Source organism: Lygodium microphyllum, chromosome 24, assembly GCF_053477565.2.
Source record: "Lygodium microphyllum isolate KBCC chromosome 24, Lygodium_microphyllum_v1.1.10, whole genome shotgun sequence".
Taxonomy (NCBI): domain Eukaryota; kingdom Viridiplantae; phylum Streptophyta; class Polypodiopsida; order Schizaeales; family Lygodiaceae; genus Lygodium; species Lygodium microphyllum.
The window spans coordinates 965,061-1,109,239 of record NC_141158.1 but is presented as its reverse complement, the minus strand read 5'-3'; the positions used below and the strand labels follow the sequence as shown (position 1 = coordinate 1,109,239).

General features: G+C 43.7%; 1 protein-coding gene and 1 non-coding gene across 12 annotated transcripts; one reads left to right on the top strand and one right to left on the bottom strand.

The window, feature by feature from the left end:
- Window positions 1–24,365: 24,365 nt before the first annotated feature.
- LOC148014785 (uncharacterized) lies at window positions 24,366–129,192 on the bottom strand. 11 transcript variants are annotated; one of them, XM_087665939.1, is made up of 7 exons: window positions 128,851–129,192; window positions 80,047–80,276; window positions 79,663–79,871; window positions 53,172–53,236; window positions 32,699–32,816; window positions 32,556–32,618; window positions 24,366–24,674 (listed from the first exon to the last, which is right to left on the bottom strand). In XM_087665939.1, exons 1-7 carry the CDS (start codon window positions 129,163–129,165, stop codon window positions 24,478–24,480), a joined length of 1,197 nt encoding a protein of 398 aa, XP_087522065.1. In that variant the 5' UTR covers window positions 129,166–129,192; the 3' UTR covers window positions 24,366–24,477. The 11 variants fall into 11 exon arrangements, with proteins under 11 accessions (XP_087522065.1, XP_087522066.1, XP_087522074.1 ...); XM_087665940.1 differs by having other exon boundaries at window positions 32,721–32,816; XM_087665948.1 differs by having other exon boundaries at window positions 128,840–128,993.
- Window positions 95,461–95,585, top strand: LOC148014786 (U6atac minor spliceosomal RNA). The gene has a single exon (XR_015688529.1). It is a non-coding gene; the product is annotated as a U6atac minor spliceosomal RNA (small nuclear RNA).
- Window positions 129,193–144,179: the final 14,987 nt, after the last annotated feature.

The following is a 144,179-nucleotide window of genomic DNA, read 5'->3' as shown; positions in this document are numbered from 1 at the left end:
TGGGAGGAAGGCATCAGTAGAGAAGAGTTGCTAACTTTGCGCATATGGCAGCTAGAAAAAGGTCTGAAGATGTTCAAGTAGCTATTGAGAAGCTAAAGATATCAAGACTAAAGAACAAAAGAAGATTTGATAAGCGACATCGACTTTGGCCAAGAGCAATTCAAGAAAATGACTAGGTGCTTGTTTATGACAGCAGCCTAGACAATCAATACAGTGCTTCTAGGAAGATGGTAAAGTGTTGGTTTGGCCCGGATGTGGTAAAGGTCATTCATGACAATGCCACATATTCATTGGCTGAATTGGATGGGACCAGCATAAAGATACCCATAGCTAGAAAAAGAATCAAGCTCTTCAAACGAAGAGAAAGTTCAACATATGAGTTAGAAGACTTGAATATAATTCAAGAGCATGAAGACATAGAGGAAGAAGAAGAGGCAGAAGATGAAGACATTGACATGGCAGAAGATACTTATTCTAACATTGCAAATCCGTAAGACTTTGGCACATGCCAAAGGATGTGTAGGTTAGGAGGGGGTGGATGTCGTGCCGCTACGTGCACACTGTGTAAAAAAAATCTAGAGTGTGGTTTCCTTTTAGATTTAGAGAGTCAATGCCACTTTAGGCATTAGTGTTAGTGTCCATGGTTCAAAATATTAGATTTTTTTGAACAAGTTTTTAGCCAATTTTTTATATTCTAGATATTATCTCTTGTAAAAATCCATAAAACTATAGACAAATTCTAGACTAGGATGACATGTAAAAGAAAGCATGTAGCTTTCAGCCAATTTTTGAGGATTTTATGTAAAAAGAGAGAATGACGAAATCACGCAACGCGCAATCACTGTTTTCAGGCAGTGAATAGCACTCTAAAGTGAGAGATGAAGAAGGAGTGATCTGGTAGAATTCTCGGAAGGTGTCCTGGTATTTAACCCCCCTTTTGGAGCCAATGGAAGCATCAGATTGGCGATCTGAGCAGCATAGAGGAAAGGTATTATTTTGTATACGTTTTTGTCTATTAGAGTTATATCTTCTCATAATACTGAAAGAAATTGACAGGCTTCATCTCTGTTAGTATTCTTCTATATTTTCTAATTCTTTTTTTTTTAGTATTCTTCTACATCTTCAATTTCTTCGAATCCCTTCTCTTCCGTCTACTCCTCTCTCTAAATCTATCTTCACCCTACTATCTCTTATCTTCAAGAACTTGGCTTGAAACCTTCAACCCTTCTCTTATCTTTACCATCTCTGGAGTCTAAGCTCTTGAACCCCCATACATTCTTCTCTTGCCAAACCCCTGTGGTGACCTTCAACCCTACGCGTTGCGACACCAGGAGCTTGGTAAGTATTTTATAGAGAATTTTGATGGTAGATTTAGCCAAGCCATTAGCTTATGGATAGTATGGGGATGATTTCTTATGAAGGACCAAGAGGGGAAAGTCATATGTTGGATGATCTTATTGACAAAGTGACTTCCCCTTATTATTACAAGAATTCAGTTTCAAGGTTGTACATTGGCCTAGCACCCAACATGTGATTGTTAACTTGTTGTCCCGGCTTGAAGAAGCTTTAGCTGGAGTAGATGATGACTTTTTGGATGTCCAATTGTTCCATGCAGTTGACAACTGAGAACCCAACCCATTTGATCCTCCTTGGACATGGTATGAAGATTTAAGAGTCTTTTTAGACTCAAGAAAAGTCTTGAATCACATTTTGATGGACCAATGCAAACATTTGGCTCTCCAAAGTTAGTGCTTTTGAATCCTCCTAGGCAAGCTCTACCATAGAACACTATCTAAAGTTCTATAATGTGTGGTTCTACCCATAGAAAAGGATGCAATCACCAAAGGTTAGTTTGCAGCCGATGTTACAATTCAAAAGATCCAACAAGCTGGACTATGGTGGCCGACTATGCATGGTGATGTCTGTCGATTTGTCTAGAGGTGCCATGCTTGCCAATGGCTCAATCAACCACTACTCATGACCGATTACCTCTACATCCAATTCTTCCCCTAGAGCCTTTTTAGAAATGGGGAATTTACATTGTCTGTCCTATCAAGCCTATCGCATCATACATCAAAATACATATATCTTGATAGCCCACAAACTATAACACAAAATGGGTCAAAGCATGGATACTATCCAATAGTTCCACATCGGTAGTAGCCAAGTGTCTCTTCAAGGACATTTTTACTATGGCCATCACCTACTTCTTCATCTGTGGTCTATGAACTACCACAACATCCTCTCAAGCATCTTAAGTTTATTACCTTGTAACTTAATCATGATTAGAATTGTCTTCACTCTCACAAGTACACCACCAAGACCCACAGGCTGCTTATTGCTTCAAGTGTTTCAAGCTGAGAGAGCTATGGCTACCTCTCACATAGCCATGCGCACTCTCCCACACACAAATGTAGTGAGATTACCTTTGAATCAGATCAAGTTGCCTCCTCCCACAAATCTGTTGATAGCACCATGATCCAAGATGTACTCTCAAGCAAGGTCCATCTCCAAGCTCCAAGCTTTGACCTCCATAGCCATGCACACGAGAAAGGAGAAGAGAAGAAGATGATGATGATGAGAGGAGAAGAATAGCTTCTCCAAGTTCCCTCACTCTCTTAAACAAATCTCTCACACTCCCTCTCTTATACACAAGAATGAAGCAAGAGCAAGAAGCAAGAAGAGAGCAAGTTTGGCCACACACCAAGAATGAGACTTTTCATTCACTTTTTAACTTTTATGTTGAGATAGCAAGCTCAACACATACAGACATTGATGATGGACTGCTTGGCTAGATGGGTTTGCACGTCTACACTTAGCATGTTGGTGGTCATTATGACACTCACATGGCCACTAACTTATCACTTATTATATTTAGTTTGTTACACCTACCTACAGCTGACAAAGATATAGCGCCAGTCAATTAGTGTAGTCGGTTATGCACTGTTTGACTTAGAAGGCCACTTTCCTTCATGTTATATCTTATCTATACTTTGTGTACATTGTATAGTGTGTGGAAGAAGAAGAAAAAGCAGCAAGAGAAAACGTTTTGGCCTCCATCTATCTTCTTGTATTCTTGAGTGAGCTTCCTCTTGTGTATACAGTGTGTGTTTGGCGCAGCAGCTCAAGCAAAGTCCCCCACCACGCGATTCTTGACATGGTATCATAGCCGCACCACTGAGAGAGGCTGATTTTAAAGACTGAAGTGAAGGAGAAGAAGCAAGGTTTGAACAAGCAAGCAATGGGTAAGAAGCTCTCCCATTCTTCCACTCTTTCTCTTGGATAGTGCCTGTGGAGGCCATGTGGAGACATCAGAAATAGGGTAGAGCAAAAATCTCACATTGCTGTGAGATTTGGTGTGCGAGCAGAGCAATTATTTCGGGTGTCTGAGGCCGTTTCAGGCCCTGTTTTAGAGCCGCAAGATTGCGGACAACAGTTTCAGGGTACACTCACTGTGATTTTGGTTGTATTGACCAAAAGTGGGTGCACAGGTTATAGATTTCGAATCTGTAGTTTTGAGGTGTTTCCAGAAAGAATACATAAGGTTTATCCATAAACAGATTGCAGATTACATGTACTATATAGCAATCGGTGAAAAAGGTTACTTGGTGTATTGTTGTGCATGTGTTGTGAAAGATTGTAGAAGACTATCTTGCTGTGTTGTATCCTTGTTTGTGATAATGGCAGAGAACAGTGGAAATCCCATTATTGAGAAGCTCAACAAGAACAACTACCCTTCATGGAAGTTCAATGTGATGAACTTCCTCATTGGAAAGGGCCTTTATGAGTTTGTTTCAGGTGAAGAAAAGGAGCTAGAGTTGGGTATCCCTCTGACTGCAGATGAATTAAAAGTATGGAAACAATGGAATGCGAAAGACAAAAAAGTGATGTATTGGTTATTTGCAGTCATTGATAATACGATGTTGGGACATATCAGAAATGCAGAAACTTCGCATGCAGCTTGGACAATTTTTGAGAACATGTTTTTAGTAAATACAAAGGCATGAAAGATTCAACTCAAGCAAGAGTTGAATGCCTTGAAGAAAGGAAAAATGTCTGTCAATGAGTATGTGTTGAAGGTGAGGAGCATTGCATATGCTTTAGCAGCGATTGATGCAATGCCTGATGATGATGATTTGGTTTCATCCACTTTGAGTGGCCTTAACAATGAGAAGGCATGGAAATCATTTGTTACTTCAATATATGTATAAAAGCCATTTTCATATTTTGATGAGTTGATCTCTCTCATGATTACTGAAGAGATCAATATGCAGGGTGACTCATCTGAAAAAAATGGTGCGATAACCAACAAAATAGGTTCAATCAGCAATTTGGTGAAATGCAGGTTTCAGGAGGCCAAGGAAAATTTAGAGGCAGGGGGAGTTCTAGAGGAAGAGGTGGATGGTAGAATAGAGGTTTTGGAAATTCTACTATTGTTTATAATTATTGTGGAAAAACATGCCATATTGCAGTCCATTGCTATGCTAAGAAGGATGATATTTGCAATGGTAAATTGCAGCAAGGAAACTGTGCATCATCTTCACGACAGAATGAAGACAAAATGAGCGTCTCTTTGTTATGTAGCATATGATGAATACAGTTACAGGAAAGGGGACACATGATGATGCATGGTATGTCGATTCAGGTGTATCCAATCATATGACCAGTCATGTTGAATGGTTTCGAGAGATGCATGACTTACAAAATCCAGGTTATGTGTAAACGGGTGATAAATCATGCCACCCAATTTCACACATTGAAAAGGTTCCCTTGTCCTTGTATGATGGATAGACAAAGAGTCTAACAGATGTATTACATGTGCCATAAATTACAAAGAATCTAGTGTCTGTTGGCCAAATGGTAGAGCAAGGGTTGTAAGTCCAATTCAATGCAAAAGATTGTTTTGTAGAATATTTTAATGATAAGTACAGGTTGGTCGCAAAAGGAAGTAGAGTTGGCCGAATGTTCACTTTAGATGCTGGAATTCCTGCAATAGATGCTGCTATGTATGCTAAAGGAAAAGGAGTAGTTGCAGATATTGAAATATGGCATAAACGTATTGGACATGCAAATATGCAAAGGTTGAAATTAATGCAGTCCAGAGGATTCTTTTAGAGTTGCAAAATTGCATAAAGTCTGTGAAGCATGCCAGTTTGGTAAGTAGGCAAGACAACCCTTCTCGCATGATAGAGAAGTGAGTAGAAAAATACTTGATGTAGTGCATAGAGATGTTTGGGGGTCTACGCAGAATGTATCTCTTGGTGGCAGCAAATACTTTGTCACATTTATTGATGACTATTCAAGGAAGTTATGGGTATACTTCATGAAGGAAAAGAGTGGTGTGTTTAAGCACTTTAAATCTTTTAAGGCAGCTGTTGAAATAGAAACAAGCTTAAAAGTGAAAGATGGAGGGGGAGAGTACCTCTCTAATGAGTTTACTGGCTTCTTGAGGACTCATGGGATAAAGAGGCAATTTACTTGCAGGTATATCCCATAGCAAAATGGGGTTGCAGAAAGAAAAAATAGACATATTGCAGAATCGCACAGGCATTAATGGCTGAAAAGAATATGCCTAAAAAAAATTTGTCTGAGACTGTCCATACTGCTGTCTACATTATGAATAGAACTCCCACAGCTATAATTCATGGGATGACTCTTGAAGAGTGCTTTACTGGCAAGAAGCCCAATGTATCACACTTGAAGGTATTTGGATGTGTTGCATATGTTCATATACCAGATGAGCTACGGAAGAAGCTTGATCCAAAGGCTGAAAAATGTATTTTTATTGGGTACTCTTTAGAGCAGAAAGGGTATCATTGTTATAACCCTGTCAAGGTGAGTTCAAAGTGAGCAGGGATGCAAGACAAACAAGAATCACAGAGTCTTAGTGGACCAGAAACATCATTTGGTACTATACCTATAGTGAGCCCTTGGTTTGGGAGACTAAGGAGTAGCCCCACATCTTCTAGTGGATCTATAAGTGTAGGGAAGGACAAAGGAAATAAGAAAGTGCTGGATGGTAATGATGCATCTACCAGTCATTTGGGATTTGATGGAGATTCTAGCGGTATGGAGAGTTTGGATTATGAGCTTGGTATTCCTTCAGTCAGGACACCAGGTATACAGAGAGCTCATAGTAATGTAAAGGCTCCATTGAGTGATCCGATGGTACGCAGATCTAGCAAGGTTAGATACCATATTAAAAGATTTGGTTTTGAAGGTTATGTAGCTCACCATTATGCTTATACGGTGAAACTAGTTGAGGATGTTGAGCCCACTTGTTTTGAGGATGCTGTTGGTCATGCTCATTGGGTTGCAGCAATGGATGAGGAGATGGCTGCATTAAAAGCCAATAAGACTTGGGATTTGGTACCCTTACCTAAGGGTAAGAAAGCTATTGGCTGTAAGTGGGTTTACAAAGTCAAGCATAATACAGATGGTTCAGTTAGCAGGTATAAAGCTAGGCTGGTTGCAAAAGGCTATGCTTAAACATATGGCATAAATTATGAAGAGACATTAAATCCAGTTACTAGGATGGCAACAGTTAGATGTGTGATTGCCTTGGCAGCAACCAAAAGTTGGAGTTTGCAGCAAATGGATGTTAAGAATGCCTTCTTGCATGGTGGATTGCAAGAAAAAGTGTATATGGAGTAGCCATCAGGTTATGAGGATTTAGAGCATCCCACATATGTATGCATGTTAAAGAAGGCACTCTATGGGCTGAAGCAAGCACCTAGAGCATGGTCTGACAAGATTGGAGAGTATCTTATCAATATTGGATTTTGTATTTCTGATGCTGATCACTCACTTTATGTGAGAAAGGGAGATGCAGGTTTGGTCATCATAGTCATCTATGTGGATGACTTGATTATTACAGGTGACAGTAACAATGGGATTGCTGAAGTTAAGGACTTCTTGAAGAAGAATTTTAAGATGAAAGATTTGGGTGAGCTAAGATACTTTCTTGGTATTGAGGTGATTATGATGGTATATGGCTATCCCAAAGGCAGTATGGCTTGGATATGCTATCCAAGTATGGTATGACAGCATGTAAGCCTCTTTCCGTACCATTGAAGCAAAATGTGAAGTTGAGTGCCGATGTTGGGGATGAGATAGAAGACCCTACTATGTTCAAGAGGATAGTAGGGAGTTTGATTTATATGACTATCACAAGGCTAGACTTGAGCTATGTTGTTGGCCTTGTTAGTCAGTTTATGCAGATGCCTAGAAAGCCTCATTTGGATGCAGTTAGACGTATATTGAGGTATGTGAAGTCCACTTTACATTATGGACTTTCTTATGAGGCACGTAAGGACGTACGTGTCTTTGGATACACAAATGCAAATTGGACTGATAGCATGTCAGACAGAAGATCTACAAGTGGATTCATGTTTTCCCTTGGTAGTAGTGCAACAGTTATATGGAGCAGCAAAAAGCAACCTACAATTGCTTTATTGAGTACAAAGGCTAAGTATAGAGGCGCTGCTATGGCAGCATGTGAGGTGGTATGGCTGCAAAAGTTATTAGGTGATTTGGACGTGCAGGGAGATGGTCTAGTTGTCATTCATTGTGACAACATGAACAGCATACAATTAGCCAAGAATCTAGTGTACCATGTTAGGACAAAACACATCGAGGTGCACTACCACTTTGTGAGAGAGAAGATACTTGTAGGAGAGATTGATTTGGTATATGTTAGCACACAGTCAGATAGCTGACATTTTCACAAAGGCATTGGGTACAGAGAAGCTTCGAAAGTTCCGAAGCTTACTTGGAGTTGCAGAGATAGAATTGAGCTTGAGGGGAAGTGTTGAGATGGCAAGCTCAACACTTGCGGACATTGATGATGGACTACTTGGTTAGATGGATCAGCATGTCTACACTTAGCATGTTAGTGGTCATTATGACACTCACATGGCCACTGACTTATCACTTATTATATTTAGTTTGTTACACCTACCTACAGCTGGCAAAGATATAGCGCCAGTCGATTAGTGTAGTCGATTATGCACTGTTTGACTTAGAAAGCCACTTTCCTTTATGTTATATCTTATCTATACTTTGTGTACATTGTATAGTGTGTGGAAAAAGAAGAAATATCAGCAAGAGAAAACGTTTTGGCCTCCATCTCTCTTCTTGTGTTCTTGAGTGAGCTTCGCAGATCAAGCAAAGTCCCCCACCATGAGATTCTTGACATTTATACATGTCGTATCTCCTCCTTGGGTGGCCATCTTGTTTTTGGTTTGCCAACCTTTATCCTTTTCTACTTCCTTCTCCTCCTTCCTTCCTATTAGCATGGCCCTAGCATGTGCCTCTCATTCTTTACAACTTGCATGGGATTCAGCCTGACGCTCTTTTACAAAATAAATTACAATACACTTGGTGCTATTCTTACTAAAATATTAGATGTGCTTATTCTTGTGTGTGCTTCCTCTTATATTTAGAGATTTTCCTACTCTTCGTGTCTTCATATTTTTCTAAGTACACCTTTGTCTTCCATCTTCCACTTACCTTGGGACTGTCTTCCACTTTTGATTTTTTGAATTTTTTTTCGTCTTGGTCTTTTGAGGGTTAACATTACCCCCCTCCTAGCTAAGTGCGAGTCCCATAGCACTTGATGGTATGGGCTGAAAATGTTGAGGGTTGGTGTGGAATGGTTCTTGGGGCCTTTAGAGAGGTAGGTCATGTTGGAGACGTTGTATGAAGCAAGTTTTGAAGGTTGCCCATGTTGAAGATAGATGGGTGGTTAAAGAAGGCTCCACATTTTTTGGCTTGCCACACTGGTGCCCCACGTACCTAAAAAGAAGAAGAGTGCACTTCCTAGGGAGATGTGTCTACCTTATCGTACAATGCACTATGCAAGTGATGGTGGAATTGCGAGATGGTTCAAAGCCTAAGGTATTGTCCCACACTTGAGGACCCAATTCATGTAAAGTACTATGAGTGACTTAGGGAGACATGTCTATTAAAATGTCCTGCCTTTGATGTGTCCTAAGTTATGAAGTGGGGGAGGACTAGGGTGGTCCCTCTAGGTGCAGTGATTGTGATGCTCATTGAGTACAAATGGATGGATTTCATTTTTCTTTCCTTTTCTTTTCCACTTCTTTCTCTTCTTTTGTTTTTCTTTTTCTTTTTCTCTTTTCTTCTTTTCTTCTTTTTCTTTTTTTAATTACAAGGGAGCACATTAAGTGGCATCCCATTCATGGGCAAGAGCCAAGTTGTGGGGAGGCTTAAAAGGGATTTTCTTATGAAGATCCTACTTTGCATATAGCCCTTTAAATCTCACATTGAGGGGCATGGTGGAAAAAAATGGGTGGTTGCACCTAGTGAAGCTACTATCGCTCATATATTCTAATAAGCTCATACAAAATGCTGGCAAGAGGGTGGCTCTCATCATGAGGCAGGCCATTGAGTAGCTATCTATTCCTACATTAATATTAAAAAAGAGGGACATTAAACACTCTTCATCTGCAGTAGCCTTTTGTTTTAGTAGTATTAGCAAAAGGCAAAGATAATTACATGTGGCAATGAAAGTAGAGTCTAGGTAGGAGGAGAATTCTCTGAGGAAGCTTGATATGGATGGGTAGAGGTCCCTCTCAGTGAAGATTAAGCATTCTTCTAGAGATGTGGCATTCACATTATAAATATTAGGAAAGTCATACCTACCATGCACCTCCCCATTGAAGTCAACTCCAATTCCCCGTAGGTAGGGCATGTAGGTAGGATCATTCCTCTTGTATGGTTGTGTGCCACAAAATGCCATCTAGGCATCTAAGTTAAAGTCCTAGATGTTTCTATGACACTTTGGTTGTGCCTCATACCCTTCCACTTTCCTAGGCACCTCCACTACCTTGTCTTTCCAATAATCCGTAGGCTCCTATTGCCACCTTTTGGGGTGTCTCAATCTCTTCTATAACCATCTCTTCCCTAGCATCACCAAGAGCTTTATCACGTCCTCCACCACGCTTGGAGATAATATGCTATATAATGTTCGAGGGAAGGTGAAGGCAAATTTGGGGTGGTTGTGATTTTCCACTACTCTCATACTGTTAGTTCCTAGCTCTAATTCATAGGATCACACTCCTCTCCTTGAGGGATGGCCACATGTAAAACTTGTAGCGGCTTGGCTTGGAGCTTTCTTCATGCTAGCTCTACATGATCCCTCTGCTTGTGCCTTATTTCTATCATTCTCTTGGGGGTCTTTTAGTTGTGTTTGTGTTTGCAAAGGGGGCTTGGTTCATATAGTTGCTCTTCCTTCACATGGGCATGCTCAAAGTCCAGCCCCTCTTCATGGATCGGCTCTCTTGACTCTTCGGGGAGAGGGCATGCTCATTGCTCTAGCTCCCCAAACCCTAGCAATTTGAGTTATTGCATAGTTAATCTAGCTCTGATCAAATGGGGTCTTTGCTCCTCCACTCCTAAGATGGTGCTAGGTTTGGGTGTCTTGGCATAGTGTCCATGTTTAAGAACTCTCCTTGACAGCTCTAATTTCCTTTTGACTTCCTCTCTTGACTAGGTTACATTTAGTACTGTGTTTAAAAAGGCTTTTTGTTGCTCTAGCATCCTTATCTCTACTACTACAGCTTTGCTTCCTGCCATGATGCGTTCACTCTCTGAATGGACTAGTTGGTAAGCTAAGTCTTGAATTCTATCCACATTCTTGGCTAACAATTCTTCTACCTTCTCTTTTATATACTCCAAACCTTGATTCGGGTATTGGGTTAGGGTGGGGATGACGTGCTCTTGCTCTCGCCATAATATATTCATTTGTTCCTTTTCTTGGTTCTAGTGCTCTACTTGTTACTTTAGGATTGCACGCTCATGGAGAGCTGCATGGAGTTGGTTATGCATTTTTGCCATCTTTCTATTTGCTTTTTGCTCACTTTGTGACTTTGCTTCTTGTAGTTCTTTTGATATATGTTCACTTTGTTGCTTCAACCTATCGACCTCTTCCTCAATGCGTTGCCTAACCTGAGATTCGAGAGCGCATTGTCCCTCTTGAGCAATGCAGCTCTCCTTTTCTTCATCATACAAGTCTTTTAGACTTTCTTCACTCTGCTTGCCTTTAAATCTTCTTTTAATGCCATCACCTCCCTAGTTACTATGATCATCTACCTTGTTTTTTCTAGGTAGTAGGTTGCAAAGGCATTCTTTTCTTCTTTCAGCTCTATAAGTGCGGCCTTTTTTTCTTCAGTCATCTTGATAAGTTGACTCTGTAGTTCTTTTATCAACTCATGGTACTCTTCTATGTTGCACATGGCTGAGGGAACCAAAGTAGTTGATACTTCTATGCAGGGTACTTCGGCCCTTGGTACAATTAGCATCAATTGGTGCTATTGGCCTTTTAGTTCCTACAAGTGGGCCTTCTTTTCTTGGTGCACGTGCAAGTTCTTGCACTTTGCTCACAAGTTACTACACCCAAGCCATGACATTGCTTTCATTAACTGCCCCTTCTGTGGTTCCTTGCATATTGGAGTGATTATTGGCATGCCATGACTAGTGGGATTGTGTGTATAGGGGCCTTTCCCTTGCCTTCTACCACTGGTCTTTGTCCCGCCTCTTCTATGGAAGCACTTGTGCTTGGCACGTCCTCCAATGTGGGGCTCATCATAGCTAATTTTTGAGATTGGGAGGGTTGCTCCACCGATCTTCTAATAGCCAAAGCTATCAACTCCTCTTGTCTCAATCTTTCTTCCTCTTCCTCTTGTCTCTTTTTGCACTCCTCCTCAAGTTTCCTAGATTTCTCTTCCACCTTTTGCATTTCTATGCTTTCTTCTATGGTGGATCTGGTTCTTCTGATAGGGATTTTCAACATGATCCTTCTTCTTTCTCCTTAGCATGATGGCTCTGATCCTTGTTGTTTGTTGATTGTCCTATTACTTGAGATTTCTTATTGTTGAGTGGGGCGGTCGTCTTCTTTCTCCTTAACAACTTCTACCTTATCCACTAATCTATGTTTAATTCTTTCTCCCCCAATTCCTTGGTGAGAATGAGATGGGAGGGCTCACTGGAGTGGGAGAGCGATGCTCCTCTTGGATTGGTTATGGAATGAGGATCATACATGCCGCTTATGAGTTTGGGCAACCACACCAATGTGTTACCTTGATAGTAGCTTTGGGCACACAACAGGGATCTTGGACCCTAGCATGGCCTAGTCACATGTGCACCATAGGAGTGCTAGCTCCTTCGTTTAGGTCTAGAGTGTGAGGCATGAAAACTATGAGTTCATAATGATTTCCTTTTATGAGATTGTGGTCTATGTTTGGGGATGCACATGATTTTTTTGTCTATAGCTCTCATTCTTGATATAAACCATTAGTTTGCATTTCCCCAAGAGTGGATAGAATTGCCCCCCCGATGGGCTGAATTTTGCATTGGTCAGTTGCAATTGGGATTGACCCATAGTAGTCTTCCAATGATCATAAGTTAAGATGTTAAAGTTAGCTCCCTCATCAATTAGCTTTTCAAAAGTGTCACCACTATTATACACAAGTAGGCTGGTGCTACTACTTCCTCATCCTCATCCTTGATTTTAGTGATGGTTGCAACTCTCGCCTTCATTGGTGGTTCTATCATTGGAGGATCATGGAGTGGATGTGACAGAGAATAATACTTTTATATGTGACTTCCATTGAAAATCCTATGCCTTCCCCCTCCAGAAGTTTCAAGTTTGACATTGCCTATTTTACTAATATTGCAAACCTTGAAAGGTCCCAATCCCCTGAATTTCATCTTTTGTTTGTGTCCCTTAAACAGAGTACACCAAGACTAGGTCTCATTTCTCAAAGTCTCATTGTTTGACGTGCTTGTTAAACCGACTCTTTTGTTGCACCATCTCACTAATTAGAGTATGGGTTGCAATGAGACAAGTCTCAGTTAGGTATTCCAGCTCTACTAACCAATTTGTCCATGCTTCCTTGATCTCCCATCTCTCCTGGACTTCTATTCTTAAGCTTGGAACAACCAATTCTACTAGTAGAATCTCTTCAATTCCATAGGTCAATTTGAATGGGTTTTGTCCTATGGCCATTTTGTAGGCCATCCTATAGGCCCATAAAGCTACCATGAGCTTGTTGTCCCAATCACTACGTGAATCAGGGACTACCTTTGTTAAGACATTCACCAAGATCTTATTCATGGACTCAGCCTAACCATTAGCTTAAGGATAATATGGTGAGGACTTTCTGTGGTGGATGATCAAGAAGGTCAATAACAAGTGAGCAATCACTTCATTGATTAAGTCTATGACTTGGTCACTAACCAACTCTATGGGACAACCAAACACTGAGATTACTAGCTTCCAAAGGAACTTGGCCATGGTTCTAGCATCATTTTTGTGAGTTGCTCAAGCTTTTGTCCACTTGGTGAGATAGTCTGTGACAACAATGATGTACTTGGCTTATGAGTATTGTGCCACAAAAGGTTAGTTGGACCAATGAACTCAATTCCCCATTTCTCAAATGGTCAACATGCAATCATTGGGGTCAAATCCATTTTGTCCTTATGAATAGGGACTTTGGTCTCTTAGCTCTCATCACAATACTTCACAAACTTACATCACGGAATAGCATAGGCCACCACAATTGAGACTGGAGCACCTTGTGTGTTGTGGTGTCTCCATTGAAATGTCATCCAACAATCTCGCCATGTGCTTCCATGAGCACATCATGCATTTTGTGTTTGCAGACACATATCCTTGAAAGTCCATCATGTCCTATAACCAATATAATTAACTAACAATCAACTAATAGGGTTGGGTCTTCAAGATTAGTCTTTTCAATTGAACTTTTTCTATGGGTCATTTAGGCAATCCATTCTCCAGGATGTAGATGATATTATATGTCCATCAATATCGTGTGAGGTCTACTCTAAATAAGTCTTGGTCATTGGACATTCTAAAAAGATGTGCATTTGATAGGTCATCAATGATGCCCTATCTAGTTGCTTTACCTGTGGGTGTGCAGGACATATGATTTGCCATATAGTGATGTTTGCCCTTGCGTACTATCATAGAGAAGTTGAACTCCAAAAGTAGAAATAACCATCGAGCAATGCATCCTATTATGCAAGGTTTATTCATAAGATAGAGCAATGCTTGTTGATGATCGACAAAGGTAAAGGGTATTGCTAGAAGATAGTGTCTAAACTTCTTTATCACAAACATCATAGCTAACCCTTCCCTCTCTGTTGTGGAATAGTTCATTTCCATATTAGTGAGTTTTATCCTAGTAAAACTTAATAGGTAATCATGGTTATACTCACCATGTTGTCACAACATAGCCCCCATGGCAAACTTTGATGCATTAATGTGCACACGGAAGGTAATGGACCAATATGGGGCTCTTAAGATAGGAGTTGAAGTTAGAGCATGTTTAAGCCTTTCATAGGCTTGCTGACATTCTTCAGTCCACTTGAATACTATCAACAACTTGTACAAAGGTCCTGCAATCAATGCATAGTTAAGCACAAACCGTCAATAGTACCCTGTGTGGACTAAGAAGCATTAAACTCCCTTGAAGTTGATCAGAGGGGGAAGGTCTACAATTACCTTGACTTTTGAGAAGTCTATGGATATCCCATTCCTTGACACAATGTGCCCTAAAGTACACCCGTCCTTCACCCAAAATTGGCACTTTAAAGGGTTCAATTAGAGACCATATTGCCTACACCATTCAAAGACTATTCATAGTTTTTTTAAGTGTTCTTCCTAGTTGGTGTGGACACACAAGTCATCAACAAATACTTCTAAACATTTTCTAAGTATGTCCTTGAAGATGGCACACATGAGGCACCGGAAGGTAGTAGGGACACTGCGTTGGAAATCAAGCTCCAACCCGTCTCTCTTTATGTCTATGTGACTTACCGACAGCTATACATGTGTGTGTCATTGAATAAGTCAATAGACTTGATCTAACCATAGTTAAGTCAAACCTAGTGAAACTCTCTCTTTTAGTATGTGACTAAAAAAATGAATGAATAAGAGAAGATAAGGAAGATGAGCTGAAGGCTCATGGTTCTACTTCACTCTCTGTCTCTCCCTCTCTTCCAATATGGTATCATAGCTATGCTAGGTGGGCTCTCTGGAAGCAAGAGGCAATGAAGAAGATGTGAAGAAAGTGAAGATCAGAGCATTTTGAAGCATAAGAAGACTGCCATTGTTTCTTGAAAGGTATGCATTGAGACATTGATTTTTTTTTTTTGTTACTGGCTAGAAAATTGTCAAAATTTGTGGGCAGCAAACAGTTAATGGTCTTGGAACATTAGATGACTTTGGTTAGCTTATGTCTACTGTATGGCTTCGTATATGGCCTGCAAATCTCTTGTGGATCAAGAAGGGAATTGAATGAAAATGTCTTGGATTGAAACAAATGTCTTGACATTATCTTGGATGGCTATGAATAGTAAATGTAATGTATAACATTGGCTCTTGAAGACAAGACACTGTTGGGAGCTAACAGGTTTATGCATTGATTCTCATGTATGGTGGCATATGTACATGCTAGCTTGAGGAGGTTTTGGACTAAAATACCTTGTGTTTTGATGAACATTTGCTGATTGCAACCTCTAAACAGGAGTTTTAACACTTGTACTTGCTGGTTATGCACTGATTTGTGCTGTACGATCATATTTGGACTGCTACATGTACTAGCAGATATCTATGAAGTTTTGGAGCATGTATGACTTGTATACACCTCAGTTTTGGTTTTGAATCAGTTGTGGTCACTGTCAGTTTACAGATTTCAAACTACACGTATGTACTCTAATAGTAAGGTTGCATGATACAAAGTATACAGAAACTACATGGCCTAACGGATGTATCTACAAGTTATGCCACATGTTTGTGGATGGTTATGAGATGTTAATGGACTGAAATACCCTATTTCTAGCACTAAACTTGTTGCAAAAAGCTATCATAAACAATCAAAGACTGTAGTTAGTCAGTTGGACTTGTTGGCTTGCAAGAAGTCAGCAGAGACATAGTCTGTTTACAACATGGAAAATGCACAGGACACTGACAACATTACATTGTTGGTGAAAATCTGGATAACAAGAATTTTGCCTTGTGGAAGTTTCGTATGAAGAATTTCTTGGTCGGCAGAGGTTACTGAGATCTATGCACTGGTGATGAAGCTGAACTTGAATTGCTTAAACGGTCAACACATGATCAGAGAAGAGCTCATAAACAATGGCCAGAGAGAGCATGAAAGTGCTACATTGGTTTTCCTTATGTATACCTGATGCTATGGCAATACAGATCACTGGATGTGATTTCCCGAAAGATGCTTGGGACATACTCATGAAGAATTGTGGAAATGTAACACATGCTAGGAAGATACAGTTAAAGCAACAATTTAACAACATGTCTAGGAATAGCAGAAGCATCCAGGCCTACACGACGGGGATTAAGACCATAGTGAACCAACTTGCCACTATTGGATCTGCAGTGTCTAAAGATGATATGATAGTAGTCACTCTAAATGGACTTGGCAAAGAGTACAAAGCATTTGACACTTCTATTTCTATTGGAGCTGAACCCCCTGACTAGGATGAGTTGCTTGCCCTGCTATTTCATGAAGAAGTGAAGCTTGGGCTAAACAAAGGTTCTAGCTCATCTCAAAGCAGTGACACTATCCTTTATTCTAGCCAGTGTGGTAGAGGCAGTAGAGGCCATGGCTCTTTTCGAGGTCATGCAGACACTTGAAACACCTATGGATAGCAGCAGTAGAGTAATTGGCATGGCACGAATACACAAGACGTGTGGAACCGACAACTTTAGAGGCAAGGGGAGATCACCCTGTGGTAGAGGTGGTGGATCATGGCAGTCAAATGATCAATCCAACAGGGATAAAGATTGTCATTGATGTGCCAGATATGGGCACATTGCCAAGGATTGTCATAAGAAACCGGAAAACATGAAAGCTAAAGGAAGATATCATGGGAATTATGCATCATTTAGCAGTGCTCATGATGATTAGGGTGATAGATTGCTTGCCATGTGACATGTGTCCCAAGAATGCATCTAGAAAGAGCAGAGATGAGAGATGGTACATTGACTCTGGGGCTTCTAACCATATGACACCCCACTGAGAGTGGTTTGATGAGTTGGTTGCAGGTTCACATGGTTATGTGTGTACTGGGGATGACACCCAACATGATATTAAGCACATAGGAGTTGTTCCATTGAGGATGCCTAATGGCAAAAAAAAGATCATGCATGTACCATCAATCACAAAGAATCTTTTGTCAGTTGAATAGATGGCAGAATAGAACATGCAGGTGAGGTTTAACAAAGATGGATGCTTTATTTAAGAATACGATAATGGCTGCAAATTAATTGCTAGAGGCAGACGGGATGGCAGGATGTTTACCTTAGACGCATCAATTCTAGAACTTAAGGTAGCCATGTTTGCACATGATGAGGGTGCTATATGGAATGTTGAGATTTGGCATAAGAGGATTGGCCATGTTAATCTTCAAAATCTAAAATCTATGCAGCAGAAGGAAGTGATACTTGGATTGCCCAAATTCAAGTATAATGACTTTGGTCATGTATGTCCTAAATATCAATTTGGAAAGCAAGCAAGGTTTCCCTTTATGAAGCATGTCAAGAATAGTTCGAGACCTTTTTGCAGTTAGTGCACTTTGATGTTTGGGGTTCGTCGCACAATGCTTCATTTGGTGGTGTTCTTTACTATGTATCTTTCATTGATGATAATTTTAGCAGGTACACTTGGCTGTACATATTGAAACATAAAGATGAAGTGTTTGATGCATTCAGAGATTTCAAGAAGCATGCTGAAAATGAGTTGGGCTGCTATATTTCTTGTCTTAGGCCAAATGGAGGTGGAGAATATGTCTCATGGGAGTTTGACAGATATCTTGCAAAGTATGGGATTAGAAGACAGCTTACTTGTAGTTATACACCGCAGCAAAATAGTGTAGCAGAGAGGACAAATAGGGTACTGATGGAGTCAACTAGAGATATATTGAATGAAAAGTGTTTGCCTAATGCTTACTAGGCTAAAGCAGTGATGACTACTGTATATGTGCTGAATAGAACTCCTACAGTAAGAATTCATGATGCAACACCTTATGAGAGGTTGTATGGTCATAGGCCTGACATTAGGCACTTAAAGGTATTTGATTGCATTGCTTATGTGCATATCCTAATTAAAAGAGGAAGAAATTGGATACTAAAGCTGCCAAGAGCGTGTTTTTGGGTTATGCATAGGACATGAAAGCTTATAAATGCTATGCGGCATCTACTCATCATGAGACGTTGATAAGAAGAGATGGTGTTTTTTATGAGCTGGCTTCATGGTATGGGGATCCTATTGTAGTGGCTAGAGATGGATCAGCCCAGCACTAGTAATGTTGAAAATACCTATGCAATTAGTACATCTATGAGTGGTTCGACAGGTGATGTGTCATCTACAGTAAGCCCTTAGTCAGGACAATTGTGAAGTCGCACTCCTACGCTCACTGACACGGACATGTTAGTGAGGGGGATATTGGATAAGGGAAAAGAAAAGATGTTTGAGGATGTAACATGTCCACTTACTGCAGATTATGAGTCGTCCAAGAGTGATAGCTTGGAAAGTGACTTGGGATTCCTTTTAGTATGACGCCTGGTGCAAGGCAAAATTGGTATGTACCGCCTCATGAGAGACAAGCTCAGAGTGAGCCACAGTTGAGGAGATCTGAGAGGGTCAGAAGACCAGTTGACAGGTACACATACATTGGACATTCAACTTGTCATTATGCCTATATGGCTAAGAAGACAGGTTTCAAAGAACCCATTAAGTTTGATGAGGCAATTGCAAATGAGAACTGGTGTGTTGCTATGGACGAAGAGTATTCAACTTTGGCTAAACATGGAACATGGCAATTGATTCAGTTGCCTAAAGGAAAAGTCCCCATTGGCTAAAAATGGGTGTACAAGGTTAAATGCAAGTCAAATGAGTCATTGGAGCACTACAAGGGCAAGCTAGGTGCAAAGGGATATGCACAGCAGTACGGCCTTAACTATGAGGAGACTTTCAATCCTGTGGCTAAAATGGCAACCGTTAGAACAATCATTGCATTGGCAGCATCTAAAGGCTAGAAATTATGGCAAATGGATGTGAAAAATGCCTTTTTGAATGGTGATTTTTAGGAAGAATTTTATATGGAGCAGCCTAAAGGCTATGTGCATTCGGACTGTTCTACACATGTATGCAAACTGAAAAGGCAGTTTATGTAGATGTTTTAATCATCACTAGAGATTATGAGAACAGGTTGCTGAAATTAAATCATTGTTGCAGGCTGAATTCAAAGTTAAAGATGTGTGGAAGATCAGAATCTTAGTTTTTCCCATATTAATTGTCAATCCACACTATGTGCAAAAGTCATGAAGAGTGTGGAGATGTTGTTGTATACCTTCTTATGATTCAGATACTAGAACAATATTGTCAACATAAAGTATAATGGAGACAAGTATACCTACCATCTCTATCCCATTGCTACCTCCTTGTGTGATGTGATCTTCTATCTTGTCGATATAGAGACCAAAGAGTGTAGGGGAGAGAGAACATCCCCCCTACTTCACTCCAATGGTGCTAGAGACCAAAGAGTGTAGGGGAGAGAGAACATCCCCCCTACTTCACTCCAATGGTGCTAGAGACCCAAGAGTGTAGGGGAGAGAGAACATCCCTGCATGGGATCCTCAATGTCTGCAATCTCTATAATAGTCTATCTCATGGGAGTGTATCAAAGGCTTTCCAAAAACACACAATGCAACAATAAAATCTCTTATTTCTCATTTTTTCCTGCTCAATCATACTCCATAGGGTGAAGATGTGGTCATGTAGAGAACCCCTATCAAAAACTAGCATGTCCTACTGCTCTCAATTTCTCTCTCTATACATGCACTAAGCTCTACCTCTATCACTACTCCATATATCTTTGCCAATATGTGGCCCAACATGATGGTTCTATTGTTACCTAGATCAAGGGGATCTCCAAACTTGTGTATGGACACAAAGGTATGCAAGGTCCACTCAATTTGAATGCCCTCTGCTAGAGCCATATTGAATATTAAAGCAAGGAGAGGAGGCAAAATGTCCAGTGTATAAATAAAGTGTTCACTGTATATGCAAGTGTGATCCATTGATTATCCATGTTGTAGACACTCAATCGCTCTCTTTATCATTTCATGTGTGAAGAAGATGATTCCGTCGGACGGGACTCTAATGGGTGGGAAATCGTTGGCTGGTATGGTACATCATATAGTCAATATGCATAGGAGAGCCATGTCTCTAGGTCACTAATCGGTGTGGGGCGACATGGCTCCCGTTATCTGCGCCACGCTATGGCCACATCTCTACTCATGAATAAATGGTATAGGTCCCAATATTGTGCCTCCTCATATGCTTATCATTTACAACAAGTCAAGGTCTTCATCTGTCTGTGGGCTTCTCTCTATGTAATGGTTCCTAATCCTTTATGAATCCAAACATGTCTGTATAGCTCTCTACACTCATCATCGTACCATCGGTTTTAAAGCATGGTGCCCAAACAGGTGGATGTGCTAATGTGTGTGGAGTGTGGAAAGCTTTGGAGAGCATCCAAGTGGAGGATGGAGGTTAGTTGGGAGGAGTGTCCCTAGTAGGGAATTATACTAAAATTGTGTGAGCCCATCATATATACGATGGCTACATATGTCTGTTAGCTCATGTCTAAAATAGAAAGTGATGGATAGGGTATGGGCGATGGCTAGAATATGTAGGTGTAGTAATAAGGATAGAGTGAGGGATAGGTAGGTATGACTTTCTTCGATCAAACGGAGGGGATGGTGAAGGATCTAACTAGTTCTTTCATCTCGATGGAGCCTAGTACATAGTCTACCTTATTGGAGTTGATGGGTTACAAGCATGTCAATGCTCTGAACCTAGGCCATTTCTTTATTGCATTGTAAGTGACGAGATGGTGTCGCAACCCTAGCTCTAGCAGGTACTGGCCGTAGTGAGTACTATCTCCTCTAGTATCATTGGATATCCTACATGTGCCTGCCTCCTCTATATCCATCACATGTAACCTCCGTAGATCCTCAAAATCATGCGTGTCGCACTATCTACTTTATGTCTTGGTATTAAAATCTCTTACAAAAAGAATCTCTCCCTGTTTAGAATAGTGTACAATCTTATCTGATAAATCTCTAAATGAGGAGCATTCTCCTCCTCCATCCCCTCTCCCTCCTATTGTTGGGACTCCTTAGTAGCATATCTCAACCCGCATGGGGAAAGTAACATATGAAAATATATAGCATCCAGTTGCGAGAGATCTCCACTCTACTCCACATGTATCACACATCAAGATCTCGTGCCATGTTATGGACTCCCTAATCAATATTGCCACTCTTGTTCCTCTAATGGTGCCCTTTTGTCCCATGCAACTCGTGTATGTGGACTCCAATGTATATCCCTATACATTAGGTAGTCCCCTCTCAAGACTATGGTATACCTTTGTGATCAAAAGCAATTCATGATCCTCCATCACCTCGTCCATCCTCCTTGGGTGTGTCCATAATGAGTTGTTATAATTCCTTATTGTTATTCATATCTCTAAAGTGTTTATATCATCCACCTCACGTCCTTATTCAGTTGCCTTGCTGTCAATGATGACTCAACCATCTCTATACATTGCCATCTTGCTCTCCTTCCTAGCTTGGACTATTTTGGGTGTGGTTTCACACCTATGTTCCGCCTATATCTTGGTAAGGTCATCGTCAAGGTAGATAGAATCCCCCAGGAGTTCGTGTGGTATGGCTTTCTTCCTCATGAAGGCCATCCTCTCCATTTTATCTCAAAACCTTGAGATAAGTGTGTGTCATGTGGGTCCTTCCCAACTCTCCAAGTTTTTGTAAAGAAAAGTGTCTCTTCCTCTTTATATCTAAGGCACATGTGCAAGGTCTTACCATCCTCCCCAGTTGGGCTAGGCTAAGTTGGGCTACATAATCATAGGATAGCTCTATGCTTAGATGTATGCTAGGTTAGGTAATCACAGGATACATTGCTTAGGTGTAGGCTATGCAAGCTAGCCACATGCTTAGGCTTTGACATAAGCTATTAAATACTAAGATATGCTATGCTTCGCTTATTAAGCTATGTCAAACTAGGCTATGATTGACTTCAAATATAATACATGCATGTGTTAAAATATGTATTCATGTATATGTGGTGCCTTATAGAGAATATAAATGTCAATGTGAACTATAACTAATAGTATGTGTGCATGCTACCCACAATCAACACAGTAGCCCTTGTGATGACATCTTAAAGAAGAGTGTTGGGATCGATTTCAAGTGTTCCCTCTAAGATGTCAAATATGCAAAAAGGAACTCTTCTAGATGAGTAGTAGTATAAGGACTAGCATGCAATATTGCTTTGTAAATTTACTAGACCTTTTAAGTAAAGTGTACTAAGCATTAGCAAATGTTGTTAAGAAATGGTCAATAGCTTAGCCTCCATAACATATATTTTACCAAACAAAACAATATAAGGCCCACTTATGAAAATGCAAGTTTCATGGCAACAATAGCATACTAGACATTTCTACCATAAAGAAAAACAATGGTAATAGTTTTTAAGTATGTAGATCATTATATGTGAAAATAAACATGATAAAGAAACAAAGCATGAATATATTGGTGCTACTAGTAGCATACAAGAGTCCTTATTGGCATTTCTCAAGGCTATAAGCATCATACATGCATTTACACTAGCTATGTTCAACTACACCAAATGAAGCAGGGTTACATTCTCATGTGGATTGTGTAGTCCTACTACTATGACCAATGCTTCCAAAGTTTATGTCTGTCAAAGTTGAGGATGTCAAAACTCTACTTGTAGGTGTTTCACCAATACTCTTCTTGAAATTACCTATTTCAAGGTACATGCTACTCAATTCAAACCTGACTTCTACTCGCTTAATCTTACAAGGTCGTGGCAAACAAACTCATCTCCCAACTGTGGGATGATGTGTCTACACTCCTTATTGTTGGGAACGTATTGCACCATATTTAAGAATGTCAAAACTATACCAAGAGTTACTTGAGTAATGAGTTGTTTACAATAATGTGTTTCGAAACACATGGTAGTGCTTAACTTTGTACATGATTCCCATCTACTTAAGAGGCTACTAAATCCATTGTAAGATAATGATGTCAACCTCATATGACTAACTCCTTGGAATTATGCTCCAATTTGCTTTTGAGGAGCTTGTTATCAACTACTATGTGCTACTTATAAGTTGCTTGTTATCATTTTTCAAGCTATTAATCGTTATATTTCTCTTGCTTCTATTTCTTGTCATACCTAAGTCAACCTACTAAAAGAAGTCTCTTTTGATAGGATCATCTTTTACATTCTCAAGCACAAGAAAATCAATGTAACAGACTTGCTGATACATAAGAAAACGACTCATTGAAAACACGCTTATATATTCAATGAATGTTTCTACACATGAGCCAATAAATCCTTTTTCTCACTTTTTGTAATATGTGGCATACTACTCTTCTCACTTTTTGAAGGCAATGACTTTATCGATTAAATAAATATTAACCTTAAATATAGATAACCTTTTCGAATCCTCCATATTATTACAATATCATATGAACCTTTTCATATGCGACACTAACAAAACTATCATTAAAGTTTGGGATAGTCTTTAATATTTTAACTTTGGGCAACCATTTACAACTTAATGCAAATCAAGTTTTAATATAATCATGTAAGCTTATGGTTTGATTTTGCATGGCTAAGAGAAGTGTAAATTGATATTCTTCTCATGCACATTCATATTGCTTACAAGCTAGAATAACAATGTTGACGTGAGAGATGACCAAGAGAAATCATTTGCAAGTTGAGATCATTCCAAGTATGATGGATTGACAAGCAACATCAAGTCCTACAAAACTCATGCATTTTGATCAAAGGCACCACTATGGCCATAAGAACGACATTCTTTTTACAAATAAGTTCTCCTAACTTTTCTATTATGATATTAATTGGAACAACACCAAATACCAAGAGCTACTTAGGAGCTTGTTCCAAGAGCCCCCACCCAATAATCACATTTTACATTCCGCTATACTCATTAGATGGTGTTTTATCTACATGGCATCATTGCGTCTCACATACATATAGCTTCATGTCTCTAAATGGACATGTTAGTATACATTGAGGGCTTGCCCAAATGAGGATGCCTACACTTATTGCACTTTTAAATAGGTTTTTTCATTTTTCAACTTTCAATTTCATGATTTCATGAGGATAGTCCTTTGTGCATGGATATGTCTCGTAGACCGATTTTGTCTTTAGTAGTCATTAATATTGTTTGTGTGTGTGTGTGTGTGTGTGTGTGTGTGTGTGTGGCAATTAATATACTATATCACTATTTAGAATATATATTGTAAAGACCCCTACCTGTGGGCAAGCATTAGATTAGGAAGAGATTGTGTTCTTTTTCTATTGAGCATTCAATCTCACTTCTTAATTTGGACATGCATGCGCCAGTTTTCAAACCATGCAATTGGGATAGTTTTATTGTGTGAAAGTTTGCCATCAATATTATCATCCTTTGTTTTGCAAGCTTTTCCACATTGTTAATGCACCAATCAGGTTCACAAGGCCAACCTAGGAAACCCAAAAAAAAAGTGTTAGTGAATGCTTCTTCTCCCCAACAACTGTAGAAAAGTAATTAGCTTAAGCCGATGCCTCGACTCATTCAAAAATAGTCACGCAAGCAACACATTTGTTTCAAAAGCTAGACACACCACATCATACTAAGGTTATCCGAGTATTAAGATAATCTTGGCATTATAGCATCATCTTTATAATTTCTTTTCTTTCAAGTAAATGTAGGAGCATAAAACTTCTCAAATATATAAAACATACCACTAGCATGAGATCATGCATCATTAATCACTTCAAGTTTTTCTCTGAACCGGATACCAATAATGTAATAATATTCTAATTGCACTTGTTTTGCATTTCAATATTTCTTTATTGATATCTATATTGGTTATGCTGCAACATAGAATTCCATTGAATCACAAGCCTATTTTAACTATTCCAATTACCTAGACTGTTTGAGTGTACCACACATAAGATATTGAAGTGTTGTGTCTTGTTTGTGTTGCAATTTCAAGGTATTGTATTGATTTACATTAGGCTACTTCATAACGACCTTTCAACTGTGATCTAAAGGGGTAGAATGCCCTATGCTTATGTTGCTCACATCAAGCAAAGGAGATCAAGATTTGTATCAATCCCATCTTTTGTGAAATACACCATTGCCTATCCCACATAGACAGATGACTTATAAAATGCCCCTCTCCCAAACAGAAAGAGTTAAATCAATACACTTGCACAAAGTAAGAAGACAACTTGCATCAATTTTACAACTTGAGTAGCTTTGCAAGTCATAAGTGTACAATGTTTCACCTTAAAGGTGGTTGAAGGGATGGCAGAATCGCATGGTGGAACTAAGTTTCAAATAACAGGTCTTCTTGTGAATGTTATTAGCTAATGATTTTATCATGACAATTACAAGAAAGAGGCTTCGGAGACAAATCATTGACTATAAATATGGCCAAGGGTCATCTGACAACATAGAATGCTAATGTGGCAAGTGATGACATGGCAGCTATGATGTGGCAACAAGATCAATGCAAATGATGTGGCAAACAGGGGAAAAACGCATTAGATAATTTAGTACTAATTATCACTGTTTGTGTTTTGCTTTTAAAAAGATTATAACTTTTGAGTTCTCAAAAGTTCCATTTGCTTTTCCATTCTAAAAGCTACCTTTCGCTTTTCTGTGCAAGAAAAGCCATGAGCCAAAGCTGAAGACTAAGATACTATTAAATACAGTTTGTGATGCCAGACAAAGAGCTTCTCTAATGGTTGCTCAAAGCTTGCTGGCCAAAACAGTGAGACCCTAATGCGGTGACAAAAAGCAGGGCTTCACTTTGGCATAAGAGAGGTTTCTGGCAGCCATAGTTTTTTCCATACATTACCATACTGCAAATGCATACAGGTCTGGAAGTATAGAATGAAGTACAATTCACTACACCTAAATGAACCGTATGTGATCCCTCCTGAAATTTAGAATATAACCAAAGTGTAGGAAAAGCTTCTAAACATATAGCTCTTAGCATATAAGCATCAATGCTGAAAATTATAAGGCACAGGCACAAAAGAAATTACTCATGAGACATAAGGTAGCAAGTTGTAAAACAAAATTCAAGCAATGAACGGTCTCAATGCTCATTATCATCATGATCATGATCATCATCACCATCACCATCAGCATTATAGCATTATACTCCTCATCCTCACCATCATCATCAATCATAGCTACAACATCTAAAACATGTCATCCTTCAGCGCTTTGAGCTTGTGCTTATATTCATGGACGAAGATTCTTCATCTGGCTCTTGTAGTTCCTGTAAAATAATCAGCCTTTGATCATCTCCAAAGCCATCTTCTCATACCCTTTGGACTTTATCTTAGAAACAAGTCTCAAATTTGTATGAATATACACGAATTTCTGTTGGGAGATAGCTTCAACCTATTCCTTCCTTCACAAGGACAAGAGACAAAAGTAAAACTCCTCAAACAGGAGGATGCACAACTTCCCTAGAAGGACATCCTAACTGCAAGCATGCATTCACAATTAATCTTGTGCAATGGCATGAGCAAAGGAACCCTACTCTGATCTATACATATCTAGCTTATCAATCAAGACTCTCTGCTGCTTAATATCATCCTTTGTAAATCACTCCAGAACTATCATGCATCCATTGTTTACCTTTGCGTCACTCTCTTGGCCCTTTTCTCTCCATAAAAGACACAAAACAAGGCTGCTGCATACAGGGATGAATGCATCATATCTCAACAATCAAAGAAAGATTCTCCACTTTGTTAAACTTGCTTACATTACCATCATCAAGACACTGAAGCTTCTCTATCATCCAATCAATGAGCTCATAGGTCAAACCCATAGTGGCTCCTTTTCTATCAACCAAATAAGGGATCCTTAAAATTTGTGCACAGATTTTCACCATTATTTTTGCATTTGCCAAAAATCATTCCCCAAGATAATGAATGAGACTTCATTATCCTTTTCAGACCAAGAAACCTTCGATCTCACCATTCATCACTTACAACATTTCTTCCCAATCCATTATATATCCTACTATCCAACAAGTTCACCAATACAATATATGTGTATCCACGTCTTGTAAGAACAAGATACAATAGCTCCTTTAGGCTACACTTCCTGCACAATGCCAAAATGGGTGACTTCTTTATAACAAAGCTCACAATTTTGGTAATCTGCTGCAAAATAAAAGTCACCCAAGACAAACTACCTATATCCTCAAATAAGAATTCCAAACAATAGCAAGTACGCCTAGTAAAGAGAATAGAAGCCCTATATCCAAGATCACCTCTTTGAGAATGCTAAAGATGTACTTCCTAGATTTGAAAATCACTAGTATCAACAAATTTTAAAAATATTGTGTCATAAATAGAAGTAGCACTATGGTGTTGATAATGGGTGACGCCTATTATCTGGCCAGTCATCATATGCAATGATCCTCCATTTGTTTACACACCATGTAAGTTTGCATCAACATAGCTTTGTCAAATAATTCATTGCCTCTTAAATGATTGTATGTGGGTGGAAAATTGAAAGGTGAGAAGGATCGAAGCTTGCACTCGAGAGCTATGGTGGGAGAGCAAGAGCAAAAAAAAGAGAGACAAGAAATGGGAACTCCAACAGTCACAATGTGTGACTGGGCCTTCCTTTATTCAAACTGTCACTAAAAGAATAAAGAATAAAGTGACGGTGACGGGTGCCCGCCACCTGCAATGTATAGTGGCGGTGACTGTCAGTGTAGTAATACACGGGCGGCTAGGCGGAGGCGCCTTTACCCCCAACAACCTCCCACTTAAAGGCGAATCTGCCCTAGTGAGGAGTGAAAAAAAAAAGAAAAAGAAAGTACAACATGTACACATGTACAACAGGATGAGGAAAGACGTCATCTCATCCCACGTCCATCAACCTCCTGAGAAAGGCAAAGCGCTCTGTAAAGAGGCTTTTCGTGAGCAGATCTACAGGATCCTGGTCAGTTGAGATCTTGACAAGATCAACAGACTTGTCCTCAATGACCCCACGTATGAAGTGATACCCCACCTCAATGTGTTTCGTCTTCGCATGGAAGACCGGATTCTTGGCTAGTTGAATAGCACTCATAGAATCCGAATGCAATGTAGGGGTAGCATCAATACCAAGGTCAACAACCAAACGACCCAACCAAATGGCCTCCTTGCAAGCCTCAGTGGCTGCAACATACTCGGTCTCTGTAGTAGAAAGGGCCGTGCATTTCTGCACCCTAGACATCCAAGAAACAGCACCTCCAGCATAGGTGAATACATAGCCGGAAGTGGACTTCCTACTATTTGCATGTCCTGCATAATCAGAGTTAGTGTACCCCACGACTCCTGTATCCTGGCTGCCATAGCATATGCACATATCTGCAGTGCCCTTCAAGTACCTCATGATACACTCCCCGGCTTCCCGAGCTTCTTCCCAGTCTATTGAGGCACCATCAGGGCATTGACATTGAGGTATTGCTTCATTATTTCAGAGATTTATCTCAGTCCATAGATCTAGGTAAATAGGGTTTTCACAGGTTGTGGGCAGCCATAGCTCACACCTCTTGGAGCTTCCTTCACCTAGATCTTGCTTCCAGCCTATCAAGGCTTGCTGAGACTTGGTGTAGGCCTTCTTTGGCCCCCATTTGTGGCCCCTTTGGGCCCTATTGTTGACATGTGGGACAGCAGACCCCCCCAGCCAACTCGCGTCTTTTTTGCGCCTGTTTCAAAATCTGGCCCAAAAATCATTCTTTTTGTCATATCTCGAGCATTCGAACCCGATTCAAGCAAGGTAAGAGTCTAAGTTGGGGTTTTGGCACGCTCGGACGAGATGGTGATGTCAGATTTGCCAAATTCTGATAACAGAATATTCTGCAACAGATTTCAGATCTGAGACAGGATGTATTTGTATGCCTATTGCTTATGTGATGCTTCTACTCATGTCTATTGATACCGGATCACTTGTGGATGTTATGCCTCTTATGTGGGCAGCCACCTGTTACTTCAATTTTATGCTTACAGGTCTTGGCATTTAATGCCCGGTTAGTGCCTATACATACGGGAATGTATGCCTATGGTTTGCCTACGGATTTGAGCTTGGATTGAGTACTGATTTGCTCAGTTTACAGAGGTTATATGCTGCTGGAAACTTCAGGGCTGAAGCTATTTATGCTACAGTTGGGTTATGCCTATTGGTCACGGGGTGCTCCCGGCTACTCGGTATGATGTCATGATGTATTTGGACTATGCCACATGTCTTGTTTATGCTCCAGAATGCTTTTGAGCTGAGATTAGAGCTCGATACCAGTTGAAAGGTGAGAAGGATCAAAGCTTGCACTCGAGAGCTAAGGCGGGAGAGCAAGAGCAAGAAAGAGAGAGACAAAAAATGGGAACTCCAACAGTCACAATGTGTGACCGAGCCTTCCTTTATTCAAACTGTCGCTAAAATAATAAAGAATAAAGTGACGGTGACGGGCGCCCGCCACCTGCAGTGTGCAGTGGTGGTGACTGTCAATGTAGTAATACACGGGCGGCTAGACGGAGGCGCCTTTATCCCCAACAAAAATTACCACTTCTCCAACTGCCCTTACCATATTCATGAACAAAGAAAATTTCACTTTAACGTACATGAAATCTTCAGCATAGAAAAACCTATGTAATGCCATAGTTGCATTATTATCACTTGAAGATTCTATACCTTTGCCAAGCTTCCTTGTGTTTCTTTGATGATAAGCCAGCATATGTACTCGTGGAAGATAACAACCCACATGCAGCATCTGCTCCAATAGAAGTTTCTTGTCATTCACCCAAATTAACCACTTCAGCACCAATCTTTGCATCACTTGGTTGCATCCACATATGTGATTTCTTGCATACTTCTTTGACATCCTATGGAGATGCTTCATAAGCTCTCATACCATGTACTTTCAAGCCCCAAAGATACACCCTAACGTGCGACAGATCATAATCATAAGAATGCGCAAAATACTTACCTTTCATCGTGCACATGACATAATCCAATTCTTGATTTCTTTATTTTCTATCTCCATAACTTTAGGGAAAAAGAAGAAACTTCTTCAAAATCAATATCCAAGGACCAAGAGAATAGAAAAAATCGTCCACAAGTAAAAAGAGTGAGAGCACGCGAGGAAGAGAGGATTGAAGAGAAATTTGGAGTATCTTTATGTGAAGCAGCCCTCAAAAGATAAAAGACATTTAGATCATTTTCATGTCAACAAACAGCTAAATACAAGCAACAAATAGACTAAAATGTAACATTATTTTTCATTACAAGTGCGTAGGTGAGAGAGATTAGTTATTAAACTTAGATTAGTTATTAAACTTAGATTAGCTATTAAACTTCAATGTTGCAGGCTCATGCAAGTATGTGGATAGAAGTGGCTGGTTTGATGGACAAGAAAGAAACTTGGCTCTTCCCAAGCATCATTCCCAGGCCCAATAAACTCATCCCCCAAAAAGGAGATAGCCTTAGGAAGTTAGAGAGGAGAGCCCACTTATAAGCACTTCAATACTCATAGCAGCCAAAAATGCCAGAAATGTTTAGAAATAAAATGTCAGAAACATGTTTCGTAAGTTTCTTTCAAGAGGGGGTAACATAAGAAGCGTAGGTTTTTAATAATAGGAATTTTTTAAGTTTTAACCCGGGAAAGAGGTTTTAAACCTCTATGGAACTCTCTTAAACAAAGAAAGGCCAATTAAGCTGGAGTGATAATGCATAAGAGTCAATTGAGAATAATACGTTACATATCCATGATCCATCATTGACTTGTCACTTATGTCAAAGTTAGTCTTTGGACAAGCTATACTATGGTTTAGAACTGAAACATTATGATTCATATATATCACACAAAGAAAATTGAAATAAACATGTAAATTGCCTCTATACAATATGGACAGAGTGAAGTTGCAATATCACGATTCTCATTCCAAAACAAACGGACAGAATGTCAAAATTCAAAATGAATCCTATTATATCATAGATAACTCATAAATGAGACTAAAGTCGTAGAATATCAACTCTTAAGACAAGAATAGATACTAGATTGACAAAGCCCAATAACTAAACCAAATCCCAAACAAGTCTATCTCTCATCCAAAATCTTGAGCTCTCACAAGTCATTACTCATCATCATCATCAGGTTTAACATTGCCCAGCAGTTTTTGTCAAAAAAACCATATTTTTGGGTTCCAACTTAAAAACAAAAAACAACACGTTTTTTACTTTCAAAAACATTTCGTAAGTTTCAAACTCAAAAGAAACGTGTTTCTTTGCTGCTATGTAATTATAACACTCTCCTCTATCCCTTGGATTGGCTTATGAGATCTTGCACTCGGTTGTAGTATATTCTTGCTTTCCTAACAACTCTTATGGTGGATTTCAAAAAATCTTCTAGCCCTTCTAATAAGTACAAAGTGCTGCAACAGTGAGACTGTTGAGTGATACTTCCCTCTAGCACTTATGCCCAACCACAAATTTACTCTGAGGGTATCAAATCACCATCTCCCCTTTAGCTAGCTGTCAGAGGGATTACAAAACCACACCAGGTTGTGAGAATCAAACATCAGCCTTCCTTTATAATCCAAACAGACTGCCTATCAATCTTAAGAGGCAAGAGGAAAACTGCAGCTGAGTACAACTGTTCCAAGTTCCCACCTTCTAGACTTCTTGAAGGAGAGGGTACACTGCATTAGGATCAGAATGTCTGCAGAGAGTTTAGATTGCCTGTGTAGTGGGTCTCACTACTGGTATGCCCCAATGTTAACGTCCTGCTATTAGTTCAGGGAGACCCAAATGAAAGCCCATATGAATGCATGTTACTTGTATATCGATAACCGGCCAACCCAGAAATCTTCTTCATTCAATTGGGTCTATCTCTCAAGCATGTTACATGTGTTGCTCATAATCAACCATTTTAGCAGGCATTCAAAGGAACACTTTGATATGCTTGCAATTCAACTGGCATTTGCAAGCCACATACTTAAAAGCACAAGGGATCTGACACCAAGTCTGTCCAAACCTACAGAAATGATAGCCTGCAAGCAGTAGATCTTCCAGCCTCCACCTTCCACTTGGCATTCAGGTACCTTTCACTTGGCTTTTGATACAGGCTTTCAACGAAATGTCCTCACATAAATCATAAGAGATTCTCCCTCACTATACCTTGAAGTTCTCTCATCTAATCAAACCTAGCTTATTTGTGAAAGGTGTGGTGCAAGGCATTGTGCTACCGTTAGCTTTTATATTTGAAAATAAGCCTTCCTTTATCTAACATTCTACGCATCTTATTTAGCTTGTGGATTGCATATATCAACTTGAAGAGTTGTACTTACAAAGCATAGAGGGAATGGAGCAGCATCTACAGCCACCAGCCACACGAAACTCAGAAAAATGATCTGCAAACAACATTGCCACAAGAGATATGAGAGTAGCACATGCATGAGCAGAAAGCAATACATTTTACCAAATGGAAAACCTGAGATAAAATGGGGCCATACTATTCGTCCAAAAACTGTCGAAACATAGAAAGAATCAGCACCATTGTAACCTTTTGAATCACCCAAAGCAGTGCCAATGTAGTAAACTCCAAAAACCTAAAACATATTCGGTTGATTATAGCAGGAAAACAGCTTTGACGATTAAAAATTTCCACACCAGCATTTATGTATTGCACATACTTGACTCAAGCATGAAGCATCTGTTGGTAGGATCTTAAAATGGTTAAAACCAGAGAAGAATGGGCAGTTGTTATATGTGTGCATGAAATAACACATTTAAGAGAAGTTACCTGCATACATAGTTATCTAGTGCCTAGAAAGTTCAAAGCAGTACAATGGGATGTTCATAATTTTATCCTCTTAAGATAAAGGGAAATTAGCATAATGCCTTAAGTATATGTGTATGTCTTTTCCTACACCCTCGACAACTGCCCTTCACCTTCCAGTGATTGCCTCGATAGCTCACTGCCCAAAGGACTACATTTCACTCCCTTCACTGTGCAGATTTCCCACAGGTGCTGCCGCCTAATTCAGACGGGAAAGTGCAGTCATGTTTAAAGCTTCAGCTCCGTTGTATCAACTTTTCTTCACTTATCATGACTCCGTGCTTCATCATCTTGTTCTTATGTGTTTTCTGAGTTTCTCTTCTCTCAATGTTTGCCATACACACACTGTGTCTCTACCTACAAACCCTATTGTCTCTCTACTTCGTTGCATATTCTGACATGGTATCAAAGCATAGTTGTTATTTTGGCAGCATATCACGATTCACAACTTACCTATTATTCTAAGGTGGTATCAGAGTGCACGAGCTTAGAGAGCTAAAGATCCTATTTATTAGAGAAGCCAAAAACAAGTTGCGGGTTCAGCATCATCTACTACTTTCCCCATTCATTTCAGCTATTCTCTTCCTCTCCCTCCCACCCTTCCTTTTACAAGTCGACACTCTGGTGCTATGACTTCTCCACAAGCAGATGGACAGGCCATTGGGTGCTCCTACTAGGGCAACATCGAACACACTGTCGATGCTTGCCAACATCGACCTTTGCTCCCTACACCACTAGAGTATATATGTCTATCCCTTGGCACTCATAGTGCCACCCCTCCCTTCTAGGCCACAGAGTTTATTTTACACTGGCTATCAGATTTTTACGTTGAAGGCAATAAGACACATCTGATGCGCACTAAGTTCTTTCAAGCTAGAGGATCATTTGGTACCTCGATCTCCTTGAGACTACTACAATGCGCTACAAAGGTTTCTTCTACTGCTTCTAGGGTCCAATGGTTGCCCCCATGGCAACCCACAATTTTGCAATCCACTCCATCAAGAGACTATGATTATTGGATACCATCTACTCATCAATCCACTCCTTCGCGAGACAACAGTTGTTCGACACCTTCCATTACCTTGGCTCCATAGTTTGCTCCATTAAGAGACGGGGATTATTGTCCACAGTCTCTCCTTCCCCCACCCTCGACTACTCAGGTTTGAGAGGCCACCTCTAGGAGTTCTTCAACATCTTTGGCACCCCAAATACCTTCCTTGACACGATCAATGGCAGTTCCTTCGTCATCACATGATTCAAAGCCCGTAATCCATTAGTTTTTAGATTCATCACTCTCACAGAGGGGGATTCAAAGGGGGATGTTCTTTCTTTTCTCTCCAAGCAAGCTCCTTCGACTTCACAAGGGGACCCTATATCTCCACCCTCGAAGGGAGTCCCTACTCATCATGAAGTTCTGCCCCCACCATTTACTCTTTGGGGATGGCTATCTTCGAGCAATCATTTCTCCTCTTGATACCCAAGATCTTCAGGTACCACCAAGTTCGGGGCCTTGGACTCTGGAGATTCTACCATGACTTGGTGACAAGGTCTTCAAATTCCTTTCAACATAGAGTTACAGAGCTAGTCACTTCTCTCCGAGATGGAGTCTAGTTCTACAGTTCATCCTGTCTATTGTTTGTTATTACAAGTTACCTTTCAAGTAGCAATCTTGGATCTCAAGGATCCTCTACATCTTCTCCTTACCTCTCTTCGCTCCACTTTCTTCATCTCTTTTGGGGCCTAAGAAGAGGTGTTGAGAAACCACTTCTTCAATTATTAACTTCAATTAGGGTTTCACATTAACAGTCCCAAAAAAGAGACAGTGCCCTCATTCAAGGCATTTCTCAATGGATGCCCACACAGTGGTGCTCCACCCTAGATAGCTAGGGCCTATATAGTCACCTCTCCTCTCATTTAAATACAAACTATATCACCATTCCACACATTCATTCCTTCTAACACTATCACTCTCTGCCACGCTCTTCTCTCCTTTCTCCATCCTCTCCACTATCAATCATACCTTGCAAGAAGGACATTACGATTCATGGCTTCTCCATCCATCTCCACTTGGTGTTTTACTATGGCAATATATTGCTGCATTTTACTGTGGCATTCTACTGCAGTGTTTTACAATTGCGTTCTACTACAGCATTCTACTACCGCGTTCTACCGCCATATTTTGCAACCTAGCCCAATTCCAGCATCTAAGGACTACGCTTCGTTCCCTCAATAACTAGTGATCATCTTCTTTATCCTTGGTAGTATCTGAGGATTGTATTCACTCCTACAATGGGTGTACGTCAACTGCCCAGTGGCCTACCAAGACACTCCAAAGAGAACAAGGCATCGGACAAAGGGTGCTCATCAACTACCCCCAATGGCGTACCAAGTCCTACAAAGGCGGAAGGAACCACATTAAACCCTTTTTTTTTATTGGGAGAATAGAGATGGTTTGCGTCCTTTCAAGTAATTATGCCCCGTGGGGAGAATGAAAAGGGATGGTTAGATCCAACACATCACAAAACAAACAAGTTAGCCTAACCACTTGAGAGTTTCAATGTCGAGGAAAAGGGTGATGGGAAAGGGTGATGAAATAAGGTGAGGTGATGGTAAGGTGGTGAAGAACCGCCAGTGGAGACAGCTGAAGTTCCACTCTGGGGCGCTCTACATAATGAGATGCGTAGTAGTATGCTACATGATGAGAAAGTGCATGTAGCAGGTGCCATTTGAACAATGTTCTTTGTGAGAAATATTATTCACTTACCCAAGTACCCTTTACAAAGAGGATGAAATCATCCAATGCAAAGAAGAAGGTACAACACACGAGAGACACATGTCAAAGACAAATGCCGAAACCTATAGAATACCATGAAGGGTAAAAATCCCCTCTCAACCCTAGATGTCAATACCAAAGGAGAAAGAGGATCCAGATATCGATCTTCGTGTGGTGTCGAGAACCACGATGATAGACGAAGATGAGGATGAAGCACCTCGATTGGACAAGCAATGTAGAAGGCACCACCATGATAGCATCAAGAGAAATGTTGTACGATCTACCTCGGGAGGGAAAGCCTCCATGCTGGTAGATGAGAAAATCCCCCAGGAATATGAAACCACGAAAGGAATAGTGCATATTCCATGTCTCCAACCTAGAAGGCCCAATGTGAACCTACATGTTAGCACTACATTGAAAGACAAAACCGTACAAAAGAGATGAGATTCTGCAAAATTGAGGTCAAAAGTGAGATGCTCCAAAGTGAAACAAAATAGAAAAGTAAAGCTAAATGAAAAAAAACAATGCAATGAGTATGTATATACAAGTGAATACAACAGAAGACTAAAGAAGGAAAGACTAAGGATGTGGCTACCATCGCATATGTCCATCAGTAGGGATCTGCGAATGAAATGCTTGACGAGGTGGAGAAGCGTGCTCAGGATGTGGTGCAAGAGAAGACTTGGAATCGATGCAAAGAGTGCAATGGGTTAGAAGATAGCAGACCAATCAACTAATCCTTAAGGAGTACTGAAAGATATAGGCTACAAAGACTGTCCACATGCCACATATCTAGCAACCATTTGGACAAGAGGAGAAAATGGAGCAGCAGTGGGAGGCGTAGCCCCACTAGACTATCCACAAAGAGTGAAGGAAGTCACAATAGTCTACTCAGGTTTCTTATGAGAAAGACCCTAGGCCTTGATACAACACTCCTCATCCACATGGCCTAATCTTTAGTAATGTGTGCAAAACCTATTTTTCTTGGGAAGTTATTGCCATATGGGTTTTGTTTTTTTCTTTCTTTCGAATTCTATCAAAAGAAGAACTCTCACTCTTGTTTTGGCTTACCTTCACATCTTATGAGTTCTTGCCACCTTTGGTTTTCCCTTGTAAAAAGGAGACAATCAGACTACTCTTGGAATAAAAATGAAGGGAGGACTTCTTGTGGACTTGATGACGCAGCCTCACATAATGCAATAACTAACACTTGAACTCCTAGAACGTGTGGGTTTGACAAACACTCCTATCATCGCGCGTTTCTCCATCTCACCCGACATCGCCAGTCGCCCCCCCCCCCCCCCCCCGACCCGTGGCGTGCGCCGCCTGCTCCCCGCCATCCCCCCCGCCTCCTGTACCGCCTGCCCCCCATCTCCCCTCCAGTGCGACCCCCCACCGTCTTCCCCCCCAGCGCGCAGAGTATCTCCCCCTCCGTCCTTCTCTCAGTGCCCCCCCGTCAGTCCCTGCCCGACACCAAGCCGCTTGCCCCTTCCCCCCCCCCTGCATGCCTCGCCTCCCCCACTACAGACACGATTATGCCGCCCATTCGAAAACTTGTCCACCTGTCAGAACCCGCAATGTGCCCTTCCACCTAAGGATCTATTTCACCACCCCCCTCCGCAATCCGCCCCCTCCCCCCCCCCCCCCCCCCGCCTCGATACGAACTGGATTACAACAGGGTCAAACACTTCCCCCACCGTGCAAACAAGCTTCTCCCACCCCCCCCCTCCTTGCCATCGTTTCTCCTCCCCTCCAGTTGCTCCCTTCCTCTGCAGCAACATACCCCCCCCTTCTCTGACAGCACAGCAGCGTGAGTGGTAGGTCCTCAGTTGGGACGCGCAATGGAACCCTCTAGTCAGACGCTGACACATTCTACGAGTGCCCCCCAGTCAAACACCTTGCGCATCATCCTCTCCGAGGAACAGCTCTTGGCCGTCCGGGCCACAAAGTTGGAGCTGAAAGAGACAGCAATCTTTGGTCAGGTCGTTGGACACTCCCCATCGAGAGCCCAGCTGTGGGACTGGCTCCACTCCACGCTACGCATTGGCACAACGCAGATCTTGGAGACAGTTCTAATGGGCTGAGGGATCTTCATGGTTCAACTCACCTCTGCGGACGCAGCCCGTGAGTTGGTGGAGAGCTCGCCCTATGCCTCCACAAAGGGGGTCATCTACACGGTTCCTTGGTATAGCGGCTTCACAGTGGAGTCATTTGCGCTCCACAACAGTTTTCTCAGACATCCAATCACCCTACTGTTTCGTGGATTGGCAGTAGCATACCGCCAGTTAGAGGACTTTGGACGACTTTTCGGCACAGTTCTCCCCACTTCCTTTGCGGATGCAGTGACAGCTGTAGGAGTCCAAAGGTAAGAGTAGCCGTGAAAGACAAAAAGTATGCCAAAGTTCCTGGAGATTGAGGCTGGAGGTCACTCCTTTAGACAGCAAGTCATTGTGATTGGGCAACCAGGCAGTGCCTACGCTGCCATGATTTTGGACATCACGCAGCAGACTGTACGCGTTTTGAGGCCAAGGCGGCTCCGGCGACGGGCCCACAGGTGGACGCCGATGGATTCACACAGGTCCAGAGACGACAGAGACGGAGATGGCAGGGGGGGCCGCAGCCAGCACCTCAGTCGCAACCTCGACAGCAGGGCGCAGGAAGGCGAGCGACGCCCCCTTGGCAGAGCACTCCACAACCCTCCCCTGCCCATCCCACTCAACAAGATCGTAGTCCCCCACAGCCACCACTCGTGCCACAGACTACCCCACCTGAGATCCTATAGCCCCCACACCCGCCACACATTTCCAACCATCCCACCCATCCCACCATCCCTCGACCCTCTTCCCTCCACCATCTCCCCTACCGAGCACCCCCCCTAATCCGCACCCATTGTAGGTGATCACCCCCAGACCCACGCCCGCTCATCCCACAGGAGGGGATGAGCCACATACGCCTACATCCTCCTCGCACCAGCAGTCTTCCCCTCCCACACAACCACTAGCTCATCTGCCCCCGTCGCCCGTCACACCTTCCCAAGACAAGCACAGCTATTGCCACAGGAGTTTTTCCGTAGTGGCTCGTGGTCCTACTTGAGAGTTGCGGAGCGCGAGGTGTTCCCACTACCTCTAGAGTTGGGGATCTTCATGGTTCGCAAGTCAAGGAGGGGAAAGGTCCATCTACTAGCACTACCAGATGGACCAAACTATTCCTTCTTCTTTCAATCCTCTCACTCAGGGGATTAGATGACGACACAGATAGAGGAGGAGTTGAAGATTCAAGTGGCAGACCATGTCTCCCAATGGATGGGGGAAGAATGACAAGCACTGTTTGCACAGCAATGGCCTGGTAGCATGATGGACATTAACTGGTGGGCTGGTGCCGAGGTCCCACACTTGAGCATTATCTTTCGAGCCCCTCCACAGTGGAGGGTTCCAAGGGATGTGATCGAGTGGCCCCTGGCACAGGCGGCCCCTTTCTACCAGTGCACGGAGTCACGACTCTCAAAGTGGCTGATAGATGCATTGATTGTACCACCTGGAGCATCTATCACCCCTATGGTCCGATCAAGGGCCACCATAGGAGATTGGAGTTCGCCGTCCAGACCTGCGGCAAAGCGTATTTGCATGCCCCATAGTTTCTCATCCTCGTCAGCAGCTTCCACATCGAACAGATGTCTATTCGGTCAGTTGCAGGTTTCCCCATGAGCTTACACCTTGCATCCTGAAATGTGAATAGCCTCCACTACAGTGGGGCACGTGGATCCAGGAAGTTGATTGTTCGGCAGGAGTTGCAGCCTGCCCTTGCCGGACGGATCGACATTTTACTTTTACAGGAGCACAAGCTCACCCCCTCCCAGGCCCAACGGGTAGGGAAGGTACTCTCGGGCAGCTCGCACACTTACTGGGAGTACACCATAGGCGCCCACGACAAGAGTGGAGGCGTATGCACCTCTATTGGCTCGAGTCTCACCGCCTGCGTACGAGACCACGGGACAATAGTGGCAAGGAGGGTTCTATGGATCAAACTAGATATTGGGGACTCGTGCCTGGGAGTCTTCAACGTCTATGCCCCTACGGAGGTTAGGGCACATAGCAGGTTCTAGGTGGAGATCGCGGATGGACTCCCAGAGGTGGACTCCTGGATCGTTGGAGGAGACTTCAACAACCTGGAGGCTTTGGAGGACCAGCAAGGCAGAGACAAAAACTATCAGGGCATGACCGGGGAGGAGCAGGAGGCATGGGAGATATTTCTATTGGCAGTAGGTGCACATGATACCTAGAGAGACCCTGCCTTCCACAGGAGGGAGAGGTCGTTGGACTTCTCTTGGGGATACACGTGGCTAGGTGGAGTCCTGCTGGAGCGGTTGGACAGGTTTTATGTCGGAAAGTGGGGAGGCTCTCGTGGGGGCCAGATTGGGCAGTTGGCGGGTACCACGTTGTTTGATCACTACCCGGTTCTCCTGACACTAGATCCCCCAGCATCTACCCTAGACGCTCGATCTTGTCGGATCCCTGACTCGATCTATAGGAGGGAGGAGGTGACAAGACAGATAGAGCAGCTCTGGACTAGAAAGTGGGGTAGGAGGGATCGGATCGCAGAGGAGGTTGCAGAGGTCCTAGCCGAGTCGAGCAGAATCTGCCAAGAGGCAATCATACAGGCCAGGCAACAGAGCTGGGAGGAGGAGAGAGCGCTCCAACGGGACCTTGCAGCCACGCAGAGATTACTACAGGAGGCACCAGGGGACCCCACCCTCTACGCACAGGAGGTGAGAGCGCGAGCAGCCATTGCTGGCCTAGAGGACAAGTGCTCTGAGTTCTCTTTCCGCACCTCAGCAGTTTTTTGGGCGTGGAAGGGGGACACGATGTGCAGGGAGTTTTTCCAAATGCACCAGCCTCGCACCTCAGGAGTGCAGATACGCAGTCTTCGAGATCAGTATGGGAGGACTCGTTTAAGCCCAGACGAGGTGATGGAGATTGCCACTGATTACTACAGGTGCCTTTTCCAACAGGAGACAGCCTCAACTAGAGGATAGCAATGTAGGCAACAGGTCTGGGATCACATCCCGTCCCTTGTCACAGAGAAGATGGGAGGCCCCCTCCTAGCCCCCTTCATAGAGAAGGAACTAGAGGAGGCTTTCCATACACAGGACGGGCAGAAATGCCCAGGAGAGGACACCTCCACCTTGTGCCCTCCCTCCCGGACGCCCGCCCCAGGTGCCTTCGCCGCCACCCTCGCCCTCGCCCTGCTGCTCCCGCCACCCTGGCCCTCGCCCGCTGCTGCCACGCCGCCCGGCCGCCCTACCCTGCTGGCCATTCGCCCGCTTGGTGTAGCACCGCCCGCCCGGTCCACAACACCGCCTACCTGGAGTCGCCTGCCCTTGGTTCGCCCCCAGGTGCCGCCGCCGGCCACCTTCCCATTCCCCCATTTTCACCCCTCCATTACCACCCATTCCCACCACCACTCCCAAACCCCCCCCCCCCCCCCCCTCCAAGCCCCCATTCCCACACCCACACCCACACACAAATTGGCCTCTCTAAGGCCTTCTTTACTACCTATTGGAAAGTGGTGAAGGACCCCCTACTGATGGCCTTCCAAGAGATCTTCACTTCAGGACAAATGCCAGGGAGCCTTTCGGCAGGCCTCATCAGTCTTCTCCCAAAAGGGGGAGACTGATTGGAGCTTTCCCAGTGGAGATCGATCACCTTATTGTCAGTGGCCTATAAGGCACTGGCAAAGATGATTGGTAAGCAATTACGCCCCGTGCTGCCAGACATCATCCATGATAGACACACAGGCTTTGTCCAGGATAGGAGTATCCTAGACAATGTATTCACCTTCTTTGAGGCGACAGAGTGGGCTCAGCACAGTGGATAGAGACTGGTCGTACTACTCTTGGATTTCGAGAAAGCTTATGATATGGTGGACTGGGATTTCCTAGAGGGCACCATGGTAAGGTTGGGTTTTCCCCAGGCATGGATTCGCAGGGTCGCCGCACTTTACAGATCGGCCACCAGCAAGGTTCTCATAGGTGGTAGGCGAGGGGAGGAGTTTCGGCTGGAGATATCGATCCGACAGGGCTGCCCCCTGGCCCCATACCTGTTCCTACTCTTTGCAGAGACAATGTCTCACTTCCTGAGGTCTCGTGTGAGCGGATTACGTAGCCTCCGACTTCCTGTGAGAGAGGAGACTGAGTTGCTAGACTCAGAGTATGCAGATGATACAGCACTCTACATAGAGGACGATGAGTTGATGTTGGAGAGAGTGAGGCTGGCTCTTGAGGTGTTCTATGCCGCAGTGGGAGCGAAAATCAACTGGCGAAAGTCGGTTGGTTTCCTCACAGACCCGGACTCTAGCACGAAGTGGGGCGTCCACCTAGGATTTAGATGGGTGAGCAGAGGGTAGATCGTCCGGTACCTAGGGTTCCAGGTGGGACTCGACATCACTCCCGCCCAACAGTTTCTTCCAGTCCTCGATTCTATTTGGAGGAAGCTAACTTACTGGAGCACGGCTCACCTCTCACTAGCCAGCCGAGCCCTAGTGGTTAACCAGGTCCTCCTAGCAACGGCCTGGTACATCGCCTCGTGTTGGTACTTTTCGTCATCCTGCGTAGTGCAGCTTCACCGCCTGGTGCAGAACTTCCTTTGGTCCGGGTCAAACGGCTCCAAGGATTCCCGGGCCAAGGTGGCGTGGGCAACCATTATACAACATCGGTCAGAGGGAGGGCTTGGGATCATAGACCCAGAGTTTCAGAGCAAGGCTCTCTTGGGCAAGCTAGTTGTCTGCAGCCTTACACCGGGAGGGCAAACCTAGGTCCTATTGCAAGAGGGTCTTCAGGATTGTAGACCGAGGCTTGGCGGTGAGTGGAGACCGTCCCTGAGATGAATCTTCACTTCAGTCCAAATCACCCCCCCCAGATCACCTTTCCTATGTAGCTTACTCCACATGTGGCAGGGCCTCTGCAAGGCCCTAATCCAGAGCCCCCCAGGCTGCCAGGAGGAGATAGACCGTCAGCCGGTGATCTGGACCCCCCAGGTCAAAGATCGGGAAGGGGCACAGATTGGTGAGCGCCCCCACATCCAGTGTGCTGGTTGGGAGGCTGGCCCGGCTCATACCATCAGGACATGGCGCGAGGTATATAAGATGGCGGACAAGGAGGTGCTGCAGCGAGTTTCAGGCTGCCAGAGAGGAGTGGAGTTGAGGCGAAAGGAGATAGACGCAGAAATACCTCCAGAGTGGCTTGCTCCCCCAATACGAGTGTCGATAGAGCCTGGGGAGGTATGGGCTGCCAGGTTTTCACCAGCAGGCATCCCCCTACAGGTAATAGGTAGAGTGGGCGGCGCCCCGCAAGGGACTTTCTTCACTGTTCAGGAGGGGGGGCATTTGGCCCTTGACAGAGGGCAGCAGGATGAGGGGATAGCTGCCCTTTCATGGAGGAGGATTCGAGTGGTGGGCCTTGTTAGAGATCATAGCCTGCACAGTCGGACCAGCAGGCAGCTGCACAGTCGGACTGTGCAGTCGGACTGCCACGTGGCAGTCCGACTGTCTGCAGCCCAGTCGGCTGCATTTAATGCAGCCGACTTATTTCCAGACTGCGCCCTGTTTCTGGCGCCCCATTCCGTGGCAGATTTCGACTATTTATAGTCGACACTTTCAGCAGTCTGGGACACTTCTTCTCTGACGCAGATTACAGACCGGTGACGCGCAGTCTCTGTCTCTGTTCACAGATTTCAGACAGCAGATAGTGCAGACTGCAGCAGACTTCGAGGTGGACAGCAGGTCGCATCGTCGAGGTGGAGACACGCAGTCCAGCACACTGCGCCATTGTATATCTTTGTATTCAGCATTCTATATACAGCAGATCTTCATCATCCACTGTCTCTTTCTCTCCCTTCTCTCTCTGCGTTCTCTCTCTCTCAGTCCTACGCTTCCGCACCGCTGCACTCTGACATGGTATCAGAGCAGTGTTTGAGGGCTGACTGAGCGCAGAATCAACCTGAAGAGGAGTTTCCATCGCGACACAAATTTGCGTTTTTTGCGTTTAAGGGCAGACAGGAGGCCTGCGCCTTGGAACAAGGCTGAAACGAGTGTGGGCGCACAGGAAAGGAGTACATGTGGTGGATTTGCTGCTGTTTACTGCTGTTTGACGCGGAGGAAGTTTGAGTTTTCAGCCTAAAAGTGCAGTTTTTGTTTTCATCGCCTCCGGCGGGTGAAGAAGCTTCAGGACGCGGAAGAGCCTTAGAAGGCTGAGCTTACCCAGTCAGAGGGGGCTGCTTTTGCGTTTGAGAAGGCATTGCAGGTGAAGATGTCTACAGAGATGGACTTGGAGTTCCAGGCGATTATGGACCGGGAGGTGCCTGTCTTACCGGCTCTTCCTACAGATCAGAAGCTCGACGGCGACAACTACCGCATTTGGCGCGTCATGATGTTGGCCATCCTTGAGTCCTATGATTTGGCGGAGTTGGTACAGGAGGAGATTGACCGGCCCTCGGTAAGAGATGAGTCCAAACTCTCTTCCGATGCTCGTATGGAGTTGGCCAGGGCCCAGTCTCATTGGGACAAACTGAATGCCAGGATTCGATCCTTTCTCTTCCTATCATGCACTACAGCCGTGATCGCTCACATCGAGCACTTGACGGTGGCTCGTGAGATATGGCTGGAGCTTGATCAAATGTACAATCGGATGACCCTAATGAAGAGGGTTTCTTTGGAGGTACACATGCGGACCTTGTCTGTAAATAAGTCTTCTTCGCTACGGGAACACATTAACAAGCTAAGGCAGCTACAGATGCAGGTTCAGAATGCGGGGAAGCCGATTTCCTCCGAAGACATGGCGATCACACTATTGTCCCAGTTGCCGCCACGATTCGGTACATTTTACTCTGCCCTTATTGCTTCGGGGCGAGAGTCTACTCTTCGGTGGGAAGAGTTGGTTCCTATGGTCTTGGACCAAGAGGAACAGTTAAAGGGACAGAATGCTTCCAAGTCGGAGGCGTTGACAGGTCAAGCCTCTCAGAAGAAGGGGAAGGACCAAAAGAAGAAGAAGGGGAATAACAAGTCCAAGAAGGACAAGGAGAAGGACAAGGACAAAGACTCCACATGTCATATTTGTGGAAAGACTGGCCATTGGAAGAAGGATTGCCCTGACAAAGACACGAAGGACACCAAGAAGAAGGATACCAAGGATTCTGGAGCGGTGGCTGCACCCTCATCAGCTGCATTTCTTCATCTAGCTGTCATTGAGGACGCTTCACCGAATGCTTCTGATGCTGCGATGACAGCTCCCCAAGCTCGAGAGTGGATTGTTGATAGTGGTGCCTCACGGCACATGACTCCTTCATCAGATGGTGTTGCCCAGCTGCGACCTTCGCGTGGGCAGGTTCTCATTGGAGACAGCTCTTCAGTTTCTGTTGCAGGTCGGGGTAAGATGCAGCTTATTCCGGATGGACGAGGTGGCACCCATACCTCAGAGGTTTTGCATGTACCAGGATTAGGGTACCATCTCCTTTCAGTTCATAAGATTTGCTCCCTTGGTCTTTTGGTGGAGTTTGACAGTTCTACTGTGCGAGTCCTTGATCGTGGATCGAGGAAGGTTCTCTCATCCGGATATGAGGAGAAAGGCATTTACAAACTGAAGTCTTCCACTGCCCTCTCTACTCTTCTTCTTACCTCACAGTCACAGTCTGAGTTATGGCATGCTCGGTTTGGTCACCTGAACTATGACTATCTTCGGAGGGCGTCACGTGGACAGCTTGTTCGAGGGTTGCCGGATATAGTGGTGAGCCAGCAGCCATGTGTCTCCTGCATACGGGGGAAGCAGCATAGAGATGCCATTCCCCACACAGCTTCGCGGCGGTCTACTTCACCGATGGAGCTAGTATCTACGGATCTATGTGGCCCCATGAGGAATGAGTCCCTGCGTGGGAGCTCGTACTTCATGTTGATCGTGGATAACTACAGCAGGATGACATGGGCCTACTTTTTGGCATTAAAGTCAGAAGCTTTCTCGCACTTCAAGGATTGGCTTCTCTTTGAGGAGAATCGATCAGGCCGGAAGTTGAAGACCTTGCGATCCGACAAGGGAGGTGAATTTGTGTCTAATGAGTTTGCTCGGTTTTGTGCAGATAGAGGAATTCACCAGGAGTTTGCCAATACCAATACTCCTCAAGAAAATGGTATTCTTGAACGGAAGAACCGCAGTGTGATCGAGATGGCACGCACCATGATGGAGCACCGACAGATCCCTCAGGTTCTGTGGGCCGAGGCTGTGGCTACTGCAGTCCACATCCTTAATCGATCCCCTACTTCAGCCATGGAAGGGATGACTCCATTTGAGGCTTATTTTGGGGCGAAGCCAGATGTTTCTTACTTTCGAGTCTTTGGGTGTGATGCCTATGTTCACATTCCCAAGGCTCACCGTGATAAATTTGAAGCGGCTTCCCGAAAACAGGTATTTGTTGGCTACAGCTCCCAGTCCCAAGGCTACCGATTGTATGATCCCGTCAAGCGGGATGTATATACTAGCCGTGATGTGCGGTTTGTGGAGGTTCCGGCTACTTCAACGGGTGAGGAGCATCCCGTTCTTGGAGATCCAGGGGAGAGTTGGGCTCCTTCTACAGTTCCACTGGAGCCCATGCCTTTTGATTATGATTCTGTTTCTGACACAGAGTCTACTGTTCCACCGGACACCTCTGAGGAGTTACCACCGGTGGATATTCCAGAGTCTTCTGCTGATGGAGAACGACGAGGGGAGGTTCGGCCTCCTCCTCGCTGGGCCCGTGACACACTCCGTGATTCAGGGATCGAGGGGGTTCCTGAGGAGTGGGGACCGCAGGATGGTCCGCAGCGGTCACGGAGGCACCAGGCGCATTCTTCGGAGCTTGTTTGCTCCAACTATTGTTTGATGTCCCGTGTTATGCAGGATCGAGAGCCCACCTCCGTGAAGGAGGCTTTACAGTCCGCCCCATGGAAGAAAGCTATGGAAGCTGAGTTGGAGGCTATTGAGAGGAATGGCACTTGGTCACTTGTGCCACGCCCCCCGAAGAAGAAGGTGATTGGAGTCAAGTGGGTCTTCAAGACCAAATATCTCAGTGATGGTACTTTGGATAAGCACAAGGCTCGCCTTGTTGCTAAGGGTTTTGCTCAGCGCCCAGGGATTGACTGTCATGACACCTTTGCCCCCACAGCTCGTATGGCAACCATAAGAGCTGTTCTTGCTTTGGCTGGCCATAGGAGATGGCCTGTTTATCAGTTGGATGTGAAGTCGGCCTTCCTGAATGGTGACTTGAAGGAGGAGATCTACGTTGAGCAACCTCCTGGCTTTGGTTCTTCAGATGGGAAAGTCTACAGGTTGAAGAAGGCCCTGTATGGCCTCAAGCAGGCCCCGCGAGCTTGGAACGAGAAGATTGACTCGTTCCTCCAGTCTCAGTTGGGATATCGGCGCTCCAAGGCCGATCCGCAGCTGTATGTTCACACTTCCGAGGATGGTTGTGTGATGTTTGTCTTATATGTTGATGATTTGATTGTCACAGGTGATGATGCACAGCAGGTCCAGGAGACAAAGTCAGCTTTACATCGGACGTTCGAGATGACGGATTTGGGGCTACTCCATTTCTTTTTAGGCCATGAGATTTATCAGTCTCAGAGGGGGATCTTTCTCTCCCAACAGAGATATGTACAGGAGTTCTTGGTGTCTTTTGAGATGGAAGATTGTCGGGCCCTCTCTACTCCTATGGATCCGAACTGGAAGGCCACTTCCCATTCAGCTTCTCCTTTGGCGGATGCGTCCCGCTATCGACAGTTGATTGGGTCTTTGATTTGGCTTCTCAACACCAGGGTTGATCTATGTTTTGCTGTTGGGCTCTTGGCAGGGTTCATGAGTGAACCTAAGACAGTGCATTGGCAGGCTGCTCAGAGGATACTTCGGTATCTGAGGGGGACGTCTAATTTGGGGATTCATTACCCCGCAGGGACAGATGGGTCAGATCTTGTACTTGCAGGTTGGAGCGACTCGGATTGGGCCGGTGACGTGGACCACAGGCGGTCTACTACAGGTTACTGTTTTACTTTGGGTGCAGGTGTTATTTCATGGAGTAGCAAGAAGCAGCCCACGGTAGCCCTTTCGTCTACTGAGGCGGAATATCGGGCCGCGTCTTCCACCATATGCGAGGTTGTGTGGCTTCGGAGATTGTTGGAGGAGCTTGGGTGCCCCCAGTCTCGTCCTACATTGCTGCGATGTGACAATGAAAGTTGCATTGCCTTGGCAAGGAACCCTGTTTTTCATGCCCGGACGAAGCACATTGAGATCCAGTACCACTTCATCCGAGAAAAGCTTCTGGATGAGACCATCACTGTGGAGTATTGCAAGACGGAGGACAATCTTGCGGATTTGTTTACGAAGGCGCTTCCTCAGGCTCTACTTCGGCAACATTCCAGATCCCTCAGGCTTCTGCCCTGTCCAGGCTCTGAGAGGGGGTGTTAGAGATCATAGCCTGCACAGTCGGACCAGCAGGCAGCTGCACAGTCGGACTGTGCAGTCGGACTGCCACGTGGCAGTCCAACTGTCTGCAGCCCAGTCGGCTGCATTTAATGCAGCCGACTTATTTCCAGGCTGCGCCCTGTTTCTGGCGCCCCATTCCGTGGCAGATTTCGACTATTTATAGTCGACACTTTCAGCAGTCTGGGACACTTCTTCTCTGACGCAGATTACAGACCGGTGACGCGCAGTCTCTGTCTCTGTTCACAGATTTCAGACAGCAGACAGTGCAGACTGCAGCAAACTTCGAGGTGGACAGCAGGTCGCATCGTCGAGGTGGAGACACGCAGTCCAGCACACTGCGCCATTGTATATCTTTGTATTCAGCATTCTATATACAGCAGATCTTCATCGTCCACTGTCTCTTTCTCTCCCTTCTCTCTCTGCGTTCTCTCTCTCTCTCAGTCCTACGCTTCCGCACCGCTGCACTCTGACAGGCCTTTAGGGGAAGAGATGGCATTTGGACCCCTATGTTTTCTGGAATGAGCCCAGGGAGTGGCACCTTTGGATCTGGGAGGGCAGACCACTGGATGAGCTGGAGTGGAATCCAGGAGAGTGGCTATGGCCGACCACTGCAGTCGCCATGAAGCCACCCAGGTTCCTAGAGTACACTGCCAGGATTGGCAGACACGTACTGATGCAAGAGGATATGGATTGGGCGCCGTCACGTAGCAGGCAGTGGGCGGAGCATAGCATCACGGAGCCGTTCTGACAGACCTTCTGGCGCCGCCTATGGGATAGCTGGAGGCCAAGGAGGGTATCGTACTTCTTATGGCTGGTGGTGCATGGAGGCCTGGCGGTGGGAAGCTGGCTTGCCCAAATGCAAAAGGAGGGAGGCTGTAAGCATTGCTCACAGCAGCCTCTAGAAACCCCAAAGCACTGCCTTTGGTTATGTGAGGAGGCGCAGCTTGTGTGGAGAGGAGCATACCGCGTCCTCCGCCGTACAGCACCTAGCCTTGGATATATCTCATGGGGAGCCTTCTGTTGGCAAGCAGTCAGCCAGGGCTATCACCTTTTGTATGAGGCCGGGATGCAGGACACGATATTCATCATTGAGGCAGAATCGTGCGCAGTGGTCGGGTTGGAGGCTCTACCCATCCGCCAGGTATTGGAGCCCATAGCAGATCGCTCTAAGGTATGGGAGATCATAGGGAGTCTTACTGGATGGCATATCTGGAAGACACGGGGTGTTGGGAGACTTTCGGTAGAGAGAGACTTTCAGCACAAGCGACCCTAGCCGTTGGGATCAGGTGCAGGGCGAGGAGTCTAGGGCTTGTCAAGAGCTCCGTGGCCAATTTATGCATACTTGGGGCGGCCAGGACCTGTTTTTCGTGATGCAGGCAAGCAACCCCAGATAGCGATATACCCCTCTCCATGGCTTCTTGCCCCCATCCCCCCCAAACCGCCCTGAGAGGCTTGTAATCATGATGTACTTGTGTTTTAGCTCCAGCTAGTCTGTCGAGCATGAGTACTCCGTTGTAATCAGTTTCTTTGAGTAATATAATCAGCCACATTTTATTTGCAAAAAAAAAACTCCTAGAAGGTCAGCAATCAGTGCAAGGAGATAACGTGCTGAATAAAATGGATATATTTTTTTGGCAACTTGTTTAAGAAGAACATAACCTAATCGTCCTCAGACTCCAGTGAGCCAATAGTTGCAAGCTCAACAAGTAGCCATCAATATTCGGCCAACTTAAAAGCTCAAAATCAAGATTCATACGCCAAGTGCGATCTAGCATTGCATAGCCATCAATGAGATGACTCCAACACTCAAATGCAAGGGAAAAACATTGTAACTACGAGTGGAACTCGATAAGCAACCCCTACATTAACTGAACATTGGATGTGTCATTGTGCACTCTCTATTGACAAATGTACTCATGGTGAGCTAGTAAAGGGTCTGGTATAGGCTCAAGACCAACTACTTGGTCCCAAAAGCCCTGAGATTCAAACATTTATTACATGAAGTTTAACTAAGTAGTGAAATTCGACCCATTGAAATGAATCTTATCCGTTAAGGCATGCTTGGATATAGCAACAAGAGTGGTAATGCTATAGGAAGGATAATACGGCTGGTAGGATAGGGTGGGTAGGGTTGGGCGCCTATGGGCATCATGACCACATGAGTAGCCCATGGAGAAAAGAGAGAGACATCTAGATCAGAAGATGGAAACCCTTGTGCAAGAGTGACAAATGGACTGTGTGACGATGTATAATAAGCAAAGAATAGAAACCCCTCCATCTAGAAGGTCAATGAATGGGAAGTTGAGTAACCAAGGTTAGCGAGGGGGATGACTATCACAGCCGTCCTAGGATGAAAAGAAGTGCTCACTTGTGGAAATGTAAAATGGATGGTATTAAAGGGTGGCATTCCCCCTAACGATGTACCATGGTGCAAAGAGGTAGTAAAGTGAAGATAGGTAGAATATGGTATGAAGAAAGAGAAAGTGCTAGGAGCAGAGATGGAGGATCCAACTCCTAGTATGCTAGATGTGGAAGTGTAGTGCAATCCAAGGTTTTTGAATGAAGAAGAGAGGAAATCAAGATATGGATCAAAAGATAGTGAGCTGGAAGGGATTTCAGAAGAGTGGTTTATATGCTCAAATGAAATAGAAGATGTAGATATACCTGATGGAGAATATGTGCTTAAAGAGTCCCCTCTATTGAAGTTTACATACAAAAAATCATTTGAAACCTGTACACCAGAAGGAGAAACAAGAGAGAGTTTTGATTCATACGACTCAAGGGTTGTACGAATCTAACACTAAGCCTGGCTGAGATGAAAAAGATGGGTTGCCAAACGTCCAAATGTCGTATCTCCTCTATGATCGGAGAGGTGATTAGTCTAACCAACTAGTTCAGATGTAGTAGCAAACTAGTAGGAGGGATGTAAGCTCGAGTATATGTTATGTGCAAGTGCTCATCAAGCTCCTCCTATGTCAAGTGACTAAAATCTAGAACAAAAGAAGAAAAAGAAGATGATGGTGAAGGTGGGGTGTTGTCTTCCTCACCGAATCTATAATACCTTCTCATCGCCTCCAATGATGGAGAAGCCTAATAAGGCATCATAGGAACTCGAGAAGAAAGTATCTGAGACATTATGCATCAATTACGTGTCATTCATGTACCTCACACAAAACCAAGCCTCTATAATATCCACAAGATACTCTTTACAAGAACACCAGCTCTGATACCATGTGAAGATATACTAGTGTTTGCATTGAGGAAACACAGAAAATATGGCCATGATTGAAACACATAGACTCAAACAATGATGTGAAAAACTCAAATCCTAACACAACACGCAAAACTCAAAATGCAAAAACACAAACACAAACAGAGAAGAAAGAGAACTCTGAAGTGAATGAATCAATGCTGTAAATGAAGGAAAGAATGTACAAGATGCTCAAAGGCAAAGTTGTTCAACCCCTAGTGACTCTAGTGGGAGTAGACTAAGGGAGGTGTTGATGTGTATCGTCCACCAAAAATGTATAGTACATGTAGGTGCAACCATATATTTGTCCAAGAATACCAACACTCCATGTCACCCTGCAATCCTAGCTGTCTAGATAACTCTAGAGTATCTTTGCCTTGAGAGCCACAATAGGTGATACTCCCAGCTGTAGAGTAAGTCTAGAGTATCTTTGCCTTGGGAAGCTCCAAAGCCTATGCATAAAAATCATTGTCTTGAAAAGGGGTTCAGCCACAATAGGTGATGCTCCCATCTCTACTCTAACTATCTCATGTAGCACAAAGGACTTGCCTCTAATCATCCAAGAGATCCGCCATCACTAGAGGCCTCTCCATCTACTCCCATCCATCATAAACTTCCCCTCCATCTAGTAGTGACTACTCTATTGTAATTTGTAGCTCTCCTCCTATGGTAGGGGCTTCATTCCCAAATAGGAGCTCCATATAAGTGTCATTGGCGACAACACGACTCTAGCATATAGGAGATGTTCTTCTACTAGTCCATAATACTCCTATACTCAACCATTATGGAGTCTGTCAACAATGGCATCTAGAACCATAGTTATGCTGAAGAAGATGGAGGAAGTGGGTCGGCTCTCTAGTGGCTAGGGGAAAGGAGGCTGTCCAAGCACCTTGTAGAGCAAGGTGGCATATGTGCACCGTGTCTTGGGAGAGTTAATAGGGGTATAGGCTCTGGACTCCTGAAATGCCTTTCATGGCACCTTGCTGTCCTGCCCCGAGAATAGCTAATAAAACTCATGCTCTAACTTGGCCAAGTATGCCCTCTTCTTCCTCTACACTAGGCTGCAACAGATCATGCATGCCTAGCAATGTTTTTTTGGTGCTATTGACATTATCATTGCTCATTAGTGCCATTTGTTATTATTATCCACCTTGCTCTACACTAGGCTGCAAAAGATCATGCATGCCTAGCAATGTTTTTTTGGTGCTATTGACATTATCATTGCTCATTAGTGCCATTTGTTATTATTATCCACCTTGCTCCTTGTTGAAGCTACTAGTGAACCTTGAGCATGTGAATCATCTAGCCAACTTAAGTACCTACTTCACCTCATTGCCTTAAAATGTAAGTCAAATCTTCTCAGGATTCAGCTAGCAGAGACAATGCTATTTTACAAAATATGAGGATGTTTCATTGTGTTTTCTTTTCTGAATCTTTTATTTGATTGTACAAGATACTATCTAAGAGAGGATGATGCAATTCTACAAACATTCTAGGTTTACAAGTTGACTTGCAAGAAAGTGCATGTAAAGATCACTAAAATCACCCACCAAAATCAAAAGGTAGTGATGCAAAGAAACTATTGGGCAGAGGTATTCAGCATTACCATTGCAAGAACAGCTCCAACCCTTATCCATACCCTAGAGACACTCCCTAAATCGAAAAGCAATCCTGAAACAAAAATGGGTAAAGTTTTAATATCACAAAACATGAAGATGCATTACAACAGCTCGAAACTTATCATGTTACAATAGACAGAACATGGCATGATGTGTGTAACAACAATGAGCACAGCAATAAATTGTAGGTATTTTTCTCTAGATTTGAGGTACCTGTGGAGGATCTTACAACTCAAGACCAACCACAGGATTTGTCACATCTACTCTGTACAACATGACTGCGATCTCTACTCTACCTAAATCCCCATTCACAAGACGTATGGCCAAATACATTAGTTCAATGCTTTGGACAAATGATGAACACTCATTGATGATGATCAAGCCCTTCAACTTGTTTGTCCCATGTGGCTTGTATTGCTAATGACCCTAAAAACTTACCCTACACACTAAAAAGTAGAGGCTTGTACCCAGTCAAAAAATTTTGACTCATCTATTACACAGTCAAGAATCTTAAACTCCTGAATTCAAACAGAATTTAAAATATCAATTCTCAAGCCATGGGTTGAATAGCTCCATAGTTTCAATAGCAACTTTAAGCATGACTAGGTTGCTAGGTATGTCAAATTCAGCTTGCACATGTCCCTAAAGTTTTATACTCCATTTAAGTCTGAAGCAGGAGAACACTTGTGTCTAATTAGAACCAGTCAAAGCCATAAGATGACTAATTGAACTCACTCTGGGTATCCCAGTAGGCATTGAGCCATGTTTCCCAGAAGCCAACTCTAGTTGCAGTCGTTCTACCACTCAAAATTATTGTGAAAACTGTGCACAAAGATGTGTTGTGACACCTGCCCTTGTAACAGGATCATCGAATGTCTCATGGCTACATGCCTTAAATTTGGAAGTCATACCAATAAGGATGCATGGAGAAGTCTTGTTTATACTTTCTTAAGTGGGTCACAACAACTCTCATCTACCTTACGTAGAACTAAATAAGATTTTTCCAACCACTAGCTATGAAATCCTTTCTTGCTTTCTAGTGGTCCCTTCACAATACATAGCTTGAACATTACATCTGTAATCTCAATTGACTTACTACGTCTTCTCTATGCGCATGCAGCAAAACACAAACAAGCACATGCAAGTAAGCTTGAACATTTTGTGCTATATGTACTGACATACTTTTCAGTCCTGAGGTGATAAGTGCATATCATTATATTGCATCACCTATGTATTTGTTGTACTCCTGTGTATGGCTCATCACGACCCTGAATATATAATTTCAGTATTTCAGGTGATGCTTAGAAAGTTGTTTTGGGTTTTCTTTATCTGCATGTGCAACATCTCCCTTCTTGGATATGGTGAATAAATGGGCAGCAAACTCTAGGAGTCATAGCCTTGAACTTTGATGCATTCACAGGCTCTCTCTCATGATGATCAAGTTTTTAGAGTATTCAACATGATGGAGAGGTGTAGAGACTTAGGCAAGGTCACTTTTTGTGGTGGCTGTAAACTTGGTTGGAAAATTAGACCTACATGTCTGAATACATTTGCCCTAATGTCTGCCCTGAATCTTCAATGATTTGGCAGCCCAAACAACTGGTAAATTGCGGGTTTTGGGTCTAATTCTTGCAGTTAGATTGGTTTTGCTCCTTCTTGCCTTGCCCTTGCTGCCCCCTATGAAAGGTGGTGACAAGAGCCCCCTATAAGGTGGATGCACTATGGAACTGACCAAACAGCCAAGCGTAACATAGTAGGTGACACTCAAACTCATAGAACGTGGGCATACTCAGTTGTGAAATCACTAGCTATATGAAATTGAAACATTTCTTAGGGAGTTTGTTAAGGAACAATGTGACCCAATTGTCAAGGGACTTAGGAGCCCCTGTAGTGGAGAACTCAGCGAGTAATCACCATATTTAGCCAACTCGACCTTAAAGTCATTCCAGTATGTGATCCTATACAAAGGGTCCTATCGCAAGCCACATTGCAGTCAATCAAGTGTTCCCAATGCTCCAATGCAAGGTTAAAATGTTGTAACTGTGAATGACCAAAATAATCCTCGCATCAACTCAATGATGGTGAAGTCATTTCTAGCCTTCTAAGAACGGAAAACCTTGTACGGGACAGGCGAGGGTCTAATAGGGGTTCCAACCCTTGTACAATGTCCCACAAGTTTTATGAGTCAAGGACATGACTCATCACATTTGACCAAGAGTGTAGTTAGGCCTGTTTAAACAAGTCTTGTTAGTGAATGCATACTTGGTTGACGAGGAAGAAGAACTATGAGGCATTGGATAAGAGAGATAAAGTAGGTAATAAGGAGAAGGATATGGATAGGCAAGAATAGGCTACAATGGTCCAAAAGGTTCCATTTGAGAAGGCACTAGGACTCGATAGCCTTGCCCAACTATAAGTTGAGACACAATAACATAACCACTCAGTCCACTAGGTAAGGTCACCGAGGCGAACTATGGTACCAATTGATCCACACTCCTAAAATCTTGGGAGGGTATCCCATGCATAAAATCCAAAATTGCATAAGACAAAGGTCGAGCCTCCCCCATAGATGCATCTACACCACCTAGAAAAGGAAACACTCTAAAGTGTCTATGTTTGATGAAGTCCCCCAATGTAATATAAGATGTCACTACTAATGTATGCATAGTAAAAGTGAATGGTATGAATGGTAATGCAACAAAAGAAGAGGCTGGGAAGGGTGGGAAATTTAATTGAGGTGATGACGTGTGAGTGAATTCATTAAGTTGATTTTCAAAATTTAACCTTTCAAAATGAAATGTGGATGAGGACAAAAATAAAGAACAAGATGTTTCACCTACTTCAAATTGACCTTGAGAAGTAAAACTTGAAGGAAAAGGAGGAAAACTTACAAAAGGATTCACAATTTTTTTCCTATAAGCACCTCTTCTTGTATTTACATACTGGTAACGATCCTCTTTGGGACTTAAGACTATTGTGGATCCATTGTACTTCCTTCTTCTTGAGTATCACCAAAATCTTGCAAAGTAAGGATTTGAAAAGATGAAGAATAAATGGCATGCTTGGCATAGGAGTGAATGGAGGAGAGAATAAATGTTTGTACTCCGTGCTAGTTTCTCCACTGGAATGGCCTATCTCACATAGAGTATTCGTCCTTCCTGTAAAATCAGTATAGATCTATGTATCAAATCTAGAGGGGATAACATTGGTTTACCTTCCAATATAGTTGTTAAGCCCAATGCACAAGAATAAGATCATATTCGGCTTGTGTAATCTCATTCAATCTTTGCCATAATAGTCTGACGTATCTCCTCCTATGTCATATCCTTGCGGAGCAAGCTGTGAAGCCCACTCCTACTCAGATCTCAACATGAAGGGTTTTGGAGATTGAAGCAATGTAGACGTTTTCGAAGTCATCTTTCCTCTGTGAACCTGTTTAATGACAAGCTCTCCAATCAAAAGTCTAGGTTTCTTCTTTGAGTACTTGGCTTTGATACCATGTAAAGAAATACTCATCTGCAAATAACAAATGCAATCGAACAACAAAGCACAAACTAATAAAGAATATAGTTAGGGTTAGGATAAATCATAGACAATGAATACTAAAGAGGACAATGAAGGAATAATGAGTGCTAAATATATGTGTGATGCTCAACGTAGCAAACACACTATGCAAAGGTGAAGTATTGACCCTTGAACTCCCCCATCTCTAGGATTAGAGCAAAGAATATGAGCTAGAGAGTGTGTTGTATTCTGACGGATCTAGAAACGCAACAAACAACCTATGTAAATGTTTGCGAGCAGCAAACGCAACTCGGTGATGGCTGAATCAGTGTCAAGTAGAATCCAACAACAAGAAAACAACGAATGCAAGCATTGATGATGATGTGGTTGGAAATTGCAAGCTGCAAACAAGATTGGGCTCAGTGGTGAACAGCCTATCTATTTATTGATGGATGGATCCCCCCACATTTTTGTTTGGCTTATGGGACACATAACTCTCTAGAAAGGCATTTCTTTTTAATGAAAGTTGGTAATTTTGAGTTCTAGGACTCTTAAGAGCTAATCAAGTTTTTAGCTCAACCGGGGGGTATGATCGCATGCAAGCTTTACTTCAGCAATGCAAAATGAACCTTTAAAAGGCCCAAACACATATGAAACTCTATGTTGATGAGAAACAAATTCCAAGAAGGGGAATTGGTCCTTTTGAAAGTGCCTAAGTCCCGCTACTCGACTCTCAAAGGGAGAAAGAAAGAAAGAAAGAAAAAAAGAAAGTTATATTAACGTCTACAACAGGCCAAGTTGGCCTATGAGACCAAAACTTGCATACAAAATGTCTGGGAGATTTCAAAAGTCCCAGTGAAGCTAACGTTTATGCTATGTTGAACTAAATTGAGTGGGTACAAAATAATATCTAGACTAGATACAGTCTAGAGGTACTCCCATTGCGGTATGGAACTGCTCCTGGAGTGTTCATCCTAGGATGTCCCGCATGGGACGGTCTAACATGGAGAGACTAAAGCGGCGGGGCAGGGCCCTCCGGTGGCGGCGTAGTATCCCTTGTATCTTCGACATGTGTCTTCTGCAGGGACGGGGGCCGGTGGGGCATGGGCGCCGGGCTTTGCCTCTCGCTGTGGCTATTTCTAAGGTGGTCCCCTGCGGTTGGGAGGCAGGTGGGGCTGGTGGGGACTCGGTGGTGGGGAGGGTAGCTGGTATTTGGTAGAATTCGTTGAGTGTGCGTTGGTTGGTGGCTCCTTGTCTTTGCTCCGTGGTTCGTAGGAGGTGGTCTCTGTGGCGTCGTATTTCCAGTAGAAAGAGCCCCAGGCATCTCTGGTCTTTGAATTCCATCACCTTGGAGAGTGGTCCGAATCCTTCGCTGAATAGGCAGTGCCGGATTTCATAGTACACTGGGCATCTACAGATATAGTGTTCCTCTGTCTCTGGCTCGAGATGGCAGAGTTGACAGATTCGGTCTTCTGGGGGGAGGGGGTTGGCCCCGTATCTGCCCATTTCGACCCGTAGTTGGTGTGAGGACGTGCGGATCTGTCCGATGGCACTTCTGACCCCATGGGACAGGTGTGTGTCCATGTAGCTTGGGCAAGTGATGAAGCCATCTGGGGAGATGTGCAGGAAGTGCTCTCGGTAGAAAGCCTTCTTGGTTCCTAGTTCCGACGTGGGGGTCACCCACGTCCTGGCTGTGTCTGTCTAGATGATATCCATTCTGATGATGCAATTCACCTCCTCTCGGCTGAGCTCCAGGTGTGGGCAGTCTAGACTGTATTGTAGTGGGGGGAGGTGGTCCATGTGCAGGCCATGGAGCCGTAGCCAAGTCTCGGGCATACCAGCACTCAGTGTCCCCTTGTGTTGCTAGCTGTTTGGATGACTCCAGAGCGAGTCTGGGGTACCGGTGCCGGGGCAGGTCCCATATTCAGTGCAAGAAGGTCACGGTCTGGAAGAGGGCCTCAGCCACCACGAGGGGCGGTGCCCCAGCTCTACGCGGATGATCTCGTGCGGTACAGAGGGCTTGCTTCGGATCATCCGTGAGATCATAAGTATTAAGGGTCTCTCCATCTGCTCCCATCCCTCATAGGTAGCCTCCTCCTTAGGCAGTGGCTGGTCCTGTGGGGCCCTCCGCGTGTGGTAGAGACTGGACCCCCATATGGGAGCCCTGTATAGGAGGGCTGGTGTGACCAAGGTGTCAAAAATCCAGAGCTTTGAAGAAAGAAAAATATATATATATTAACGTCTACATAAGGCCAATGTGGCCTATGAGACAAAATCCAGAGTATATCCATGTCTAATGTCATCTCATCAGTAAGGTAAAGATAACATTACAAGTAAGTGGGTGGCCTATGAAACAAGACTGAAAATAACTATACGATGGGGCTATACTAGGGTTGAACCATGTGTAGTGTCGTTCCATCGATAGAAAAGAAAAGAAAAGGAAAGGAGAACCAAAAGTGTGGTGGAGACTATGGGCTGTAGCTGATCTCAAGATCTGCACATGATCTCAGCTATGATGCAGTCCCTAGCTGCTTCACTGATATGCTTGGTGGTGAGTCTGTGGTGTCTCGTGATAATGGCTCTAATCCGACTATGGTGTGGCCTCCTCGGAAATGGCTCTATCCAATGTGACTCCACGGTATGGCCTGTAAGGTGTCTGGCGGGGTGGCTCTGTCTCTACGAGGCTGGTAGTGTCAGTAGAGTCGGCTCTGTAGAAGAAGTTTGTCACTGCCCTCTATGTGTGTCCCTCTGGGTGAGCTGGCCTTCTGTTTCATAGTAGTGCAGTTCAGCGCCTCTCGAGCTCCAGGAGGAAGAGACCTAGAAATCTCTGGTCCTCGTGCTCCATGATGCGACGAAGGGGTCCAAATCCATCCCGGAAGAGGCAGTGGTACCATCCTCGTATGTCATAGTATACTGTGCATCTACATATGTAGTGCTCCTCCGTCTCAGGCTCTCCACCACAAAGCTTGCAAGTCCTATCCTCTGCTAGGATATTTGTCCATCTGCTTGTCTCCAAAGAAAGATGTATTTATGTCTCCAAAAGGTCAAAACGGCTTATCATACAAACAAATGAGTACATCCATGTTGTCTCGATTGGAGTGTTGGAAAAATAAAGGGAGAGAGAAAGAAAGAAAGAAAGTTATATTATTGTCTACAAAAGGCCAAATCGGTCTATGAGACTAAGATGTTACATTTGAAAAGTCTAGGAATTTCCCATACTACAAAATAGATGTCATCTAATGATATGACTAACTAAATGGAAAATAAACAATGAACAATACATAGTTGATGACTACAAAACGATATCTAAGCTAGATACAATCTAGAACTACTTAAGAGGCACTCTCATCCCAAAATATCTCTGCTGCTCAAGAGACACTCTCATCCTAGGATATCTCTCATGGGTCTACCTAGCATAGAGAGGCTAAAGCAACGAGGTAGAGTCCCCCGATGATAGTATAGCTATCCTCTATATCTACAGATGTTGTCTCTTACGAGGACATGCACCAATTGTCACGGACATGCCATGATTAAGTGTATGGACTAATTCTTACTCATGCAATATGAATCCACACCCCATGAGAACGCACCCTTAACACGATATCCTCGAGTCAACCATGTGAATCCACCCTTGCCATATCATCATAGAACCTCCTAGAAGATATGACATGTCATCACCTACATCATCGACAATATCATCATGGAACATTCTAGAATATATTTAGCCGCTCTCCAACACCTATAAAAGAAGAGGCTCGCTATAGAGCCCCTCAGACTTGCCAACACTAGTCTTGGGAGCTCAAGGAGTCGAGACCTCCAAGTAAGTAACTTAGAGTTCCAATTCTAGTTCTTGTCTAGTCATGGTATCTAGTCTTGTCTTGTCTCCCATTATACTCCTATTGTGTTGTCACCTTGTAATCTCGTAATACAAGATCTTGTCTAGTACTATCTTGTATCTTGTTCATTCCCATCAAGGGACATCTTGTAATTCTGATATCTTATATCCATACCTATGGACCTGGGTTGTGAGATCCTTCATATCCGATCAAGTCATGTTTTATACCTACGGTCCTGGGTTAAGGGATTTTCAATATCTTGTTAAGTTATCATTGTACCTTGTCCCCCTACGTGGGATTACTTTGTAATCAGAATTCTTGTAACAAAGCATGCATCTAGTCTAGTCTCTCGAGTACAATTTAGTGCTCCCATAACAATTTGGCAAGACTCCTTTCTAGCCCTACTAAGCACCATGGAGGCGACCCATAGTTACCTGGAACAGGGAACGGGAACGGGAGAGGGACCCCCTGGAACGGGGGGAACGTCCAAGGTGGGGGAACGGGAACGGGGGGGAACGGCACATATCTTAAGTGCCCCAAATATGCCCTGCATGACCAAGTTGCCCCAAAGAATGTCCCTCTAATTGCCCCAATACCCCTCCATACTCCAAATTGACCAAAATGTCCCAAAATTGACTCGATTACCCCCACAGCTCCAAATTGCTCATGAATTGCCCCAATTATTCTAGTTTCCCTTGAAATTAGACAATATAAATGGATGATTACCTTGGAATTGAGAATAGGCTGAAATTTGATTGTGATTTGCAAAAGTTCATAATGCATCAAATTTGAGCTTTGCATGGACTCCTAATTGGCTTGTGGGTTGTCTTGACACTTTGAATATTCAAAAGAGAGAGAGAGAGGGAGAGAGAGAGAGAGAGAGAGAGAGAGAGATTAGTGTGTGCACATTAGGCAATGGAGATAGGTGAACATATAGTAGGAGTGTGATATAAGCAAAAAGAAAAAACATGGAAAAATGTAAATTTTTGGTTAACACGCCTGGAATGGCCGTTCCAAACAGGAAACGGCAGGGGGAACGGCAGGGAACGGTAGGGAACGGCAGGGAACGTTCTCTGGCCGTTTCACCTCCTCCAAGGATCTAGAACGCATTAAACCGTTCCTATAGGTCGGAACGTCCGTTCCCTGTTTCTATGAGGCGACCCTTGAAAGAATGGTGGCCTCCCTTTAAAACCTCCAATAACAAATTCAAGGCTTCAAAGAACGACAAGCGCAACTTCAAATAGAACATCCTATGCATCTAGGCCCTGCACTTCAAGAGATGCAAGACCAAATCCGAGACTTGCATAACAACAGAGGAAGTAATCAGATGATTCCGCATGTTTATCACAGGCCCCAACAAGAGAACCCAAGATCAACATACCAAAGAAGTTCAATGGTGACCGTTCAAAGTTCAAGGGATTCCTGCAACAAGTAAAGCTCTATATCCGCATGAAATTGAATAGGTATCCAAACGATGCTTCCAAGGAGGGTTTGTGGTCAAGTTTTATCATGGGTCGCCCCAATCTTGAAAAAAAATATGCAATACTTCATAACTACGAGGCATTTCTTTGCAAGCTCACTTCCACATTTGGAGATATAGACACTAATCAATAGCCCAAACAAAACTTCGGAAGTTACGACAAGGCAACCACCTTGCCTCTGCTTATGTATCTGAATTTAATTTGTGACCTCACTTGGCATGAGAAGTATTTTTTCAATCAATTCAAATGGGGTCTTTAAGATGACATCAAGGACCTCATGCTCACTATGCCTAAGGCAAAAACACTCAACAATCATATCATGCAAGCCATCCAGTGTGATAATAGATTGTTTGAGAGGAAGTAAGAAAAGCGAGAAGAATTAAGGCCTCACCAATGAAACCCAACCCCAATCAGAGACCCAATCGAAGAAGAAACCAAGCCTGAACCGATGCAAATAGATAATACTGAATTCCAACCCTTGAACCCACAAGAAAAGTAAAGACAAAGAGAAAATCATCTATGTCTATATTGTGGAAACCCTAGACACATCGCCCTAAATTGCCCAAATAATAGGGCAAGAACCCCAAGAGTTGCTGCAACCATCCTCAAGTAGAAAAACGAGGATCTCCGAATGTAAATGAGACCGTACAACTGGACCTTGATAAAAGAAACTGTCTCTTGATCCCAGCCACACCCATGGAAGCTTTCCTTGTCACAGTCCAAATGATCCTGCCGAGAAAGACCATTCCCCTCAAAGCCCTAGTCGACTCCAGGGCCTCCGCATGTTTCATTGATATAGCTTTGTGAACAAATACCAAATTCCAATACTCCAAAAGACCAATCCTGCAACAGCTGAAGTCATGAATAGAAGACCTCTAGCATCTAGAGATATTACTAACGAAACCCGACCACTCATGGTAACTCTTGGCGATCACAAATCTCATTTATGCTTTAATGTCATATCAACTCCCACAAATCCAATCATCCTTGGGATGCCTTGGTTAAAGAAACACAACCCAGAAATTGATTGGGTTAAGCAAAAGATTACACATCGTGAAAATCAAGGAAAGACGGTGTATCTAGGAGCTAAAACCTTTATGCACACAGCAAGGCAAGAACCAACCTACATGATATATCATATACCAGCTTAAGAATCTAGTAAGGATGAGTCAGTCAGTATCAAGAATTCCAAGATGTCTTTGAAAAAAAAATGCAGATCTCTTGCCTAAACACAGACCATATGATTGTGCTATAGAACTCCATGAGGGGCCTCAACCACCTTTTGGACCCATCTACAAGCTATCCCCTGATGAACTAGCTGAACTTCACAAAAACATTGATGAGAACTTCGCCTAGGGGTTTATAAGGCACTTGAAGTCTCCTGCTCGAGTCCCAATTCTGTTCCTGAAGAAGAAAGACAAGTCACTTCGAATGTGTGTGGATTATCGACGACTCAACAAGATAACACTCAAGAATCGATAACATTTGCTATTGATACCAAAGCTCTTGGATAGCCTTGGAAAAGCCAAGATCTTCACAAAGATTGATCTACGAAGGGCTTACAATCTTGTAAGGATCAGAGAAGAAAACGAATGGAAGAGAACCTTCCGCACAAGGTATGGTCACTTCAAGTATGTTGTTATGCCATTCAATCTTACCAATGCTCCTATAGTGTTTCAACATATGATTAATGATATCTTCTAAATGTATCTAGATGATTTTGTAAGTATATAAATGAATGATATCTTGATATTCTCAAAAGATCCAAAGGAGCATGATCACCATGTAAAATTCGTTTTGGAGAAACTCAGAGAAAAAGAACTATATGCAAAACTTCAGAATTTTTGGGATACAATGTCTCCAAGAGATTGAGGCTATTCTTTACTGGTAAATACCCACATGTGTCTACGATGTCCAATGTTTCCTTGGCTTTCCCAACTTCTACATGATATTTATCAAGGATTACTCAAAGATAGTCATAGCACTCACCAGACTCACACGAAACTCAAAGTTCTCATGGATCCTAGAAGCTAAGAAGGCCTTCCAGACCTTAAAGACCGCTTTCACCACTGCCCCAATCCTAGTCCACCCAGATCCTGAGGGATCCCAGATAATGTTTGCTATGCTGTTTTTGCTCCTGTCTGACCTCTTCCATAACATGCTTGGGAGGTAGCTGATTTGCAGCTTTAGGCTGATCCACACTTCTTCTTGTCATTCTTTTAGATGTCCCTGCATTATCTTCATCTCTTTTTCGTTTTTCTTCCACAAGTACATCCATGTTTTGTACCTTTGCTAAATATGCATACATTGAATATGCATCTACAGGTGATTTCCAACCAGTTATGCCACGAATGTCTTGCCCTGCATGAGACATTTCACTATCAGTGACCTTTCTCTTTTCAACTGCATATAAAGCATGTGTCCATATTTCAGTCTTTGGACCAACCATTACTTGGCCATGCATTCTATCCAACTATAAACCAAAAGTAGAAGCATGTACCGCTGCATAAGCATTTCGAACTGCCAAGTCTTCCAACAACTTCTGCATACCTCCCTTTCTGAAATTCAAAGCAAAAGACAATCCCGTTTCTTGTGCATGGATCTTGCCATCTTTCCAAAAGATGAGCTGTCGTGCCAAGGCCTCTTAATAGGTAGCACAATCCTTTCTCTCATGCTGCAAACTATCACACCACATACATCTTTTTCCTGGCTTAGGGACTGTTGCCGGTCCCCTTTCCTCTTGTTCTTTTTCATCCAATTTTACAACCTTCAATTAAAGATCCCGCATGCCTTTGACCAATTCATCTAAGACATCTTCCCTAACAGAGGGAACAATAGCAGGTACAGCCATAGGGTTAGCCACAGAAGTAGATGGCTTACTAGATACATCAAATGTCTTGCCCGTAACAGTGGGCAAGCTAGAGACATGCGATTTTTCTCTTCTTCTATGATTCTTCACAAGTGCAGTAACAGCTTCCTTGACATGTCTTTACTCTGTTTTCAGACCTGTCTCTGTAGTCTAATCCTCCAGCAAATCATCAAGCTTCTCTTGAAGCTCAAGATCAACTACCTATAGAAACAATTCAATTTTCTGACTTGCAAGAGCTTGTTGTTCTGCAAGATTCAACTGCTCAAATCGACTTTCAAATTCTCTTAACAATTCTGTAGCCACAAGACCCTTATTGGGTTGTAAAACCCACTCCTAAAAAGTCTTGCGTGTAATCAAACTAGTATCTTCAATGTAAAATTCTTCCCTGAGTGTCTTCTTGAAAGCTACCCAGTCAACATCCTGCAAGTATAATTCAGTAATCCGTGCTTTCAATTCATGTACAGTAACACGTACAAAATACCAGCTCCATGCAGGTTGAGCCACCCCAAAGAATTCCATCTTCTGAGCATAGGTATGTACATATGCATATATATTCCTGCCATTCAATAACTTCACCTCGCGCTCAACTACTTGCAAAGCATTCATCACAACACTTTCTATTTGAGCAAAAGCTTGCATCACCTATTATTGTTGTTGTACCTGCATAAGCAATCATATTTTGCACCAACTGTTGCAAAACATCACTAGAGATTGTGTTCGAAGGTTCTTCCATCTTGTATTTCCTTCTTCTGACGACCTTTCATATCGGGTTCACTAATGTCGGATGAGTTTTTGTCAAAAGGTCAAATCCACCGGAGATCAGAGGTAGAAGGAAGTAGAAATAGGAGATGGAAGATAAGAAAGAGTATAGACAAGAGGTAAACACAACAAAGACAAAGCACAATGAATTGAATCAATATGTATTGAAAGAACCTGGAATCCTTGCACTACTAAGAAGCAATCTCCAAGCATTAGATCTCCTGGAGCTTCTTCGTAAAACAAAACGTGCATCAAAATTACAGCTCTTTCTCTGCTGCTCGAAACCCAAATCTGATGGCTCCGTTGGCTCCGGAAGGAGGATAAAACTCCAAGACACCTAGTCACGGATCTCTTAGATCACTTCTTCTTCCTCTTTCAGTTCAAACCGCAGTTTTCAGCCTGTCAACAGGGATCGTGACACGCACGATTTCGTCAATCTGTCTTTTCTACGAAAATCCCATAACTGGCTTAAAAAATGACTTGCTTTTTGCATGCCATCCTAATCTAGAAGCTTTTTTAACTTTTTCGGATTTGCACAATAAATAATATCCAACATATCTAAAATAGACTAAATTGTCCAAAAATCTAGTATTTTTAGATAATGCATGCCACTCACACTAGTACTAATGACTCAGATAACATTGACTCTCTTGATCAATAAGAAAGTCGGATGATGATACATTCACACCGTTTTTACGTAGTGGCACGACACCGTACCATATCATACCTTTTATATCTAACAACTATGGTGATCATCTATAAAAGTGACAAAATAGAAATGACCCCCCAAGCGCTCGTGTCTGCATGGGACCACATACATCAAAGTGTATCAGCTGCAATTTTTGGACAGCATACACAACACCATCCTTTTTGAAAGCGAACCTATCCAATTTACCCAACATACATCCTCACATGCATGGGGAGGTGAAGTCTCCACAAGAGGTAAGGCATCCACCATCTAGCAAAGTTGAAGAGTCGTGAGAATGCCAAAAGTCATATGACCGAAGCAAGCATGGCATAGCTTCGCATTTTGCATACCAAGCATAAGAGTGCTAACTACCACATCATCATGAAAACACCTCTCATGTGTGACTATCAAGAAAAGGACCTTATACAAGGTGCCTGACAAGCAAAGAGCGTAATCAAGCTCTCTGTCCCTAACAATATATTTGTCATCCTCAAAGATGATCTGCAATCCATGCTTATTGAAAGCAAAAATGGACAATATATTTTTTGTCATAACAGGACATCTAAAAGCATAAAATCTAAGCCGCCTACAGAGTAGTAATTAACACTAAACCAATGCTACAAACATCATAATTGCTATTATTTGCATATGTAACATGTTTCCCTGCAAGGGCTCAATGCAAAGATTTAAACAAATAGTTCCGTGAAGTGATATGCTTCGATGCCCCATTGTTAAAACACCGAGTATACTACATTTCAGTAGCATTAAATGTAGAATCATCCATGGAAGTGTTATAACTGCATGTCAAAAATGCAGTCCTCTACAAAATTGGTTGTAGCATCTATGAGAGTGCGTAAGAGAAAGGAACAGAAACACAGAGACGAGGGAATAGAGAGAGACTGCAAGAAAAGAAGAATGAAATATGCACTGAACAAGAAAGAATGTTGTACAAACGAGAAAGCGGAAGGAGACTAATCAATCCTTGCACACAACCCATAGAGTAAAATGAGGGCACCAAATCAAGCCGATGATGATGGCCGCACTGGAGACGAAGAAAGATGACAGAGTCAAAGTATGCACTTGCTAAGGAAGGAGAAAGATGAATGAATGATTTGCCAACTGAGTGGGAAAGACTATATATAGCCAAACATCCCCAAATTTGACTGACCTGAAATAGCCAACCAACATTTAATACTAGTAAAATGCCAAAAGTGCTCAAAAAAAATCCTGGAAATAGTGAACAATGTCCAGCAGGTGAGACAAACTGATGAATGTAGAAACTGCCTAGGAAATACACACAAAATCCCGATTGGAGAAGAAAATGCACTAAAAGGCAATAAACTCAAGGCTCTTAGAATGAGCTATCTCCTCTGTCAAAACAAATGACAGACGTGTCAAAGCTCCTAAAGTTCTCATCTAACTCAAGCTGAGGCTCACAAGGAAGAGATAACAAGGCATGACAAAAATGACTGCTAATATCCCCTCTCAGATCTTGGATGTGGCCGAAGGCCAAGGGAGAAACGAATCTTGGGGTGGCAAGAGAAATACCAATGTCGAAAAAGTCCGTTGACATAGACTGTCGATGACGAAGCTCCTCACGATCCTGGGAAAACCCCTTTGAAACACGAGGGGCCAAGGAATCCACAATTGTATCACCGAGATCATCCCCGTACAAGGGAACCACCGGAGGAGGGGGTGGGGGATGGAAAGGAACATGTGGAATAGATGGTGCACAAGCAGGAACGGGTGTAGCAATAGACAACTATCTCGGAGGACACTGCATAAGAGAAGGGGAATGGAGCCTATGAAGCCCGCTCTCCTACCAACCTGTCACAATAACAGCCCTTGTAGAAGTATCCTCAATACGAACGGCCTATTTGGTAAAGATAACCCAAGTACCAAGCCTAGTAAGGCCTTAAATTGAGAGGAGTGGAAAGCCCAAGTCCAAAACAAGTGTGTGATCCACCAAGTTCTCCAACTTCAATGTCATCCTTGTCCCTCGTTCTTGTCCCTTATCTTAGTGCTCTCGAGATCTATGTTGGTAGCTATAGCACATGCTCTCTCAAGAGCCTCTACCCTCACTTCCTTGGCCATTGCCTCTATTGATTTCAACCAAGCAACACCTAGTGTGGCAAAAGCAGTTGATAACATAGTGTATTGTCCCTCATTAGATATCAACTTCCTACCCAGAGACCTATGCTCCTCGCTTCATTCTCCAGCTTGTGCCTAATCTCCCATGCTGACCGCAAATGTCTGGAGGAATGTAGCAGAGTCTGGCATGTTGCCATGGATCTACCATTTTTTATCCCGATGGAAACCCCATCACAATGTTGCTATCACCATGTTCAACCACTTTACTAAGAAGGCAATTAAGGTCATCATGCTTGCTCAACTCCCATGCATATTGCACGCCCAATATCTCAAAGTGCGATCAGGAAACAAAGGCAAAGTGCCAACACCACAAATAAGCACCAATACAATGTCACCAATAGTAACTAAACCCTCAAAAGGACATAGATCCTACAATAAACCACCTCGTGGAGTCATATGACTAGAAGCTTCACTATCAACTAGCCAAGGCCTCTCAAAAGACAAGGCAACCAGTGAAGAAGTCTCCTCCAAGTCAGTAATATGAAGGAGCACGATCTCATGGGTAACCATTGGAGTAGAGGTAGAAGGCTCAAATGTTTTAGCTCCATTGTTCGCTCTCGTACGAAGGTGAGGGTACTTCTTTCAACTTTTAGGGTTTTTTGGTGTGAAGCCTATGTTCACATTCCCAAGACTCATCATGATAAATTTGAAGCGGCTTCCCGAAGATAGGTGTTCGTTGGCTACAGCTCTCAGTCCCAAGGTTATCACTTGTATGATCCCGTAAAGCGGGACGTGTACACCAGTCGAGATGTGCGGTTCGTGGAGGTTCCGGCCATAGCAGCGGGTGAGGAGCATCCCGTTCTTGGAGATCCAGGGGAGAGTTGGGCGCCCGCGACAGTTCCTATGGAGCTAGCACCTTGTGATTCCGATTCTGTTTCAGATACAGAGTCTACTCTTCCACCGGTCACCCCCGAGGGGCTACCACCGGTGGATATCCCAACGTCTTCATCTGATGGAGAGCAACGAGGAGAGATCCGGCCTCCTCCTCGTTGGGCCCGTGACACACTCCGAGATTCAGGGATCGAGGGGGCCCCTGAGGAGTGGGGACCGTAGGATGGTCCGCGGCGGTCACGACGGCACCAAGCACATTCTACAGAGCTTGTTTGCTCTAACTATTGTTTGATGACCCGTGTTATGCAGGATCGAGAGCCCACCTCCGTGAAGGAGGCTTTACAGTCCGCACCATGGAAGAAAGCTATGGAAGCCGAGTTGGAGGCTATTGAGAGGAATGGCACTTGGTATCTCGTGCCTCGCCCCTCTCATAAGAAGGTGATTGGCATCAAATGGGTCTTCAAGACCAAGTACCTTAGCGATGGTTCTTTGGACAAGCACAAGGCTCGCCTTGTTACTAAAGATTTTGCACAGCGCCCAAGGATTGACTGTCATGATACTTTTGCCCCCATTGCTCGTATGGTGACTATTCGAGCTGTTCTTGCCTTGGCTGGCCATAGGAGATGGCCTGTCTACCAATTGGATGTGAAGTAGGCCTTCCTCAATGGTGATTTGAATAAGGAGATCTATGTAGAGCAACCTCCTGGCTTTGGATCTTCCGATGGGCAAGTCTACAGGTTAAAAAAGGCCTTGTATGGCCTAAAGCAAACTCCGCGTGCATGGAACGAGAAGATTGACTCGTTCCTTCAATCACAGTTGGGATATCGGAGCTCCCAGGCCGATCTGCAGCTTTATGTACACACTTCCAAGGCCGGTTGTATGCTTTTTGTGTTGTATGTTGACGATTTGATTGTCACAGGTGATCATGCACAGAAGGTCAAAGAGACGAAGGCAGCTTTACATCAGGCGTTCGAGATGACAGACTTGGGTCTACTCCACTTCTTCTTGGGCCATGAGATTTATCAGTCTTAGAGGGGGGTTTTCATCTCTCAGCAGAGATATGTACAGGAGCTCTTGGTTTCTTTTGCGATGGAGGATTGTCGGACCATTTCTACTCCTATGGATCCACACTGGAAGGCCACTTCCCATTCCGATTCTCCCTTGGCGGATGCTTCCTGCTACCGTCAGTTGATTGGATCATTGATTTGGCTCCTCAACACTCGTGTTGATCTTTGTTTTGCTGTAGGTCTCTTTGCGGGGTTCATGAGTGAACCTCAGAAGGTGCATTGGCAGGCTGCTCAGAGGATACTTCGGTATTTGAAGGGGACCTCTGACTTAGGGATTCATTATCCCGTAGGCACAGGTGGTTCAGATCTTGTACTTGCAGGTTGGAACAACTCGGATTGGGCTGGCGATGTGGACCACAGGCGGTCTACTATAGGCTACTGTTTTACCTTGGGTGCAGGTGTTATCTCATGGAGTAGCAAGAAGCAGCCCATGGTAGCCCTTTCTTCTACTGAGGTGGAGTATCGGGCCGCGTCTTCCACCACATGTGAGGTTGTGTGGCTTTGGAGATTGTTGGAGGAGCCTGGCTGCCCCCAGACTTATCCTACTTTTCTGTGATGCGACAATGAGAGTTGCATTGCCTTGGCCCGGAATCCTATTTTCCATGCCCGGATGAAGCACATAGAGATCCAGTACCACTTCATCAGGGAGAAGCTTCTGGATGAGACCATAACTGTGGAGTACTACAAGACGGAGGACAATCTTGCAGATTTGTTTACGAAGGCACTTCCCCAGGCTCTACTTCGGAGACATGCCAGCTCCCTCAGCCTTATGCCCCGTCCAGGCTCTGAGAGGGGGTGTTAGCGATTGTCATCCCCTGGACAGTGCAGAGCAGGCAGCCAGGTCACCAGTGCCACGTCAGCTGCCACGTGGCAGTCTGGTGCAAGTCGGACAGATCTATACCAGTCGGCTGCATTTAATGCAGCCGACCTGTCATATTTTATCGCATTTTCCCAAGCTATTTATAGCCGGCAGCCAGCACATTATTTCTCGCTTGTGATTGCAGATTCCAGCAAGAAATCGTGCAGATTGCAGCGTACTTCGAGGTGAACAGCAGGTGGCATCATCGAGGTGGAGACACGTAGTCACGCGCACTGCGCACGTGTACATATCTGCATATCTTTGTATACATCATAACTTATACAGCAGATCTTCATCTTCCACTGTCTCTCTCTCTCTCTCTCTCTCTCTCTCTCTCTCTCTCTCTTCTCTCTGTGTTCACTCTCTCTCTCTGTCTTGGTCCCACTCTTCCGCATCGCTGCACTCTGACAACAAGCCCATTTCATTCCAATGAGAAAGAAAGGTTGAACATATAGCACGCTTATTTTTGTAGCATATCTTTTAATATCATGGTATGCCAGAGTCAATCGTCAATTATCAAGATCCTTAGATAACCGGTTTATTTTGGAAGGGGTTGTTTGAGAATATGGGTACCACATTGAAATTCTCATCATTCTTCCATCCGCAAATAGATGGTTAGTCTGAAGAGGCTAATGCTAAGCTCATTATCCAAACTCTCTAAGCCACTAGAGTCTCCATTAAGAACCGCAGGACTATTAGATGTATTATTACCATCTAACACTTTCATCTTCCCTTTGTCATTACCTTCAATACTGGTAGATGCACCTGAAGATATGACACTACTCCTTAGTCTCCTAGACCAAGGGCTGACTATAGATCTACTACTAGATAATGTCTTTGGTCCACTAAGAGTCCGTGATTCTTCCTTTTTTGTCTGCACATAATCATCATTATCATCCAATGCATCTCCACTAGATGCATACCAATTACCCATCTCATAAAAAATAACATCCCTCCTCACCCAAAACTCACCACTAACAAGATTATAACAATGATACCCTTTTTGCTCTGTAGAGTATTCAATGAAAATACATTTTTTAGCCTTTGGGTCCAATTTCTTTCTTAACTCATCAAGCACATGAACATATGTAATATAATCAAACACTTTTAAGTGTGATACATTAGGTTTCTTGCCTGTAAAACATTCTTCAAGAGTCATATGATGAACTGCAACTGCGGGAGACCTGTTTATAATATAGACAGTGGTATGAATAGCCTAGAATAAGAATGCTTGGGCATATTCTTTTTAGCCATCAATGCATATGCAATCTATCCAATATATTTGTTTTTTATTTTTACAAACCTACTTTGTTGTGGGGTATACCTACATATAGGCTATCACTTTATTCCATGATACCTCAAAAAATCAATGAACTCATTGAAGAGGTATTCTCCCCTCCCATTAGACCTTAAGCACTTAAATTTTAAGTATGTTTCTATTTCAATAACAGCCTTGAAAGTTTTGAAGTGCTCAAATACTTCACTCTTTCTCTTCGTGAATACACTCAAAGTTTCCTAAAGCAATCATCAATGAATGTAGCAAAATGCTTATTGCCACCAAGAGATACATTCTGGGTAGGGCCCCAAACATATTTATGGATAACATAAAGTATATTCTTGCTTATATCTTTGTCATGTAAAAACTGTTGCCTTGCCTACTTCTCAGACTGACATGCTTCACAAACTATGTAATTCTACAACTTTGAATATAGGCAAGACAACCCCTTTGATTGTATTAATTTCAACCTTTTGCAAATTTGCATGTGCAATGTGTTTGTGCTATATTTCAACCTTTTGCAGATTTACATATGCAATGTGTTTGTGCTATATTTCAATGTCTCCAACTACACCTTTGCCTTTAGCATATATTGCAACATTTATAGCAGGATTTTCAACATCCAAAGTAAACATGTAGCCAACTCTGCTTCCTTTTGCAACTAACTTGCACTTATTATTGAAGTCCTTAACAAAACAATCCTTCACATTTAATCCACAATGTTAGATCTTTTGAGGTACTATGTATCAGATCATAAGACACAATGGAAGTAATATTTACCATTGGTTGAGTTTATATACAACAATACAATTTATAGTTCCACTAGCAAAGCTCCTTTTGACGTTGTTGAGAGTGGCAATAAGGTACCACCTATATTGCACACTAAGGATAAGATCTTTGAGGCTGATAGCTATGTGGAAAGCTTGGATTCAACATATGCAAAGATAAAGTATATACCTCAAAGGTCTCATGAAAAGCAAAAGAAGATAACTGATCACCATAGACATGCTTTGCAATTTGCAAAGGGCAATTATGTATTGTTGCATTTTGAATAGGCAAGGCTGAAAAATATGAAAGGGATAGAGAGGTTGTATCCAAAGTTAAGTATGAGATACTATGGGCCCTTCCAAGTATTAGAGAAGATCAACAATGTTGCATATCAACTAAAATTACCTCCACATTGGTGGATACACAATGCTTCTCATATTAGTTTATTAAGGCATTTTCATGTTGATGTGCTAGAGAATGTATCTCTTGAAATTCAACCTACAGTTGAGGAGCTAGATGAGATCTTGGTATCCAAGCAGATTTTGGCACCTAAGGAAAGCAAGGTCAGAGATAAAGTTTCCAAGAGATATTTGGTGAAGTTTCAAAACTATTCACCAATATAGACTTGGAAATGGAATCCATATACAAAGCTCAAAAGTGTATACAAGGGCACGTGCTATGGATAACCAACATAGTGCTCCAATCTCCCTCTTTCCAATAGGATACAATGTACATGTATGAATAAATAATAAAGTGGAGAAGAGAATCAATAAATTAGTTGTGGAAATACATCAAGTCTACTAGCATTGAATGTGGCCATAGATTCAAGTTGGCTGCATTAAATGCACCGAACATAGAATGAAAATGCCATCTACCAATGAGTTCCCTAACCTAGGATATACGCAATGTTGACATCGTCTCTTAGATCATTGGATAATCAATACAAAAAAATATACAATGATTAAGGAGTTAGGACGCATCATAGTTTTTACAACAATGATAATCAAATAGGACCATTGATACCCAAGCAATGGGTGATCAAGCCACCACCAAGATGCCTCGGAAAGACATTGATGTCAATGTAGAACGTACCTATACGTAACCATGAGGAGTAGAAAAAATTGGACCTTGATGCCTATAACAAAGCAACTCCTGAAAAGCATGTCAAGACCATGGATTCCCTACCTCACCCGAATCGCCAAAGTGCCTCGTCGTGTGAGAACAAACTAGGAGTAAGAACCCACTCTCTATCAAACATCCCATCATCAACTTGAAAGGCAAACCAACTCCAAGATTTGAATTTACCAAGCTTAGTCGATGCATGTGAAAAGCCACACTCAAGGTCCACAACACCTACATATGGATGAGACTCAAATGCCACACCAACAATACCCTCTCACACTACCTCTCTCACACTAGAGAGTTGTGAAGGATGACAATACCACTAGGGCTAGAAAGCTACAAAGGCCAATGCAGCCTTCGTTGCCTGGCCACTGAAATCAAAATCTAAAGATGATGACTTGTTGGAGAAGTACTTATCCTTCTTTTTCTTCTTCTCCTACAAAGCCACTAGTTTCTTGCAATCCTTTTAGAGATAACCCTTCTTATCACAATGGTATCACTACCTTTTCTTCATACTCTACTTGTCACTCCCAATTTAAAGTAACAAAAGCATCAAAAGATTTCCCGTTGGATTAAGATGGTAGCCTCCCTTGTAAGTGTAGAGCAATCTCATGCTCAACATCAATGAGGTCATATGAGAAAAGCTGATTTTAGATTTGTGTCAACCTAAGAAGAAACAGCTTTATCATGTCAATTGGGAAGAAATGCTCTAAATGCAAAAAACACAAAACCAATCGTACAACAAAGCACAAACTAATAAACACAGAACACAATAAGGGTTAGAGTTAGGTTAACTCAAAGACAGAGAACACAATGAATAATAAAGTGAATGAATAATGAATATACAGTACTCATGTAGCAAGCATTCTATGCAATGAATACAGAATCTCGAACTCTCGTATCTATGGGATCAAGGCAGAGGTTATGAGTTGTAGAGTGTGGCATACTCTGAATGGATCCTGAATCGTAGCAAAGGCAACCTCTGAGTGTCAAACACCAGTAAATGCAACCAGAAAAGACTAGATCTGATGTAAATGGCAATGTAGAAGAGAGAAAGACAAAACATAGATACCTGAGGAAAGAGAAAAATTGACGACTATGAAAAGCAAGTAAACGCAAGTTGACTGTGTTGGGCAACAAGTGGAAATTGATGGCAACAATGCAAATGCTGATGACAACAGTTGGAGGAGAGAGACTGACTGCAAACACAAGCAGGATAATGATGGTGACTAGATGCAAATCATGGCGATTGGCCCTAGCAGCAGCAAACACAAATTCCCTGATGTTGGCAACACCTCCAAGAGGTAGGCAACAGGTATAGAGGCTAGAAACAGATGCCAGATGATAACACACTACGATAGAAGGCTCTAATTGCGATGTCCTCCATGAACGGAGTGTGGGCAGCAGAGATATGGCTCTTGAAACCTGAAAAAACAAGACTGTGGGAGAGTGATGGGCTACATGCCTATTTATAGAAAGTATAGGGCACCCAAATTAGGGTTGTGCATGTGGGACACAATAACTCTCTAGGATTACGTTTCTTTTTAAAATAAGATGGTTTCTTCATAAATCAAGTGTGTTTTGGGGCTACTTAAGTCAAGCTAATGCAATTTTAGCTCAATTAATTGCCTTGAACAAGATAGTCTACTACAGACCATAGATGATCACAATTCAAGCCTCTGGAGATATCCTACAAGAGGTAACCACTAGAAGGACTTCATAGTCGAGATGCAATGAAGGAGAGTTGAGTAGCCCTAGTATCTACATTGTCCCAGTCAAGGACTACTTCCTCATAGTTCCTTCATTCAATTTGATGGAAGAGGAGATCATGCTTTGGGGAATGCAAGGCAAATCCTGAAATGATATACCATAGTCATTACTACCAAAAACAAGCTCTCACCACCACACTTCAGATTACATAGTTAGGTACTTCAAGCTTATCATCAGTATTGCAACATGGAGGAGCCATTGCAGATGAGATGCAAAGAAGATAAAGTAAGGGGGATGAGAGAGATAGACACTGTGTGATATTTGTGTGTTAAAAGTCTTGGTAGCCTTTCATTTGTGTCTGTTATTTCTTAGCTGACCGGATGGTATGATGTAAATATTGCTACTTATTTCAATTATCTTCATGAAAAAAGAGATAGACACTTAGATGAACACCCAACACCAAGACTTCAACACTTAAAGCAAAAAGAGAGCAATTTAGAAAAGAGAGAGAAACAGATGTGAAGAGTGTAGTGACAAAAGCACGATAACAAACACAAGTGATCCATCCCTAAACAATGTCAAAACAACTAGAAAATGCAAACAGGCTGAAAATGCAGGCTGAAGAAGCTCAGACCTGTGAAGAAAATGAGAATTGACTGCACACAACAGCAAAATGTAAACAGTTGTGATTAAAAAATGAGGCCTGTGAAAAAATGAGAATTGACTACACAGAACAGTAAAATGTCAACAGCTGCGATGAAAATGATGGCAGAACAGACAAAACACAGGCTGTAACTGATAAAACAAAGGTATAGCAAGCAGAAAACCCAAACTGTCACCCAACTAGCATAGATGATGCCCAGACCAGCTGGATCAGGATAGCAGTAAAACACAACCTTCAGATCAGTCTACACATGCAATCAGAGATCTGAAACAGCAGTCGCACACAGCAACCAGTACCGAAACCAAGAGACTTGGGCTTGGATACCATGTCAAAATGGTGTGGAGCAGCTGAAGCAAAAAGACAGCTAATAGAACTGTTGTAAACACAAAGAACAGAAACGAACAGCAAGAACACAATGGACTCAAAGAGAATAAACTCAGGAAATGGAATCCATGTACAAAGGCTGAAGAGTGTGTGGGGGGTACAGACACAGCACAGGAGTCTAGACTTTGGCAGCATAAGGATTGCATCACTACAATTCAATAAGAGAAAGGAATAGGCACGAGAGTTAAGTTCATCCTAGAGAGCTACCAAATCTGCAGAACCTACACGGGGATCCACAATAGGCTGAGGGAGAGGGTGGTAACAAATTCCCAGATGTCGAAGGTTCTGAGGATGGCCTTGACTTTGCAAGGCAATAGATTTAATTGGTCCCAACTAGCTTCTAGTCTGAGGGCAGGTTAGGAAGGACAGGCACCTGCTTTTAAGGTATCATGAGAGTTAAGACTAGGAACAAATGTCTCCAAAAGGGAAAGGGCTTAAAAAAGGGGGGAAGAGGCAGGGGTGGTTGGGAGGATCACCATGATCCGCATCATGATCACGACAACCCTCACAATCATAATGATCTTCAGGATGATCCTCCCAATCTTGGCAGTCATCCTGATCAAAACGAACCTGCTTGCCATTGCAGTCTGACAAGTTGATCCTTCCAAGTATGAGGGCAGTAATGAGTTCAACGTAGTAGATATCAGCTATGCATCTGAGTAGTATTCATCGACATTCATAAGCTGCTCATGCAAGTCCTGAATTTTATTCAAGTGATCCTGCATAGAATCACCCTCATCTATCTTCACTGTCTCAAGCTCTTTCTTTAAGAAAGAGATGCGGGTCTCATTCTTAGCAGCAAAAATCTGCTCCAAAGTTAGCCGGGCTTCTCGTAAAGAAACTGCAAACCGAATGTGAGGGATGATAGACCACTGAACTACCAATGCAATCAGCGACAAAGCCTGTGCATCCTGTGTATCCCATGCTTTTTGAGCTATTGATCTTTGGGGAAGTGGCTGAAGTGGAGCAAGCTGAATAGGCTGAGGTGCCCGTTGTCCACGTCCTCCTGGAGGAGTAGCAAAAGCCACAACTCCGGGCCTAACTTCTTCTCCGCTTACATAGTCCCAAAGATTTTTCGCAATCAGCACATTCTTCATCATGAAGGACCAAAGTGAATAGTTGTTACCATCCAATCTGTCCTCCTTGGATACATATGTAAATACAACACCTCCCTGATTTGCCATGATAATCAATGCCAAAAGAAGCAAAAGAGTCCAAGCTGGGACCAACTTGGAAATCTCAAAATTTCCAGAAATTACAGCAAATAGCTTGCTGCAATTAGCAAACTGAAGTACACTTTGTCAAAACTGTCTATAATGCACGCAATCCAAGGTGTGCATTCAATGCTTGGCAACACTGTAGAAGCAAAAGCCCCAAAATTGTCAAAAACAGTCTATTTCAAACTAAGACTACAATACATTTGCCAATCTCTGAATTTACAACAAAAGCCCCAAATCTTCACAAAATCTCTGCGTGAAATGTGTCCCAGACACTTGCAAATGTAGAGATATGTTGCCCAGGCACAATCCTTTTCCTGCGAGTAAGATTTGAAATTAAAAATTGATAAAAAATGTCCTTTTACCCTGAATTTGACGTGGAGGGAAGAAGCGGGCCAGAGGCACATGAACCGGTGGTGGCGGACTGGCGGACTAGCTCGCTCATAAGCTGCAATAGCGGCGCAGAGACCAAGGCATAGGTGGTGGGCTGCTCAGACAAGCGGCACCGGGTGGCATCCTAGTCGCAGGAGGCGTCAGGCGGCAGGCAAGTAGGCTTCCAGGCAGGCACAAGAGGGACTAAAGGTGGCGCAATAGGCAGCGCTGCGGGCGCTGGCAAGCATGCACCAGGAGGAGCACCACAGGGCGGCGCTCTATAGGTGTTGGGGGCAGAGCAGGCAAGTGCAAGCCACAAAAGGAGGCTCATGTTCAAGGCGGGAGCTGACATCACGTGAGCTGGAGGTGAGCTAAACTCAGCTTTGATACCAAATGTGAGAGGCTGAGAGGATCGAAGCTCAGCTGAGAGTGCAGTGGACACTGTAGAGAGTGAAGCATGACACCCAATACAATAGACTGAGTGTAATCTGAAAGTACAAAGTACAACCCTTAAACCTCAAGGTTGTAAGGGGTGTTCACATCCAAAAGTGTGTACAACATGATAAATGCCCATAAATGTGTAACATAGGCACATACGAAAAAAGAAAGTCTAGGGGAAAAAACCTCTCGTACGGAGAGTAAAAAGTGCCCCAGTGTCCTATTGATCACCGACACTCCTCTGTAAGCATAGGCATTTGTGAAACCCAACAGGACAATACAGCTTATTAAATGCTCTTATTACAAAAGTTTCTCTTTCTCACAATGTTCAAGCCACTACCCAAATACACAAAGAGCATTTTGTATCATTTTCTTTCCACAACCAACATGCATCTGCTGACAAGTGCATGTATTAAACACTACAAAGGGTTGCAGAGACTAGTAACTGCTATTCAAAAACTTGATTAAGCAGGAGGAAATACCAAATAACGTTCTTGGAAACAGAAAAAGGGCAACCCCAAGGACAAAAATGTATGCCCCCGTATATATCGCCACTTTTGCAGGCTTTCTGATACTATTTATGTTAGAGATCAGCCATGACTTATGACCACCTTCCACAGTTTGTGCTTTGGCCAGATTTGCCCCATTTTCCATCTGTAAATTGCTGGACCTATCAACAGCTTGATGAATCCTGCCAAATAAAGCACCATATTAAAGTGACTCATTTCAATTGCTTCAAGCATCTACATGTACTACCAAACTACTCTGCAGCTTTGAGGACTTATTTAAAATGCAAGAGACAAAATCAAAGTTGCTATTAAAAGATGAAACAACATAACATCTCCCACAGAAAAAGAAGCCATTACCTTATCTCACCATTTGACAATGATGCAACTTCACAAAATTGAGGATTAGGAGGTACAAAGTGGGTTATACAACCAGCAATACTCATACATGTTGGCTTCATTTGGCATGCAAAAACGACTGCATATGTATCTCCACTCCTCCCAGCATGAGCTTCTCCTTCAAGCTTTCCTAGTACAATGATGTCTCCATCGGCATAAATCCTTGCTCCATTGTGAACATCACCTTGTATCTTCAATATAGCACAATTATGTGAGGCTAACAGACATGGTAAACTTAATAAATCAATCCACAATTTCTATAAATAACATTTGAAACAAGAAGTAAATTTTTTATACAAACTAACAAGAACTCAAACTTGGCATAACATCTAGAAAAACTTTCTTTTTTAATCTCTTCTCATTTACAAACATCATTTCAGATCGAATTTGCAAAAAACCCTAAATTGCTACAAAAGAGAACAAAACAAGGGGAGCTTGGTGCTACCAACCTTGTAAGGTTGTAATTTGCCAGTAGGACCACAATGTGTATAGCAAACACTGTGACGAAGAACTTAGAAACATAGAAGAAGAATGAAGTAATGAATCATGTTCAATGCTAATACACTGGAGTGAGAGAGCCTCAAGGTTTTATGTCTTCAGAGATGACTGCATTGTCCTTGGTTGATCAGGTGGCAGCACTTATGGTGAAAAAGATGTTGAAATCTCTCCCGAACGATGGCTGCTATCAAGCCGACTGATGGACAGCCAAGTAGAGGAGAGAAAGCAAAAGCGTCGATGAAGATCTCTACAGAAAAGGTGGTTGCAATCAGGCGACTTCTGGGCAACCCTTCAGCAAAGGCGTATGCTGAAGAACCCTACCTACTGCAACAAAATGCAGCATCAGATGATGATGACGTGGCCACTGTCCGAAGTCATCTAGATGCTTGGCATCTTCATAGGAGAGCAAAATGCAGAGTGGGCACTTGTCTAGTGCAAAAAACATAGATGGGCAGCAGCTGGTGGTGAAAACACAGATGAGTAGCAATGCTCCAAACTGGGCAGCAGGCTAGGCAGCATGATGTGGGTGGCAGCCAGCTGATTGGGGCAGCAGCTCCAGCTGATGTAGAGAGCTCCACTCAGCTACAGGTGGCAGCAATCAGACACTCCAGTGGGGCAGCATCCACTAAGCGTGAGTGATGAACGGTAGTCGATGAAGAGCAAGGTTGACTTAAAGAGTGATGAATGAATGGGGGTTGAGAGAATGCCCAGGGATTTTGGAGCGTTTGTCCTAGCACGTGCAATAAATGCCAATACATCCAAATAAAGCCTTTTAGGGGCTGTTAATGGAGACCAAAATCAGAAATTAATGCACTACAATTAACTTTTAATGCATCTAGATTCTAATGACTTTGGTTGCTCATCAATATTCCATCTCTACGTTGGACAAGAAGTGAAGGCAGAGCCACCAAGTCATGGCTGAAACATCCAAGGCTCCAGTCTAGGTAGAACCTTAAGATCTTGGCTAATCAATAGGTGAGGGGGGAGCTCAAAGACCACCACCCCATCCAAGGTAGATGAAGTATGAAAGGGCTTTTTGCCAAGATGCACAAAGGACCATACTCTGAAGAGTGACCCTCTCTAAAACAAGAGGAAAAAGACCTGATAGGGAATCTGGAAACTCATGAATCACAGCTTCCAATGTGTCTGATGACAAAGGAGTGGCCACTGATAGTGACAAAGAAGGTGGTGCAATGGAACGGAGGCCAAACAGCTCCTAGAGATGGCCTCCCAAAACTAGATAGAAGAAGGATGGGAGGGAGGGATAGTGTCACAAGGATGTGAATATTTAACTTAATGCTCTTTGGGCAATTAAGTTGGGATACTTAAGTTATGCACATGTGAGGTGTCCATGTGAGATTAAGTTAAATGTGTGTCACCGTGGCAAGACGTCGATAGCGGGGGACATTGGTAGACGTTGTTCTAGACACGTGCCATTGGATACCTATTTCCAAATCTTGGTCTAGGACATTGAATATCCCCTTGGAAATGACTTATGGTATCGTGGGGTTAGAGATTTAAATCATTTAATGTCTCTAATTAACGTTTGTGAAAAGTTTCAACACTTTCACGTTCGTCGTTCACAAAGGTTAGAAAATTAAAATTGAGAGTGGGCAAGCATCTAATGTTATTCCTAAATGTGGGCAAGGCAAAAAGGCTATGTAGCTAAAGTTTGCATGCAGGGGCCCCACTGAGAATGGAATTTTGCCAAATGTCAAGTTTGGCTCATCAGTTTTGGGCTGCATGTAAGTGTATCCATGTTGGGCTCATTCTTTCCCGTTGAAAGTTTACGAACATCTATAAAGTAACTGATGCACATTTTGGAGCAATTCACAGCTGCTGAATCTAATTTTGGAGGATTAGACTGCAACAAAACCCTAATTCACAATAGGTAACTTTGAGAATCAGGTAGCTATGGAGGAGAGAAACAAGAGACAGTTAGTAGATAGTAGACAGTGTGAGCTGAAGGGAGTGTATTAGCTTAAGATTGCACGGCACAATGAAAGTACAAAGTACAACTAAGGTCTAAGGAAGCACCTATAGATCCTAGGTGTCAATGGTAAAAAGAGGAGAAGTAAATAGATAAGGAAATAGGAATGAAAAGGGTGATGTAGCATAGGGATGTCAACCACCCCAAGAAGGTAAAGGGTTGTCAACAAGGTGTGTAAAGAACCATAGGATGAGAAAGGACCCCCTCTGAAGTCGAAGGAACGGGATCCCCCCCCTAAAGAAGAAGATAGACAAGTCCCCCTTTCAAACCCCCTCTGAGAGAGAGAGGGAATGACAAGAGCAACAGAGGATAGATTGACATGAGGTTATGCGGCTCTAGGGTCAATGGATACCCAATGCACACACATACAGTTTCAAGAGCCTCCGACGAAGCTCTGGCTCTTTGACACTTTGGTCACACTAGCACTTCTATATGGGGCTCCCATATGGGGATCGAGCCTCTACCACACAAGGAGAACCACCTAGGATCAGCCACTACCTAGGGGAAGGTGATATATGAGGGGTGGGAGCAGATGGAGAGACCCCTAGTACTGATGATTTCAAGGATGATTCAAAGTGAGCCCTTTGTACCACATGAAAATCAAAGGAAGGATGGGAGCAACACCCATAGTGGTAGAGGCCCTCTTCCAAATAATGACTTTTCTACTTAGGAAACTCATGGATCATGACCTTTAGAACATCTAAAGGCAAAGGAAATAATGTCCGCTAGGGCTCCGATGGAATAGAGGCTAGGTAGCTCCCACATAGAATCTCCTCCATGCTAGCATCAGAATTAGTGTCCATGGAGCAATACAAGGGAGATGAGGGACTAGATAGCTCCGGTGGAGCCATAGGTGGGCAATAGCCACTGTCTCTCAATGCAGCAGACTGTGGAGCCAACAAAGAGGAAGGAGTTGAATAGCCTCTATCTCTCAAAAGAGCGGACTAACGAGAAGATGGTCTCCAACAATCACGGTCTGTCGGTGGAGCGGATTGCAAAACTGCAGGCCGTGGCCATGGTAGCTAGTGGACCTAAAAATAGGTGGAGGAAACCTCGATAGCACATTCCAGCGGTCTCCAGGAGGTCATGGTGCCTCATGATCCTCCTTTTGCTTGTAAGCACTTAGTGTGCATCAGATGCATCTTATTGTCTTGATAGCCTATGGAGAACAGTCTGTGGCCTAGAAGGGAGCTATGGCACAACGAGTGCCGAGTAGTATACATATTATACTCAAGGGATATGGAGAGCAAAGGTCAAAGTTCACAGTATTCATTGGTATGACCATTCTTGCCACAGTAGGAGCACCCAATGGATTGTCCATTAGGAGAAGCCATAGCACCAAAGTGTCAACCTATAAAAGGGAGGATGGGAGGGAGAAGGTAAGGATAACGCCCAATGATGCAACAAAAATGGGGTAATCATAAAATGTTGCCGCTCCCGCAACCTGTATTTGTCTTCTAATGCATAAGATCTCCTTGCTCTATGAGCACCTCTGCCTCTAATACCATGTTAAAATATGACACTTATAAAGGCAAACCAAAGAGACTGTAAGGTTTGTGGGAAGAAACACAGAGTATGTACAACAAACACTGAGAGAGAAGAGAAACTCATAAAACTCAAAAGATGATGATGATGAATGATGAATAATTGAATCATGCTAAGTGAATCAAGGTGATACAACAAAGCTGAAGCTCTTAAGATAACAACATTGTCCTATCTGAATAACAGCACCTGTAGGGATATCGAAGTACTGTTAAATGGTGAAGGAAAGGACAGCCAACTATACAGGGACCGAAACACAGTCCTCAAGAGTTGTCAGAGATGAAGTATATGTTGAAATCTCTCTCAAATGATGGCTGCTATTAAGGCAAATGATGGGCAGCCAGCTAGAGAAGAAAACATGAGAATATTTTATGAAGATCTCTCCATGTAAGTGGTTGCAGACAGGTGACAGCTAGGCAGCCCTTTAGGAGTGAAGAAAACACAAAAATGCATGTATCTGATGTAGGGCTGATAAAGAGGGTGTAACATGCTATAAACCACCTAAAACTGCTATAAACAAAACCTGATGGTGATGCCAAGTGAGGAGGGCTGATGCCAAATAATGTAGGCTACAAAATGCCAAGTACAGATGGATGCAAAAGCCACGAACCATAAGAACCATAATGTCCTCCTTGCAGGGTGTGAACGGCAATGGAGAGGATGGAGAAAAGAGCGAAAAATATGGAAGAGAGTGATAAAGTGTCAAAAGGAATGAATATGTGGAACGAAGAATGAGGGAAGTTAGTGCCATATTTATAGACACAAGCTGTCTTGAATGGTGCTCCAACTCTCTCAAGTGGCACCCACGGTCCTAGAGACACCATACTTTTGACACTTTAACAAGTGTCCACACTATACAAGTTACATTAGGCACAGCCAAAATTGGTAAATTCTAACAGTAACAACATTAAATGCAATAGTATAATGCATGCAACTACTATTTGGTCATTTTTTGTGCAAGAAAACTAGAATTCTCTCTCTTCCACTACTCTCTCTCTCCTCCATGCCAATTGAAGCCTCATCAATGAATTTGAAGCATTTCAGCAGTGAATTTGCTGGTACAACTCTAAATATCTTTAAAAATCATTATTTCTCACTTGTCTCAAGAAGTGTGCCTTCAAATAATAATTTGGGGCTTAATTTTTCTTTCAAGGAGTAGAGTGAAGGCCAATCCCCGAGCAAACCAAGGGGCAAATGTTAGTAGATATGTCAGTTCATGTGTGAGTCTAGGCATACAAAGGTTGGGCTCATTATTTAGGATATTTAGGCATTTTTATTTTTGTCATTTTATGGTCATATTGGGCATTTACTGTTGGCCGACCAGCATTAAATGCAGACCAACCTGATCATTCTAAGGACATATTTTTGTCCCATTTATAGGCTCTTCCTCCTCAATCAGTCAATCACTCATCATCACTTGTGGATCTCCTACTGTGGGGAGAGGAGCCAGTGCCGATGCTCACGCAGCCAGTGACTCGTTGTTGTATGTGACTATCTCATGTTGGATGTATGTATTCCATTTCTCGAGCATACATCTGAGTTCTCATCATAGAGACAGGGAATAGCCGTTCCGGCACATAGGAACGGATTAACGCGTTCCGGGAGGCCCGAGCCCAAGAAACGCTAGCCGAACGTTCCAGCCCGTTCCATGTCCCGTACCCTCCCATTTCGGGCTATTCCCTGGCCGTTCCAGGGCCATTCCCTGTTTGGAATGGCCGTTCCAGCAACATGCATTTTTATTTAAAAAAAGTCATTTGTTGGCGCCCATTATTCGCTAGTGGCCTGACGAATCCCGTCTCTCCCATCTCTCTCACTTGCCTCACCTCTCCTACCTGCCTCGCTTGCATCTCCCGCTTGCATCTCCTACCTGCCTGGCCCGACTCCCGCCTGCGATCAAGTGAGGAATCTCGTATAAAGCACCAACCAAAGTGTTTGTCTACTCAGTACTAATTTTTGTTCAATAGGACCATTATCTCCCCCAAATTTGGGGCATTTTGGATCAGTTGTTGGCAGTTGCCTCAAAATTTGGGGATTTCTCAAGGATTGGGGCCCAAATTTTGCTGCTGGTGTCCCCAAATTTGGGGCATTGGAATCCATCATCCCAAGATCTAAAAGAGCCCCCAAATTTGGGGCATTTTGAATTAGTCATTGCCCCAAATTTGGGAGCTTAAAATGTGCCAAATTTTGGGGCATTTTCAGCAAGGGAATGCAGGCTGGAATGCCCCAAATTTGTGGCATTTTGAATCAGTCATTGCCCCAAATTTTGGGAGCTGAAAATACGCCAAATTTTGGGGCATTTTCAGCAAGGGAATGCAGGCTGTAATGCCCCAATTTGTGGCATTTTCAGTAAAAGGAATGCAGGCTGAAGTAGCACCGAAGTTCGAGCATTTTTAGTAAACATTTAACACGTGCATGTTGAAATTTTGGCTGCAAATTTCTGCAATTTCATTGAACTTTACTGATTATTTGTCACTTTTATATAGATGGCAGCATTGACATCTATGGGATCTTCATCATCCTCAGCAAGCACTTCATCAACAACTAGACAAGGTCGAAGCACTACTTGGTCATGGTGGGATGAGGTAGATGCAGAGGTGCCATCGAGAGGTGGAGGGGCTAGCCCTTGAAAATGCAAACTTTGCTCTTATGCTCACACTAGTGGGGCTGATAAAGTGAGAGCCCATCTTCTACATGAGGAGAGGAAAGAGATGCGTTTTTGCACCAATGTATTAATTGAGAAAAGGCAGTAGTTACTTGACTGCATAACCACTTCTATGGGGAATTCACATGCCAAGAGAATGCCAAATATAGCTGTGGATCCAACAACATGGACTCCAAGGCTAGCAGGGCATAGTGCTTCATGTAGAAGACCACCAGGATTAGTGGCTATGCAATCTTCTCGTGGGCCATCAGTGGCAGCAGGTCGTGGTGTTAGACAAAGTTCATTGCACACTTCATGGGAACGAAAGAAAAAAGAGGAAACAAATGCAGCAATGGCACGCCTTTTTTACCATGACCATATTGCATTCAAATCAGCCAAGTCGCCATATTTTTTAAATATGGTGACAAACATTGCCGAGTATGGACCCACATATAAACCCCTTTTATCAAAACTATCGGGACTACATTGTAAGGAGAAAGCAGCCATAGAGATTGCGACAGCAAATATTCAGAATCTATGGGCAAGAAATGGAGTGACATTGATAGCAAATGGATGGAGTGACACACGCCATAGATCCATACATAGTGTTGTCGCATATTCTCGTGGGGATGTATACTTCATTGATAGTCATGATGCTTCAAATACTGGAAAGACTAAAAATGTATTGGCATCCAAGTGGTGCGAGACAGTGCAGGCTGTTGGGGCAGAAAATGTAGTGCAGTTTGTGGCAGATGGTGAACCTACAAACAAGGCAGCATGAAACATTTTAATGGCAATGTATCCACATATCACCTTTAGTCCATGCATGGCGCATTGCTTGAATAACTTGTTGAAGGGTATTGGGAACTTGCCATGGATTGCATCTCTTGTTGCGAAAGGCAACAAGATTATCACATTTATATGTAATCATCAGTACTTGCATGCTGAGTTTCACAAGAGAAGTGACAAAGAACTTCTCAAATACTCGGATACACGATTTGCATATAGCTTTCTTATGCTTGGTCGATTGCACTATTGCAAAGGTGCAATTGGGGAGCTATTTGCTAGTGATGAGTATGAAAATTGGACTAGGGCTGCCACTGCTACTGTTGTGTTATGTAATGCATATGTCTCTGATAGAGATTTTTGGGATGAGGTGAATCGCACCAACCAAATGGTTGATCCTATTATGCACATGTTGAGGCTTGCAGATGGCATGGATCCATGCATTGGAAAGATCTATGAAGGTATGGATCACATGATTGAGAGGTTGGAGAGTTTGGAACCAAATGTAGACAGGTATGAGCAGATCAAGGAGTTATGCATTAGCAGATGAAATGAGTATGACTCTCCTATGCATGCTACAGCATATGTGCTTGATCCTGAGTTTCAAGGAAGATGCAAGAAAGAAACCTTGAGGTGGTCAAGGCTTGGAACACATTGCTTGCAAGGCTTTATCCTAGCTGTGAAATGCAACGCAAAATCAAAATCAGCTCTGTATGTATCGGCAAACATTAGGGACGTTTGGTACAAAGGATGCACTAGAGGATAGGACAAATATTGGGGCTGCTTTTATGGTGGGAGGACTATGGGGCAGAAGCTCCAAAGTTGCAAAGTTTGGCTATTTGTATTCTTAGCCAAACAATTAGCTCTTCTTGTTTAGAGCAACTATGGAGCTCATTCAATCACATTCACTCAAAGAAGAGAAATCGTCTTGGTACAATGAAGACAAATGACCTAGTTTATGTGAGCTCCAATCTTCGCTTGCTAGCTCGTACATTAGTTGCAAAGGCTGATTCTTTTATACGTTGGGAAAAAGATGACAACGATGGTGATGGTGATGGTGATGGTGATGGTGATGGTGATGGTGATGGTGTTGTTCAACAAGATGAGCATTCAAGCACACTCAAGCCATCTTCCATGAATCAGAGCACTTAGCGGCTAGCCTTTTGGAACTTTAGAGTACTGACTTGGAAATTGGAGCTCTTGTGACTTGGATCTTTAGACTTTAAAGTTTAGTGCATATTTTGTGCCTTTGCAATGCACACTTGTTGGACTTATGCAGCATTGTTTATTACAATGTTGAATCGTGAATGCGACAATCCATTGCTGATTGCAATGTTTTGAATCTTTATTATTGTTGAAACTTGATTATTATGTCTCTAATTTCAAGAATTATGGTTGATATGATATATCTCTCTAGATTCTAAGACTTACGTGTTGATTCTCTCTCTTTTTTTTCGTAAAAGGTAATTGTATTAATTACGAAAAAAAGTACAAGTTTACATGATTACAAGATACACGGTGGCTCTACACCATCGCGTGCAAGAACTCTCTCTCTCGCAAGAAGTAAACAACCCAAGAGTTACAAAAAGTCATGGCAAAGACGTAGCGGAAATTGCCATATGTCAGGGAAGTAAGTCCTCCCGAGGGAGCAAGTCAAAGAGCCGAATAAGATTCTCTATCTCTCTCTCTTTTTTTTCGTAAAAGGTAATTGTATTAATTACGAAAAAAATACAAGATTACTTGATTACAAGATACATGACGACAAGCCAGGCCATCATGTGAAGAGGTGCTAAGTACTACGAGTTACAATTTCATGGCAAGGATGCGGAGGAAATTGCCATATGCCAAGGACGGAAGTCCTCCGTAGAGAGCAAATCAGAACGATGGAGAAGAGCTAACTGCCAATACAAGAGGCCCTTAAGCCTCACAATATGCCGCTGAACATTATGGGCGGAGTCAAACAGAAAAGCATTCCGAATGGTCCAGTTATGCCAACAGCCCCAGTATCGAAGAAAGTGGTACATGAGCTTCATATGTGGCTGTGCGGGAGTAGGGTATTTGGGCTGGCCCAAAACCCAATCAAAGGGGCGCAGTGTGATACCAACCACCCCTCGCCAAACGGCCGACAAAAACAACCAGACTTTCTTAGCGACGGGGCAAGAAATAAATCTGTGGCGGGCGGATTCCATAGTAGTGGTGCAAAAGAAACAGGTGCCATTGGAGATTCGTCGCTTGGAAAGAGCCGAAGCAAGCGGAAGACCCCCAATCATCACTCTCCAAAGAAAGACTTTGTATTTAAAGGGTGTCTTGTTGACCCAGCCCTCCATCACAGTTGCCCTCCACCATGACCAGGATTTACGCAATCCCCATAAAGCATTCGCTTTAGTAACTAGCCATTGATTGTCTTTAACCAGAAGATGATACACTTGATTAGCAGAAGCTTTGCTCAAATGCAGCCGGCCTTGTAGGTCCCAATCCTGCCAGGGATGATCCAAAGCAAGAGCAGGAAAGGGTTGTCTGCTCTGGAGCACCGTCGAAAGTTGTTCCCATATAGGCCTATATCCACGAGGGATCCGGAAGAGCCTCCTAGCAGTACGAAACGATATAAGCACATTGCGACTGGCAAGGGTGGCATCCGCGACTGAAGACAAGCCCAAACGTGCCATCCGGTTGAATTGTGGTCTAAGCTCATGTTTACCTTCCCACGAAAGTAAACGCGAGACTGCCAGTACTTCCAATTGAAAAGAGTTAGTAGCCAAGCGATCCTCCGTTGGGTGCCACTGAGCCTTTTGAAGGACGTGTTTCCAGGAACACACCAAATGAGTAAGCAGCGATGACGAAGAACTGGAAAACCACGAATCCGCATTAAGAACATGCCACCAAGAACTTTGGAGTTGGGTATTGCCATGCTGAAGCCCATGGCCCTCGAGGAAATAACGGGCGATAGCGACCCACGGATGATGATCATCCGAGCACATGGCGCGGAAAAGGGACCAACGAAGTGCCTGCATGTGAGTTTGGGCATCTAAAATAGCTCCGCCACCCATGCGTTTGGGGGTGCACGCATGCGACCACGAGATCCAGGAAATGCCTGCATGCAATGAGTCCTTCTTCCATAGCATGAAGCGAATAGACTGAGTGAGAGCATTCAGAGTCGTGGGAGTCTAGGGCAACAATGGCAAGAAATATGTGAGCATTGGCAACATAATTATCTGGGCTACTTTGAGGCGAACATGAAAAGGCCAGGCCTGAGACTTCCAATACATAAACTTGGCCACCATTTTCTGAGAAATCCACTGCAGAAGCTGTTTTGGGGGAACATCAACACCCAAAGGGTATCCAAGATGCCTGACAATGGAACCTCGAGGAACAACCAGACCCTGCCAGTCCAAGGACTGCAAATCCGACTCCGTGCAGCTTAGAATGGCTGATTTGAGCGCATTGATACGAAGGCCTGACGCCTGACCAAAGAGACCCCAAACATCCAATGCTTTTCGAAGGTTATCCTTATCCGCCCGCAAAATCATAAAATTATCATCCGCCAGTGATTGGCCAATGAAGTGTTGTCCTGTAGGAAGCGACAGTCCAACCAACTGGGAAGAGGCGGCCATATGTGTTAACATGGAAAGAACTGGATGTGTCGCAAGGGCAAAGAATAAAGGGCTCAAAGGGCACCCCTGTCTGACAAAACGGGCAAGGACAAATGGCTCAGTAACACCTCCGTTCAGCATGACTCGCGAAGACGCCGCAGCACTAATGGTGTAAATCAGACAAGACATCCAAGCACCAAAGCCCATAGCAGACATAAGGTCAGCAACGAAAGACCAGTCCAGATAGTCAAAAGCCTTTTCCAGGTCCAGTTGAATCAATACCACCTCCTGATTAGAATGGAGGGCATAATCAATGGCCAATTGGGCATTCAAAACATTGTGTAGAATATTTCGGCCCTTAATGAAACCATACTGGAGAGGGTGCACAAGGGCAGGGAGATGCTTATGGAGCCGATTCGCCATTATTTTGGAAAAGATTTTGTACATTGAACCCATCAAAGAAATGGGGCGCCACTGAGTCAACTTAGATGGCGAAGGAACTTTTGGAAGCAGTTTAATAAGTCCTTGTTTCCATGAGGGAGGCATGATTCCCGTTTCCCAAACCTATTGAAACAAAGCCTGTAATGGTTTCGCCAGTTGGGTAGCGAAAGCCTCAAAGAACTCATTGGTGAGACCATCCCAACCCGGACTTTTATCTTTGGGCAAGTGTAATAAGACATCCATAACCTCTGCTTCACCAATATCTGACTCCAGAGTAGCTTGCATGTCCTGTGGAAGCTGATTGTGGACCAGGTCATAAAAAACCGAACGGGCCTGAGTAATTTGGGCTGAAGGTGGAGAAGCGTAACCGAGAAGGTCACGGAAATAATTCCTGCACATATGCACAATAGTCTGTGGATCCAGGATAAAATGGTCTTGTGCATCCTCGAGTCTGGTCATATTCTCTCGAGCAGGAGAGGCATGGAGAGCTCGAAAGAACTTATGGGTCTGACATGCACTATCTTGCAAAGTCTCTGTCAGATGTTGCAATTTGGTCTACTGATACGATTTTAGCTGGAATTCTTTAATAAGATCGGCCACCCGCATGGCCAGTGCAAGCAGAAATGCATCATCCGGAGTGTCCACCAGCAGGGAGCGAACCAAAACCAGCAGGTCCTCCGCTGCCTGTCGACGGCGCCGACAAAGAGAGGCATGATAGATCCCATATTGCCGAGCAACCCGCTGCACATTAGAGAGCAATCTTTCAAATGACGCAGTGCCCTGAGAGGAAAAGTCCAAGGAGAATCTGTCAAGCAATTGTTGCATATAACCCTGAAAAATTGTATGCTTTAAGTAGGACGAGTTGAAACGCAAAGGGAGTCTCTCCAGAAATTGCTTGAAAGGGGCGATGGGTTGTGCAAGCAACTCGAACTGCAGAGGGAAGTGGTCCGACAAGACATATTGCTGCAACACTTTTATTTCGAGCATCTCAGGCAGAAAATCATCATTCTGCATGATATATATACGGTCCAGCCGCGACCATGTTGTGGCATACTGGGCCGAATGGAAAGTAAAGCTTGGAGAAGACGAGTGTAGCCAGGACCAAAGATCTTGCTTAAGAACAGCAAGAGCCAACTCTTGCCACATGCGACTTTCCGGTGCATCCATGACCGAGTGCTCCGATGTAGACTGGGAAGAATCAACACACATATTGAAATCCCCCATGAAGAAGCCCCGTCTGCCAAGTGATAAGGAAGTCTTCAAAGTCTGCCAAAGCTCCCGGCGAGAGAACGAATCATTCGGAGCATAGAGGCCAAGTAACCATAGGATTTCCCCTTCGAATAGGATTTCAACCACCAAGAAGCGGCCATGAACATCATTTTTAATAAGAACAGGCTGATATTTGGCATGTACAATCATGAGCACACCCGAATAATGCATAGCCTGTGTTCCTGCATAGAACAAACGAAAGCCATGGCAATCCACAACTTTACCGGCGTCACCGTGACTCTTGTGCTCAACAGCGCACAGGACATCCCACTGATTCTCATACAATGCCGTCCACATGGCATGTTGCTTGTGGCGAGAACAAATCCCTCGCACATTCCACGTGGCCACTTTCATGTGTATACAAAACACAATCAGGTACGAGGCACAGCTTGCCTCGATTTGACTTTGTCGGCGAGAATGTCCAAGACTCCCTCATCCAAGAAATCCGCCAACACCGCAAAAGAGTTCTGAGGGCCAGATTTGGAAGTAGACGGCATATCTGCTTGCTTGGGGTTGGAACGTGGGTAAAGACGATCCCACGGAGTAATGACGTTGCCCCTGGTATCAAAAGCCAGCTGTGCAGGTGGGCCCTTTAGACGATCCGAATACATTTTCCTGGCTGGTTGATAACGGGGAGCTGAAGAAACCATAGCAGGGGCAGAGCGCTCAGAAGACATCATTTCCTTCCTGCGCATGTATGTTCGCATGGAATCTTGTGAGGTAGTAGCCACAGTACTCTCCATGCCAGCACCAATCCTGGTGCCTTTTTTGGCACGTACTTCAACCCAATCAGTGGCACGGGAATCCAGACCCGAAACCTGTTGTTTACCTTTGGCCAGAACTTCAGGCGGATGGATAGTATCCTACGACGGAGCATCGCACACCATATCTTCCATGGGCGGAGCAACATGACCCGTATCTGAAACGTGTTGTTGCTCAGGGCATTCAGCCATAAAGTGTCCCAACTGTCCACAGGAAAAGCAATGGCCGGCAAAATTGCCCCATTTCAAACGAAAGTGTAGCGGATGCATGCCAGAGCAATTGAGGCGTAACCAAGCAGGCCATTTCCTTGCAGTATCCCATAACATGCACAAGCGGTTGCGATTCACAGCCCTGAGACTGGGAGGGAACCGTGCCCACAGCGGCCATAGCATCCTTCAATAGCGGCCAATAAACAGCCGGACAATTTTCCACTTCTACCCACACAGGGCATTCGCGTTGCAGGAGGCGCTGGAAATCTGCCATCGGGAGCCATGGAACCACATGAACCAACCGACGATCAAAAAACAACGGCAGTTTAGACAGGAGAGCAGCACGGTGCGTCTCGGTTTTCAAGAGGACCTCAAAAAAACCTCGGGATCCAACAAAAATCTCTTCAACTCATTCCCCTTGTAGCAGACTCTGCAGCCATTGGCGAATACGGGAAAGCAGCGGGATTCGACCAGTGAAGAAGAGAATCACCGCGCGATCATAAAATACCGAAAAGGAGCGTAGGACAGTTTTTGGGTCGACGGTTGCTTCCAGAACATCTTCTGGAGTAGAGTCAGAGAAGGCTTCCTGATTATGTTGAACATATTCACCAAGCAGAGTGTTGGCAAATTCCAACAGATGCTCCCAGTCCATCTCCTGAGAGTCCACAGAATCCGAAGCAACCTGCGCATAAGAACGATCCGGAGTAACACCTATCTCTTCCGGTGCATGCTTGGTACGTTTACCCACAGGCTGGATGTCAGGACCCGGGGGCAATTCTTCAGTGCACGGAACCATATCCTCCGGTTCCTCAGCATCAGAGTCCGGGCCAAGTGCTGCCACCGTTTGGTCTATGAAATCCAGATCCAAACCAGCCATCGTGTATGACGAGCTGATCTCGAAGACGGGCTGACCGACAGTGCAGAGCGGGACCGCTCTCTCTCTCTCCCTCTGCCTCTCTCTCTCTGTGTACAGAGCCGGGGGCACACTATCCCGATCGCTGCCTCTCTAACGATGGTCAGGTTCAGGTTTTTACAGGAGCTGGGCGCCTCTGCACGAAAGGAGGAACGCACGCAGGAGGAGCCTCGAACGGCAGCACAGGCGAAGTAGACAGGGCGGCTGCAGACGTTTCAGCGGGACAGGTAGTAGACAGGGCGGTGACTGACAGGAGCAGGCAGCGTCTGACAGGCGATGGCGGCGTTTAACAGGCGAGGGCGGATAGGTCTGGCGGGCAATGGCGTCTGACAGGCGAGGGCTGATCTGATAGTGAACAGGACGACATGCAGGTCCCGCGACGGGTCGGACAGGTCAGACGGGCGGTCGCAGGCGAGACGGGGCGAGGGGGCGCAGGTAAGGGCGACGGCTGGGGGCGCGGGTCGCAGGTCGCGCAGGCAGCGGCAACAGATCACACACGACGGGGCTTCGTCAGGGTTCCTGTCGAGAGGGCAAAACGGCGGCGCGTTAGGTCAGGACAGCGGCAGCACGACGCGCAGGCGACGAGCGTATCTCCATCCCCTCGTTTCTCTCTCTCTCTCTCTCTCTCTCTCTCTCTCTCTCTCTCTCTTTCGTAAAAGGTAATTGTATTAATTACGAAAAAAGTACAAGATTACATGATTACATGAGTACAAGATGCTAACCTTCTCTCTTTTGTGTTCGAATGAAGGAGAGAAGGTTAGCATCTCCCTCGATAAGGACGAGAAAAGCCTCCGGGCTTTCTATTTCAACACATGGTTAAGGCTAACCTCCTTCGGGAGGATCTTATCTCTCTCTCTCTCTCTCTCTCTCTCTCTCTCTCTCTCTCTCTCTCTCTCTCTCTCCCTCCCTCTCCGTAAAAGGTAATTGTATTAATTACGAAAAAAAGGTACAAGTTTACATGATTACAAGATACACGAGGGCTCTAAGCCAACGTGTGTAAAATCCCAGTACGAAGCCACGAAAAAGTTACACAAGTCATGGCAAAGACCCAGAGGAAATTGCCATATGCCAGGGAAGTAAGTCCTCCCGAGGGAGCAAGTCCGAGTGCCGAATGAGATCTATCTGCCGATGCAAGAAACCTTTAAGCCTGGCAATGTGGCTCGGTACATTAGAGGCCAAATCAAAAACAAAGGCATCCCGAGTGGTCCAATTGTGCCAGCATCCCCAGTATCTAAAAAAGTGGAATAAGATCTTCATATGCAACTATGGCGGTGTGGGGTATTTTGGGCGCACAAAAACCCAATCAAAAGGGGTTAGTGAGGACCCCACCACCGCGCGCCAAACCTGTGACAAGAGCAACCAGATTTTCTTAGCAAGCGGGCAAGAAACAAATCGATGTCGGGCCAATTCCACAGTAGTGGTGCAGAAGAAACAATTGTCGTTCGAGATTCGACGCTTGGAAAGGGCCGAGGCAAGAGGAAGACCACCAATCATCACCCGCCAAAGAAAGACCTTACATTTGAAAGCTGTCTTATTCAACCAGCCCTCCATCACAGTTGCCTTCCACCATGACTGAGATTTCCGCAATCCCCATACAGTATTAGCTTTAACACCCAACCATTGATGATCTTTAATCAGAAGATGATACACCTGATTAGCAAAGGCCTTTTCCAGACTCAACCGGCCTGCAAGGTCCCAGTCCTACCAAGGACGATCCACAGCAAGGATAGGAAAGGGTTGCCTGCTCTGAAGCATTAACAAAAGCTATTCCCATAAATCACGATATCCATGTGGGATTCTGAAAAGTCTCCTGGCAGTACGAAACGATGCGAAGACATTACGACTGGCAAGGGTGGCATCCGCAACTAAAGTCACACCCAAACGGGCCATGCGGTTAAATTTTGGTCTGAGCTCATGTTTGTCTTCCCATGAAAGTAATCTCGAGACTGCCAACAATTCCAGTTGAAAGGAGTTAGTATGCAAGCGGTCCTCCACTGGATGCCAACGCGCCTTTTGGAGTGCCACTTTCCAGGAGCCGACCAAATGCAGTAACAAAGAGGAGGATGGACTGGAAAACCGAGAGTCTACATTAAGGACATGCCACCAGGAGCTCCGAAGTTGTATATTACCATGCCGAAGCCCGCTGTCCTCAAGAAAATAACGGGCTATAATGGCCCACGGGTGATGATCCACACACACAGCGCGAAAAAGAGACCAACGAAGTGCCAGCATATGAGTTTCGGCATCCAAAATAGCTCCACCACCCAGGCGCTTGGGGATACATGTATGTGACCATGAAATCCACGAAATACCTGCGTGCAATGAATCCTTCTTCTATAACATGAAACGAATGGGGCGAGTGAGAGCCTTCAAAGTAGTAGGAGTCCACGGCAACAATGGCAAGAAATATGTGAGCATTGGCAGCATAATTGTCTGAGCCACTTTGAGGCGGACATGGAAGGGCCATGCTTGCGACTTCCAATACATAAACTTAGCTGCCATTTTCTGTGAAATCCACTCCAGTAGTTGCTTTGGCCGAACATCAACACCCAACGGTACCCAAGATGCCTGACAATGGAGCCACGAGAAACAACTTGACCCTGCCAGCCCAATGACTTGTAAATCAGACTCCGTGCAACTGAGAATGGCTGATTTGAAGGCATTGATGTGAAGACCAAAAGCATGACCAAAGCGCGTCCACACATCTAATGCCTTGCGAATGTTGTCCTTGTCCGCACACAAAATCATAAAGCTATCATCAACCAAAGATTGGCTAATGAATTGCTGTCCCAAAGGAAGAGACAATCCGGTCAGCTGAGTAGAAGCTGACATTGAAGATAACATTGAAAGAACCGGGTGGGTCGCCAGGGCAAAGAAGAGAGGACTCAAAGGGCAACCCTGTCTCACCGAGCATGCAAGGACAAATGGCTCTGTAACCCCACAATTGAGCATAACGCGCGAAGAAGCCGTAGCACTAATGGTGTAGATCAATCGGGACATCCGAGTACCAAAACCCATAGCAAACATAAGTTTTGCAATGAAAGACCAATCTAAATAGTCAAAAGCCTTTTCTAGATCCAATTGAATCAATACCACTTCTTGACTAGAGTGCCTTGCATAGTCAATAGCCATTTGCACATTTAAGATATTATGCAAAATGTTGCGGCCCTTAATGAAACCATATTGAAGAGGATGCACAATAGCTGAAAGGTGCTTGTGGAGCCGATTTGCCAACACTTTGGAAAAGATTTTATACATCGAACCCATCAAAGAAATTGGTCTCCAATGTTGCAACATTGATGGCAAAGGAACCTTTGGAAGCAGTTTGATAAGGCCTTCTTTCCATGAGGAAGGCATGACCCCTGTTTCCCAAACCTGCTGAAACATAGCCGCCAATGGCTTCACCAGTTGGGTAGCTGAGCTCTCAAAGAATTCATTGGTGAGACCATCCCAACCAGGGCTTTTATCCTTAGGCAGGTGTAACAAAACATCCATAACCTCCTCCTCACAAATATCTGCCTCCAAAGTAGCTTGCATATCAAGTGGAACCTAATGGCGGACCAGATCATAGAAGACAGAGCGTGCATGCGTAACCTGGTTAGAAGGCGACGGAGAAGAACCAAGAAGATCCAGAAAATAATTCCTGCACATATTGACAATGGTCTGCGGATCAGTGACCATGCGACCTTCTGAATCTTGGAGTCTAGTCATATTTTCTTGAGCAGGAGAAACATGCAAGGCACGAAAGAACTTATGAGTCTGACAAGCACTATCTTGCAAATTGTCAGTCAAGTTGTGCAGTTTGGCTTGCTGACAAGATTTCAACTGAAATTCTTTAATAAGATCAGCCAAACGCATCGCCAGTGACAGCAGAAATTCATCATCTGGGGTGTCCACCAACAGCGAACGAACCAAAGCCAGTAAGTCCTCCGCTGCGTATCGATGCCGCCGACAAATAGAGGCATGATGGATCCCATACTGCCGAGCAACCCGTTGCACATTAGAGAGAGGTCGTGCAAAGGAAGCCGATCCCTCAGCAGTGAAGTCCAATAAAAACCTCTCAATCAATTGCTACATATAGCCCTGAAAGATTGGGTGCTTCAAATAAGACGAGTTGAAACGTAAAGGGAGACTATCCAGCAACTCTCTCTCTCTCTCTCTCTCTCTCTGTGAATAGGCAGTGGAAGCGTCCCCGGATTCCGTAGTACACTGGGCATCTACAGATATAGTGTTCCTCTGTCTCTAGCTCGAGATGGCAGAGCTGACTGATTCGGTCTTCTAGGGGGAGGGGGTTGGCCCCGTATCTGCCCGTTTCGACCCGTAGTTGGTGTGAGGGCGTGCGGATCTGTCCGATGGCACTTCTGACCCCCGTGAGACAAGTGTGTGTCCATGTAGCTTGGGCGGGTGATGAAGCCATCCGGGGAGATGTGCAGGAAGTGCTCTCGGTAGAAAGCCTTTTTGGTTCCTAGTTCCGATGTGGGGGTCACCCATGTCCTGGCTGTGTCTATCTGGATGATATCCATTCTGATGATGCCATTCACCTCCTCTCGGTTGAGCTCCAGGTGTGGGCAGTCTAGGCTGTATTGTAGTGGGGGGAGGTGGTCCATGTGCAGGCCATGGAGCCATAGCCAAGTCTCTGTTCGGGCATACTAGCACTCAGTGTCCCCTTGTGTTGCTAGTTGTTTGGATGACTCCAGGGCGAGTCTGGGGTACGACGCCACAGAGACCACCTCCTACGAACCACGGAGCAAAGACAAGGAGCCACCAACCAACGCACACTCAACGAATTCTACCAAATACCAGCTACCCTCACCACCACCAAGCCCCCACCAGCCCAACCGGCCTCCCGACCCCGGGGGACCACTTTAGAAATAGCCCCAGCGAGAGGCAAAACCCGGCGCCCACACCCCGCCGGCCCCCATCCCCGCAGAAGACACATGTCGAAGATACAAGGGATACTACGTTGCCATCGGAGGGCCCTGCCCCGCCGCTTTAGTCTCTCCATGTTAGACCGATCCATGCGGGACATCCTAGGATGAACACTCCAGGAGCAGTTCCACACCGCACTGGGAGTACCTCTAGATTGTATCTAGTCTAGATATCATTTTGTACCTACTCAATTTAGTTCAACATAGCATAAACGTTAGCTTCACTAGGACTTTTAAAATCTCCTAGACATTTTGTATGCAACATTTTGGTCTCATAGGCCAACTTGGCCTGTTGTAGACGTTGATATAACTTTCTCTCTCTCTCTCTCTCTCTCTCTCTCTCTCTCTCTATATATATATATATATATATATATATATATATATATGTGTGTGTGTGTGTGTGTGTGTGTGTGTGTGTGTGTGTGTGTGTGTGTCGTTTCCTCCGTTCCCGTTCCCTAACTAACTTTGGGCGTTCCCCCCGTTCGAGGGGGTCCTGTTCTCATTCTTGTTTCTCGTTCCTAGTAACTATGGTTCTCATCTATATTGTGTTCTTCGATGTTCTTTCTTTCCCTTTCTCTTCGATTTTTGTTCTTCGGTATTAGATTTGTGGCTGCTAGAGGCCAACTCACAAATTCACCTACCAACATGCTATGTGTTGGGCCAATACACAATGGGGTGGGCTCTATAAGCTGAACAACCTTACTACATGGTCTTCTCACAAGCTTGGACTACTTTGGCATGCTCATTATGGGCACTTAATTTCGACTCCATAAGATAGGCTTCTCAAAAGAAGTTCGTGGAGGGTCTTCCAAATTTTCCCCCATCAACACTTTGTACCCTACTTGCATTTGGGGCAAGCAGCACAAGTAGCCCCTCTTTTAGAATTATTCATTGCTTGGACAGGCATTCACAATTCACTGTTGTACAATTAGTACTCTCAAGCACCATTACACATTTCATATTTTCTGGTCAGACAATTCCATGCAGTAACCAAGTCATTTCCAACATTTCTGGGTAGTCAAGCAGGCCAAACATGTTGTGTAGGATACCACATGGCTGTCACATTTATTGCACAGCATTTTATGCATTGTTTTATTGCTGCCATCAGTTTTTTGCAGCAATCAACCAATTTATTGGCCAACCTGATCATTTTCTTTGTATTTTTCTTGCCTGTTTATAATCTGGCCTGCCCCAGTCATCATTCACTTGTTTTTAAGGTGGTGAGAGAGAGATCGGCTCATGGAGATACATTCAAGAGCATGTGTACACATCTACCTATCATTAAATAACTGAGCAACCAAAGAGACAATAGGGTTTGCAGGGAGAAACACAAAGTGTATACGGCCAAACACTAAGGAGAGAAGCGAAACTCAGATGAACGAAGAAATGAAATAATGAAGTGAATCTGATACAAGGGTACCGTAGCACGAAGGATGCCCTAGAGCAAGGAGACTGCGGAAGAAGCCATTGAGTCTGCAAACGCACAGATGATGAGGTGTCGCTTGGAGTAGGGAGACTACTGTCAAAGGGTGAGGAGCCTCTACGTTGCAAACTGAAGATGTTGCGACTGAAAGTGCACCGCCCCGGACGAAGGCCGAACAATCCTCGGGCAAGGGGAGTCGAGGCTCAAAGGAGCACACAAGATGTGGCAACGCCAGTTGCACAAACCCCCAATGGACGCTCGGGCACCAGGTGCTCAAGGGTAGAAAGGGCAGCTTGGGACAGGGAGGAATTCAATGAATTGTTCAAAGGCATTTTGGAAATGGTGGCAGCCAGAGATTACACCATCCATGTCCCGGCTGACATGTTTCCTGCCCAACCTCACGAGAGCCCTGCACCAGCTGAGCCTCAGTCACCTGACCACCCAAACTCACCCCGCCTTGTGCAAATCGACTAGCCCCTATGATGAACAAGCAACTTGACGGGGGATCAAAAGGGCTAGGGGATTAGGAACGGAGCCGCCCGACCAAAGCCACCGCACCGCCTAACTTGAGGATCCCTAGGTGCAGTGATCGTATTTTATATGGTGCTAAGTGCTTCTTCAAGTGAGTCGTTTTTTCCATGTCTTTGTGTGATGTTCTTCTTGCTTTTCCTTTCATGCTTTTCATTTCCTTCTTTTTCTTCTTACTTTTTTTTCCTTTTTTTTTAAAAAAAATAAGTATTACACTAGTAGGATGACAGCCAGTGCCTAATTCTCATCGTCTGAATTAGGTGGAGAAAGGGGTCAGATGGATTTGCTCAAAAATTGCCAGCTCTACATGTATCCTTTAAGATTCATGCGAACGTGGAGTAAAGTGGTGGAGAGGAAGGGATGATTACATCTGGTGAACTGCCTGTTGTTCATGTCTTCCAGGAGAGCTAGGTAAAAAGAAGGAAGAAGGCTAGCCCTCATCATCAGGCGCCATGGCGCAGCTGTCGATGGCATTAGGATCAAAGAAGAGGAGAGGCACGCCACGTTCTTGCGGAGTCGGGTCCTGCTTAAGTAATAATTTAAGAAGCCTAAGATAATTACATGTAGTTATGAAAGCTGGATCAGGGCAAGAGGAGAAGTCGGCGAGGAAGCGAGTCATGGAGTCATCCAAGCTTTCCGAGTTGAAGATGAGGGAGTGTTCAAAAGAGACAGCATTAGAGTTGTAGATAATGGAAAAATCATATCGCCCGTGGAGAGTGGCATCAAAATCCACTCCTACCCTACGAGGGTACGCCATAAACGTGGGGTTGTTCCTCTCGTAGGGCAAGGTGTTGTAAAAATCCATCCAGGCAAGCATGCTGATGTCGCACACCCACCTCCTCCATAGGGACTGGCAATTATAACCTTGCACGGAATGTGGCACTTCAAACACTTTATTTTGCCAGAATTCGGCTTCTTCAGTTCCCCAAAGAGTGGGGTTCTTCTCTCTTTCTTCTAGCCACTTCTGTCCTAGTCGGCTACCAATCTCCATCACCTCCTCCATCACCTTGAGTGGTAAGACCCTCCACAGGCTGTTAGGCATGAGAAAGCTGAAAGTGAATGGCTCTTCTCTTTCATGTCGCTCCCAAACTACAAATTCTGTGTGAAATCCTACGGGAATGTCATCAGGGCATGGTGGGAGGGGCGCGGACGGCTGCACGATTGGCTTGGCCCTTAGCTGCTCTCTGGTTTCTTCTACTAATTTTTTCCTTCTTTCCCTGAGCGCGGCTTGTCTTTCCGCAGATATGTCGACCGGTTGTTGCTATTGGGAATGCAACAAGGGGGCCTATGAGATCAACTCTTCTCTAAACCTTCCCATATCGAATTGAAGTCCAGCTTCATCCCCCTGCCGGTCTCCTTGTTTTGTTCCCTCTTCAAACCCTATCGCATCAATTTCCTGGGGGGTTAGACCGGCCAGTAACAGGTACTTTTGTTGATCATCCACGCTCCGCTTAACCTCCGCAGGTTGGGGTGGCATCTGCAGCCCTGCGTGCAAAGCTCTGCATGCGATACTGAGTTTCTTCTTAACCACCTCCAATGACTCTCCTTCTTCTGGGCGGGTAGTGTCCATTAGTGTATCTAGGAAGGCCTTTTGCTGAGTATTAAAGGCTACCTGGGCGGCTTCTGCTTTGCTCTCTGCAAGGATCTTCTCTTTCTCTACCAGAGCCAAGTGACGCGCCAGTGTCTTCACCCTTCTTTCATTTTGCCCTGCCCATTCCTCGGCTCTCTTCTTCATCTCTTCCATGCTCTCAACCTGCCTTTAAACCAAGGACACGAGTTTCTGCACTTGGTCCTTTAGCTCTTTGCTCATGGTTTCCTGTTCTTTCTTTCCTTAGTCCAGCTTGTCGGTCATGGTTTCGATCTCTTTCTGTTGCTGCTCTAACTCCTGCTTTTTTTCCTCGTTCCCTGGCGGTAAACTCAGCCATAAGCTTTTCGATCTGATCGGTTTTTGCAGCCAACTCTTCATGTTGCACAATTAGGAGCTTGTATTCTCTTTGCATCTTCACGAAATCCTGTGTTTCATCCTCTAATTGTTGCCTCCAGCCCTCTTCCCTGTCATCCTTAGCCTTCAGCTCCTGTTTGAGATCAGAGATCTCCCTTTGCTGCATGGCTATTACTCGGGTCTTTTCGAGCTAAAATGCAGCCACCGACTCTTTTTCTGCCGCCAACTCAGCCACAACTATCTTCCTTTCCTCCTTAGCCTTCTCCAATTGAGAGAGCAGCTCGGCGACGTACTCGTCGTAATTAGCTAGTGGCGTCATTGTTGTGTGGATGGGAGTGGTAGAGGCCTCCACTTTCTGGCGCTTCGGATCCTGCCTTGACTCGACGTCCGTGGCCGGCCTTTTCTGCCCTGTGGCTGTGGTCTCGGTGCTCTTCCCTTGGGCCAATTCTTTGTTAATAAAGTATTGCATCCACGCCACGAAGTTTGAGGCATCTACGCTGGTGGGGATTCTCGGGGTGAGGGTTTTTGCTTTGGTGGAAGGCACCAGGAGGGTTGGAATAGGGTGGATGGGAGCCTTTCCTTTGCCCTCAGTGACGGCCGGCGGTACGATTTCTGGCACCTGTGTTGGAACCGGGCCCCTCCTCTCTAGGCGCGCTCATAGCCCCTAGGTCATGTGCCCTGCTTTGCTATTCGATAGACCGGCGTGTAGCTTCGGCCAAGTCTTTCTCCTCCTTTCTTAGCTCCTCCTCTTCTTCAACAGCTTTTCTCTCCCTCTCTTTCTCTGTTTTCCTAGACTCTTCTTCCAATCTATCTGCTTCCTGTTTTTTCTTCTTCTCCCTCTCTTCGGCCTCCTTGAGAGATTCCCTCTTTGCCCTCTCTAAATCCTCTTTCTCTTTTTTCCGGCCTTCATCCTACTTCTTCTTTTGTGTCGTCTTTTTAACAGGTTTCTTTGTTGTCTTCTTGTTCATATGTTCCTTTTGTTTTTCCCCTTCTTCTTCACTCTCAGTTCTGTCACTCGATACCTCTGTCCTGGTGAGGGGGCGATCTCTCAAGTGTTTCTCATTCTCCTTCCTCTGCATCCTGAGCCTGTTTTACCGCCTCCTAAATGAGGACAGTCAAAATGCTTCCGTAGCCAATGAATGAGGCTTTGGATGAGGCCTTCTTTCTTTCTATGGTCTTAGACGCTAGGGAATCCCCACCTGCTGGTTTACTGCCCAAAGCTAGCGCTTTTGCCGCCTGGTCAATGGTCTTACGTACATAGCCATTCCAGTCGACTTCATCCAAGGTGCGAGCTGCCACATTCTCTAGCACAGGCATGTTGATTTGATGCATCAAGGAGTTGTAGCGCTGGCTGGAGAAGAGCGCATGCACTAGCTTTGCTTGTAGACGGGCTTCCGCATCAGGAATGTCCTAGATGCTGATGCCGTCATTGGTTAGCACTTCTTCCCTCTTCATCTTAAGCATGGCATAAACATCTCTCTTATGCTTTTTCTCTACCTTCGACTCCAACCCCAATGCCTTCTCCACCAAGGCTGGGTTTAAGTGCACCTGCACCTGCTTAGCGTTTTCTCCCCTTCCCACCGTCACAGTGCCGCACTCCTGGACTAGGTTGTACGTCCTGAGGAACTCCACACACTTCATATGGTCAGGCTCTTGTGCAAACTTCTCAAGGTACTTTGTGAGGTTCCACTACTCGACAACTCTCTTGGCCGTTTCCTCCTTGGCCACCACACTCTCTATGTTTTGGATGGTTCGAAATTTGAGCTGGTTGTAGGCACGGTTTTCTAGGGTGATGCGATATTGTGTCCTTTCCTCCTCCATGAATGGAAGTCGATGGGCACGGTCTTGCTACGACATCTTTTATTCCTGTCATGAACCGAAGTTTTCATTAGTGCTTTCAAAATAACGCCAGGAACACACCAAATGGGCAAGCAGAGATGAAGAAGAACTGGAGAACCGCGAATCTGCATTAAGAACATGCCACCAAGAACTCCGGATTTGAGTATTGCCATGCAAAAGCCCGTGATCCTCAAGAAAATAACGGGCTATAACGACCCATGGATGATGCTCCGAGCACATGGCGCGAAAAAGAGACCAACGGAGTGCCAACATATGAGTTTGGGCATCTAAAATAGCCCCTCCACCCATGTGTTTGGGGGTACACGCATGCGACCAAGAAATCCAGGAAATGTCTGCATGCAAAGAATCCTTCTTCCATAACATGAAACGAAGAGACTGAGTAAGAGCATTGAGTGTAGTAGTAGTCCAGGGCAGCAATGGCAAGAAATATGTGAACATTGGCAACATAATTGTCTGGGCTACTTTGAGGCGAACATGGAAGGGCCAAGCCTGAAACTTTCAATACAGAAACTTAGCCGCAAGTTTCTGTGAAATCCACTGTAGTAACTGCTTTGGGGGAACATCAACACCCAAAGGGTACCCAAGATGCTTGACAATGGAGCCACGGGGAACAACCATTCCCTGCCAGTCCAATGACTGCAAATCCGACTCTGTGCAGCTGAGAATGGCTGATTTCAAAGCATTGATGCGAAGACCGGAAGCCTGACCAAAGAGAGCCCAAACATCTAAAGCTTTGCGAAGGTTATCCTTGTCCGCACGTAGAATCATAAAGCTGTCATCAACCAAGGATTGACTAATGAAGTGCTGTCCAGAGGGAAGTGACAATCCAGCCAACTGAGTAGAAGCTGCCATGTGAGATAACATCGAAAGAGCTGGATGAGTCACAAGGGCAAAGAAGAGAGGACTCAAAGGGCACCCCTGTCTGACTGAGCGGGCAAGGACAATTGGCTTGGTAATGCCTCCATTCAGCATAACTCCCGAAGACGCTGCAGCACTGATAGTGTAGATCAGACGAGACATCCGAGCACCAAAGCCCATAGAAGACATGAGTTCTGCAATGAAAGACCAATCCAGATAATCAAAAGCCTTTTCCAAGTCCAGTTGAACCAGTACGACCTCCTGATTAGAATGCCTTGCATAATCAATCGCCAGTTGCGCATTCAATACATTGTGCAAAATGTTTCTGCCCTTAATGAAACCATATTGGAGAGGATGCACAATGGCAGGAAGATGCTTATGGAGCCAATTCGCATTTACTTTGGAAAAGATTTTATACATAGAACCCATCAAAGAAATTGGGCGCCACTGTTTCAACATAGATGGCGAAGGAACTTTTGGAAGCAATTTTATAAGACCTTCTTTCCATGAGGAAGGCATGATCCCCATTTCCCACACCTGCTGAAACAAAGCCGTCAATGGTTTCGCGAGCTGGGTGGCAAAAATCTCAAAGAACTCATTGGTGAGACCATCCCAGCCAAGACTTTTATCCTTGGGCAAGTGTAATAGAACATCCATAACCTCCGCCTCACAAATATCTGCCTCCAAAGTAGATTGCATGTCCTGCGGAACCTGATTGCGGACCAGATCATAAAAGACTGAACGAGCATGAGCAATTTGGCCTGAAGGAGCAGAAGTGGAACCAAGAAGGTCGAGGAAATAATTCCAACACATATTCACAATAGTATGCGGATCAAGGATCATTTGACCTTCTGCATCCTGGAGTCTAGTCATATTCTCTCAAGCAGGAGAGGCATGGAGAGCTCGAAAGAACTTATGAGTCTCACAAGCACTATCTTGCAAAGTCTCCGTCAGATGTTGCAATTTGACTTGCTGATAAGATTTCAACTGAAACTCTTTAATAAGATCAGCCAGGCGCATTGCCAGAGACAGCAGAAATACATCATCTGGAGTGTCCACCAGCAAAGAACGAGAACCAAAGCCAGCAGGTCCTCCGCTGCTTGTCGACGTCGCCGACAAAGAGAGGCATGATGGATCCCATACTGCCGAGCAACACGCTACACATTAGAGAGCAATCTTTCAAATGAATCAGTGCCCTGGGAGGAGAAGTCCGATAAGAATCTATCAATCAATTGCTGCATATAGCCCTGAAAGATTGCATGCTTCAAATAAGACGAGTTGAAACGCAAAGGGAGTCTATCCAGAAATTGCTTGAAAGGTGCAATGGGTTGTGCAAGGAGCTCAAGCTGGAGAGGGAAATGGTCCGACAAGGCATATTGTTGCAACACTTTCATTTCGAGCATCTCAGGAAGGAAATCATCATTCTGCATGATATATATGCGGTCTAACCGCGACCATGTTGTTGCATACTGGGCAGAATGGAAAGTAAACCCTGTAGAAGAAGGGTGCAACCACGACCAGAGATCTTGCTTAAGAACAGCAAGAGCCAACTCCTGCCACATACGACTTTCTGGCACATCCATTACCGAATGCTCTGATGTGGACTGTGACAGATCCACACACATATTGAAATCCCCCATCAAAAAACCCCGTCTGCCAAGGGACAAGGAAGTCTGCAAAGTATGCCAAAGCTCCCGGCGAGATAAAGGATCATTGGGAGCATAGAGGCCAAGTAACCATAAGATCTCTCCTTCGAATAAAACTTCAATCACTATAAAGTGGCCATGTACATCATTCTTAATAAGAACCGGCTGATATTTTTCATGCACAATCATAAGCACCCCAAAATACTGCCTGGCATGTGTCCCTGCATAGAACAAACGAAAGCCATGGCAATCCACAACTTTTCCTGCTTCACCGTGACTCTTGTGCTCAACAGCACACAAGACATCCCACTGATTCTCATGCAATATAGTCCACATGGCATGTTGCTTGTGGCGAGAACAAATTCCTCGCACATTCCACGTGGCTATCTTCATGTGTAATCAAAAGAAAATTAGGTATGAGGCACAGCCTGCCTCGATTTGACCTTTTCTGCAAGAATGTCCAGGACTCCCTCATCCAAAAAATCAGCTAAGACGGCAAAAGAGTTCTGACGACCAGATTTGGAGGTAGATGGCATATCCACTGTCTTGGGGATGGAACGGGGATAACGACGATCCCATGGGGTAATGACGTTACCTCTATTATCAAAAGCCAGCTTAGCAGGTGGACCCTTTGGACCATCCAAATACACTCTCCTAGGTGGCTGTTGACGGGGAGCAGAGAAAACCATAGCAGGAGCAAAGTGCTCTGAAGACAACATTTCTTTCCTGCGCATATGGGTGCGCATGGAATCTGGTGAGGCAATAGGCACAAAATCCACCATGCCAGCAATAGGCCTGTTGCCTTTTTTCACGCGTACATCTACCGAGTCATTACCACGGGAAGCCAAACCCGAGACCTGTTGTTTACCTTTATCCAAAACTTTAGGTGGCTGGGTGTCATCCTGCGACGGAGCATCACACACCATGTCTTCCATGGGCAGCGCAAGATGCTCGGCATCTGAAGTGTGATGCTTCTCTGGGCATTCCACCATAAAATGCCCCAATTTTCCACACGAAAAGCAATGTTCTGCAAAGTTGCCCCATTTCAAACGAAAATGTAAAGGATGCATGCCAGAGCAATTAATACGTAACCAAGAAGGCCTTTTCCTAGCAGTGTCCCATAGCATGCACAGACGGTTGCGATTCATGGCCCGTAGGCTTGGGGGGACCAAAACAGTGCCCACAGTGGCCATGGCATCCGTCAACAGTGGCCAATAAACAGCCGGGCAGTTTTCCACTTCAACCCACATAGGGCATTTAGACAGGAGAGCAGCACGGTGCGTCTCAGATTTCAACAGCACCTCAAAAAAACCTTGGGGCCCAACAAAAATCTCCTCAACACATTCCCCTTGTAGCAAGCTGTGCAGCCACTGGCGAATACGGGAAAGCAGTGAGATCCGACCAGTGAAGAAGAGAATCACAGCACATTCATAAAACATTAAAAAGGAGCGCAAAACATGTTTCGGGTCCACAGTGGCTTCCAGAACATCTTCCGTTGCAGAGTCAGAAAAGACTTCTTGATTGTGTTGAACATAATCGCCAAGCAGAGTGTTGGCAAACTCCAGCAAATGCTCCCAGTCAACATCCTGAGAGTCCACCGAATCAGAAGCAACCTGAGCATAGGAACGATCCTCATGATCCATTGTCTCGGCCGAAGTATGCTTGGTGCGTTTGCCCGCAGGCTGGAAGTCAGGAGCAGGGGGTATCTCTTCTGTGCACGGAACCATATCCTCTGGTTCCTCGGTATCAGAATCCGGACCAAGAGCTGCCACCGTTTGGTCTATAAAAGCCAGATCCAGGCCAGCCATATTGTATCAGTACGTATGCCGGTCAGAGGCCGAGTGAAGAGCTCACGGGAGGCAAATACACGCAGGCCTCTCTCTCTCTCTCTCTCTCTCTCTCTCTCTCTCTCTCTCTCTCTCTCACACAAAAGGTAATTGTATTAATTACGCAAAAAAGGTACAAGTTTTCATGATTACAAGATACACGAGGACTCTAGGCCCACGTGTGTAAGATCCAAATACTAAGCCACACAAAAGTTACACAGGTCATGGCAAAGACCCAGAGGAAATTGTCATGTGCCAGGGAAGCAAGTCCTCTCGAGGGAGCAAGTCCGAGTGCCGAATGAGATCTATCTGCCAATGCAAGAGACCTTTAAGCCGGGCAATGTGTTTCGGTACATTAGAGGCGGAATCAAAAAGAAAGGCATTCCGAGTGGTCCAAATGTGCCAGCATCCCCAGAATCTGAAAAAGTGGAACAAGATCTTCATATGCAATTGTGGCGGTGTGGGGTATTTTGGCCGCACAAAAACCCAGTCGAAAGGGGTTAGAGAGGACCCCATCACTGTACGCCAAACCTGTGACAAGAACGACCAAATCTTCTTGGCCAGTGGGCAAGAAATAAATCGATGCTGTGCAGATTCCACAGTAGTGGTACAGAAGAAACAATTGCCATTGGAGATTCGGCGCTTGGAAAGGGCCGAGGCAAGAGGAAGACCACCAATCATCACCCGCCAAAGAAAGACTTTACATTTGAATGGTGTTTTATTCAACCAGCCCTCCATCACCGTTGCCTTCCACCATGACTGAGCTTTCCGCAATCCCCATACAGAATTAGCTTTAACACCCAGCCATTGATGATCTTTAATCAGAAGATGATACACCTGATTAGCAAAGGCCTTTTCCAGACTCAACCGGCCTGCCAGGTCCCAGTCCTGCCAAGAACGATCCACCACAAGGGCAGGAAAAGGTTGCCTGCCCTGAAGTACCAACAAAAGCTTCTCCCATAAGTCATGGTATCCACGCGGGATTCTGAAAAGTCTCCTGGCCGTACGAAACGATGCGAAGACATTACGACTGGCAAGGGTGGCATCTGCAACTGAAGTCACACCCAAACGGGCCATGCGGTTAAATTTTGGTCGAAGCTCATGTTTGCCTTCCCATGAAAGTAATCTTGAGACTGCCAACAATTCCAGTTGAAAAGAGTTAGTATACAAGCGGTCCTCCGCTGGATGCCAACTCGCCTTTTGGAGCACCACTTTCCAAGAGCCAGCCAAATGCAATAATAGAGAAGAGGCGGGGCTGGAAAACCGAGAGTCTGCATTGAGGACATGCCACCAAGAGCCCCGAATTTGTGTATTGCCATGACGAAGCCCGCTGTCCGGCTATAATGGTCCGCGGGTGATGATCCATGCACATAGTGCGAAAAAGAGACCAACGAAGAGCCAGCATATGAGTTTCAGCATCCAAAATAGCCCCACCACCCAGGCGTTTGGGGGTACACGTATGTGACCACGAAATCCACGAAATACCTGCGTGCAATGAATCCTTCTTCCATAACATGAAACGAATAGGGCGAGTGAGAGCCTTCAAAGTAGTAGGGGTCCAAGGCAGCAATGGCAAGAAATATGTGAGCATTGGTAGCATAATTGTCTGCGCAACTTTGAGGCGGACATGAAAGGGCCACGCTTGCGACTTCCAATACATAAACTTAGCTGCCAGTTTCTGTGAAATCCACTCCAATAGTTGCTTTGGCCGAACATCAACACCCAACGGGTACCCAAGATGCCTGACAATGGAGCCACGGGGAACCACCTGACCCTGCCAGCCCAATGATTGTAAATCCGACTCCGTGCAGCTGAGAATGGCTGATTTGAAGGTATTGATGCAAAGACCCGAAGCCTGACCAAAGAGTGTCCAAACATCTAATGCCTTGCGAATGTTGTCCTTGTCTGCATGCAAAATCATAAAGCTATCATCAGTCAAAGATTGGCTAATGAAGTGCTGCCCTAAAGGAAGAGACAATCCGGCCAGTTGATCCGAAGCTGCCATCGAAGATAACATTGAAAGAACCGGGTGGGTCGCCAGGGCAAAGAAGAGAGGACTCAAAGGGCAACCCTGTCTCACCGAGCGTGCAAGGACAAATGGCTCTGTAACCCCACCATTGAGCATAACGCGCGAAGAAGCCTCGGCACTAATGGTGTAGATCAATCGGGACATCCGCGTACCAAAACCCATAGCAGACATAAGTTCAGCAATGAAAGACCAATCTAAATAGTCAAAGGCCTTTTCCAGATCCAATTGAAGCAATACCACTTCCTGACTAGAGTGCCTTGCATAGTCAATGGCCATTTGCACATTTAAGATATTATCCAGAATGTTGCGGCCCTTAATGAAACCATATTGAAGAGGATGCACAATAGCTGGAAGGTGCTTGTGGAGCCTATTCGCCACGACTTTGGAAAAGATTTTATACATCGAGCCCATCAATGAAATTGGCCTCCAGTGTTGCAACCAACATTGACGGCAAAGGAACTTTTGGAAGCAGTTTGATAAGGCCTTCTTTCCACGAGGAAGGCATGACCCCTGTTTCCCAAACCTGCTGAAACATAGCCACCAATGGCTGCACCAGTAGGGTAGCCGAGCTCTCAAAGAATTCATTGGTGAGACCATCCCAGCCAGGGCTTTTATCCTTAGGCAGATGTAACAAAACATCCATAACCTCCTCCTCACAAATATCTTCCTCCAAAGTAGCTCGCATATCAAGTGGAACCTGATGGCCGACCAGATCATAGAAGACTGAACGTGCATACATAACCTGGTCAAAGGCGACGGAGAAGAACCAAGAAGATCCCGAAAATAATTCTTGCACATATCGACAATGGTGTGCGGATCAGTGACCATGCGACCCTCCGAATCTTGAAGTCTGGTCATATTTCCCCGAGCAGGAGAAGCATGCAAGGCGCGAAAGAACTTATGAGTCTGACAAGCATTATCTTGCAAATTGTCAATCAAATTGTGCAATTTGGCCTGCTGATAGGATTTCAATTGAAATTCTTTAATAAGATCAGCCAAACGCTGCGCCAGAGATAACAGAAAATCATCATCTGGGGTATCCACCAGTAGCGAACGAACCAAAGCCAGTAAGACTTCCGCTGCATGTCGACGCCGCCGACAAAGAGAGGCATGATGTATCCCATACTGGCGAGCGACCCGTTGCACATTAGAGAGCAATCGTTCAAAAGAAACTGTGCCCTCAAAGGCAAAGTCTATCCATTGCTGCATATAGCCTTGAAAGATAGAATGCTTCAAATAAGAGGAGTTGAAACGTAATGGGAGTCTATCCAACAACTGCATAAAAGGTGCAATGGGATGTGCCAGTATCTCAAGCTGGAGAGAGAAATGGTCGGACAAGGCATATTGCTGCAAGACTTTCATTTCTAGCATCTCAGGAAGAAAATCATCATTCTGCATGATGTACATTCGGTCCAGCCGCGACCATGTAGATGCATACTGTGCGGAATGGAACGTAAACCCTGGAGATGAAGGTTGTAGCCAAGACCATAGATCTTGCTTAAGTGCCACAAGAGCAAAGGCATTCCATGCCTGACTTTCCGGAGCATCCATCACCGAATGTCCTGAAGTGGACTGTGAAGAGTCAACACACATATTGAAATCTCCCATCAAGAAACCCCTTCTGCCAAGTGACATGGAGCTTTGCAAAGTCTTCCAAAGATCGCGACGCGATAAAGGATCGTTCAGAGCATAGAGGCCCAGCAACCATAAGATCCTCCTTCAAATAAATTTCAATTACCACAAAGCGGCCTTGTACATCGTTTTTAATAAGAACAAGCTGATATTTCTCATGGACAATCATAAGCACACCAGAATAATGTACAGCATGTGTCCCTGCATAAAACAAGCGAAAACCATGGCAATCCACCACTTTTCCTGCTTCACCGTGACTCTTGTGCTCCACCGCACACAAGACATCCCACTGATTCTCATGCAAGACAGTCCACATGGCATGTTGCTTATGGCAAGAACAAATGCCTCGCACATTCCACGTGGCTATCTTCATATATCTGAAAAAAGAAAAATCAGGAAGGAGGCACCGCTTGCCTCGATTTCACCTTGTCTGCTAGAATGTCAAGGACACCGTCATCCAGAAAATCAGCTAAGACTGCAAAAGAATTCGGCCGGCCAGCTTTAGAGGTAGATGGGAGATCCACTGTCTTGGGGATGGAGCGGGGATAACGACGATCCCAGGGTGTAATCACATTGCCTCTAGAATCAAATGCCAACTTAGCAGGCGGGCCCTTGGGACCGTCTGTATATACTTTCCTTGTAGACTGATTACGGGGAGCAGAAGGAGCCATAGTACGCGCAGCATGCTGTGAAGAGAACATTTCTTTCCTGCGCATATACGTGCGCATTGAGTCCTGTGACACAGTAGGCAGGGTCCAGCAGAGCAGCATCCAAGTGTTTACCTTTTTTGGAACGTGCCTCTATCTAGTCATTGCTACGGAAATCCAAACCCAAAACCTGTTGTTTACCTTTATCCAAAACACTGGATGGTTGGGTTTCCTCCTGTGAGGGAGCATCAAGCACCATGTCATCCCTAGGCCGCACAACATGCACATTTTCTGAAGACGGTTGCCTCTCTGGGCATTCGGCCATAAAGTGCCCCAATTTACCACACGAAAAGCAGTGTCCCGCAAAGTTGCCCCATTTCAAGTGAAAATGCAAAGGATGCATGCCAGAGCAATTAAGGCACAACCACGCAAGCCTCTTCCTGGAAGTATCCCATAGCATACACAAACGGTTTCTATTCATTGCCCTTAGGCTTGGGGGGACCAGCACTGTTCCCACAACGGCCATGGCATCCTTTAACAATGGCCAATAGACAGCCGGGCAATTTTCCACCTCAACCCACACCGGGCATTCACGTTGAAGCAGGTGCTGAAAGTCTGCCATAGGGCGCCAGGGCACAACATGGATCAAACGGCGATCAAAGAACAATGGTAGTTTGGACAGGAGCTCAGCCCGATGCTTCTCCGAGTTCAGCAGCACCTCATAGAAGCCTCAAGGCCCAACAAAAATCTCCTCAACACACTCCCCTTGTAGTAAATGGTGCAGCCACTAGTGAATATGGGAAAGCACTGGGATCCTGCCGGTGAAGAAGAGTATAACCGCACGATCATAAAACACTGAAAAAGAGCGCAGGACAGTTTTCGGATCCACCGTTGCCTCCAGAACCTCTTCCATTCCCGCATCAGAAAAAGCTTCACGATTATGCTAGACATAGTCGCCAAGCAACGTATTGGCAAACTCCAGCAAATGCTCCCAGTCAATCTCCTGGGAATCCACAGCATTAGAGGCCACCTGAGCATAAGAACGATCCTGATGACCGATGGTCTCTTCCGGCGTAGGCTTGGAGCGTTTACCCGCAGGCTGCAAGTCAGGAGCAGGCGGCATCTCCTCTGTACACGGCACCATATCTTTTGGTTCGTCTGCATCAGAATCTGGACCAAGAGCGGCCACCGTTTGTTCAATAAAAGCCATGTCCAGGCCAGCCATACTTCTCTCGCTCTCTCTCTCTCTCTCTCTCTCTCTCGCTCTGCAAGTCCCGCAAACCTGCAAAATCAGGGAACCACCCAGCTGCAGCAACAGGACTGCAACGGGGCTCCTGTGGAGAACCGGACAAACACGCGCAGATGAAGCGGGGCGCAAGGGAATAGGTCAGACACAGGTGAGGCGTCCACGCGGTTGCATCAGCCCTGCACGCTGACACAAAGCAGTCGACCCCAGGCGGAGCTCTCTGCGCAGGTCAGACGTCGACAAGGCAAGCGTCACGGGGTCAGGCACAGGGAGGCGTCGAGGGGGCAGATTTAAAGGGCGCTGCACGCTGGCGCAGAACCAGCGACCAACGGCAAATCTGGCGAGCAAACGACGGGCGTCAAGGGAGCCTTTCAACAGAGGGCGCAGGTTAGGGCGACGGCAGGGGCCGCGATCCACAGGCCAAACGAGCGACGGTAGCAGGTCGCGCAAGACTAGGCGACGTCAGGGGCCGTGGTGCACAGGTCAGACGGGCGGCAGTAGGGCAAGACGCACAGGCGACGAACCGGCTGCACACACGCTCGCCATCACTCTCTCTCAAGGATCTCTCTCTCTCTCTCTCTCTCTCTCTCTCTCTCTCTCTCTCTCTCTCTCTCTCTCTCTCTCTCTCCTGTACAAGGGCGCTGTCCACGGGCGGATTCTACAATCACAACCGATGAAACCTGAGCTTTACCTATCCGCCTCAGTCGTGACCTGTCCCAAGAGCGCGTGCGGCAGGGCACAACCCTCACAGTGCAGGGGCAGGAGGGTGGAACACAGGGCGGGCAGTCGATGGCAGAGCGCGACAGTCGGGGGCGCAGGGCAGGGGCCAGCCGTGGGCGAACGGGCGAAACGCAGGCGAAATGCAGGCGCAGATCCCACGGGGCTTCAGAGGCAGGCGACGGGGCGTCAGAAGCAAGCAATGGGGCAAGCGACGAGGCGTCAGAGGCAGCCGTAGCCAACGGGGCTTCAGAGCCTAACGCAGACGATGGGCCTGCGGGCGACGGCCAAACAGTCGTCAGAGGCAACCGCAGACGACAGGCCTGCGGGCGACGGCCAGACGGGACGACATCTCTCTCTCTCTCTCTCTCTCTCTCTCTCTCTCTCTCTCTCTCTCTCTCTCTCTACACACCATTATCGTTGCTAAACATCGCATCTTGACTGCGCATACATCACTTCACTCTTTTTCCTGTGTTTTGCTGCCAACTATTGTTTGCATTAGCAAACGCAAACTTTAATGGCATAAGCAACTGACCAAATTCACATGCAACAGGTTTCCGTATCCTTGTTTTCAGCAAATGCAGCCTTTTTGTGTATAGGGGACAGCTATTTTCCTCCAAGCGGACCATCTACATCAAATCCTTCAAGATCCTATTGCTACTTTCCACTATTCGAGGGCCTGTCTTGTCCAAATGCGATTTCTATGGGTGTTTCTCTTGCAAGTATATACGAAGATGTCTTATCACCAGTTCTTTGTTAACTCGGAGGATGAAGCCTCTATTTCTTCCTTTGAGAGACGGAGAGATTTTCGTGCTAATTCACGTGACGAACGACAGTCACCTAGCCCGTTTGTTCGAGAACCCTCTCCTTTTTGTTCTCTCCATGTTTCACAAAAGGCCCGTTTTGTTGGCCTTCATATGCCATTCATGGCACCCTCTATACAAGTGCATGTACTCCCTTCTTTGCCCAAAGAAGACCAGCTTGAAGGTTCAAACTACTTGCTTTCGTCGTGTAAGGTGAAGCATATCCTTGATACCTCCAATCTTTGGAAGTTTGTTACCCACCCTATGTTAGAAGTGGTCCAACAATAAACTATTGAAATAAACTATTGAACACAAGACAAAAGTGTTAGCAGTCATGTTTGTCATACCTTGTCATCTCCTGCCTGTGAGCCTTAGTCTGAGTCAGACGAGGACTTTAGGAGCTCTGACTTGTCTATCACTTGTTTTGACGTAGGAGGTAAGCTCATTTTAGAGCACTCAGTTTATTGCATTTCAGTGCATTTTCTCCTCCACTCGGGATTTTATGTGCATTTCCTGAGGCAGTTTCTGCATTCTTCAGCCTACCTCACCTGCTGGACATTGTCCACCCTTTCCGGGATTTTTCTGAGCATTCCTGGCATTTTTACCAGCATTAAATGCTGGTCGGACATATTTATGGCCTCAAATTTCAGGTCAGCCAGTTTTTGGGTTTTTTGGCTATTTATAGCAATTTCCCACTTGGCAGTTAGTTGTATTATCATCTTCCTCTGGTATCATTGCCTAACTGAGAGCACATAGGAGAGCTTCCATTGCAAAGGAGGACACCATCAAGTGCAGCCTTTCTTCCCTCCTTTCCAGCCCTTGGCGGTGCTGTCCAGGCTGAAACGCAGCCTTCCATACCTGCGTTTTGTTGTTTTGCAGCATTAGGAGTAGTAGGCGACAGTTTTCTAGGTGTTTGCAGCCTGCATTTGCATCAAACGCAGCAAACGGGAGGTGGTCAACATCAGCAGAGGAGAAGGTGTCATCATCTGGAGGATAGGCGACAGTTTTTCTCTCCAGGCGGCGGCAGCATTCTCTCTCCTCTTGCAGGCGACAGCATCTTCTGGGTCTTTTCTGACATACGCGGCTCCATCTTGACTGTCTGTTGGTTGCAGATTGTTTGGTGATTGCAGATATATACGAAGATGTCTTATCACCAGTTCTTTGCTGATTCAGAGGATGAGGTCTCTATTCCTTCCTCTGAGAGACGGAGAGACTTTCGTGCTAGTTCACGTGACGACCGGAGGTCACCTAGCCCATTTGACCAAGATCCCTCTATTCCCCGTTCTCTCCATGTTTCACAGAAGGCTCGTTCTGCTGGCCTTCATATGCCTTCCAAGGCACCCTCTATACAGGTGCCCGTACTCCCTTCTTTGCCCAAAGAAGACCGGCTTGATGGTTCCAACTACTCGCTTTGGTCGTGTAAGGTGGAGTGTATCCTTGATACCTTTGATCTTTGGGAGTTTGTTACTCACCCTATTTCCCGTCCAGTGGAGGATCCCACCGTTGGATCATCAATGGATCGTGCGGCCTTATGGGATCGGCTCAACTCACGAGCTTGATCTTTCCTCTTTATGAGCTTACAGGATTCTATCCTAGTGCATGTGCGCAGGTTGCGGAAAGCAGCGGAAGTGTGGACAAAGCTTGCTTCTTTGTACCATCAGAAGACTTTTGCCCATCGGATTACTCTCAAGAAGTTACGGATGCTCGTTGTTGATGATTCTTCTTCCATGAAGGATCATATCAACAGGTTGGAGGACATGAGGGATGAGCTTGCATCCCATGACAGGATGATCTCTTCCGAGGATATGGCCATGATTCTTTTGACTCAGCTGCCATCTCCCCGTTTTGATGTCTTCTACACCAGCCTTCTTACATCAAGGACCCGTGAGAAGCTTCTATGGGAGGAGCTTGCCCCGCTTGTTTTGGAGCATGACAAGCACGCCAAAGAGGTTGCCAGTGGATCCACCTCCATCAAAGCTTTTGTTGCAAGTTCGAGAGGGGGGACACAAAAGAAAGGGAAGTCACAGGCTAAAAGACAAGAGAGTTCTTCAGGTTCTGACTCCGACTTGGAGAAGCCTAAATGCCCATACTGTGGGAAGGGGACACATCCAGAGGAGAAATGTTGGAAGAAGTACCCTCACCTTTGTCCAAGAGCGAAGGATGGAGCTAAAACATCTGAGCCTTCTACCTCTACTCCAGCGGTTACCCATGAGTCAGTGTTCCTTCATATTGTTGACTTGGAGGAGCCTTCTTCAATGGTTGCCTCATCTTCTGAGAGGCCTTGGCTGGTTGATAGTGGAGCTTCTAGTCATATGACTCCCCGAGGTGATTTGTTGCAGGATCTATGCCCTTCTGAGGGTTCAGTCACTGTTGGTGACATCGTTTCGGTGCCTATTTGTGGTGTTGGCACTTTGCCTATATTTCCCGACCATGCGTCTCGCTCCCTTTCCCAGGCTCTTTATCTTCCTGACTTGGGCTTTCCTCTCCTCTCAATCTATGGCCTTACTAGGCTTGGTACCCGGGTTGTCTTCACCGAGCAGGCCGTTTGTATTGAGGATTTTTCTACAGGGGCTGTTATTGCGATAGGTTGGCAGTAGAGTGGGCTTTATAGGCTCCATTCCCCTTCTCTTATACAGGGACCTCCGAGGCAGTTATCTATTGCTAAACCTATTTCCACTTGTGCACCCTCTTTTCCACAAGTTCCTTCCCATCCCCCACCCTCTCCTCCGGTGGTTCCCTCATACCTTCCATCCCTTTCAAAGGGGGACAATCTCGGTGATGCGGCTGTGGATTTCCTAGCCCCTACTATTTTAGAGGGGGCTTCCCAGGATCGCGAGGAGTTTCTTCATCGGCAATCTTCATCGACAGACTTCATCAACCTTGGCATTCCTCTTGCCACCCCAGGATCCGTTTCTTCCTTGGCTTTCTGCCACATCCAGGATCTAAGAGGGGGTGTTAGCAGTCATGTTTGTCATGCCTTGTCATCTCCTGCCTGTGAGCCTCAGTCTAAGTCAGACGAGGACTTTAGGAGCTCTGACTTGTCTATCACTTGTTTTGATGGAGAAGGTAGCTCATTTTAGAGCACTTAGTTTATTGCAATTCAGTGCATTTTCTCCTCCAGTCGGGATTTTATGCGCATTTCCCGGGCAGTTTCTGCATTCTTCACCCTGCCTCACCTACCGGACATTGTTCACCCTTTCCGGGATTTTTCTGAACATTCCTGGCATTTTTACCAGCATTAAATGCTGGTTGGATCAGCATTAAATGTTGGTCGGACATATTTATGGCCTCAAATTTCAGGTCGGCCAGTTTTTGGGTTTTTTGGCTATTTATAGCCATTTCCCACTTGGCAGTTAGTTGTATTATCATCTTCCTCTGTGTTCGTGTTTCTTCTTCCATTGCGCATTCTCACAAAAAGAACAAAAGAACATTGCGAAGGAAGAGAACTCTGAGATGTGCTCGAGAAATGGAATCCATATACTAAACATGAGAACGACGCATACAATAGTGAGTCACTAGTTGTGTGGGCACCGGCACTAGCTCTTTGCCTTTATTTCCCGACCGCACTTTGAGCTCCCTTTCATATGTCCTTTATGTTCCGGACTTGGGCTTTCCACTCCTCTTAGTTTATGGCCTTACTAGGTTTGGTACCCCAATTGTCTTCACTACGCACGCTATTTGTATTGAGGATTCTTCTATAGGGGCTGTTATCGCAACAGGTTGGCAGGAGAGTGGGCTTTACAGGCTCCATTCCTTCTCTTATATAGGATCCTCCGAGGCAATTGTCTATTGCTACACCCATTCTCGATAGTGCACCATCTTTTCCACGGATTCCTTCCCATCACCCACCCTCTCCTCCGGTAGTTCCCTTGTACCCCCCTCCCCTTTCAAAGGGGGGACAATCTCGGTGATGTGGCTATTGACTTCCTGGCCCCTAGTGTTTGAAAGGGGGTTTCCCAAGATCATGAGGAGCTTCTTCATCGACAGTCTTCATCGATGGACTTTATCAACATTGGCATTCCTCTTGCCAACCCAAGATTCGTTTCTTCCTTGGCCTTCCGCCACATCCAAGATCTGAGAGGGGGTATTACCAGTCATGTTTATCATGCCTTGTCATCTCCTATCTGTGAACCTCAGTCTAAGTCAAATGAGGACTTTTGAAGCTTTGACGGGTTTGTCATGTGTTTTGGTGGGGGAGGCTACTTATTCTAGAGTGGCTATCTCCGTGCATTGATGCCTTGGGCTACATGCAAGGATTGATCGGTCCATCTTGTATTCAGCATTTATTCAATGTTCAAAGCAAATTTCACTTCCATTCTCTTCTTTCATTGTAGTCTTTCTCTTCTCTTCTCTCTTCGTGTTCTTCCATTGCACACTCACAATTTCTTTGGTGCCTATTTATGGTCTTGGCACCTTGTATCTATTGCATAACATCCATCGAGCTCAATTTTGGAAGTCCTGCATGTTTCAAGCTTGAGCTTCCATCTCCTCTCAATTCATGGCCTTACTAGACATGGTACCCAAGTTGTTGTCTTCACTGAGCATGCCATCTTTGTTGAGGATTCACCTACAAGTGCCATTCTTGCGACACGTTGGCAAAAGGGGGGGGTTATACATGCTCCATTTCCCTTCCATTGTGAAGGGCCCTCCGAGGCAAATTTCCATTGATGTAACCATTCCTCGTTGTGCACTATCCATCCCACAAGTTCCATCCCATCCTCTACCATCTCCTCTGGTGGTTCCCTGATACCTCCCATGCCTTTCAAGGGGGAATGATATCAGTGATGTGGTTGTGAATTCCTTGGCCCTTTGTGTTTCAGAGAGGGATTCTTAGGCACCTAAGGAACTTCTTCAAGGATTACAATCATCTATGGGCCTTTCTTTCATGAGATGGCCTCTTTTCTTTGCCATCAAGCCACCATCCCACTGCTACCTTGCCCTTGGTCCGTGTTCTCTGTAGATATGGTGCCATAGATAGCTCATCACCATTATCACAATAGGATCAAATGCATGGCTTGTTTATCCCCAACTAGGGTTTTCTAGAGTGATCTATTCAAGGCCTCTCCGTTTCCATTGGCCTATGGTGGCCTCTTATTGGATCAAGCTTTCATCTAGAGAGGGGATCTTGCTCCTTGACTAGCATTCTTCATCCACTGACTTCATCAACAACGGCACTCTTCCTACAACCCTCGGATTCGCACCTCCTTTTGCCACATCCAAGACTTAAGAGGGGGTTAGCAAACATGTGTCTTGTACAATTATCTCCTACCTATGAGCCTCAGTCTAAATCAGCCTATCTAATTCAAACAAGGATATTAGGAGCTTCAACATTTTCATTATCTATCATTTTATGTGTTCTTGGCACTTTAGATGGATGGTACATTAGTGCCTTTTCTTTTGGCCACTATAGCCTATCCAAGGCATCCACATTTTGGGCCTGACAAATTGATTACCAATTGTGGCTCCAATTTGCCTATTTATAGGCAGCCTGACCCTCATTCATTCATTGCATCCATCATGATCATTCAGTCATCCCTTCTCATTCTACCATTCCCCTACTACTATCTAGCGCTCACACTCACACACAATGCTGCATGTTGGGGCTAACTATTGCAGCCTTGTATCTTCCACCATTGCAGTCAATTTGTTCCTTCTCTCCTACATTAATTCAGTCTCCTCTCCAAATTTGCTTTCATTTCCGCTATGCACTCTCACAAGGATGATTGTACATAGTACATGACACGTTTGCTAACATCCCTCTCAAATCTTGGATGTGGCCGAAGGCCAAAGGAGATGGAATGGATTGGATGGTGGCAAGATGCGTACCACCGCCAATGAAGTCTGTTGATGCAACATGCAAGCCAAGAAGCAAGGTCCCCTCTCTAATGAAAGCATGATCCAACAATAGACCATCACAGGCCAATGGAAGCAAAGAGACCTCGAATGGATCACTCCAAAAAACTATAGTCAAGGATGAGTAAGCCAGGTCTCTAACCCAACTAAGAGACCATAGTGAGAAGCTATTGGAACCACCATAACCAACCAAAGAAAAACAAGGACTGAGAGCCATGAAAGGGGCATGCAAGCAACAAACCAACTATCAAATCCAACCATCTAGAATCTTAAAAAAAGTAGCAACAAATTTCACAATAAGGCCTAGTTCACATATCTTGCTCACTGAAAGTAAATGGTATCAAAGGCTTGGGACATAGAAGACCTCAATGTAAAGGCTCCAGCTTTCCCATCAGGAATAGCCTCTGCATAATGGCGCGACAAGGGATGGAAGAAATGTCTACAACAAGAATATGCCCTTGCAGCAAACAAAATGAGCAATGCCATCCTTGGACAAAGTTATGTGGCAGGAAGCACCACTATGCATGATTCACTCCAAAGCCTGAGAGGCCATCAATGCCGCTTCAAAAATATAAGGTGTCTCGATCACGTCCAAATGAAGAAACATGGATGAAGATAGAGCAATGACTACTCTTGATGACTTGAGTCCTTATCTTCTTTCTTATCCTTGTCAAGGCAATCCTTCTCCCAATGTCCGATTTTACCATAAGGATAGCAAGTAGTTTCCTTCACCTTCTTCTTATTGTCCTTCCCCTTCGTTTTGTCTTCTATGTTTTGACTTGTAAGAGCCTGCAAATGAGATTTACAAGAATTTCCGGCCTTGAACCGCTCCTCCTAGTCCACAATCATGGGAACTAGCTCTTCCTACATGATGGTGTCAATACGCCCCGAGGTGATCAAGAGTAGAGTCCGGGCAGGCATATGAGACAAAAGGATCACTACCATTTCTTCTGAGGAGATCACCTTGCCAACATTTTGAATTTCCATCTCCGATTAACTAAAGTTTGTTGATGCGATTCCTCGCAGACGTGGACTAATTTAGGGCCAAGGTTTGCATCTGTTTCTCCAAGGAGACCCTCTTCATAGCCGTCGTCTTATTATATAGTTGATCAAGATGAACCATATCTCACGGATACCAATCATATGATTGACATGCATAATGATAGCTAGTGTACACAAGAGGAATAAGTGATGCAAGCATTCAACTTGTCCTGATGTGCCTAGGCCTTCTCCTCTCAGCTTGAGAAAGAGTTGAAGATTTCTTAATCATTGAATGGTCAATGGCTTCAATCACAAGCTCCACCAAATTATATAATCTAAGATGGCCTCCATCATTTCTCGCCAAATGCTATAGTTTTCTCCATCAAGCTTCTAGTCCTGCGGAAGAGCTAACACAACACAAACCTTGAGGCTCATAGTCCATAATGGCTTGGAATTCAATGTCCACCTCAAAAGACATCTTGTTCCACCTTTGAATAATTCACCACATGATGGTTAACCCCATCTAGCTCCGAAAAGGCAACTAGCTAGGACTTTCTTTGCCCATTTAGTGAAGGACTTTACTATCAAAGACAATAAAAACTCAAATCTGCTCCCACAAGCCAAACACATGCTTTTTTACACTTTGACAGCTGATCCTACACAAACATGTCTCCATTCACATGGATCTCCACTCGCTCAGGGGCCATGTGTTGATGCACAACCCTCCCGCTCACACCTGTCACACATACACTGAAAACACAGGCTTTGTCTTGGGCTGCATCCTCCTCTCCAAGTCTGTCCATGCTTGATCAGCCCTTAACATTGCTTTGATACCATGGCAGAGTGCCACGACAGAGAATCATACACACAGACTAATCATAGATGCTGAACATGGAGAGGAGAGAGAGAGAGAGAGAGAGAGAGAGAGAGAGAGAGAGAAAAGAACATTGAGAATACTGAACACTCAAGGTGAATAAATTAGGTAAGATTGAGTACAAAGGATTGTGCATATATGCACACACAAACCATGTATAAGATTGACTGACTATCACCAGGATGCAGGTGCCTCTAAATAGGATGGCAGATTAGTCGGCCAGTCTTCCCACAATCCTGCTGTACCTGCAATCTTGCCCCACTCGCATCCTAGCTGCCCACAATGGTGCTGCCCTACCCGACTTGCCCAAACTGGTGTCCACCTTGCCATCCTGCCCACCCGTGGAAGAGGTATCAAACCTCTAAAACCTTGGTACTGGCTTGATCATCCATGCTTGGGTATCCATGGTCCTAGCTGATTGCTATTGTTAAAATTATGATGCACAGCGTCTACCAGTTCATTGTTGTGGTATGGGACATAGTGGTGTCCTACAAGTTTGTGTGTTCCCCATTATTCTATATTTCAATATACAAATCATGTTAGCAGATTAGTCAGCTCAGGTGTGAGTTTGTGGTGCAGAGACTATAACATTTTATGTAATATTTTCTGGTGCCCTTTTTAGGGCTAGGGAGCATTGAATGCTGGCCGACTGCATTTATTGCTCCCCCCATTTTATGCCTATATATTGCTAGGGCTCCTCCTCCTCTATGTACTTCAACCATCATTTGTGGATTCTTCTGAGGAGAGAGGAGCCGGTGCCAGGGTGCCCACATAGCCAGTGATTCACTATTGTATGTTGTTGTCTCGTGTTCGATATGGATTCCATCTCCCGGGCATACATCTGAGTTCTCATCTGTATTTGTGTTTATTTTTTTCTTGTCTTGTGTTTCAGCAGTTTATTTCAGCATGTTGTTTATGCTTCCATTGCTGCACCACTTCCGACACGGTATCAGAGTTCAGGATTTGTGTTTCTGTTGTCTTTTATTGCTGATTTCAGAACTGTTTTCCCTCTTGCTGATCAGGCAGCTGCTGCTCCAATCAGGCAACCAGTTTTGCCTGCGGTTTTTGCTAATGTCAGCATCCATACAGCCTCTGCATCCATTTCAGCCTGCGTTTTGGTGTTTCTGCATCTCCTCCTGGCTGGGCGCTTACATCATCAGGCCGTTTTTGCTGTTTTTGACAGTTTTTTGACTGATCTTTTGACTTTATGCAGCAGATTTTGGCTTATTTTGATCAGCTTTTGGGTTATACTGCATATGAACTCTTGTTTTTTGCAATCTGTGCTCGTGATTTGGCTGTGTTCCCTCTCCCAATCCCTTATTTTCTCTACTTGTTTTCTAAATCCTCTCCAAATGGCTCCTCCATGCACATCCACTCATGACAAGCTCCATGGACCTGATTATTGTGCGGTGATGAAGGCTTGGTTTATTCAGAAGCGGTTATGGTACGTGGTTAACGGAGTTGTGGCACGTCCTCAACAACCTTCTGTTCCATCTGATTTTGATGAAGACAACCATGAGGGGGCTGTGCTTACATGGGATTCGGATGATACCCGTCCTTATTCAGTGTTACTTCGGTGTATTTCCAAAGAAGTCCTATCAGCGGTCACCTCCTGTACGATAGCTTCAGATGTATGGTCGAAGTTACAGTTGATGTACGAGGCTCCTTCCACCATGAGAGCCGTTCCTCTCTATGGCCAGCTCCAGCAACTGAAGTTTGAATCCAAAGATACGATTCAATCCTTCCTACTTCGTGTTATCCAACTCTAAGACTAGCTTCGCACTATGCAGTCTGCCCTATCAGAGGAACATCTTGTTGTACGGTACTCTACAAGCTTCCTCGGGAATTTGACGGAGTGGCAAATGCTTTACGGGCGCAGACATCTACGACTCCTATCAGTTTTCTTCACATATCCTCCATGCTACTTGAGCATGAGGCTACTTTGCGACTATAGGGGAGGCTTCCATCACATTATGGAGGTTCAAGTGAGGCTCTTGCAGCTTCAGAGAGGGATTCAAAGTTGAAGAAGTCAAAGACCTAGTGTTATCACTGTGGCAAGAAAGGTCATTTAAGGAAGAATTGCAAAGAGTTAGTGGCTTCCAGGAATAAAAAGGAGCAAAAGACAAAGTGGGATACGGACTCCTCCGACAAGTCATCATCTACCTGAGATTCTGATTCCGATTCTCTAGCCAAGGCAAAGTCCAAGGCGTGGAAGGGATCCTCTTTTTCGAATCGTGGAAATGGCTTAGTAACCCCTTCCTCAGTTGCTTTCTAGTGGTGGTGATGCGGACATTCCTCACGACTCTCCAATGCCAGAGAGGGAATGTGAGAGGGTGGTGAGATGGGGCAACCGTGCGTCATCTATATGTCTATACAGATGCACAGGATCCAGAGAGGGACCTCCCTAACGCATCGACCGAAGTCTGACAGGTACAAATCCTGGAGCTAGGATTGGCATCCAGGTTCATGATGGGCTGGTTACTTGACAGACAGCAAGAGGCTTTCGTCTGGAGCTCACATGAGAGGATACTTTGGCGGTTTTGGCCAAAGGCGAGGATTCCATGGTCACATGTTCAGAGACATGTTTGGCAGATTGGTCTTGTATGTCCTGAGTGACATAGATGACATAACACAAAGAGCTGCTATGATTCTTCTCTATTTTCAAGTGGTGTTGTTATGATCGACATCGACGTCAGATACTCTCCGAGGCATCTTGGTGGGGGCTGGCCACTCACTGCTTGGATATCCATGGTTCTTCTGGTGGTTCTATCATCCATGTTGTATAGTTTATAATACGCCATCATTGTACTATTGTATTGTATTAGATCACCCCTGATCTGAGAGAGAGTGTTAGCAGAATAGTCAGCTCAGGTGTGAGTCTATGCTACAGAGACTACAGCATTTTATGTAGTATTTATTTGGCATTTTCTAGTGCCCTTTTTAGGGCTAGGGAGCATTTAATGCTGGCTGACTGCATTTATTGCTCCCCCATTTTATGCCTATATATTGCTAGGGCTCCTCCTCCTCTATGTACTTCAGCCATCATTTGTGGATTCTTCTGAGAGAGAAGCCGGTGCCAAGGTGCCCACACAGCCAGTGATTCATTGTTGTATGCTACTGTCTCGTGTTCGATATGGATTCCGTTTCTCGGGCATACATCTGAGTTCTCATCTATATTTGTGTTTATTTTTTTCTTATCTTGTGTTTCAGCAGTTTATTTCAGCATGTTGTTTATACTTCCATGGCTACACCACTTCTGACAAATCACCCATGACCTAAGAGAGGGTATTAGTTTAGTATGCGACATGGGCTTCAAGCAATATATTTAGCCTTCGGTTGGGCACTAGACAAAGGGAGCCAGGTGACCCATTTTAGGATTTCTTTAATTGTGTCATGGCTTGCCCCAAGGTTTATAGGGTTTATTCCCATTGTCTTCTGTCTCATCCCAAGGCTTCTATATATGCTCCACCCCAATCTCAATTGTATTGCATCGTTGTGCATCCTTGAAGATTGGACACACTGCTGCTGGTCATCATCATGCTGGTGCCCCATTGGTATTGTACTATAGTTTGGACCATATAAAACCTCCAAAATTTGGCCATCATTGGGGCTACTACTTTTGACGAGTGCACTTTCTTTCAAAGATCGTTGTACCAATCCCTCTCTCAGGACCCTGTCAGTCAAGGATTGAATGGACCTTGGTATGATCATTTTCAGCAGTACTTTGAGCTTTCATGGCTGGACTCACATACTGTGTTCAGCATCTTTGAACATTGATAAAAGTTACAATACTTCACAAGCCAAAAAAAAAAAACTGTGTAGCGCTTTGCTCATCAAGGCAGCTTATTACTCATCTCCCATACCATGTTGAGCATGTGCATAGTTTGATGTGAACTTCTTGCACAAAACCCTCTCTCAAGGCCCTTGTCACTCGAGGATTGACAGAACGTTGGTAAGGTCTTTTTCAGCATTGCTTTTGAGCTTGCAAGGCGCACTCACTTACAGGGGGAAAAGCAAGAGAGAAGATAGACACAGGTTTGCGTGTCACTAGTCTAACTATGCAAATATATGATGCAGAGATGACGGCCTCTTCTCGTCTTTTGTTTTATTGGAATGAACAACAGCGAGCAAGAACCATCGTCAACCTCCCACAACCCCACACATTGGCTCAGCTGTTGTGTTCTAGTGCGTATTTCTGCTTGCAAACACCAGCACTACATCTCAAGTCTGCCCCCTAAGACAAAAGCAAAGACTGAGATTGTGGAAAAACAGGGATGTTGCATCACACGTACATAGCCTTATAATAGCTAGTGAAGGCACCTGTCGCATACAATGACGGCTCCCGCATGCACTAGAGTCTCTCCGCTATGGACGGTCCTATTGATCCGCATGCATGATGATGATGATGCAGAAGCTCTGGCCCCGACTCCCCCTGCTCCTCTATCCAACTCGTCTTTTTCTTTCTTGCAACAGGAGACGCTGGCTTGATGGGAATAATGCTTGTTTATGCTTCTGCAGTAGCCAATTCTTGATTCAGGCTTTGAGCTCGCATGCCGAACAATTTTGCTACAAGGGCTCGAGCCTTGCCTCTCGCTGAAAGAAAGCCATGGTAGGCTTGGAGCCGCACAGAGTAGCGGAGACTCCATTTTTCTCAGGTAACCAGGAATAAGTTGAAGCTAAGCAAAGAGGACACAGAGCGCCTGACTCTCTAACTTTTAAATACCGGTTACTACCACTTTTTTTCGTAGGAATTTTGTGGTTTTTTTGAGTTTATAAAACCTCCAAAATGGATTATGAAACACTATATTTGCTCTGAAAAACACAACCCTTTCGTCGTTCTTACTAAACTAACTAGGGTATAGGAACTAACTAGGGTAAAGGGGCCAACTGTAGAACACCTAAGGAAAAAGACATATTTTTGAGGGGGGATTTCATATTTTATAGTCTCGTTATTTTTTTATTTGTAAAATATGTTATGCAATTTAAAAATACAATTTTGAGAGGTAAAGGTACACTTGAGAGCCAGTAATATAACACTTTGCCGATCACTTCACCTTCTCATGCGCTTTTGGTCTTCTAAGATGCTATTGATGAGGGCTGAGGGTATACACTATAAAGTGCTTAAAGCAAGATGACTAGTGATGTGATGCAACTATTGCTAGGGTGGTGGCAACTAAAAAACAAGACTTTGCACCTTGAGTGGCATGATATGACATTTGGTGCCCCTACTTGAAAACACGTTGAGGGTGCGCTCCCCTTATGGCTCATTGCTTGCCTCTTCTATAGACCCGTTGAGTGCTCCTTTTAGCTCTCTATAGGTCCTTTGTGAGAGCTGATATCCAACATTTCCAAGTTTCAGGGGTTTTGAAGCTACATGTGCTTTGTGGGTATCAATCATCAAACTAGCTATTCTACTAAGATCATGGGACATCTACAAGAATGTGACATGGCACACATGAAATCCACATGATGGTGGCATAATGCAATGACAAGCTCACGCGAAATCCACATGATGACAACGCAATGCAACAATGGATTGCAATAACAAATTAACCACATGATGCAACTTTGACGATTTGAGATAATAATTGGACCATGGACAAAGGTGAGACTAATTGACCACGTTGTGTAGTTTTGACGTCATGACATGACAATGTGGTGGAAGTTGAATCGTGAGATAATGGCTCTACCACCATCAATGCATAGAGCTCTACCACCACCCGAATAACCTAAACAAATGGATTAATACCTCAATCGTGTGCATAGACTTACTCATGCTAGACCTACAACATGGTCTTTACAAACTGATCAAGGACATGCCTACTAGAAAGGCTCAACAACATAAGGTGCATCTATTAGAATGAGCTTACTTGCACATTTGGGTACAATCTTGCTTGCTCATGAGTGTATTAAGGAGTGTGCAAAGCTATCAAGAGATTTTGGGCTAACATTGTATATTCGATCATGCATGCTTCACTATTGAGATGAAAACAAGACACCTTACACCATGGCTTTTATTTGTGCTTATAGTATACACCATAGTTTTTACATGTAGGTATATATTAGTATATGAGTTTTTTATTGCAAATTGACTTTCAAGGAGAGGAGAAAGATACACAACTCATGCACTAGAAGAGGAGCAAGATATACAACTAATGCATTAGCTAAGTTTAATATTGTAATTTCTTAAGCTCTCCACAATAGCTCTTACCTCTTGCCTACTTTAAAATTTTAATATAGGTATTAGGATTTATATGCATTGTTTATGTTAAACTCTCAACAACGAATATGCATTATTAGACCCTTTTTCACCTCAGTTTCTTACATGCCTCTATATTAATATGTGACTTTTCCTATTAGAAGTAAACTTTCAATAAAAGAAGAAGATACACGTGACTTACATCCTAGGTAAGCTTAATGATTTCTAGTTCTTTCACTTATTCTTACATAACATAATAGAATAGTACAATACATTACTTATCGTCAGTGCCTATCTCAGAATCAAACTAATATAAAAAAAGGAATATATCATTGATGCCCTTGTTGATAAAGGAGCCAATCGTAATATCATGACCTATACCTAGCCTAGGGTGACCCTTACTCATTCCAACTATTGCTAAGGTGAATCCATATGGAGGCATGCCTTACACAATGTTAGGAAAGTGTCAAGTAGTGATAATTATTAAGACTAAAAGTTTCCCAACTATTTTGTATGTGTTGCCTAACACGGAAGGAGTTGGAAATGAGACATTGTTGGGCCGCCCATTTAAATGGTAGAGCAAATGTGTGGCTGAATTTGAAATGCAAATTCACCTAGAATTACCAACATGCAAATTATCATAACTTTTAGTAAGGGTGCACATGTTTCTAACAGTGGAAGGGCATTGTCCCTTGTAATTATGAAATTTGGAAAGAGCTTATGCCACATCCCCACCATGCAATGCATAATAGCATGTTTGTGTGTTTCGTATTTTTTTTGTAATGTGGTATTATATTGAGACAAAGATAATTACATCACCCAATCAAGTCGGTGAAGCAAGCACATGCCATTGTCCAAGAGCAAAATGAAATTGCATAACCTTCACGGCATAGCCTTGAGTTTCTTGCAAAACAACTTATACATCCAAAACTTGGGCTTGATGGCCTTGAGGACAGAGAGACGGTCATCTTTGAGGTCTTTGATGCAATCTAATGAATCAAGATTTGTTTGGCCATGAAAGGCTAAAGCATTCATGCTTTTCTAGATGAACTTGAGTTTTAGGCCAAAGAGTTCTTAGATAAGTTTCCATGAGGTGATATCCAACATGCCCATGTCTCCAAAGAAGACAGTAGAAAAGCCAAAATTTGTTCAAAGTTTGGCACCTTTTAGCCATTTCCTAACCTATGACCAAACCAATTAGATTGTGGGGCAATCCTAGAAAATATATTTTCATCTTCCTCATGCCTTTTGCAAAATTAGTAGAGTGTGGAGGTCAACGATCTCTTAGCAAGCCTAGCTCTAAGGGGGAGTTTCTAAGAGATGATCCTCCACCTAAAGAAGTTGAGCCCATGAGAAGGGGTACTCTTCCATACACGTTTCAGCATGTGCTTCCACATGAAGGGAGTTGCTTGGGGGCAAACTCTCTGCCACTTGGTGGTGGTGAGGGAGAGGGGAATAACCAAGGATTGGGGATAGATATCTCGATGTAGATGGCACTAAAGAAACGGTTTGCTTGCCTTGCTTAATAGCAAGTTAAAGAAGGGAGCTAGCCTAATTGTGGGGTAGGTAGGCTAGTCATGTCAGATGTAGCAGAGGATGTACTCCAACCATCGGGCTTCACTTGGATTTAGCTTGTAGAGGGCCTTTAATGTATCCAAGGGGAACCAATTTGCCTTCTCCTTGTCCCACAATTGCTCCTAAGTCTTGATTCCTTTCTTCTGCATGCTTGTTGATAGATTTTTATTACTAATGATAGGTGCCATTGGAGGGTCAAAGGCAAAGGGATTAACTTAGATGTTGGAGGAGAGGGATGCATCTCCATTCCTGTTGCCCACTAAGGACTAGCTAGCTTGCAAGATCATTTGTTTCCATCCCCTTACCATGGTTTGAACCACCTTTGATTGGAGAAGTTTAACGAGAAGAAGGTAGCTGCAAACTACTTCTTGACACACGAAAGATCTTGCCAATGTGTACCTACATGTATGTCATAATCCTACATGCATATTCCTTGCACAATGATTCTATAATGACTATACTCTTCAAGCGTTTAACTTTGATATGCAAGTGTTGTTTCACACACTATTGTAGAAGTCCTATAGCAAAATACCTTATGATTATTGAAAAATTTATAAGTTCTTATACCTTTCTCCTAGTTCTAAAATACATGATGTCTGGTACTTTTAATAAGTGTATAAAATATATAGAGAAGATTTAGCCCTCTATGACCAAAAAAAACCTGTGTTCACTAGTTCCCTTCTTGTCTCTAGAACTGTGCCTTGTGACCTTGATGTGCTTCCCCAAGTTTAGCAACCATACCTCTAGATGAGCTACACTATGGACTACTTTGACTTTGGCCCAAACATACATGATGATTTGTTGCTTATTACATTTAAGTGCAATTAGAGGCATGTTGTGTCATAGTCGATGCACATAAAGCTCACATGGACTTTGGTGATCACTTATGATAGGTTGAGTCCTTTTTTTAAAGTCAAAGCTTAAACTACATGTGAGGTTGGTTCTTGTGTGGGTGTTAGCTTGTGAGAGTATTTATCTCAAAGTTCCAAGGAGATCACTTTAATGGAGAACATGGCTACATTGTCCTCAACTAAAGTAGTTCCATCCTATGGGATATATGTTAATCAATCGGAGTTAATATCCATTATTCCCTCATAGCCTCAACGATGCAACCACCCTTGACACTCTTGTTCCTATACATGAACCCATAGTCTTGCCCATAATGACATGTAAAAACTACTTTGGTTGTACTTCACCACTTGATAAGATCTCAAGTAATAGTCTCCACTCCATGTTTGTATCAAAGTGATAACTAAGATAGGGGATTTCCAAAAGCAATAGTAGTGATCATAGTATAAGCCTAATTATCTAACTAGCTGCACATGTATAACTAGTTATTTATATGCAATGTTTACAATAAGAAAAGTGTGAAGTAGTAGCCCGCATTGATTGTTACAATCATTTGAGAACCCTCCTATCATGTTGAGGGAGTCTACTCAATTTAATAGAACTAACTTAATTTTGCATCTCTAATAGAAATCCTTCTCCATGCTGCTTGACTATGTCCACATTGTTATGTCTAGAAGATGATGGTTTTGCAACAATTCTAGTAACACTGTTACGTTTCAAAAATGATGGTTTTGCATCAATCCTAGCAACAATGAAGATTGCAGCAATGTCTCTAATATGCATGCATTCACTAATAGTTAACTTTAACAACTTTGTTATTTTTAATAGGATAATTGTAGTTTGCACAAATAAAAACACATCTATTAGTTCACTATTGGTGTATTAGTAGTTACCACCTTCTATTGGTTGTCCTAGCAATGTTGTTATCTTTAACAAAATAATCGTGATTAGCACGAGCAAAAACATATCTACTAGTTCCCTATTGGTTCTCTAATATTTTACACCTTCTAATTGTTAGTTCACTACTATTGCTTTTACTATTAGTTCACTATTATTGCTTCACTACTATTATTTCACTATTAGTTCACAAATAGTTCACTATTAGTTCATAAGACTTCACTATCAAATGGATCACAATTGAAGGCTCCAATATCAAAAGGTTTTGATTGTGCAAGATGACATCTATTTAAATAAACACTCCCATGACCATCTAAAGTTAATACCTTCATGGAATGCATGAATGAAAGCTCCAATATCAAGAGGTATTGATTGTCCAAGGTAACACCTTTGAACCTTCTCATGACTATCTTAAGCTAACATTCTAATTGATTTGATATGATTATGACTATCTAAAGATAATACCTTCATGGTGTCCAAGGTTAAATACTCCAATTTATAAAGGTTTTGATTGTGCACTTAACAACACCTTTGTGGTCATGTTAACCTAGCTCTAAGGTTACATTATCATTGTTTTGAGTATCTTAAGCTAATACATTCATAGTATCCATAGTCTCAATAATCAAAGAGTTTGAACTCTACTTGAATGCGCCTATACATCACTAGTTGGATGCTTTTAAACATTATGACTATCTTAACTAATGGCTTCTTAGTGTCCATGCCTGAAGGTTCCAAAATTTTAATGTATTTTTTTTGAAATTTTTGGATGAGAAAGAGAGGACTCTTTTCCTTTAGGTGCATATGGTTATGGTGGTAGATAGACTTTTAAGGGAGCATTGCCTTGTATGATTGTATGCCAAAAGGGATTTTGTTTCCTACATGAGTATTAACTAGAGGCAAAGCAAGATAATTGCAAGACTACAGGAGCAATTGTGTAGGGAAGTACGTGATGCCTCTTCAAATCACAAAAACAATTTGAGGAGTTTCAAGACGTTGAGGAATATCAGAGTGCTAGTTCAAAGGAGTCTAAAGATACAAGGAATAAGGATAATGCCATACCTATTAACAACCCTTTATTGTTTATGAGTACCCCACCTCCTAATTTACAAAGAAGGTTACAAAGTTTGATCATGGCTATAGTAGCACTCGTGAGTCAAGCTAGAGTTTCTCATCAAAGGTTGAATTTTGATCCTTTATGACCATTGAAAAGAAGAAAGCAGATTGCATCTAACAAGATGGCTCAACCACTGCCAACCCCAAAGTCCAACAACAAAGTTTTCAGGGCGAAAGAAACAAGACCCTAATTGTCCTATTGCATAGTTTGAGAGCAGATGTACGACAAGTGGATATGAGGCTATCTTTGATGATGATGTGAAGAAACAATTGTTTACAATAAGATTCACAATGTGAAGACAATGGATTGGTTTAGTGGCTATAGATTATATCACTTTACTAATTATGATGATCTCAAGTAAAAATTTTGAAAAATATTCTAGCTAGATAAGATGGTGGATGACATTTTGGGTAAAATTAAAAGAACAAAGAAAAAGGGCATGCTGATTCTAGATTATGCTAAAAAGATTTGGAACATCTTGAACAAGTTACTAGAATTAGATAAACCTCTCTTATTTCATTAAAGGGTTGAATTAGGACAATTAAGAGTGCTATTGCTAATGTGGAAATTAATGCCCAAACTATTAACTTTGATGATTTATTGCAAGCTATAGCAAGAGTGGAAAAAAGGCTTGGATTAAGTCAATCAAGAAAGAGAACTAAAGAAGATAGCTCAAAATCAAAGGACAATTCAAATTCAAAAACTGAGGATAAAGATGAGGACCTGAACTCCAAATCGGAATTACAGGAGGAGTCAAAACATTGAAAAGATGAAGAGAGTAGGAATAACAAGTGGGTAAGAAGATGAAAAGTACGAAAGATCTAGAGTCCATCTAAGGATTAAAAGATGATAAAAGCTTGTTAAAGAAATCTGAAAGCAAGTTGGAAAATAAAATTCAAGAAAGATAAGAGATCTGAGTCACCACACAAAGTAAAAAGGAGAAGTTTTGCCGTGTATGTTAGAAAGATGGGCATGAAACTACAACATATTGGTATAATCCAAATGTTAGGAGTAGTCAACTAGCACATATTATGTATCCAAGAATGAGGGCGAGAGAGCTAGTCAAAGTAAATTAGGTAATTCCTGATCATAAAGCAAGGAGTAGAGGTGAGCCAATAAGCCATAATTCAAGCCAAGTAGAGGTATGAATAAACTCAAACACATTCTTCCAAGATGTTTGAGGATGAGATTCAAGAAGTTAACTTAAACACAAAAGAAGACCTAAATTCTATAAAGGTCAATCTACAGGCTGATGAGGCATTCAAGCAAAAGTTATTGGATTTGTGTAAATAATTTCATGAAATTTTTAACTTGGGACTACACAAACATGAAGGGATTTGACTCAACAACATTGACATTTTTGAAGGAGGGTGCTAAGCCAATCATTTAGAGGAGGTATTGAATGAATCCTAATTATGCTAAGTGTGTTAAGGAAGAGATTATTGAGTTATTATGAGTTAGCTTCATCGAACTATTGAATGAAGTGAGATGGCTTTCACCAATTGTATATGGTCCCCCCCAAAAATGGAAAAATCAGGGTTGGTGTAGATTATAGAAAACTGAATGCAACATCTATCACGGATCCCTTTCCCATTCAATGTAAATGGATTCATTGTTGGATGATGTAGCACGAAGGACACCAAATGTATAGCTTTCTAGATGGATTTTTGAGCTACAATTAGATAAATGATGCCCTTGGAAGACCTTGATAAATGAGGAGTATTTGTCGATACAATTATGAACTTTGGGCTGAAGAAGAGACCACTAGAATTTTGAGAAGCAGCATATAAGACATTTGATTCATACTTGACAAGCTTCACATAGGTCTTCTTGGATGATGTCATGTTTTTGAGAGGATGAATGACCATTTGTGGCATTTAATGTCATGTTTTGAGAGATGCAAGATGTTCAGTATGCCCTTGAATCCCTCTAAGTCAATATTTGTTGCAAAAAGGAGTACTATTGGGGAAAATATTATTTGAAGAAGTGTTAATAGATCCAATAAAGTTTTTAGTAGTATAGAAAGTTAAAGTGCCAATAAAAAAACATAAAGTGATGAAATCATGGGATAAATCAAATGGCATGGGTGGTACCTTAGGTATTTATCCCACATATGTACACCACTAATAATCTTAACAAAAAAAGGAATGCATTTCTCATGGACTAATGATCAAGCTAGAGCTTTAAAGGTGCTGAAGAGGATATTAGTAGTAGCATAGATATTGCAACCTCCATAGTGGGACTTGTTGTTCTATGTGTTTGTGTCAAATGTTGCTATGGGTGCCATACTAATAGACTCAAAAATGTGCTACCACTCATTATGATGCAAAAATTAACTATTGTGTCCTCAAGAGTATGGAAGAAATGGTTGGAGCAAAAGACTCAAGATCTTGGGCTGTGGTAGCAAGAACCAACCAAGCATTGGTAGGACAAAGTGTTTGTGAGGTGCCAAGGATCATAAAGGGATATGAATCTCAACCAACATGGAAAAGGAATATGTTGGATGACAATATGGAAGCATTGATAGCCTTTAGTAGCTCACTACCTTTTGAACGAGGGAAACCCACCTATATGTCTTATCCTAGGAGGCACATAGTTAACTATGACTCTACAAAATATGGCATGTATGATTTTCCCTTAATTTTTAATCTCAATATAGATAAGCTAGAAGATAGCCTCATGTTCCACAAGAAGGATTTGATTCCTTCTTCCAAATAGTTTGCGAAGGATTTCTCGGCTTGTTTGGACCCTACTTTTATCACCACATGTAATTACTTAAGGTTACCTTACCAATTGTTCAATCAAAAGAAGGTGGTAAACGAAGAAAATCTACACCCACTCTTCTTTGATGTGAATGTGGGGATAGATAGGTATGCCATGGTAAGGTTACTCCTTTGCACTATATTGCTATCAACACACTAATTTGAATTGCCAAAGGACATGAATATCAACTAATTCACTAGTTGGAGCCACCCCTTCCTTCTATCAACACCCTTGGCTATAAGGTCTGTACTAAGAACCTATAGGATGAGAAAAGTATGCTTTGAAAGATTGATGCAGCCACTCGCTCGACTAAAACCAAGAAATCAAAGAGAGCCATAATAAAGTTCTCATCATTTATTTATATCTCTATTTTTATTTTTTAAGGAAAAAAAAAAGAGAGAAAAAAGAGAAAAATAAAAAATTAAGAAAAAGAAAGAGAAAAAGAAAAGAGAGCTTCACAATAATCATAAGAGTCACTTCATTAAGAGATTCTTTGAGGTTGGGTACTCTGATAATCTCATAGTACAGTTGATGAACGTTAAGCAAAAGGACAAAGAAGACATCATGGACTACATTACCCACATGTAGAGTCTCTTTAAGAGAATCTTGACTAACGAATGACCCACTATGAGAGCAGTGTCCACGGTTTTCATCAATGGAATTCATAGCGACGAACTCTGCAAGGCCTTGGTAGGCAACTCGAGCCTATAGAGAGATGCACTAACTAGGGTCTTTGAAGAGGCCATACGAGTGGATGACCAACTTGAGGATAGGAGCTGCAAAAGCTCAAATCGAGATGAGGCTAACTCTAGAATCTAGAAAAGGGCAATGACACTTAGAGAATGATCAATTCCAAGCACTCAAGATAAGGAAAAAAGTGTTGACCAAAGTCAAGAGCTAGCGGAGATGAAAATGGAGCTAGCTAGACTATAGGAGATGATGAGAAGACCTACGTGCCCACATGTCCAATGCATGTATTGTGGAGAAAACCACCTTCCAGCTGAATGATAGGACCCTAGGTCTTGACCTTGCGCCAATTGCAGTAGGTTTGGTCATGGTGCCATGCATTGCATACTACCAAGAAGGCTTCCATACTCACAACCTTATAATTAGCCAAACCTAGTGAATAGGCCTCTGAATTTATTGGGGAGGGGAGCCCCATTGGTTCTTCTAGCATTGAATGACGTGAAGCCACCCATTCCTAGGATGGATATCAATCCCACAGTCATACCTAGGCCACTTGGACCTTTTGCAACCCATCCACTGAGCGACGTTCTAGTCCGCTACATGGAGAAGCTGAATGGTGCATAGATCGGACGCTGTATGCGCACGTAGTGAGCGCCGAAAGGTCCCCAAGAACAAAAGAACTCTACTTTTGCACAAAGAACAAGGAAGAAAACTTGTACGACATGAAGTAAGAGACTAATTAGGTACAATTTCCCCCCATGCCTTGTATGAGTGCTCCACAAAGCATGTATTTGATATATTATTCATCTCCAAGCTCAAAAAATAGCCCAATTTACAATTAGCACGCTTTAACTTTTGTGTTTACTTTTGTCCCACTAAAGAATTAAAGCTATTGGGCGCCCAAGGAGTCGGGTGGTACCCAAATACAATGTCCAATATAAATATTTAAATCATGCGCCCATGTGCATACAAAAATAATAAATAAATATCAAGTGCTTCAATAAATAAGCGCGTCAAAATATTGGCGCCATGCCTAAGATGCGCGCCCATAAAAAATGATAATGATTTGAATACACGCTATCCTCCAATGCTTCCCAACGCCACCGCTGCCAGCTCTACACATAAACTCAAGCATTCATAATTGTTAGAAAATAATAAAATTAAACCGACAAAAGTGAATACCTAGCAGTCTTCAGCTATAAAATAAATAAATTGGTTAGAACTCAATCCTAACCTTAATTTATTACGAGTGCGCACTCTAAACTCATAAACATCTATTAATTTAAATATGTATTTTGCGGAATCACCCACTTACACATTAAATTAACAAGACGCCCGAAAAGGACAAGCGTCCCCATCGACTTTTCGCACAAGGAATCTACCTTGTGTATGAGCCTTGACAATAAAATTTTACGGAATCCACCGTGGAAGATGCCTCTTGGCATCATACCCCCGGGGTGGGATAGCAATTGTCCTCAATTGCTATTAGCTCAATGTGGAGCCAGCAGTGTGGGGAAATCACTTAGGTCTCGAGTATGCATCCATTGGGCCTCTTCAACAGGATGATTTTTAAACTTAACCAAATATCTAGAATATCTACGGCCAGTTCTAGTGGTCATAAAGTCAGTATCTAGAATAGTTTTAGGCTCAAGGATTTCAGTTTCTTCTTCTAGCAAAGGAGGGTTTTCATATACAGGGTGTACAGGTAATTGTCCTCTAAAAGGTTGTAATAAACTGATATGAAAGGTGTTGTGGATTTTCCAGTGTTGTGGTAATTCTAGTTTAAATGCATTGTCATTGATTTTGTGAATGATCTTGAAAGGTCCATAAAATCTAGGGGCTAATTTTACAACAAGGTGTTTGTCAACACTTTGTAATATTCGCTTTTCAATTCATAACCAAACATAATCATCAACTTTGAAACTCATAGCCTTTCTTTTCTTGTTGGCTTGTTTTGTGTATGATTGCTGGGCTTTGGCAATCATATCTTAACTTCATAAAAAATAGTAGCATGCATGTTAGCAATATCATCATCAGCTTGAACTTTGTTTGACAATGATGTAACATGTGTAGGCAATCTATATCCATAAATAATTTCAAATGGTGCTTTTTGTGTAGCTTTATGTGGTGTGTTATTGTATACAAACTAAAGTAAATGTAAATATGTATCCCATGTTTATGGTTTTGAAATTGTGTATGCACGTAAAAGATCTGAAATGGTACTGTTAGTAGCTTCTGTTTGGCCATTTGTTTCAGGATGAAATGTAGATGAAAAATCAATCTTTGTTCCTAAGTTAGCAAACAAAGTAATCCAAAAATTATTGCAGAATCTAGAATCACGATTAGAAATAATAACTTTTAGCAAACCATAGCTAGTGAAAATAGTTTTCAAGAACAATTGAGCAGCTTGAGATGCAGTTAATGTTTTCTTGCATGGAATGAAATATACTTGTTTGCTAAACCTATCAACAATAGCTCAAATCATGTCATGATTAGCTTTAGTATTAGGTAAACCAGTGATAAAAGCCATTGAAAACTGTTCCCATGGTCGTTCTGGAATTGGTAAAGGCATTAATAAACCATATTGTTTTCCATGGTGTTTTTTAACTCTTTGACAAATTAGGCATTCAGATATACGGTATGGGGGACAATGAATTTCATGCAAAACAAATGATCGAAATGGAATAGTTACACATAATCTTTTTTCATAAAACATAAATCCATCAGTGTAAGACTATGAATCAATGGGAATCCAGTTATTTGCAACTAGTTTAGTCCAATCAGCTTGAAAAGTAGGGTCTTGGTCATAAGTGTCTTTCATAAGGAGAAGAGAGTCAAATGATATTACAGAAATATTATGAATAGTCGATCTTCTACTTAAAGCATCGGCAACAAAATTCTCTTTTTCGGGTTGATATTGTATGAGTGGATGAAAACTTTGAATAAAAGCAGCCCATTTAATGTGTCAGTCAGATATTTGTGGTTGAGTAAGGAGATGTCTAATGCTTTGTTGGTCAGTTTTGATCATGAATTCAGATCCCATTAAATAATGTTTCCATTGACGTAAAGCTTGTACTATAGCTAGCAATTCCTTATCATAGGTAGAATACTTAAGTTCAGAGGGTTTAAGTTTGCAGCTAGAGTAGGCTATGGGATGAGAATCTTGCATAAGGACTGCTCCTATTCCAGATCCACTAGCATCAGTAACTACTAAGAAAGATGGTCTATTGAAGTCAGGTAATTGCAATACAGGAGCATGAGTTAAAGCATGCTTCAGTAAATCAAAGGACTTTTGTTGATTATCGAACCAATGATACACAATGCCTTTCTTTAATAGTTTTGTCAAAGGTAATGCAAGCAATGAAAAATTCCTCACAAATTTTCTGTAAAAGCTAGCAAGACCTAAGAAAGAACGTAATTCATGCATATTTTTGGGTATCGGCCAATTCAAATTTGCTTCTATCTTTTTAGGGTCAACTTTAATACCTTCAGATGAAACAATATGTCCTAGATATTCAATTTCTGTTTGAAAAATTTCACTCTTTTCTGGATTGGCATATAATTGATTCTCTTTTAATAATTTAAAAACCAAAGACAGATGTTCATAATGCTCATTCTCATTCTTACTGAAAACCAATATGTCATCAAAGAAAACAATGACACAATGTTGATGCTTCAAAAATATACGATTCATCATATGACTGAATGTGGCCGATGCATTAGTTAAACCAAAAGGCATAACCATGAATTCATAGTGTCCAAATTGTGTTCTAAATGTAGTTTTGAATATATCAGATGTATTCAATCTTACTTGATGATATCCAGATTTAAGATCTATGTTGCTGAATATGGCAGATCCTTGTAGCTTGTCCATAAGATCATCTACCCTAGGAATCGGGTATCTATTCTTAACAATAATTTTATTTAGGGCACGATAATCAATGCACATGTGATAGGTATTGTTTTTCTTCTTCACTATAAGACAGGTGCACCAAATGGAGAACTACTAGGTCTAATAAGACAGGTGCAAAACAATCTTGAAATTGGGAAAGAAATTGTGTGTGCCTAGGATGCATTTGATTTTCTTTAGCTTCGATTTCATTCACCCATATTAAATAGGATTTGCTACTTTTCCGTAATGCACGTTTAGCTTGAGTATGAGTAAGCAATGGAAAATTATTGAAAGTGTGCATACCATGCAATGTGATTTGTTTTCATTGAGAATGAATTTTCATTGAGTGCATAGAATAATCTATATCAGGATTGTACTGATGTCGCCAAGGCATTCCTAAGATAATGTCACTAGACTGCAAAGGCACAACTAAGAAATTTCTTCATTCAGTATAATCACCAATTTCAATTTCTAAATCATGCACCTCTTGTGTTCCATTATATCTGTGCCTAGGAATGCAGCCTTAATACGATAATGTGTAGAAACAATATGTAAATTCAATTCTTTGATCAATTTTACAGAAATAAAGTCGTGTGTGCTCCCATCATCATGTAAAATAGTCTTTTCTTTACCATGCACAAGACATTTCATTGTTAATAAGGAATGGGGATTTGGCATACCTGGTAAAGTATCTAAAGTAGTACCAATGTTGTCATCGTCTTCCGTGAAATCCGACATCTCTTCATGTTCTTCATCTTCTGTCACTCCCAAATAGTTGATATGAACAGTTGCTTTTTGAGTTGACAATTGGCTGCTAGATGTCCAGGTTGATGACATTTGTAACAGACTATGGGTTTTACTTTAGATACATTATTGGTAATAGCAGGAAGTTTAGGAATGTTGGGATTGACTGGAGAGATGGCTTAGGGTTTGAATTTGTGTTTGATGGCAAAGCAGGTGGTCATGTCCAAGATTTACGGAATGAAGATGGAAGGAAACGACTTTGATTGAATCTTCGAAAATTTGAATTGAATTGTTTTGAACCAAAGTTACCATTAGTTTGAAATTGTTGTGGTCGCTTCTCTCATCCTCGAATTTTGTCTTCAGTGTCATGGGCCAAGGAAATTGCATCTTCGAGAGTTGTTGGCTTGAACATGTTGACCTCCGCATAAAAATGTCCAAGTAAGCCAGACATAAACTTGCGTTTATGGGTTGTCTCAGGTACATCTTCAAGCATTCATAGTTGCAATAAAGTATTCCAAAAACGCTCGGTATATTGTGAAATAGGTTCATGATCCCTTTGTTACAGAAGATCCCATTGTTTGATTGTTTTTTCGTGGAATTGGGGTGGAAAGAAATTTTGCAAAAATTTCTTTTGGAAAGTCTCCCAAGTAGTGGGACAATCAATGCTTTTGTGGACAACAGTCCACCATAGGGATGCTCGGTCAACTAGATGGTTAGTGACACACTTAATTTTGTCTTTCTCAGCATATTGTTCTTCATGGAAATAATCATCAAACTGAGTGAGAAAAGCAAGTACAGTCTTTTCATCGCATGACCCATTGAAAGTACGAAATTTGAAGTTAGATTGCGCTTCAAGTGTTGCATCGATTGTACCTTGTATAAGATCTTCAGGTTGCGGTCCATCTTGATCGATGGTAGATCGTTGCAGATTGGCCAATTG

Coding starts and splice junctions, on each gene's coding strand:
- LOC148014785 (XM_087665939.1), bottom strand. CDS start 129,165: ATGGAGTCTCCGCTACTCTGTGCGGCTCCAAGCCTACCATGGCTTTCT. Junction 32,817..53,171: donor TTGGAGCTGTTCTTGCAATG/GTAATGCTGAAT, acceptor AATATGTTTTAG/GTTTTTGGAGTTTACTACAT. Junction 24,675..32,555: donor CTCCATTCCCTCTATGCTTT/GTAAGTACAACT, acceptor TGGGTTTCCTAG/GTTGGCCTTGTGAACCTGAT.